General features: G+C 43.9%; 3 protein-coding genes and 1 long non-coding RNA gene across 8 annotated transcripts; 2 read left to right on the forward strand and 2 right to left on the reverse strand.

The window, feature by feature from the left end:
* Window positions 1-10,848: 10,848 nt before the first annotated feature.
* Window positions 10,849-21,866, reverse strand: LOC141743145 (uncharacterized). Its single transcript, XR_012586965.1, has 3 exons — window positions 21,753-21,866; window positions 19,915-20,088; window positions 10,849-13,822 (listed from the first exon to the last, which is right to left on the reverse strand). It is a non-coding gene; the product is annotated as an uncharacterized LOC141743145 (long non-coding RNA).
* A 4,773-nt stretch (window positions 21,867-26,639) lies between these two features.
* On the reverse strand, window positions 26,640-38,998 carry CCNE1 (cyclin E1). The gene is made up of 11 exons (XM_074583025.1): window positions 38,850-38,998; window positions 38,649-38,739; window positions 38,314-38,382; window positions 32,045-32,187; window positions 31,830-31,965; window positions 30,872-31,018; window positions 29,952-30,047; window positions 29,455-29,589; window positions 29,258-29,369; window positions 29,015-29,172; window positions 26,640-28,177 (listed from the first exon to the last, which is right to left on the reverse strand). Exons 1-11 carry the CDS (start codon window positions 38,861-38,863, stop codon window positions 28,055-28,057), a joined length of 1,224 nt encoding a protein of 407 aa, XP_074439126.1. The 5' UTR covers window positions 38,864-38,998; the 3' UTR covers window positions 26,640-28,054.
* A 367-nt stretch (window positions 38,999-39,365) lies between these two features.
* On the forward strand, window positions 39,366-94,621 carry LOC141741885 (uncharacterized protein F13E9.13, mitochondrial-like). 3 transcript variants are annotated; one of them, XM_074583028.1, is made up of 9 exons: window positions 39,478-39,573; window positions 39,736-39,812; window positions 40,968-41,050; window positions 48,145-48,325; window positions 55,878-56,028; window positions 58,185-58,312; window positions 64,208-64,303; window positions 65,153-65,269; window positions 94,497-94,621. In XM_074583028.1, the coding sequence occupies exons 2-9, from the start codon at window positions 39,740-39,742 to the stop codon at window positions 94,502-94,504; spliced, it is 837 nt and encodes a 278-aa protein (XP_074439129.1). In that variant the 5' UTR covers window positions 39,478-39,573; window positions 39,736-39,739; the 3' UTR covers window positions 94,505-94,621. The 3 variants fall into 3 exon arrangements, with proteins under 3 accessions (XP_074439130.1, XP_074439129.1, XP_074439128.1); XM_074583027.1 differs by lacking the exon at window positions 94,497-94,621 and adding an exon at window positions 71,249-71,722 and having other exon boundaries at window positions 39,493-39,563; XM_074583029.1 differs by lacking the exons at window positions 65,153-65,269; window positions 94,497-94,621 and having other exon boundaries at window positions 39,366-39,573; window positions 64,208-64,574.
* Window positions 65,173-99,190, forward strand: C4H19orf12 (chromosome 4 C19orf12 homolog). Of its 3 annotated transcripts, none has more exons than XM_074583032.1 (3): window positions 65,173-65,269; window positions 94,497-94,673; window positions 98,124-99,190. In XM_074583032.1, the coding sequence occupies exons 2-3, from the start codon at window positions 94,514-94,516 to the stop codon at window positions 98,387-98,389; spliced, it is 426 nt and encodes a 141-aa protein (XP_074439133.1). In that variant the 5' UTR covers window positions 65,173-65,269; window positions 94,497-94,513; the 3' UTR covers window positions 98,390-99,190. The 3 variants fall into 3 exon arrangements, with proteins under 3 accessions (XP_074439133.1, XP_074439132.1, XP_074439131.1); XM_074583031.1 differs by lacking the exon at window positions 65,173-65,269 and adding an exon at window positions 86,382-86,492; XM_074583030.1 differs by lacking the exon at window positions 65,173-65,269 and adding an exon at window positions 86,845-86,983.
* The last annotated feature ends 14,722 nt before the right edge of the window (window positions 99,191-113,912 follow it).

Consider the following 113,912-nt stretch of genomic DNA (forward strand, 5'->3'; position numbering starts at 1 on the left):
CTTCTGCTCTGTTTCCCTAAATATCTCATTGTGCACTGTATTTGTTGTTGTTCTTTTTAATGAAGAAAGACTTCAGATCTTCAGCTGTGGACTTGGAGCTCTTAAAAAAAATTGAAAGGATAAAAGCCTAATATTAATGAAGAAAAACAGAGCTATGCCAGCCAGAGACAACTAATAACCTATGCAGAGATATAAACTGATAAAGATTTGCTGGTCTCTAGTAAGAAGTGAAGCACCAAGAGTTTTCATATAATGCGCTCTTAAGGAAGACTCCAGCATTCAGTCTATCTGAACAAGATGCTTCAGGCTCAGTTTCCTGAAGACTTTTGTGCCATTTATGGACCATTTCTGCATGTAAAGCAGGAAATTAGTGCACTAAAAATGACTTATGCACCAAATTAGTCTGTTTTCATACCCACAAAATCCCAAAGCAGCTGTATTTAACTCTGACCCAAGTATTCACCTCAGGGGTGAATTACCTAGAGAAGCTGGAGTCAGATGGAAAAGCATTTGCAGCTTTTAGGAAGCTTATTTTACATATTCACCAGTAACTTCATTTTGTGGAAACAAGTGCAGATCATGCCACGAGCCAGCGTGGCAGGAGCCATTCCCCGTAGCACCACATCCCCACGCTGCTGCTCCGCCTGACCATTTCTGTTATTCTCATGTTCTTTCCATTTTAGGTGGGCGCTAAAAATATATTCCAGCTTTAAAAATGAATCCAGAGTACCGAACCTCAATAAGCCGCATACATAGCGGTGCCACCCTTCCCATGCCCTGCTGCTGCCAGGCTGCGAATGTCACCCAGGGATGGGCACATAGGCCTCGGGATCCCACAGCAGTCTCCTTCCACTTCATCCTGTGCATGGTGATAGGGGCTGAAAGGCACTGGGGAAGGAAAGCTAAACCCGGGCCGTGTTGTACAACAGCCTCCCAAATTGTGGCACCTTTTCCCACCCATTTTCTGGGCATTTTCCAGAAATGTAGAGATCCTCCCAGTTTCAGCAGGAGGCACCACTCAAAACTTTGTTATAGCTGTTACTCAGCCTCTGGGTGTGTGTTAGCCTTGGGGAGGTCAGAAGCCAGAGCTGGAATGGGAATTTGCTTCTTTTGCTCCCTCTAACGCAATGCAATTGCCTCTGTTTACATCTGCAAGCTAGACTCAGCAAAAACATCCTGCACAGATGAACTCTACAAGTACATAATAAATAAATAATAACAATAACAGTTTGTGTTAATATAGCACCTCTAATCCAATTATCTGAAAGCTCTTTGCAAATACTAATTAATTAAGTCTTGCAACACCCCTGTGACATAGGTTATTATTATCCCCATTTTACATATGATAAACGGGAGTCACCAGAACGCTGCTTTCCTGGAGCACACGGTTAGCAGCACGGCCAGAGCCCGCAGCCTGCGCTCCAGCACGGCACATCACATCACCCTGAAAAAGGGGGGATTTAGGGGAAAGACCATCAGACTATAACAGCAGAAGGGTGGAGAAACTTCTCAGCCATGGCGACGCACCGGCACAGCCAGCCCTCACACACAGCGAGCACCAGGCTCCCGCTTGCTGCTTTCCTGCCCCAGGAGACCCCCCACTGGACCACAGAGAAGACAGATGAGATCACACCTTACCTTTCCAGCCACCAGCACAGCACAAGGCAATAATTGTTTGCCTTGGGTCCACGCCAAGGCAGGGATTGCAAAACAAAGAGAGGCAGGACAAGAGCTCAAGCCCCATAAAGCACTCAGGGGAGCCCAGGACTCTTTTATGGGCAGCTTTGGTTTCCTCCAGGTGCCATGAATTTAAGCATCCCCAGAAAAACCTGTAATTTATGACAAGTGGAGCCATTTGTGTTCGGTTAGGAAATGGCCCATCCCAAAAGGGCAGGAAGGAGTGGTGTCTCCCATGGGCTTCCCCCCCAGCCTAGCCCATGGCAGCTGGGGGGGTGCAGGCCCAGCTCCAGCCGCATGGGTGCTTGCACAAATAGTCTGCCCTGATGCCTTCTGCTTGTCCCAGTAGTTTCAATACTCACTTTGTTCATAAATCCTTTAAGAGAGATTCTAACATCAAGAAAGCAAATTACTTTTTAACTTGCATTTTATGAAAAATTAATCGTTGGAAAGAAAGGCAGTTGCTGTTCCCTCTCTGCTGAAAGCAGGTTGGGTTGCTTTACATGTCAGGAAAGTCAAGGCAAAATACCTCTGAAAATGACCCTTTTGTGCTCTCGCCTGACAGGGAAACACATTTGAAGGGCTTTGAATTTGTTACAACTATTTTACACCCACAAAGTTTTTAAACTACTGTTGGCTGGAAGAGCTGCCGCAGGTCCCTGGACCAGCCATCCAAGCCAGGGACACTTTGGGGCACGCTTTGGGCAGGAGCACGGTTGGAGCCATCCCTCCCCTTGCTGCAACTTACCCCAACGCCAATGAAATGGTGCAAAAAATGAAATATTTTACATTCCTCTTGTACCTTTTGAGGAACATGCTGGTTTTCACCCCAAAAGAGCGTTGCTGTCAAACCCATCTCTGCTGCACATCAAGCCATGGGCTGCTCGGTAGTAACGGGAGGAACCACCCTTTCGTCTGCAATGAAATCCATCCTCCCCATTTTAAACATCCAAGTCATAAAATTCACACAGCTAAATGAAAGATGTTGTTAATTATTTTACGGACTCGTTGCCAATTCATTCTCTCCCGCGTGATACGGAGGTCAGTTGAGTGCCGCAGCTTGTCCCCTGCTTCCCCAGCAGCACTGCACGTGCAACGCGGAGAAAAACGGGCAAGAAGGTGTATTGCTTTAAGTCAAACGAGATAAGGCATGTTTGCCAGTTGATTACTAAACCTAGGAAAGATCAAACGGCTCCAGTGGAGGAGAACTGGGTACAGCAGCTCATAGCAAGTGCTGTGGCTAATTCCAGACCAAAGGGGAAGCAGGATAAGAGGAAATTTATGAGTAAGCTCTTGAAGTAATGAAACGAAAGTAATGCTGATTGGCCTCATTTACAGCAGTTCAAAAGCTGATCGGCATCGCTGAAGTAGTGAAGGATCAACTGACAATCATTTCTGCGGCGAGGAGCAGAGCTGACCTGTAGGACACAGCATGGGGTGTCTGGGCATGGGGGGCCACGGCCGCTGGTCCCCATGTGCCCTCCCAGCACCGCCCGGACATCCCGCTGGGCCTGCCGGGGCACCAGCCCAGCTTCCTTGGGAAATGGGGTCCGCAGTGCCAAGTGATGAGCAGAGCAGCTCACCAGCTTGGTATTTTTGCTATGAGGACAGGCTGAGAGAGGTGGGGCTGTTCAGCCTGGAGAAGAGAAGGCTCCGAGGAGATCTTATAGCGGCCTTTCAGTCCCTAAAAGGGGGCTTACAGGAAGGATGGGGAGGGACTCTTTATCAGGGAGTGGAGCGATAGGACAAGGGGTAACAGTTTTTAGCTGAAAGAGGGGAGATTTAGATTAGATATTAGGAAGAAATTCTTTACTGTGAGGGTGGTGAGGCACTGGAACAGGTTGCCCAGAGAAGCTGCGGCTGCCCCATTCCCGGAGGTGTTCAAGGCCAGGCTGGATGAGGCTTTGGGCAGCCTGGTCTAGTGGGAGGTGTCCCTGCCCATGGCAGGGGGGTTGGAACCAGATGATCTTTAAGGTCCCTTCTAACCCGAACCGTTCTATGATTATATGATTCTATGATTTTGCCTCTGTAAAATGGGGGGACAAAGCCAGAGGGTGGGTGAGTGCCCGGAGATACTTGACAGGAGATGAGCACCGTGCATGGAATGCACTGTCTCAGTGCAAAGAGGAGCCTGTGGCCAGCCAGGCTTCAGAGGAGCAGGATGTTGGCCAAGGTCCCACCAAGCACTTGCCCTGTCCATGGAGCTCACAGGGCCACCAGGGAGAGCATGGGCCCTGCGGCACGAGGCCCTCCCTGCTTGCCCAGCACGGTCACAGCTGTGGTCAATTACAGGAGCCAGTAACCAACAAATCAGAATAAAAGCTGGTGGATCTTCAGTGACTCTAAAACCTATTTTTAGGATTAGGAATGTTTCTCTCCAATGGTTTGTACTGCGTACACCCAGAGATGGGGCAGGGAGAAAGAACGGCACATTTGTTACTAATATACCTTCACTTCGAGACTGAGTTTGACCTGTGTCTGGATCAGAGTTGTATGGGAATACATTATCTGTGAACACGGAGCCATCTGGAAAACACGTGATTCCGCTGAATTTGGACAAAACCATCTGCCCATAGGTTGCACCGACACGGTGACGGAACATGCAGTTTATGGAAATGTTTGTCTCTTCCTGGCTGATGTACTGTGTTATGACTAATTTTTGTAGGCCACATTGCATTAAGTCAGGATGTGCAGTGAAAACAACATGCCTGATAAAATCTTATGTGAGACAATGAAATGTAATATATACATTTTGGAACTATGGAGAGAAAAATGGCCTTTTCCACCTACACATTGATTCAAGGCCTTATGTAAGCAGAAAATCACTGTCCATAAACCTATATGGCCAAAAGTGTAGGGTTTCCAGTAGCATTTCTCATACCTGGGGAAAAAAAAAGACAAACGCAAATGAGTGAAGTGTTTTTAAGCTTTAGATTTTGATACTAAACACAGCTAGTTTAGTTTAGTCTCTGTAATGTGGAGAATCCTCATCCACAGCTGTTTTACAGGCCACATTGGTTGTGCCTCTCTGAGTCACTCCCACTCCACGGGGATCAAAACCCAAACTTTATTCGCGTGGAAAACAAAATCCCGTAAGAGACCACGAGTTCCCGGGTGTCCGTGCAGAGGCATGGCGGGACTGGGTGGCTTGGTCAGAGGCAGGTGGTGCTCTCCGGGGTGAGGCAACAAGGGAAACTTGTTATTTTTTGGGGGTGGTGAGGGTGCAGGCGTGGGTCTGCGGGGGAGATGGGGAGGATGCCGGGTATGGTGGGAGGATGCTGGTATGGCGGGAGGATGTGGGTATGGTGGGAGGATGCAGGTGAGGTGGGAGGATGCTGGTACGGCGGGAGGATGTGGGTAAGGTGGGAGGATACAGGTGAGGCAGGAGGATGCGGGTGCCGCGGGAGGATGCGGGGTCGGCGGGAGGATGCCGGTATGGCGGGAGGATGCGGGTGCAGCGGGAGGATGCGGTGTCGGCGGGAGGATGCGGGTGCAGCGGGGAGGATGCGGGGTCGGCGGGAGGATGCCGGTATGGCGGGAGGATGCGGGTGCAGCGGGAGGATGCGGGTGCAGCGGGAGGATGCGGTGTCGGCGGGAGGATGCGGGTGCAGCGGGAGGACGCGGGGTCGGCGGGAGGATGCCGGTATGGCGGGAGGATGCGGGGTCGGCGGGAGGATGCGGGGTCGGGGGGCGGGCGCCGGGCCGGTCTCCCCGCGGCGGGGCTCGGCGGGGCTCGGCGCGGCCCACGAGGTGGCAGCAGACCCTTTGCAATGCGGCGTCCGGGCTCTGCCGGGACAGCCCGGCCCCCGCTGGGCCGGAGAGCGAAGGAGCTGCCGCGGGGCGAATCGCCTTCGCGCGGGTTTTACCCTGCGGCAGGACAGGCCCGGCACGGAGAATTCTCCCGGCGAAGGCAGGGCTGCGGGGGAGTGTTTCCAGGCGGTAACTCAGGTTCCCTCCGATGTACGTGTTGCTCAGACGCTCAAAGCCCTGTGACAAGGCCACCTCTGCCATCCATCCACCCGGTGATGCTTGCTCTTTTCTGCCACGTTCAGCACAGCTCGGTGGCGTGCTACTGATACGATAAGAAACGTCATGTCGTTGAGATCTTTTAAACATAACAACAGGAGAAAATTGTATCTCAAGTATCTTTACTTCCCAGGAACTGATCCTCCAAGGGAGGCGGGCTGGGGTAGGACCGACCTGCGAGGCCCTCGGCCCCGGTGCCAAGCGGGACAGTGGAGCACTGCTGAGACGGTGGCACTGCTGGAGCCCATCTCCCCTGCCACAGGCAGAAAGAGGTTCTTCATCTGCTGGGGGAAAATTAAGACATTTCCCACGAGGCGTGTACAGGGACTAACGAGTCCTGCACTAGCCACCCTTCCCTGGGAGCCGTGGCCTCGGGCACCACAGACACAGCTGGAGTGGGCAGGAGGCCCCTGCAGCAGGGTGGGACAAGTGGGGCTGGTTTTAGCTAGAGCTCCAAGGCACGGTCAGCGATGCAAACCCAGACAGGGCACCATCAAAATTCCATGGCTGGTAACCATATCTGGGGACCTGCGGGGTGATGGCAGATGGCTGAAGGAGTTTTTCTTTATAAACCGAAAATGCAAACGTGGAATCGCTGTCCACACTGATTTTCCCCCCAAAGGGCTCACGCACTAATAGAGACTGCTACACATCTCTGCAATTAAACAGTCAAGACATGCTGAATAATAAATGAGCAGAGAAAGGCCTCGGCTGCAGCTGGGACCGAGTCCCCGGGTAGCTGCGGCAAGTGCAGCGGGCGCACGTCGCTCTGGGGGAGCGCTCCCAGCCCCCGGCTTTTCCAGGGAAGCTCCTCTCTGAAGAGCCCGGCTGTCGCCGTAGCCAGTGCCTTCTCCCTCCCCTGTCGCACTCAGCCCTTGGGAAGGCACAGCGCTGGTGGGGAGGTCCAAGCCCATAGACCCAAGCGACCCACTGTCCCTGTCCTTCACCTCTCCGATCACAGCTGCCAGTTCCCTGCCACCTTTGCATCCCCGATCCATAGACCACTGCCCACTTTAAATGAGTCAGTGGGCGTTATATGTGTACATATGAGAATAAAGTAAAAGTTACTTAAAAGGTATGACCTACGTCAAGCAAGACTGTCAAGTGTCTGTTACATTAAATGAGGTGGATGAGTCCTCCATCCTGCTCAGTTTTAGCATTTAGTTTTGGGCAAAGCGTAGGCACAATGGCATTTTACTACTATCTTGGGTGGCAATATACTTTTGTTTAAAAGACTGTAAGGAGCAGAGGAGTGAAAGGAATGAATACAGTTTGAGGTTATTGCTTGGGTGGGCAAGAGAACATGAAAATTCAAAACATCCCAGCAGCCCATAGATGTAGGCAAACTCCTGGCTGTTCAGGCAACTGATTGTTCAATAAATGCAAACGGACAAAGCGAAGCATCACTGAACTTGAGAGATAAAGGTCCTAACAATAGAGGCTTTTTGCAGTGTGAGTCCAATTTTTTTTTTTGCCTGTTTACATAAGTAAAACCCAATTTGAGCAACTGGAGCATCAGCTCTTTACAGTGAAAGATAATTTGGCTGGAGCAGCCAATAAGGTCGTGTAAGATCCTCTAAAGAAAGCCCAAAATATGTATCCTCGTTTCATTAATAAATGGCTTGAATCCAAGCATAAAAACGATGTGACTTTAATGGTTTCTCCAACTGGTAGCCACATTCCTTGTTAGTGAGAGATCCCATGTGGGAACATTAAAATAAGACATCCCCACGCAGGCTGGGAGTGATGAAACACGACCTAGCAGCTTCAGCACGCATCAGAGGATGGAGCTGGGTAATAAAATATTCAAATAAGCAATTCAGCCCTAAATGTTTCTGTACCTGCTGGGTGTCCAGATTTTGACACTGGGATTTAAAGATCTTTATATTTCTAAGTGCCAAGTTTCCATAAGTAAATACGAAATTTAACAGCAAAAGCTGATAATTATGACCCAGTTTGTAGCTGGAAGTCTAACTGGATAATTTAAACCTGGTTTTTGGCTTAGTCCAGGAAAACCATCAAAATCTAGCATCTCTTGGTGAATAAATCTCTGTGAAGTTGGCATGCCACAGGTAGGAGAGGGACCACATGATACGGTAGGTTCTCATTTTTTGCTTCAGTAGACTCATTTTTTATTGAATAGCAGAGTAAATATTTAAGCAAAACTAGTGTAAACTGCTGGCAGGTATGCCATGCTAAGTAGCAGTCATTTACTTTTAAATAATTAAAAGTCAATATACAAGCATAGCATTCCCGTTGCAGTGCGGCATACGGCACCACCGCTCTGCCTACGTGTCACTTCAGAGCCTGATTTACTAACAAAACGTTTAGCTCAGCTCAATTGGGAAAAAAAAAAGGGTTTTAAAACCCAGCCCTGTCTATTGTGTATGATCGCAGGTATTTTGGCTGCACAGACCCCAGCGATTTCTGGGTGAGGCTGAATTTGCATTACTTGTGGGGCTGATAAGGAAAGCCCTGATTTCCTTTGCATTATGCATAGTGGAAGTGTCAGGATGGCTCTGATGGCGTTTAATTAAATATTTGGCAGTGTTTAATTAATTAAATATTTAAACATTAAATACTAAATAGAATGTGATATCTGCTTAGTGGACATTATGTCTCAATAGCCATTAGTCATTAAATAGGACTCAAATTGGCCCTAGAAGACTCCCCTTAGCTAAGCAAGGTCTTAAGTACATGCACTTTTGGATCTTCATTAATAAGTAATAGAGGCCAATTCAGACTATGTAGCAACACGGAGATCCCTATTAACGGAAATGTTAATGTCTCTGTTTGAGACCGAACTCTCCAGCCCAGACAGCAGATGAGATGCTCAGAGCAGAGGGGTGGGATGCGGCCCCTCGGGTGACGGACGGGGCAGCGGCCAGGGCAGGGGGAGCAGCAGCCGGGTCGAGCCCCACCGCGGCCGTGGGACGCCTGCCAGCACCTCCGCGGGGAAGGACGAGGCCACGGCGCTCGGATGCCTGTGGTCTACCGCTGTCTGTGTGGGACTATTTTGGGTTAACTTCAGGGGATTTTAAATTAATTACATGGCTTAGCGTTCGCATACACTTACGCTCGCGGCAAGAGCCCCGCTCGCCCGGGGAGCCGTGTACGACCGCCTCGGCGTAAATGAGAATCAGGCTGCACACCCCCAGCCTCTGCCAGATTCCCACAGGCGTTGGCCACGGGCGGATCCAGCCACACGTCACCACACGCCAGCGCTCCCAGCCCGTGCTCTCCCCGTCGCACCCGCAGAGCGGCTCAGGCACTGCACGCTGAGCACGTGCATAAGCCCTTGGATGAAGCGAGGTCTATAAAAAAGAAGGGGAATGACGCTTTAAAGATTTTTCCCTAAGATATTTTTAGCAGGAAAACAATGTTTTGCAGGCCCTCGTGGGTTTGAGTTTGCTGTTTCATTATTCTCTATTCCCCAGACGACTACTAGTGGCAAACACTTCATACTTTTCGTCACAGTGATATTTTTGGAAAGATTTATCAATTTTACCATTAAATCTGAATACTGCGCCCAAGTGGGCATTGGCAGTTCCCTTCAGCGCCACATGGCTCAGCAGCAGTTTCACAGCCCGCACAGGCGGCGACCAGGGGACTCAGGCTCCCAGGGAGGGTGGGCGATCCCAGGACCCCCCTGCCAGTGGGGGTCCCAGCCCCAAGACCCAGGGCTCTTCAGGGGGGTGATAAACTGGTTGGAATTTAAAGCAACTCTGAGATGTTTTAAATGATGCTAAAGTCAAAATAAAACCCAGCAAGGGGATCCCTAATTGTAGAATCACGGAATGTGTTGGGTTGGAAGGGACCTCCAAAGGCCATCTAGTCCAACCCCCTGCAGTGAGCAGGGACATCTTCAACTAGATCAGGTTGCTCAGAGCCTTATCCAGCCTGGCCTTGAATGTCTCCAGGGATGGGGCCTCCATCACCTCTCTGGGCAACCTGTGCCAGTGTCTCACCACCCTCAGTGTAAAGAACTTCTTCCTAATGTCTAATCTAAACCCACCCTGCTCTAGTTTAAAACCATTGCCCATCGTCCTATTGCTACATGCCCTTGCAAACAGCCCCTCCCCAGCTTTCTTGTAGGCCCCCTTCAGGTACTGGAAGGCTGCTATAAGGTCTCCGCAGAGCCTTCTCTTCTCCAGGCTGAACAACCACAACTCTCTCAGCCTGTCTTCATAGAAGAGGTGCTCCAGCCCTTTGATCATCCTCATGGCCCTCCTCTGGACCCCCTACAACAGGTCCACATCCTTCTTGTGCTGAGGGCTCTGGAGCTGGACGCAGTACTCCAGGTGGGGTCTCACGAGAGCAGAGCAGAGGGGGAGAATCACCTCTCTGGATCTGCTGGCCACGGTTCTTTTGATGCAGCCCAGGATGCAATTGGCCTTCTGGGCTGCAGTGCACATTGTTGGTTCATGTTCAGCTTTTCATCCCCCAGTACTCCCAAGTCCTTTTCCACAGGGCTGATCTCTATCACAACATCCCCCAGCCTGTATCGATAACGATTAATACTGATAATCAGCTCAAGATTTCCTTTCTTTGGGGATCTGCTGTAACATGCCCCGTGCCATCAGTGGGACTTCTGGAGGGGCAGTGGTGGCCAGCCAGCTGGACCACAGCGTGGGGCTCAGCCTGCTCCTGCCCCGCGCTTCTCCCCGGCCTCAGTGTTCATAGATCTTCTGTGCCTCCCAGGCTGCATACACGCCGATAATCAGATTGCACTTCTGCCTAGTAGTTTTTACTTGAAATATCATTGAGTTAGCTCTTGAGGGATTTGTGTCTGGTGACATATATATTGGTATTGAAGTCAGAGGTTACCTATTGCAAAGATCATCTTGATAGGATGATTATGAAAAAAGCCATGCTGGTTAGAAGACCCTCTAACTAGATTTGGTCTTCTTCCTTCAGCTTCACATTAGCGACTCCTGGTTTCTCTCTCAGTTTTAGTGATCCAATCTTTCTTCTTCTGAATTTCTCCCTTGGGAGCTTTCTGCACAGACATTTTAATATATCACACTATTCTCTGCAGAAATCATTTGCTCAATAAAGAGACTGGATTATTTTTTTAATTGTAACATTAGCAGTGCTCAATAGGAGCCACGATGCTCGCACCTACGCCTGGCACAGGCTGGGAAGGGCTGGTCCTGGATCAAAGCCATCTTAGGAGAGAGTGAGTCAGTCCTTTCGCCTTCATGTTTCCACCGGGACCGGCTTTGGAGGGGACGACGTGGCTGCAGTGCTCAGCAGAAGAAGTTCCTCCACCATTTTGCTCCATGCAAACTCCAGCTGCGCCTTCCGTATGTTTTAAGAACTTGTCGGTGACGGGATAGGCACTATAAAGCAAGCACCCCATCAAATATTAAGCAGCACAGTCAGTTGCTGAATTACCAGCTGACTGCCAAACGCAGGTTTATTTCTCAGTTTTAAGGCTTCTTGTCGCACAATGTCAAGTTGTCAGAAGACACCGTCTGCAGAACACAAAACAAGTACCAGTGCCACACGTCCTAATAATTCAGACAGCCTGCGCAGCATCCTCTGCCCACACCACCTTCCCAGGCGGAGCGAGGGCAGCCCGCCCGAGCTGCTCCCCCAGCCATTTCTCCTGCTAGCTTTGCATGCTTGTTGCGTGCTGTTAAAAGGCTTTTCATTTCCTGACAATTTATAAATATGTATTGGGCCTGAAGGATGAGGGTAAAGCAACTGCTGTTTCTTTCTTTTTTTTTTTTTTTTTTTAAAGAAAATTAAACATGACAAACTTAGTTATTCATGCAAACCATCCGCCTGTTATCTCTGATTATGCAGGATCCAAATGGTGAAGCTGAGTGAATGAGTGCATTCATCAAAGTAAACTGTCAGAGGCAGGAACACCGGTTCCAACCTACCCCTACCTATTCTCTTTTGTACTTACGTTTCATCATCTTCAGCAGGCAGTGCAGTTGCTTGGTACCAAGAGCACCTATTTCACTACTATCTCTCTATTTCAAGGGGATTAATTATCCTCCAGAGAACGGAGAAGAAACCCTGTGTGTAGCGCTCTCGTGCTTTAAAACATCACTTCATCAGGATATTTTAAGCTCACAGGCCAGAACATATGGTATTTTGGGAACAGAAGCTGGAAGCCCAGCGCACGTGTGTTTCTTCGCACACCCAGTGCGGAAGGAGGTGAAGTGTTCCGTTAAGCCTCAGCATGCGTGATCGTGTACCTGTGTGTGGGAGAAATAGGCAGAAATAAGCTTCACACACCAAAAAGTGACAGATTTATTTTCACCCATCCACCAACCTGCCCCATAGCAACAGTGAAAACCCGGGATATGTAAGTGTGAGAAAACAAGAAAGATCGCATCACGCTGTCTGAAATCTGTGGCAAGTGCCACAGTTCGCTTTGTTTTAATCCAGAGAAGTTGCCTCAGACATCAGTTCTTATACCCAGGAACAGCTTTGATGTGTCTTCTGAGGAAGCTCCCTTTTCCCTGGCCTGGGGAGGATGCTCCCCAGCTGGGGGCCAGGTCCCTCCCGAGGCAGTGGTGGCCACCACGCCAGGGCTGTCCCCGCAGCCCCGGGATGCAGAGAGAGCACTGTTCCCCCTGCAGCCACCCTGGCAGCCAGGGAGAACCCCCCCACTGTCCCTCCGGGCACGGCCTTGCATCTCCTCTCCTGCAAATGGGGTGTCACACCAAAACACCCACCTCTATGTCTTACCCCCCCGTAACCTGTCTGTTTGGCAGCGTGCTGGCTGCTTTCGCAGAAGGAGACTCAGGTGAAGATAAGATCATTTTAAGCTACACCTACTCACAGTGGCTGACAGGGTAAAAAGAGCGTGTAGGCAGTGCGTTGTGACGCTGCCTACCCCAACTGTGTGCCCGGCCATCTCTGCCTGAACGGCAGCAGCTCGCAGCAGGAACCAGGCTGCAGCACATGCTGGTGTTGAGGGGCCCACATTACCCTGGGTGTGCACAGGTGATGACCCTCAGTAATGTTTTTTAATACCGGTTTTATTTACCTCAGAGTGCACATACACACTGGGAAGGGCCAGTTACTGTTTAATGTGGCACGCACGGATCATCTGTGCAAGATTTGCAAGTTAATTAATTGGTTACAAGTCGTCTTTTCTTCTTCCACCAAAAACATTGTGTTGAACGGTACCTCCTGCCCAGATGATGCTCAGAAGACCGTGGAGGCCCCCCACCTCCATCCTGCATCACCCCTCACCACCCATCCCGCTCATGTCGGTGCAAGCCAAGGACCGGAATTTTAAGCTCTTGGTGGCACTGACGGCAGCCACCAGCCCTGCGGTGCTGTGCCATGCGAGGGAGTTCACGCTGCCCAGGGATCTTTAGGGTGGGCTGGAGGGCAAGGAGGACTTCTTGCAACTTGCAATCCCTTCTGTGGTATGGTACGATGCTTTAGCACCAGGAAAAAGCCACAGCACTCCCTGCACCGTGATTTACACTCTGGTTGAGTCAGTGTGACAGCAGGACTACTTAACGCTACCCTCCACCCCCACTGTTACAGAGTTATGACTTTAAACGCCGAATATGAATCAAGAATTTCCTTTCCATTCAAATCCTCCTTCTGCCCTTCTTATCTGACTCATTTCCAAGCTGCCCACTGACCTTCATGCTAATTGATCATTACTAATAGATAAGGGTAATGCAGCTTTTGAACTGTACTTACCGCGTGCTCTATATTCCTTGATCGGCAAAGACTGCATTTTTTTGCCGGGACTAAGATCATCTGGAATTAAATCAGAAGCCAGCAGATGGTACTTTGAGAGGACCACCACACGCCGGAGCGAGCTGCCATGCTGCTGCATGCATTACCTGAAACGACTGGAAAAACCCAGTTCCCCCAGAGGTGGGGATTCGCAGGAGGGTGGGTGAGGGGGGGGCTCTTCTCTAACACCCCCACATAGCGTGCTTGCTGTCACCGAGTCCTCTTACACCACTGCCACATCTCCTGGGAAGGTGCCTGGGGTCACTGCTTGGAGTGTAAGCGCTTACCAGTTGTGTTTCCCCGAAGGCTGGGTGCTTCACAGGTGCAAGCTCAGGAAGCCACACAGCATCCCGGGCATCCAGCGAGCTGAGCGATGGCTGCCTTTGGATACGGTGAACTGCAAGGAATTTAAGTGACTTGTCAGGAGTTATTGGGAGAGCCCGAGGCGCAGCTCAGAAGGCAGTTGCTGCCCGTAGCCTCCTCTGCAGCTATCAGATAATGCCAGCCCTCTGTGATGGGCTAATGCTGAAGAGCACATTTCATACACAAACGGATTATTACTGGAATCTTATAGATAAAGCCATTCATCTTCTGAGAACCTTGGGAGTCTGAGCAGTTAATACATATCACAGCAGAAAGATATATAAAGCTCGCAATACAAAGACGCAGTGAGAAGCGCGTATAGAAGCGTTGAAAGGGAGAGAAGAACTGGAGCAGAAAAGCAAATCTGCATGAGATACACAGTTCAGCAGATGCACATGCAAGCTGACCAAATAAACCAGAGCTTCAAGCACTTCCAGGTGAGGTCTTCTGAAGTATCACCATGAGCCAAAAACTTCAAACTCCAATTGCTCAGTCACCAATTTTCTTCAAAACACCATCAGCGGTACAGCAACGATGAGCCCTCAGTATCAGATTTGCACGTGCACGGGAGCAGCCGCAGGTGGAAGTAGGTGCTGGTGGCTCAGGACACCCAGCCCACATCACACCCGGGCGTTTGTACATCTGCCCCTTTACCCAGCCCCCGTGACAAAAATAAGGGCAGAAATCCTGGCGCCCCATTTTCACCAGCGCTTGTACCCTGGTGATGAGCACTCTAAGAACCCATTTCAGGCAGAATAGAAAATTAATGAGGGAATAAAAGAGGTTGAGTCACACATCTTACATCTCAAATATGCCTTGCACAAATCGGCCGTGATGAATTGTTGTATGAAGTCTGGGTAAGACTCCTCGCTGGTCAGAATACAGATAAAGCATGCATGGGCGTCTCACATGTTAAACAGAGCTCGTTAAGCGAAAGATGCTGTTTATCCTTTTAATTCTGACCACACTCGGCATCTTATTTAGACCCTGTTTTTCCCCAGACTGGCAGGTGATATGATTGCATTGGCCCCGATACAATCAGAGCTCGCTCTCCGCTCGACAGCCCGGCAGCAGTGACCGGAGCTTTTGTGCCGCTGCAGCTGGGAGAGCCAAGAGCCCGTGCACGGAGATCCCACCCCATCACAACCACGCGGCCGGCATAAAAACAAAACCGGGCAACTTTCAGTCCATGAATATACATCTCATTCAGAGCAAAAAGGAGGCTCTCCAGCAGCAATGCCAAACACGCAGATTAATGACAAAGCTTTGCCTGTGAAAGTGGCCTTGCTGAGTCCAAACACGTTCTCCCGAGATGCCAGATTTTGTAAGTTAGCAAAAATGTTGAGCTGTCTGTTTGCTTTAAACAATTATATCAGCTCGGCAAGTAAAATATGTTCCCTCGCCTGACCTCCCCGTGCTGCTAGGTAGGGCAGCATTTGGCTGTCTCTTGCTTTAACACAGACATCAGGGGACAGCTGGAGAGTTTCCTCAGGAAAAGCAGGGCACAGCCAGCGCCGGGAGAGGCAGAGGGACCAGAAGCACCAACGGGCCCTTGCAGCAACATGCTTTATCACCTGCTGCACCACAGCGAAGCCCTAATACCCCAACTCAGGTGCAAGCCTTGGTCAGGTGTGGGTTTAAGTCTTAAGTGCCAAGTAAAAACCAACCTGTTTTGGGAAGGCATTCCTTTAAATAGATGACGACTGGTGCCACGCTTTATTTAAAATACAGCCCTAATGCAGACAAGATGAAGGAGGCTATTATTGCTGCTCCCACCTCTCTCCCCAAAAGGCGAGCTGTTGCAGAAAGAGATTAAATGATTTATCCCAGGTCACAGTAGAAGTTTGTGGCAGAACTGGGAATTGCAGAGGGTCCCCTGGGTGCCCGCCCGGTACATTAAGCACAAACTGAACCTTCTTCTCCACAGCAGCGGGTCAGAGGGCAGGTCAGGCAGCCTCCCAACTGGAACAGCCTGTCAGCGCCCGGCACTGGGCTGCCGAGCAGAAAAACGCTCGCTGTCAATAGCCAGGGCAGAGCAGCAATATTTATACCCCAGCTAATGGAGGCAAACACCCATCGCTTTCTTACGATTTACACCGAACACGCCGTGGCCAAGCCCAGCCGAGGGAGCCAGCCCAGAGCCAGCCTGCCAGGATACTTTCTCACGTGAGCAAGCGCTCGTTTGAATTTTTCCCCCATTCAGTAAAACGAATCACGCAAACGTAGTTTACCCTGGGGCTGATGCTTGATGTGAGACCACACGAGGCTCCCAGCCTGGAAGACGCACAGGAGCACTGCTCGGGCAAACCTGGGCTAGATGCCACCAGCCTTGAGTGAACTGCAGTGGAAATATAACTAGAGGGCAACCTAGTGCCAGAGCGAGCGCATACACATATCCCAGATATTTCATTGCCGTTATCTCCAGAGCCTATCTAGGCAGCCTTCTGGCATGCGGAAGATCAGGTTTGGGAAAGCCAGAAACGTAGTGGGGGTTATGCTGAAATGGTTGATTACAGCACAAGCTCATTTTGAACAAACAGAATAAAAAAAAAAAAAGAAAAAAAAAAAAGGATTCCTCAGTTTTGCGGCTGCATTGGAGGGACTGTGAGATGGCACATCTGGGAATGCCTGGGCCAGGCCGCTCCTGGACACACCGGTACCTCACACCGGGATCACTCAGCCTGCTCTGCAGGTCTCTGTTCACACAGGGCGGTCTGTCCTGGAGCAGGAACCTCCTCCACCTTTCAGCTGCTAATCCGCAAAAGTAGCTTCTCGGCATTCAACTGCATATAAAGCCAATAGCCATCTTGGCTCAAACACAGCGAAAAAACCTGTGCATGATAATACACAGTGGTTATAGAAGGTATTTCCCACGTTATAATCATGTGAAGAGGGAACATAACTGCGTAACAAATCCAAAAGCTATTACACTTTTGTCTCTGATGTTTCCACTTTCAAGCTAGCAGCAGGTGAGAGGACAACACAGCTTGCTCTTTCCAATATTCAGATACAGTTTAGCATCAAAAAAAATCTTTCAGAGTGATCACAGTCCAGGAGAACACATCTAATTCCCTCTAAAATAATTTGGAGCTTCACTGGGTAGAAAATTGCTATTTCTGCTCCAATGGCAGAGAATTCCATTTTTAATTATAGAAATTTCTGTTATGCACAATTATAATACTCTTTCATATTCTCCCTCACTCTTAGTTCAAACATACTATTAGCTTTTTAAACCACTGCTATGCACCGAGCAGACACAGGTCGCTCCTGCTGCAGAGGAATGCCGCCGTTCCTGCCTCTTGAATCAACTCAGACCGAGTAACACAGAATGAAGCATCTTTTTCGTGTGTTCCAGGACAAATTATCCCAACAATCAATGACAGTTGGGATGCAGCCTTCAGTCAGATGAAACTGGAACAGAAAAATGTTAAATATCTTCTCCAGAACACAGATATATGGACTAATAGTGCCTTGTGGAGACACGGTGCGCTGAGGACCAAATTCAGTGAGCAGGCTGAGAAATGCCACATGAGAATCCACAGCAGAAGTCAGTGCAAAACAATAACCCTTTGGTACTGGCTGTGTTTGCAGGATCAGGAAATAAAGGGATAAACTCTCATGTCCCAAACCAATAAACACAAAATTATCTTTCCACAATAACTAATCATCCTGTAGAATTAATCAGCTGAACCACAAAAAAATCAACCTGTTTCTGAGGAGATAGCTATTCAAGGGCAACAGTTGGAGATTCGCAGCTCAAATCTGTCCTGGTCGGGCGAAACGAGAAGACTCCAAACACGCAGGAGCTGGTCCAGACCCACATCCTGAGGATTAGTGTTTGTAAAGATACAAAGATGATAAATCAGCTGCTTTAACCCGTGGCTGCGTTGAACAGATTGTCTCCGTAAGTTTAGTTCCTGCTTTTTCAGTTCTGACTGGAATTCAGTACCTTTGCTGATCAGAATCGATAACTTTAATTGGTAGTTCAGAGTTAGGGGCAAGGCACATTGGCACTAATGAAAATTAGCTGCTTAAATCACTGGCCACGCAGGGGAGAGGGCCAGGGAAGGTGGTGGGAGAGCAGAAGGCGGCTGCTGCTCTCTGCGCCCCATTCCTGGGGGCACGGCGGGATGGGATGGGGTGGGATGGGGTGGGAGCTGACGCAGACAGGCAGCAGCAGGAGGGTGAGCAGGCAGCTGGCTGTGCGTGCCCAGAGCGGCACGGGCCAAGCTGCTCCGTAAGCGTCGGGGCTTTAAACGCACCAAGCGGCTCTCTTGCTCCTCGAGGAGGAAACTTTTCCTCCATACAGATCAAATGCAGACCACGGCTCCGCGGGCAGGAGGGGAGGCCGTGCCTGCCTGCACCGGGGGAGCCTGGCAGCGAGCTCCCCACTGCCGGGACATCCCCCCGTCACACCAGAGACCACCTTTGGTGTCTGCTCTAACGGCGGCCTCTGCTCACCCCATTGAAGAGGCTGTACACATCAAAACCCCCAGTATCTTCCAATTAAGCTCTTTTGGTATGGATCAAAATTAAAACACATTCGCCGCGCAGGCACATTTGAAGCCCTCACTAGCCAGCAACTAAAGGGTCCAGGCTGGCCCGGTTTCCTTTGAAGCATGCCTGCTGGCTGTAGGGTTCTATAGCGCTCACTTGCAATTACAGCTCTTTTCAACTTCTCTCTCTCTCTCTTTTTTTTTTTTTTTAATTTAAAGAGATTGAGAGGAATTAAAAAACCCTCATCAATCAGATTTATCAAATAAAACTGTAGAGGTAGGGCCAGCTGCAGCTACACATGTCAAACTCAGCTGCAGATATGAAAGGCTGTAATTCATAGTTAGGGTGCTCAGCTTTTTGAGGTTTTAGCAGTGAAGATAATCCCATTGTTATAGTCCTAAACCTACAGAGATGCCTGACTGAGCTAGGAGAGGGCACCCCAGGGTCGGTCCCTGTGTATGCGGGTCAGGACTCCAGGAAAATCAGGGAGAAAGATGTGTGTTTGTGCAGAATGAGACACACTCAGGGATGCAAAAGTATGGAGGTGCTTCATGATTTTCCTCACGACTATTTTAACCAAAAAATTGTAAAAACTAAGAAAAGAAGGGATAAGGAGCTTTCCCACCCCACCTGACCACACGGACAAGCCTCGCACGTGGGCTCTGCCCTGGCCTCTCCTGCATCCATGTTCCCACGGAGATGCTTTCCAACACAAAACATCGCAGCCTGCCTTTCGAAGAGGTCTTACAGTGCTGAGCAGCATCTTGTGCTGAAAGATAAGAGCCTGACATTCATTTTCCCTTCAGACCACCCCAGCAGCTTGGCCCGGCAGTGCGGCTGTGCTGTGGGGTGGCTCCCGGAGCCCTCCCGCACCCCCGAACCACCGCCCCGCTCCCCCAGGCCAGCGATGCTCCCCCCAGCACAGCGGTGGCGTGGGAGCATCCCTGCCCACACTCAGTCCGACGTCCTCCCTCCTGCGCTTCTGCACAGTTGAATGCAAAGCCGCTAATGCTGGAAAATACCAGTTGGCTGTGCTGAAACCAAAGTCTGTTGGGTTTTCCACCATCCAGCAGAAAGCCGTAGGGATGGTACAAGGTCCAGCAGATGAACGGGTCCAGAGGAGGGCCGTAAAGATGATCCGAGGGCTGGAGCACCTCTCCTATGAGGACAGGCTGAGAGAGGTGGGGCTGTTCAGCCGGCAGAAGAGAAGGCTTCGAGGAGAGCTTAGAGCCCCTTCCAGTACCTAAAGGGGGCCTACAGGAAGGATGGGGAGGGACTCTTTATCAGGGAGTGGAGCGATAGGACAAGGGGTAGCAGTTTTTAGCTGAAGGAGGGAAGATTTAGATTAGATATTAGGAAGAAATTCTTTACTGTCAGGACGGTGAGGCACTGGAACAGGTTGCCCAGAGAAGCTGTGGCTGCCCCATTCCCGGAGGAGTTCAAGGCCAGGCTGGACGGGGCTTTGAGCAGCCTGGTGTACTGGGAGGTGTCCCTGCCCATGGCAGGGGGGTTGGAACTAGATGATCTTTAAGGTCCCTTCCAACCCGAACCATTCTGTGATTCTATGATCTTTGACCCCTCTCAGCCAAATCCTTTCTACCAGGGGCACAGGATCCCATACCGACTCACCCGGGTTCCCGGCAAATGCAGATGCTTCAGCATCGACCAACTTCTTTAGCAGAGGTTTTCAGACTGCACCTCACATGGCAAAGGTTTACAAAATCGAGCTGGTTTCTTAGGCTACTGCTGGGCCCTTGTGTCTTCCAACAGACTCCATCTGCTGGTTTTTCAGACAAGCAACTCCTGCAAGGACAAAATATATCGAGTTAAATAATATATACTTCATCTTCTGTTTCCCTCAGCAAAACGGTGCAATTTTGGAGATATTTTGTAAATTCAGATTTATGGTGATTATTTTTCATACTATGGCTACCACAGTGACCATAAGAGAATTTATTGAGGTAATAATGTATTTAAATAGCCAGTTTTCAAAAAATGGAACCATTGCAATGGATTAACGTTCAAACCATTAATATTCAAACATATTAAGTCACTTAAAGGATTTTTGTGTGTGTACACACATTTTGGGGTATATTCTCCTCATAATACGTGAAGAGAAGATATGCTTTACTGTTGACATTTAGCACATTTTCTTTATTGCTTTTCATTTCATTATGAGTAAAAGCGTTATTTGTCCATCCAGCCTTCCCTAGGACGAATGTCATTATTTCTCTTTGCAGAGGCAACCAAAAATTAAAGGAAATATTTTAGATGTCAACATTAAATGTCAAAAACCGATTTTAAGTAATTACTGATACCTTGGCACGTATGCATTTTATTCAGAAAATCCCTGTTAAAAATATTCTTCTGGGGATATTCAAATTTATTATGTAGAACAACACAGCATTAACGCGCGAGCTTCTATTTACTGCTTTGGTTCATAGCAACAAAGATACCAATGGGAAATCATTAAACAAATATGCGATTTTTGCAGCATAATAGGTCTATGTTTGGTATCATTTGAAAAAAAAAAAAAACCCAAACCAAAACAAAACTCACCGAGCTCAAACCAACAGAAAAAAATGCAATGATCAGGCAAAGTACAGCAACGCTATAAATGCTAACAGATTTCAGAAAGTGATTTTATGTTAATTCAAATGTTAATGCTGTCCGGGGCTGCTGAAAGGAGCGCGGGGCTGCGGGAGGAGATAGACGTTGCCGGCAGGGGAAAGCACAGGGAACACAAAGGGCCGCCTCTTGGGGTGGGTGGGGGAGTTTTATCAATTATATTTCCTTTAGAGCCCTAACAATAACATGTCAGTAATCTACGCATTCTGTACTTAATTGACGTTAATGATTTGGCCGGTTCCCGGTCGTCGCCGGCGAGCCTCCCCACGCCGTGAGAATCCCGGCCATCTTGTGTTCCTCCAGCCCCGCAGCGCAGCCCCAATTAAGTCAATGAGCGCGGGGGGCTGCTGAGCTGCTCCCGAGATCTTCACAGCCCCTCTTCCCAGCCAGGTCCCACCCGGACATCTTCCAGCCCACCCTCCGCATCCCTGAAGGAGCGCGCGACCCCCGGCCCAGCCCCGCACAAAGGGCTGCATTCATGCTCCCCCAGGGGAGATGAACACCCAGCACACGGGGCTGCCCCGGCCGCAGCGGGCAGAGGGAGGTGGAGGGGGTCCGGATGGTTCCCCTCGGACACTGACAGCTCGGGGAGAGCCAGGGATTTCTCTCATGCTCCTGAGCAACAGGTGCCAGAACACACACAGGCATCCCAAACCCGGTGTCCGCCCAGCCTGCAGCTGCCCTGGAGGCGATGCCCTGTCTGTAAGCACGCAGCAAAGTCCGATACGCAGTGATAAACGGTGAATTGATGCCTCTCAAAACTACTCCCCGCCTGGGTTGCTCTGGTATCTCTACCCTTGGTGCCAGCCAGCAACGTGTCCCAAACTCCCGTGATTTACCTTCTCCAGAGCTGAACCTTTCCGTTACGTCATTCCCAGGAATCGGGGCTTCTGTCCAGGCTGGCTGCCGGGGAGCAAAGTCCGCTCGGCAGCAGGAGGATCCAAACCCACTGCAGCTGCCAGCACGGCCCCAGCCCTGTTGCCACCGGCAGGCAGCCCTTGGAAAACGCAGGAGAAACCCGTAGTCTTACCACAGTTCAAGAGCACACGCGAGTTACAGCAACAACAAAACCAGGGTGCTCTGGGCTGACACGCAATGGCTTCTTGGTGCCTTCAACCAATGCATTTCTTGCACCATCCCAGCGTGACGGGACGTAGAGAAGTCAAGCAAATGTCTCCATGAGCACCAGACTAACAGAGCTGCTCTTATGCGTGGCGTTTCTTCCCTCCTTGGAGCTACTCTTAGCCTCTACCCAGACCCCTTGAATAGCAGATGTACATCACGGCTGCCAGTGCTGCACCCCAGATTCCTTCCCCTCTTCCCTCTTGCTTCCCACTTTTCATCCTGCCAGCACGGAGACTCTGCTGCCACTCATCCAGGGATCTGGCCAAGCACAGAGCATGGTGGCCGAGCTTGTGCATCTCCTTCACACGGAGGAACAACAGCCCATCTGACTCCTTTTTCTTCTTACCTATATTAACAGAAGTCAGTTCTTCTTGAAGCTGTCCAACAAAGGAAGCCAACAGACAGGGAAGGGGGTAAAAAAAACCAAAAACAAACCAAAAAACCCATATAAACACACCACATCCCCCCATGAATCCACCTTTGATAGGAAATCAGGCTAAAAAAATAAAAAATTGGCACACTGTCACTGCAAGAAAATACCATGCTCTGTTAGGAGGTCTGAGGACCAGCCATCCTGCAGGAGCACCCCTCCCGCTCCCAGGAGAGCCGGGTGGCCCAGGCAGCGAAACATTCAACAAACCGTTCTGCTGCCACTTCTCGGGGGAAAACATTTGCTTAAAAACAGTCAGATGAATTTGGAGTGATCTATAGGGCACTTTGTTATGTTAATGACTGTTACCAACTGTCTCTTCTTTATATTAAAGTGTTGACTCATTGTCAGTCGGGGCGAGACAAGACAGCTTGCTTGTGCCTTGCAGTCCTTTTGCACTCACCCAAACTACTCATGTGAAGACACTTTAATATGAAGGCACATTGTCTGTGGCCATTATTAATCTCCTGACTGAAGCCCAGAATACTAATAAAACCACGCAGGATCAGCTAACCTTTCCTCGGCGCGTTCTTCATTCTGCAAGTTTTTGGCCAAAATTAAAACATTTTTCTTTGGTCTTGAGAGCCTGCTGCTGACAACCAGACTTCCCAAACCAAGATGTAAAAAGGGTTTTACTTGCCCTCTACTGTGCCCAAATACCACCATCATCATCATCCTGGCATAGGTAAGGGGGGTGCCTCCTGCGAGCCCAGAAACATCAGCTTTATGAACATCAGAAAGCAAGGTTTTGCAGATCTGGCCGAGATGAGAGAGCAACTTGCTTATTGTCAGACCGACCTTAAACCAAAGCGTAACAACCAAACCTCCCTGCGAGCTGTACGGTCCAAATATTGCATTGACGTCTGGTGAGAACTTGGAAGATGCATGTTGGGGTGGGAGGAAAAAAAGAGGTTTTCTTTTTATTCTTGTCATGGTCAATAATTCTATAACATACAGAAAAACTGAGCTGAGGCGCTCAGCTGCAGAGGCTGGCATCTTGGTACACACCTCCCAAAAAAAAAAAAAAAAAAAGACCAAAACACCTTACACAGAATTACAAAATAAAGCACCATATTACTCTTTTCTGTCTGATGTTGTTACTCTGGGATTCAATCCAAGAACGCTCAAACCATTTATCCTAGTTGCACGCAGGGCACGCAATGGGTAAACTCACGTAACTGGAGCCTGAACACGGTAACCTGGCAAACCACAGCTGTCCCTGCTCCTCTCGCCTTGGGGCCGGGGGAACTCAAACCCTTTCCTACACAGCTTTAGTACATCTTTCCTGTCATTGTAGTGAGCGCCTAATTTCTGACCAAGTGACTTAATTTTTAGTCCTACCTGAGGATTCTTCCATCCATATTTAGAAGAAAAGGCACGATGCGAGATCCGGAGCGTAGCGGTGTGCTGCCTGCCCACGCTCCCAGTCGATTTTGCATCTTTGCTTTCTGAAATTCCTTTCCGAAAGCTCGCATCTGTACACAAGTCACTTTGGACCCCTGACCCTACTGAAAATAAATGAATCTGCCTCCAACTGAAGAAAATGCCGCATACCAAGATATGTGTTTAGTACCAGGAAAATCATGTCTGTGGCTTGGCCTTTAGCTGCATGGTTTTCCAGAAAATGCTTAGGCTTGTTGCTTTTCTGTCAGGAAAATTGTTTAGCTCATGATTGGAACCGGTATCATTTCAGTTTCAAGGAACTTTGTTGTAAACAGTTTGTAAAAAAACCCAAACATTCGATCATTTGATTTTGCCTTTATAGCTTAAAAGTCCTTTAACATATGTGGCTGAATATTATTATTTTTTTTAAATAAAGACGCTAAATGCATTTATATTTAGAGAATCATTTCCCCAGCACAGCCACTGTCCATAAATGCACTAGCTCCTCCTCTTTGCAATGCTCATGGAAATTTAAGAAAGCAGCTAAAGCCTTTTTTCTCTAGCCAAGCCCAAGTCAGAAATGTAACATCTGAGACTTGGAATACATCACCGGAAAACATGCTGATAGAGGAAATACTTGCCCCTCATCAGTTGGGCGATCACAGGCTCTTCTCCACCCCTGGAGCAGAAGCTGGTGCTCGTGTCTCAGCCTCATGCCGAGGAGCAGGGGATTTTCACACCCCTTGCGTATTGGTGGCAGTCTCCTCGGTTCAAACAAGCAGATATTTAACTGAAATGCCCAGGGAGAGGAAGAAGAGCCACCCCCGAGAGGCAATGCTGCAGTTTGCCTCGTACGCTTGCACCCAGGTCCAACTCCACAGCCTCATGGAAGGAAGGATGTTTTACCCGGCCGCCCAAATCCAGGCTGCCACTGCTGCGAACCAACCCAGCTGCGTGGGGCACGGAAGAAACAGCACCCGGAATTGAGAGAAACTCGATGCGGGGCTTCCAGCTCCCACGGCACGCGCAGACAAGTGTTTGTGCAAGCGCTCCCCTCATCTCGTGCCGACTGCTGACCTCCACCTCCTGCGAGTGGGGATGTACCAAACCCTCTCGTGTTGTAATTCCTGAGAACCAAGAGGAGATGCTGACCCGAGACCTAGAAACTGGTAGGCACAGGCAGACCAGCCGACTGCTTTATGGGAGACACACCATGCAGGAGAGCTATTTCTACGAACTACTGTTAGATTATTACAGCGTTTCCAACAACTTAGCATCTGGCAGGCTCACAGCGCAGACCTCCGCATCTTCATCCTTTCTCCTCCTCCCCAGGCCCAGCTCACATCCGCCGCCTCAGCTCAGTCATCTGGGGCTATTTCCTTCGGTACAATCACAGCCACCACCGACTTTCAATTCTGTAGCAGCAGCAATAGAAAATTAGCCCTAGATTCATCTCTCTCGTTCAAAGTTTCTCCGGTGCCCCCAGCTTTCAGGCCAAGGTGAGGTTTTGATACATAGTTATGACAAACCTTTCAGGAGGAGGAAGATAATCACATGCCACCTGGGTTACTGCAGAATTCAATTTGCTTTGCAGCATGCTTTATGCTAGCTCTATAGCTATTAAAGGGAGAGAGTTTACAGTCGAGGAGTGCGCAGCAACGCGAGGCTAAATTGTTTTCTGGGCATTCCCCAGCGCTCCTGCCCCAGCAGAGCAGCCCTACTGTCCTCCCCTGCCGCCTCCTCCCCCCCTCTTCTAAGTCTTCCTTAAAATTAGCTGCACCATTCCTCCCTAAAATGGTTTTCAGCCTGTGGCAAGCAGTGCCTAATTTTCTCAAGCCACCCTAGAAAGGCAGTGCACTCAGACAGACGTTAAGTATCCATATGTGTTGCAAGACAGCCAGAAACAAAGGTTCTTAAAGCATGAGATAAGGATGAGAAAGTAAAAAAACAGTCACTCCTGCTGAAAGTTCTGCACCTCCAGCGTGTGATCACGTTCCTACCTGGGAAGCTGCAAAGCTGTGATCTCCACGCTGTGAAACGGCTGCTTCCCACCCAAATAAAGGAGGTTGACCTTTCGGGAGGGGGGAGTTATAAAATTTGCAGGATTACCACCTAAAAACAGAGATCCAATTTAGAAAGAGGCCTGTTATCTGAACAGTTTCATTCACAGATAAATATGTATCTCTCAGATATGTGTTTCCCACACAGCCAAGAACACATGGAACACCTGCATTCAAGAGTGAATAAGTATTAACCAGAAAGTTATATTTAGCTTAAACTGAAAGTTAGAGCTCATCATATCAGTAATGTTATTACAGAATATTTTCTTGAACAGTTGAGAGTCATACAGAAAACACAATCCCCATTTATAAGGGTCAGTTACAGTTTAAATATTATTTTTAAATTTTTTTTTTTTTAAATAGATGACACACATACTAAGCACTGCACTGCAAAGCAACAGCAAAAGGACCAGTACTGAAGCTTTGCTGGTAATTTAGTAATTAAGCATAGAAAAGGGTTATTGTCCATCCTCCCCCCTCCCCGGGTTTTGTGTTTTAAATCTAAGGACCACAAAGTACCAAAACGTGTCTTGACAATTCCTCCAGCGTTACCAACTTTTTCCAACAGGCAAATATAACATTCCTTTGCCGAGGATATGTTAAAAGCTCTCTGAACTGGCACGCTTCTTCAGCTAACATTTACACCTGTTTTGTTAGCACAGAACTTAGAACCATTCATTGCAAGGGAAAAAACAAAGCCAGCAAAACACCACCAAATAATTTGCTTACCATTAGTTACTGTAGGCATTTTTATTACATTAAAGCTTGAACATTTATCAGAATATTGGGGCAGGGAAGAGCAACAGGGAGAATAACTTAAAAAAAATAATAATAAAAAGCAGCCTTGCTGGGAACTAATGTTTAGAAAAATTAACCAACAGCAGAAGTAGGAACTTTGTGAAATAAGTCTTGTAGCATTTAAGTTACCTACAGGACATTATGAATCCTGATAGTCTCACAAAAGTTTTCAGTGTTGTTGAACAGTCCTTCAAAGCGAACATCATGAGAAAGACACAAGCAACCTTTCTTTTTTTTTTTTTTACATTTATTTCTCTATTTCCCTTTTCTCCAGAACCATGACTGCCCAGAAAACATCTTACTATGACTTCTCAGATTCTCAAACCTTGCAAAGGTCAAGGACAACTCTTCCTGTAAAAAGGCACACAACCAGTCCAGAACTCAATTTTGCACAGAAGACAATTAGCTGTCAAAGACTATGCCAAAATCCCCAAGTTTAAATGATTATGTTTTAAGAAAAAGGTAGGCTTTCCCTACTGATCACTTCTTGCTATTAAGCATAACAACCCAGACAATTTTATTCAAGAATTTCCCAGTACACTGATCATTAGAAAGCGTGTTGTGGAAGGATTGCCCACATACTTGTCATGTTTATTATCCCCTCCCCAGCCACCTGCATCTGGCCTAGGGAAATCCAAGTAGCCCAACATGACAATTTTATCTTAGTATCCAAAAAGGAAGTTTTAATTGATAAAGCAGTAGTGGTAAATAAATAAAGCCACAGTTACTACATTATTCATCCCCAACTCCCACACTACTAGTGGTCACAGTCTGAAAAACCTTTGCTTAACATAATTCAAAGAAAAATAGGAATATACATAAAACCAGCTGTCTTAGACAGCATTTTTATTAAAAATGGATACACAGAGACATAGCAGCATTTACAATAAAGAGTTTTTTTAAAAGGCATCAAGTTGTAAGCCAACCATTTGAAAAAGAGGCTTTGAAATGTTGTCTTCCAGAGCACTTTTTGCCCATTTGTCAACAGGGGACAGTGTGACTGCAGATTATCCAAAGGACAAATGGGCACAGAACTAATCTAAACTTCAAGCCCTTTTTCTGAACAGTTGGTCACATCAAGCATCACCCTCCGTAGCAGCATTTGGAGCACTCTTCGGTGTTCTTTTAAGTGGCTGGTGTACTTGATCCATTTCTTTAAAATATTTTAATGTTCAATAAAAATATTTCAAATAGAAAAATTTTTCTGTCATGAGAAAAGTAAGGTTTCCTTTTCGGATTCCATAAAAGCTTATGAACTTCACTGGCAGCATTTCCATAATGGAGCAGGAGTTAAAACCAGCAGAACAGGCACTTCAGCAAAATTGTCTGTCAACAGTTTCTAAAGTCATATTGGCTTCAGTCCAGAAGATTGTTTCTTACTACTTTGTGGTGGTGTAAGGACACCAGTGGGGAAAGGTGAAGTCCTATTTTGCTCAGCCAATATGGCTTGTTTTGCTTGAGCTTTGTCCTGAAAGCACAGGAAAAGGAGGAAAAAAATTTTAAAAGATAATCTTTACTTTGGTATATTCTCTGCAACAAATCAATATGATTCACTGTTCATCTGATAGATTGCTGATCTGGAAATGCGTATCTGTATCCATGCTCCCCTAACAGTAACTGATAAATCATGCAATAGTTAGTGAATACAAACCCCAAGAGGTCAGTATTAACTTTTGGAATCTGATGATCAGCACTGTGGTACTTTTACCTTCAAGAAAGCAAAATTCAGAAACAACTGAACAGGGAGAGCTTTAACTTCTACTACAGCTACATAGCCTAAATAGGAAAAAAAACCCCACTCCAATAGCTTAGATTAACTACAGTTTGTTGGACAAGATTTTGATCCTCTGCAAGTTTCTCATGCTAAAAACCACTCTTGCTCAACTTCTTGTCAACCACTGTCACATACCAGTCCCACAAGATCAGTCTCAAGTGATTGGTCTTTATTTTCTCTTTTTCATTAGACAAGGTTGTGTTACCTGTATTTCCTATAGAGAAAGGTCTAACACGCAATATTTGAAGCATCCTGAAGGGTAGAAATATGCTTCCAATTTCTAGAGTAATTATTTGCCATTTGAGAAGAGAGGCTTAAGTTACAATTGCCTTTTTAAACTAAATACTGAACAAGTCAGGTCTCTGTCCCAAGAACATTGCAACTGGAGTACAACCTTATGTCTTTTATCATCAGCACTCAGTCTCAATCCAATAATGCTTCACTTAAATTTACTACATGTTCTAACCAAAGAAGAAACAAGATGTAGGAGATTTTACAGACAGCTTTTGTCACCATTATGCATATACATACCAGCAAGTCCAAGCTGTTTATGTGCGTCTGTATGTTGTGCAAGTCTTCAGGAGCTATACCTCTAAAGTGTTTGAGTTTGGAGCTTCCTACTTCCCTTATAGCCATCGCAAACGGAACCATCCATTTTACACATTCCTCTATCTCACACCATTCATAACCTGGAAGACAAGACATAGGCTTTTCTGCCTGAATGAAGACTTGATGCTTGTAAACTCATTAGACTTAGTTTATAAATGCCAATACCTGAAACTTTCTGCATCAACTCAGATGAGGAGAAGTGATACAAAGCAGAAGCTGCAAGTACTCCATACGTATATTCCAAGCAGCCAATATCCAGCACACAGAGATCTAAGAGCTACAAGACAACAGTTGTTTGATGTCTATCACAAGAACGCTTTTTTCCAGGTGAAACAGCATTTGAAGGAAGAAGTCAGTCTTACCTCTGCTATTTGTACAAATATTTGCTGTGGATATTGTGGCAGCAATACCTCATAAAGCTCATTTAAATACGCAACTTGCATGTAAATGTTTAGCCATGATACAACTGTCAGTGGATTTAAGTTCCAGTTAAGAGCCTGAAAGAGTAGACACGCACAAGACTTCAGTATTAATAAAGAATTCCTAACCATGCAACTTTATTTACTCCAGATCAGAAGCTGTAATTCCAGTTCATCAAGGCATCTTTGAAACACACAAATCTAATCCTCTCCTGTACCTCCTCCTGCTGATAGGGTGGGGGAACGAGTCATTTTGTTAACACGCACATAATGGTGGATGCTTTAAATCACATGTTACCCAGAGAACACTGTTTTCTAATTAGAAAGAGAAATTGCCTCTTCACAGCACATAAGATTAACTGAGGCTCTCTGCTTTTAGTATGATTATGCTATACGTTTTTAAAAACTAAAGTAGAACTAATTCCACTTTGAAATATTACCTTCATAATGATCAATTCCATACTGAGGATTTCATCTTCTGTACAAGCTCCATCTGTAACATAGGCAAACTGGTGCAACTTTGGTGGATATATTTCCTGAAAGATGGGAGATCAAGTATTAATTTGTGGAATAGGTTGTAACTAATCTCTTGTGCTTAAAAAAAAAAAAAGGAAAAGAGAAAAAACCAAAAGAATAACCCACCACTACTTCAGCATTTCAAAACAGAGGGGGCAAAAAAAAAATAAGCTGAACCAACCCCCGATCCTAACTCTTGGTGTTCTACTCTGCCTTTAATATACACAGGTTTCTTGTTCAACCTCCCTGCTGATAGCCTTCACCTTTCATGCACTATGTTTGACTACAGCACCACGGAGACTGTATCATAATTGACATCAGGATTTTTTTTAATACATGCTAAAGAAAAGGCCTTTTATACCTTGCTTGAGAAGAACAGAATGAAGAATAATAGCCCTCTTAAAAGACAAAACAGTGAGAACTTAAAAAGCACTATGTATTTTAATAGTTCAATTTGTTCCAGTAAATAAAGAATAGCTCAGACTATCATCCAGTAGGTGCTCCACTCACAACAGAACTGCAACAAGCGGCCTCTGTATACAGCAGCCAGCCAAAAACTCATTTAGCAAGAACAATTCAAAACTTTAGATTTAGTCTAACACTGAAAAGACTATCCTTTTAAGATTAAAGACATACTATGATGTTATCTAGTCTTAATTTTAGCCACTTCTAAAAAAAGAGCAGGAATTTTGAAGAGGAAAAAAAGAACCTTTTCTTTTTCCTGTCTCCCAACTGAAAAGTCACAGCAGCAAATTCCACAAAGCCTGACAAAATGCATCTAGCATATAAGTGTGCTGTCTGTCCATTCATACTTTTGTGTTTAAGTAAAGCTGGGGATACTTACCTCAAGCTTTGCTGCTATGAATAAAGAAGAGATACCAATAAGCTGCAATAGTGTTTTTACAACATTCTGTTGTGTTGCCATAAACCGATCAAAGAAATCTTGTGCTAAATAAAAAGTTTCTCTATGAAGCTTGTAGACTTCACAAACCTGGAGAGACATCAGAGATTACAAAGGTCAAGAACAATGTTATAGAGTCAAAAACAGATGCTACAGATGCATTAAAAAAAACCCAAGAGATAGACATAAAATTCATATTGGCTTTCTGCTTCACTGCTATTGTGAAGTAACATGTTAAATAAGAGCATGAGTTAAACAGTTTCCTTTGACACAAGATGACTGCCACTAACTTCCCCTCCAAGAAAAAAAGAGATCAGAGTGAAAACCCTTTTAGGAAATGCAAGCACATGTTCTAACACCGTCAGAACATCAGTTCCTCATTTTTGCAAAGATGTATCATTCCCACACCTCAAAAGAGAAAATTCTCACAAATACGTCAGAATTAAGAACAGAGACTATGCCACCAAGTCATCCAAACAACAAGAGACTCACATACAGACAGAAAAGTTGTAGTACATCCTACATGCCAATAACAGATAAAGAGGTTGAGAGATGGATTTGGTCTCTAAGCCACCATACCTTCCTTCTTGCAGGGACTTTCATAATCATTTGTGCAGCTTTTATCTGCAGTGTGACCTTAAAAAGGTTATGTGATGGCGCTTTAGGGAAAAATTGATTATTATCCACTATCAATCTAAATGAATATCAGAATATACTGACACTTTGTACACCATCTGTACAATGCACTATTATATTCTTTTTTTAAAGTTTGGTGCTATTGACAAACTTTAAGATGAAGACAACTGTCTAGTGCTAAATGGGTTATGCAAAGATCGTGATGGTTATTAGAACACTTCAACAAAAGCACACTTGAAATACTCACAAGCACATAAACGCTTACCTCCATTAGCCAGTCCAGAAGGATTGTTCTCATTTTAGGTTGCAGGAGAGGGTGCCTTTGCATATAAAGTTTATCCCTCACATATGTCTCTTCTTTGTTTATCATGTTTTTCCATACATCCTCTCTGTTCGCCCAGCTAAGACAGATCAATGTGTTTATTCTCAAATCATAAGACGAAAGAAGGCAGAGGAGCAGCAGCAAAATGGCACACTTACCCTAGGACTGGTAATGGTGAAGCTCTAGTTGGAACAACACTTAGATGTATAAAGGGAGAGTAATCAACACCAACTGGATCATCATCTTTATCCGGAGTAGGAATCAGCATATGGGCATTTTTGTGAACATTATTCCAGCACGGCTATTAAATGAAATATGAGATTTTACACTGTGCCTTTTTGAAATACTAATTTTAGCTGTAAACAGAAGACAAGACATTGGCAAGAAACTATGACAGCGACTATGATTACCTATTTAAACTGCATTTAAACTGTATTATATAAATGGATACGATCTCCCTGAGCCTTCTTTTCTCCTTATAGGAGAGATGCTCTGGTCCCTTAATCGCCTTCATCAGCTCTTTGCTGGACTCTTTCCAGTACATTCAAGTCGCTCTTCTACTGGAAAGCCCAGTATCAGACACAATACTCCAGGTGTGGCCCCACCAGTGCTGGGTAGAGACGGTGTTGCTTATTTTCACAGTAGAGAAAGTTTGCAACTAAAGCTGAAGAACATTTCCCCTGTTCTCCTTTTGAAGGACCACAACTGTTTCATGGAAGAATATCCAAGCTGGAGTCTCCTATTGTCATGTTGCATTTTGTTTGTACCAAAGATTTTTGCATGAAGGCAAGATGCTTGCCTTCAGGTAAAGAATAAGCAAATGGAACTTTAAAACCCAATTTGTGATTATAATTACACAGATACAAGGTCAGGATTTCTCGTAAGGAATATGTAGATGCAATGCCTGAAGTCACAGCTTCATGCAAAGCAACCTTGACAACGAACACAGCAAAACAGTAGTTTACAGAATTTTTCTTATTCATTCATGTTGCAGTGCTAAGATGAAAAAACAAAACACTTGTGATCCAATTGTTTTCAGAATAAAGCAAGTACATGTTAACCTATTGCCACTAAAGTATCAAGTTGACCATTTCATATACAGAATTTTGCCAAGGTCTGCAAATATCAGCCATCCGACACTTCACCCATCATATCCTTTTATTTGGATCAGAACTAAAGTTTAGGTTTACTTTTCTCCTGCCTAATTCTGTTAAACAGGATCTTGGTGTACACTTCACACAGTTCCCCAGGAAAATACTACTTGTTTTATTTTGTGGTAGAATATAAAGCCAGCCCCACGTCATCATGCCTAAGTAAATTAAAATTTGGCATTTCTGCCTAACAGTGAAGTCAGCCATCTTGCTGCAAACTGATCTGTTCTGCACTACTAAAAGGACAGAACTCCCTAACGAGATTCCTAATGTGCTTCAAGAAAACAAAAACCATTAAAAAATATCAGAAGAATCATGAGGTGATACAAGTAAAATGCTCTACATGAAACTTTGCCTCTCACAAATGTTCCACACCTGATTTTTACCCTGTCCTTGCTACAAATGACATCACTTTCCAGCAAAATGGCTACCCTCTAGCATCAGTTTCAGAAACAGAAACCACTGACTCGACAAAACCAAAACCAAATTTCAGTTCACTCACAGCTAGAACTGCTTTGTACTTTGAGTTACTGACACACAAATGAGGAGTTTTTCTTCTTGGAGTTCTACATGCAAATCTAGCATAGCTATATACCCAGCCATGTCATGATTTAATTTGGGTGGGAGAAGACAGAAAGAGGGAATAGAATCTTTATCTTAAAAGTGACAGATTCCTTACAAACTGAAAGTTCAAATGAAAGTGTCACATCAGCATCGCTTTAAGTTAATTTTTGTCCTCCCTCAAAACTAGACTTTAGTCATACTTTGTCCTCCAAACTGCATAGCAAGCCCAGCTGCCAACAGCCTTTGGAGAAGTGCTGCCTTATCAGTTAATCAGCAAACCAACAGAAAAGCAGTACATACTATAATATCTCTTGAAAGGTACCTACTACACCAGCAGCTTCTAAAGGACAAGGGATCTGCTCCACGGAGTTCTCAACCAAAGTAGATACCTCACATACCACACTGCAGCAACAACTACTGTTGATTTAAGATACTTCACCACCCCCAATCTTCCATAAGGAAATATAAATCAAGGGTAAAGAACTTCTTACGTGTTTTTAGAAGTGAAAACTCAGTTTTTGGCTACATAATATCACTCATCAAGACAACTGTGGAAAAGATGCAAGCGACAGAAAAAGATATAGCTTAGCTAGAGATAAGAAGGAAACAAATGCACAGGGGCCCTTAAAAGCAAGACAGTACCAGGAAGGGAGACAAGAGTCTGAATTAGTGTAAGTGAGGGAACACTATAGCTCTGGCATGGATTTTAGTTGAAGGAAGGAGCGTATTAATCAGACTTGAGTCTTTAAAGCAGATTTAGCAAGACATTCAACCAAAACTAAAGAAACAATACCAAGAAACTTAATTATATCACACCGTAACTGTAAGGAAATGTGAGCAACCACTGAAAAAAGAAACAGTTTAAGGTGGGGAGGGTGTGAGGAAACGATGAAGAGCTTCCTTTGGGCTTGCACAGAGCCAACCCGAAAGCTGGGAGCTGCCAAAATGCAACACATGTTAGAGAGAATCTGTGCAGCCTAACATAGGAAATCCTACAGTCCTGGGCTTACTTCTGAGGCAAAGAGGAGCAGAGTAGGACGCAAGCCAAAAATCAACGGAGAACACTGCCTGTGTATGGAGCCCAGCAAGAAAGCTTGGTGACACCACAGTTATATTCCGTGAACAGAACAATTGATCAGAAATACAGTTCTCAGTCCTGAGAACTAGATACAGACTGGAGAAATTGAACTGAGGACATGAGAAGGCTCATTAGGAGGTCCAAACAATTCCATCAGAGCAGTCATGCCCATACAGCTCCAAAAGAAGAAAAGCCAGGAGTTCAAAGGTGCTAGTGTTTTGTTTTGTTTTTTTAAAAAAGCTCAAAAATTTCCACCTGCAGTTTTCTGCAGCATGTCACCATTCACTGATACATCAAACGTGCACTGAAACAGACACCATTCAGGCGTATAGGCCAGACACAAAAAGGAGCAGGTAGCGACCGTTGAGGTTACTGGTTACAGGCAGGGCCTTCAGTGAAGCTGCCACACCTAAAAATACAAGCTGCTGCCACACTCGCGCATCAAAACGTGAGTTGGAAGCCACCAGAACAAGCTTCCACAGACCAGGGTAAGAAAGGGAGCAGGAAAGCAGAGGAAGAGGGTGACTGCAGAACTGCATTCAAACAGCAAGGTCAGAGTATTTTCAGCATGGAAATTGAAGGCAGAGGAAGAGGAGGGAGACAGGCCTGTTTGTCTCACCCTAGAAAGCAGCACCTCTTAACAGAGAGACGCTGAAATCAACTACTAGACTGCTGCCTTAGTTTGCCCATCAGAAGTAGTAAGACCTATAATGCTAACCATTTTTCACTCGGAGGATGCATTAGTTTGAAGTATAGGGCTTTTCTTTGCCATCGGAAAGGGATTCCAGAATTAATAAATAGGAGAGAGAAGAGCAACTCACATTAAGTTGATCCAATTCTTTCTGAATAGCATAGGAGCTTCAGCTACTTTTAATTTTCTAAGGAGTCTGAATATTTTCCCACCCCAGATTTGAGCTCTCAACTTGGATATAGTTTACATTTGTTGTCTGTCTGAAGACTTTTAAGTTGCTTTTTAGGGTTTTGTTTTTTAAATTGGATCTTACAACAATAACCTAGATTGGTTCAAGAAACTTTTTGGAGGATATTTTCAAACCAGTTAGATGGAACATTTTGACAAGAGGGAGACCAGATTCTGGAAAAAATGCCTAGTGAGAAATTGATCAAAATTATTTCCTGAGAATTTACTCCATCTTCTTTTCACCTGAAAACTTTAGTTAGTTTCATCTAAAGAAACTAACTCCTAGATTCAGTTCTCCACTCTGGATGGAGGTGGCCATGTGATTTGCATCACAATTGCACAGGTGACTCTAATCTAGTTAGATGAATTTTGTTTTACATGGAGCCTTGGAAGTGTATGCATCCACAGAAAGCAGCCAGAATTAATATGAGAATTGCTAGCAGAATTACCGCAGTGCCAGTTCTCTAAAATCAAACACAGAATTTATGCAATATTCTGCTGTCACAAACCTGATGATATAGCCACCCTTTCATCACATAAAGGGTAACGGCATCCTAATTAAGAACTCAGGCCTTATGCTCAACAGAAGCAAACTAATGAATTGACTATGAAGATGCCGTAAAGTGGGATGTGACTATGATATTTTGCCTTGTGCATAAACTAGTGTCAGTAAACAATTTATTTAATGTAGAAGTCATGTGGTAGAGGCTGCAGTGGATTTATAGCTACTTGCATTTTAGAATTGTTGTGCCTCAACAGAATAACTATCTCACTGGCTATCATACAAGCCTGCTATACTGCTGCTGGAACCGTAAACATATTCTCATTAGTGGCCCATGGCAATTTATATCAGAGAATAGCTTGTGTCACACCATAGACTGAAGAGCTGCTGCTGTGCAGCCAAATGTTAGCTTTTTTTAAACAGATCTGTAACAATCTGGCTACTTTGTCACAACAAAAAACCTTCTCTATGTAGGGATGGATACACAGGTACCCATTTTAGTTATGGTTTACAGAATCAAAGGGCCAAATCCCAGCAGCATCCTAAGCTTAACTTGAAAAATCCCCAAGTATTTTGGATGCCTACTGCTTAAATTATCTAAGTTTTAATTTACCTATCATTCTTGAAGTAACATTGAATGGCTACAAGGCCAGGAACACAAACAGGAACAAGAAATTGGAAGTCTATCTACTTTCAAAGTTGAAGGTCAACTTAAGCAAAATATATTTCAAGTCTCCTTCCACTCTCTTTCTGGAAGAAGGTAAAAATTCAGTCACTGTTGAGGATTTTTTAACAATACCTTGCTATTATGCAATAAACATGCACAAGAATCCCTTACTCAGCTCAAACAGAACGAATCTTTTGGCGAAGGAGAGAGCTGTGGTGAAGGACAGGCAGCTCTTCCTTGTCAGAAGTGAGAAATTAGTTTAATATACTGCACAAAAGAAAGACAGAAGGGAAGGAGAGATCCCCTCATTAAATGCTCACCATTTGAGCCCTGCTTAATATGTTGACTGATAACTAGTATACGCAGTTGCAACAAGCAGAGGCCATTCCAAACAATGATGCCCATCTGTTATGGTAGCACTTTAGTCTTAGAACTTCCAGCTGCCACTTCTGGTTAGATGTGCCACATTATGCATAGCCTTGCGTACCAAATGAGTACGGTCTGTACTCCCCAATCGTGACTTTTGCAGCTTAAGTATCACCCTGCGCGGGCATTAACAGGCTGAAGTCCTAGTGACAGTGACTGAGCAAACATGTGTGTATGTGCAGAAAAAAAAAAAAAAGAGGGGAATAAATCTATTTCAGAAAACAGACTACTCTGTTTTATTTAGAGTGGGCATCTCAATGTACAAAAGCATCATGCTTTCAATACCATATACCAATACAGATACCAATAGCATCTCAGGTTCAAAGATTAGAGGCAGTACACTAAGGGAGCAAAAAGACACTACTAAAGTTAGTTTTGACTTTATAACTCAGATCATTCTAAACATCTTACTGAGAAAACTGGCAATGGTCACTACTAACCTCCACTGCGTTCCCACAGCTAAGTGACTTTACAGAAGTTATCCCTTTGTTCTGCAGAGGAATGAAGCCTTGCTACTGCATTACCATCTAGAATAAGCTTCAAAGTTCTAACCAGGAACCTCAGACTCTCTTGTCAGTCTGACAGCGATACTTGTCAATAGGAATGGAGCTGATGATGGAAGGAAAGGCAGACTTTTCCTCGCTCCCAGGTGACATGGAAGTAGAGACATGACTGCAAACAGAATCATCTCAAAAGATGATTCTGTTTATACGCTTAAGTGTCTTGTGCTTTGGCCTGCAAGGTCTATGTAAGCACATGACTCTACTCTCACAACTCTCTAGAGAAGTCAGTGCAGACCTCCACCATGTAGGCCTAAAAGCATATTAAGGCTTTTGTAAGGTGCACCCTTGCAGTCCCAGGACAGTTGGATATGCTGAAGTATTAACGCAATGTTTTATAGTGACACAAGCCTCATCTCTTGCAAAGACTCTAAAGGAACCTGTATGACCTGAAGTGTTTTGCGCTCTTCATCAGCCGGGGTTGATAGTCCCCCATTACTATACAGCACATGGTGGCTGTACATCTGCCATGCTGTGTTCATAATAACAATGAAGTACTGCAAAACAATAACAGGGTTAAGTAAGGTTACAGGCGCATGACCTAAAGCCAAATCGATTACCTGGTCTTCATACTGTTTTTTTCTGGTCATCTCCATTTTGGCAATTTCTTCATCAGGATCCTGTAAGAACTACCAAAAAAAAAAAAAAAAGATTAGATGATTTTAAGAGCACAAACTGTGGGATGAGGGCCCAAACTGTGGGACGGGCTCACATCCCCACCACCCCAGCACCCAGACCCCTGCATGGCCCCCAGGCCACCCAACAAAAGGCGGCGAGGGCTCGGCGGCGGGGCAGGCGCTGGCCTGCGGGGGCACCGGGATGGGCCCGGCCGGGCCCATCCCGGTGCCCCCGCAGGCCAGCGCCTGCCCCGCCGCCGGGCCGGGCCCGCACTCACCGTGGCCACATCGGCTTTCCTCTTGCGGGCTCGCATGGCGCACTCCGCACCCCCGTCCCCCTTGGCGGGAGCCTTCTCCTCCGCGCAGTCGCTGCCAAGAGAGGAGAAGCTGCGGGAGCCCCGGGGCGGCGGGGGAGCCTCCTCAGGGGGGGGCCTGAGGGAGACCTCGGCCTACAGGGGCCCCGCGGACGGCGGACTCACCTCTCCCGCCGCATGGTGCCCGCCTGGGCCGCGTCGGGGCGACCGGAGCGCCGTGCGGGGAGCGACCGAGCAGGCCCGGGCCCCAGCCCCCACAAAGGGCCGCGAAGGCGCGGAAAGGGCGGCCGCAGCCCCGGAGCCGGCCCCGCCGGCTCCCCCCCGCCCCGCAGCCGGGCACCCCAGGAGACGACAGGGGAGCCCCGCCGCCCCCTGCCCTGGCTCGCTCCCCGCCGCCCCGGCCCTCACGGGGCAGACCGGTGGGTGGGTGGGGGGGTGCCGGCCCGGCGTTGGCGGGGCGTAGGGGCAGGGCGGGAGCGCGGCGCGGGCGGGCTCCGCTGGGCGCCTCCTGCCTCACGGCGCGGCCGCTCCCGTCCCTGCGCACAGCGCGGCCCGCGCCGAGCGGGACATTTAAACGCGCGGCGCGGGGCCGCCTCCCCGCCCGCCCGCCCGCACACGTGGCCCCGCGCACAGCGCCGGGGGCCGGCGGCGGCGCCCGGCCGGGGCGGGGTCTGCGGGGGGCGCGGCGGGGCGCTGCCCGCCGGGCGGCGGCCGGGCCCTGGGGGAGCGGCGCAGGGCGCCGCGGGGCGCGGGAATCCCGTGGCGGGGGACGGCGGGGCGGGGACGGGGACGGGCCGGGGGCGGGGACGGCGTCAGCGACGCGGAAGCGGTGGCGGCGGCGGCAGCGCAGGTGGACACCGGCGGGACGGCGGCGGCGGGGTGAGCTGAGGTGAGGGGAGCGGAGGGGCTGGGCCTCCCAGCCCCGCCTGCGAGCAGGAACGGGCTCAAGCCCGGGTCCGGCCTGTCCGCGGCGGGAGGCGGGCCGCCGCCATGGCTGGCCGTGGCCTGCCCGCCCCACTGACACGCTCCTTCCCTCTCTCCCTCCCCGCAGGGCGATGCGGCTGCCCGGGCTCTTCGGGCGGCTGAAGGCGGCCGTCGTCGGGGTGGTGCATGTGGGAGCGCTGCCAGGTAAGCGGCGGCCGGGCAGAGCCAGCCGGCAGGACTAGGCCCTCCTGCCGCCCGGCCGCGGCCCCCGCAGCCAAGCCCGCTCCCCGGGAAGCCCGTCCCCTCAGCGGTGCCCTCGTGCGGTGCCACGGGGTTGGGCATCTCCCCTTCCTAGAGGTGAAAGAGGCAGGAGATCCTCCATGTAGGGAGCTAGACTAAGAAAACCAGGGTCTGGTGTCGGTGACTCCGCTGCCGTGTTTTAAGAGGCAATGGTTAGGAAATTACGCAAAGGGGCGTTGGGACGGGATAGACATTGGACTGAGCTCTCGCAGGCCCTGAGATGCAAGAGGAGGCTCAGACAGCGGGCAGGTTTGTTCCACCCGGACCTGCTCACCCTGCTCCCCGGCTCAGGGCAAGCAGAGCTGATTACAGCAGCTGACCTTCCCATTGACCGGATGGTGCCCAGAGATCTTTGTGCTCCACATTTTCCCAGAAGCAGCCTCCAGGCGCTATGGCCAGTTTTTCCCACGCTGTGACATCAGGTCATCTAACGACATTGCCAGAGGGCTCTTGACAGTCCCTGTTTCAGACTCTTGGTGCCTGGCTTTTGGAGCCCAAGTATCGGAAAAGACTTTTGGAGATGATCTTAAGGGAAACTCATTGAACTCCAACAAAACCCATGCGCGTTCATCTCTGCCATGAAGCACTTAAACTGAATATCAGATACAATCAACCTTTTAGATTAAAGTTTAAGATAGCTTTAACTAATTTTAAATTGACTGGTGTTTTGCATAGCTATTCTGCAGACCTAGAGGTCGATCTTGCCATAGGTTGTATTGCACAGAGCATCACTAATACAGGATAAGCTGTAATAAGTATAGGAATAACAAGCTAAGAGCAGACCTGGTACAATAAGAGATTATAGCAGATATTCCTCCAGTTTGTGAATTAGATTTAGAAGCTGAATGGTTACAGCAGATCCGTCAAGTTCAGCTAAGGAAAGAGATGCCACTGAGGCATGTCACAAGGAGACACAGCAGCCTTTTAGCAAGTTTACCCTGTTTCTCTCTATTTCAGTATGCCAATCCCTGTAGTTATCCTGTTTTCCTACCTGAAAGCTATTACTGTTCATGGTTTTGGTTTGTGTGTGCCCTGGGGTAAGCAGAATTATTCTTGCAGGGACACCAAGAAGTTCTCTTCCATTGACCCAGATCATTGATGAAGCTTGTCAAGAGGCATCAGGTTACAAGGATGCTGGAGTTGTAAGTTTTGGTTTCCTTCTTCCTATGGCAGCATTTACACTAAGCTGCTTCTGCATAGCCAATATTTTAAATTGAGTCAATGATTCATCAAAAGCATCTTCAATCACGCGGTTTAGGAAGATGTTTAAATCCACATCTTTTATTTCAACATAGTAAGTAGACCTTATAGAATACAAAAACTAAGTATCACATGCACCCAAAATAATTGAAAAAGCTTAGATTCAAATCATGCAATTCAAGTTGCTTCAGTTGAATTACCATTAATTTCTAAGAATCAAGTCAATTTAAGGCGGAAAAAAAAAAAAGGAAAGTTAACTGCAAACCGGATGGTTGCTGGCATTCTGGGTATCTGGCTGTAGAATACTTCATCATCCAGTCTGACAAGCCACTGTATTTTTAGCTCTGTACAACACACTGGTTTCATGAAGTCAGGGAGGAATGCCATGTGCACAGCTGAGGCACTGCATGCATACCTCAGTCAGTTCTAGGCTGCAGGATTGCCCCACGTTTGTGTTTGTACCAAAACACCACAGACTCAGGAACTGGGGGAAAAAAAAAAAAGCTTAGCCCCTTTTCTGCTTTGTTTAACCCTTCTATCCAAGCCCCCTGGCAGCAAGGATGCCTGCTTTGTGCATCTAGAAGAGAAAGCCCAAAAGGCCAGTCTCAGCCAGAGGCAAGAAGAGGCAGGTACTACTGACTGAATTGCTGTTGGACCTAAAATGGTGTAGTAATCTTCAAGAGTCAGTAGATTTTAACAGGGTGGGTGTCCTTTTGAAAGGTCAGATATGTTTTAAACATTTCATAGCACATTGTCTTCGGGTGTTGATGTGCTGCTTCTTTGACTTGCCTACATTTTCTGGCATGGTAAGGTGTCCTTATGTCTGAAGTTTGAAAATGTCTTAAATGAACAAGTAGCTCTAAGCAGCTGTTTTCTGCAAAACTTTAATAACAAACCAGTTGAAACCATTTTAGTGGCATAAGTTAGAATGCTACTTTACAGAGTGAACAAAATTGAATATAAGAGCTTAATCTGAATTATAGAAGACCTAGTTCAAAATGCAAGACAAGTCACACAGAGTAGGTTATGGGCAGAGCACTAGTAAGGCTGAATTAGGAAAGAATCCTGAGAACAGAGCTGTTGAAAGGACAGACGGCAGTGCAGAAGAATGATGTTTACACAGGCGGTCTTCAGTGCTCCTGAACCAGATGAGCACGTGCAAGATGTTCACCCAGTTAGAATAATCTCTAACTGCAAGTTGTACAGAATGAGTACGTTTTTTTCCTTTTCATTCTTGTTGAAAGAACAGGTGTGCGATAGCTCTGTATTCTGTACTGTGACTTTATATTTTGTCTTTACAGTTACAGTGTCAACATGAGGTATAGTTGATTTGATCTACATGAGAAGAGTGGCAAGTACTAGTCTCCATCTTCCGGTGTTAGAGGAAGTGGTTACAAAAGTGATCTGTAACTCCTAAAGCCATTGCCCCACATTCCAGTGCTTGTTTACCATTTCTCTTACATACTAATTGCACATTGAAACCTTTAGCAGCAGGGAAAAAACACCAAGTATACCTAAAAGTGAGGGAGGGTACAGAGGCAGTTACTTTCACTGCTGACATGCACAAAGCTGGAACAGTTTTAAGACAAGCTTTAAAATTGGTAGTAACACAAAATTTTAAATTGGGATTTATACTTTATTATCTTTTTAACAGATGTAATGAATTCTGCTATTCCAGGTCTAACTGGTTTACCTTTTCTTCTACTGCATTACTGTCTCTGAACTTTAATATATTTTTAAACCTACCTCTCAGGTAGGCAGATGAGGTGAATGCAGTCATTCCTCTACACATTTGGACAAATACAGGGCTTAAAGTTATGCTTAGTCTTTTTCCTGTAGAAGTCACAAGAAAATCAGTACACATTCCACACCAATCTTTAATCTAAAGGTCTGTACAGCATAGTGTTACAGCAGTATGACAAACAAACCCTTTATTAATGCCATAAAGGTCAGAGATAATGAGGAAAGCTTCCATAGATATCAGTATGGCTGCCTAACACTTTCTGCAATTCACTTGTTTAGTTTTTACTGGTACTTACTGTGAAATGCAAGTATTCATTACAGATACTTTAGGAGCTTCCTGGCTTTTGCACAAAGATCACCACTATTCCAAACTGACTATCCTGCTTCTGTAATAGGAACATATTTGGGTTTCGCCCTCAGTACTCCCAGTGAGTACTTCTAAGCTGTGTGTTTTTCTTGTAGAAGAAGAGCTAGAAACTTAAAGGTTTTTTCCATGGATGTTTCTACTGACAGTCTTTCCAAATGCCGCCTACAGTAGCCTTTAAGAAGATACGTAACCAGCTTGCTGCTACTAGATATTTACATATTGTCTCAAGTTACTTGAATTGGTGTTGACTTTTAAAAATAAAGTATATGGTCTTGCTCACTCAATATGCGTTGCACTTGGAAGTAAGTCTTAGTATGTTCAGAAAAAGGTGACTTGTCTGGCACATTAGCAGCTTAACATAATAAATATGAAAGATTTGTGATATTAGAGCACAGTAATGAAAACAAGTGAGTGTTCAGTTAGGAAGCCATCTGTGCTCAAAATGTATATGGTTTGTACTTGTGTGTTGCTAAACAATGAAATTCCCTAGACAAGATTTTATAAGCAGCAAGCTATGAGGCATTATGATCCTTCCAATTTCTATCTGTTTTTGCTTAAGAAAAATGCAAAATATATATTCAAGTTAACTTTTATTCATTCCATTCAGCCTGGGTGATGCTTACTTTATAGCCAGAAAATAGAGCACAAGTTGCCTCTGATTTCATTGATAGAGATCACTTTACTACTAGTCGCTGTTATCTAGCTGTAGCCACTTGAGTAGCTCATATTAAAGACAGTTAGAGATACATAAGTAGGACTATTTCTTTTAAAAAAAAAATCCCAAAATTATAGAGCTGCATTGAGTTGCAAATATCATGGTGCTTCTTACCATGCAAAGTTTTAGGTTTGCTTCTTTTCCCATTGATGTCTCTAGAGGCACATTCACGGCTATTCTGATCCTCCTGACCCTTCTTTTGGCTCTGCACCTAGAGAAGGAGTTGCTAGTACCTGTTTTACATTGAAGTTTTTAAAAAATTATAAGTTTCAAGCCTATTACTCTTATAGCTACAATGATAGTTGGAATTCAAATTACTTAGAGTTTAATAACAGTTGAGACAGAATAAGCTAGTATTTCTGCATAGAAACACACAGGTAGTTATCACTTCAATTACAGAAATTAACATTTCAAATCTTAGCTATATTGCAGTAGAACAAAACAGTAGGCAACCCTCCCCACAACTACTGCCTATGGTATATGCAGGAAAACATAAGATATGTACTTATCTATATTAAGGCCCTAATCTCATGCTCTAGAGGTAGAGTTTTTAAAGGAATTGCTCAGAAGCTGTGCCTAGACACAGCAAATAAATGCTCTACAAAGGCACTTGATTTCCTTTATAAGGGGCACATGACTGTGGTGGGGGGAAAGGTTGTAATTGTCCTGGTGCATACCTGAGCTTGTAGAATAATGGGTATGGTACAAAAAGCCCCTTTCTTCCTGTAGGAAAGAGTAGTTGCTTTGAGCTTGCAAAGCTTTATATTGGTGTGTATGTGTTTGTAGGTAAAGCCTTTCTGTTGGGGAAAACACTGGGGTTAAAGATGCCCAAGGTAAAAGTTACATTAGGTAGATGCTGAGTTAAAGCTTGTATGATTGTTATACCTGTTGTGGTTTTTAGTTTTGTGACTATTTTTGAGGCTTTTCTACTGTGATATATGTGCACGCAGCTGAAGTGTTTTAAGAGGTCATTTCTATAAGTGGAGTAAAGCAAAGGAAATTATTTTTCTATATAATCAGAGAGCTATTTAAATGACCTATTTTCCAGTAGCTAACTGTGATACAAGAGGCACTTTGCACATATGTAGCACTTCAGAAGTCATTCAAAGTAAAAAGGAAATATATTGTTTGAGAATTACTTGTAATAAGGCTATTATATAGAAGCAACACTTAAATCATCTTAATGCTCAATGGAAAAGGAACACAAAAGGTATGTGCTAGAGTTTTATCTCGTACTATCTAAATAAATTTTGCTTTGGAGGGTGTAATACAGTAGCTGTTCCCATAGACTTCTGAACTATAAGCTTAAGTTCCAAGAACTTTAATTTAGCATAACTGTTTTCTATCCACCATTTTAATTAGCTGTCTGATAGTACTGAAGTCTGTTTTACATACATATCAATTCAGTAAACACAGAAATCTGTGGTGTTATATTTTTATATAAAATATGAAAGAAAGCTTTGAGTTAATGCATCTGTAATTCAGCTCTCTGTATTGCAGAACATATGTTGTTCTTTTTTAATTAAACAAAACATAATATGCAAAAGAACATAGTCTATCGGATGGTACTAAAAGAATAACACATTATTAAAATAACACCAAAAATATTCACTGTAACTGTGGACCTTGAGGCCATAGAAAGAGACAACTGCTGAAAAGTGAATATAGTAAGTTTAAGGCAAAAAAGGGAAATGTTGGAACTCTCCCATATGCCTGCATTTTGAACTAGAATTCAATCAGATACTTTTTATGCACACTAGTGTGGCTAGGGTTTTTAATTAATTTTTAAATGAATTAATTCATTAATGTATCTAATGGAATAATTTGCTTTATGCAAATCCTGAGCTGTCAAAGTAGTAGCAACTCACGTAAAGCGCAGTTTCACTGCAGAATTCCTGTGGAATTCTGACAGCCCGTTCTCCTGCTTTTTCAGCTACTAGTGTGGCTCTTCATGAGCTGATCATCTGAAGGCCCCGTTCCCAGATGCTTTTCTTCATGTGTGTCTGTTGAGGGGGATTTTTGACTGCCTGAAAGCCGGGGCTTCTGGTTTGCAGATCCGAGATCCTTGCCCTTATGTTAAGCTTGGGGTTTCCAAGACATCCAGGGTTTGGTGAAGTCTGCCAAGTAGAGCATTCTTGAGCCAGGGACCAAGGGCTTCCAGGTTTTGTGGCCTCAAGGAATTACCTGGGTTTGAGTGTACATTGCAGTTCTTGAGTTTGTTTTGTTAAAACATTACAGTTCCACATTAATCCTTTTGTCCCATACTACTACGGACAAACTTTGCATTCTTGCTTAGACAGACCTAATATATTGATGTGTACAGAGGGCAAAAGGCTAAGGGTTGGTACCACAAAGGATTCAGTAGTTGTGCCTGAGGTACAAGACCATTTGGTCAGTTCAGATTTGTTGGAACAGTCCTGACATCATTCCAGAGAAACTGACTAAAAGTTTGTGATTTTTTTTTTATTATTTTTTTTTCGTGCTGTGGGTTTTTTGAGGACTGGTTTGTTATATGGCTGCCTCCCATCATGGGTAGAGAAGTGTGGATGTTAAATCATACATTGAATTGGACATAGAAATAAAATCAAGGGCAGATGTTTTGGTTATTTGTCATATCTGGTTTTCCTTTGCCTGGTTGAGGTTTTCTTGGACTGGAACTCTGTAATTAAGTATGCTGATGAATGGCACCAAATAGCACGTAGGTCTAATGTTGGGTGTTCATAACATTAGATCACTTTTTTCCATTAATAGGTTGTGTCCTCCTGTTTTTAAGGTAGCATGTATTTTGTGCATTTAAATACTCAGCTGTAAGTCATTTGGTAAAGGCAGCTGTATGCTGGTGCACAGAACGTGTGTGGGTCCTGTGCTTGCACTGACCATATTTCCGGATTATTTCCATTCTGTTTTCCCCATCCTCCATGTTAGGTGTTCATTTATGATGTCTGTGGCTTAGCCTGTAATTCAGCCATTAAATGCTGACTGCATTTTATATACTGTCTTATCTTTTACTGCCAAAAGGGCTTCTACACTACAACAAAGAGTAAAGAAGCGTTACATATGAAAGTTTTTTTTAAAAGGAAACCTTTTTTTACCCCCTTCCTGATTTTCTAGGTTATTATCAACCAAACTTCTTTGTTTAATCTCTACTTGTATTTTTTTCCCCAAATGTTCTTCTTTCTATTCTGGTTCAGTTACAATATCTTTGAAATATAAAGCTCTCATTTTAAAGGATTAAGATGTGTGATAGAACTCCAGAGGGAATGGAATTTATTTTCTGTATACACAATTAATTTGTCTATTAAACTTTTGTATTTTTAGACAGAAGCAGGTGAGAAATTTCTAGCTTCTTTTAACATTTTCACTGCAAATGCAAAACATCAGGCTTGAAATATGTTTCATGGCTATACTTCTACTCTTTGTTGTTAGACCTTGCCAAAATTATATATAATTTATAGTTGTTGAAAACTTTCTGGTATGTACTATACAATGATTGGAAAAGTACAGGGTACCAGATAGTATACAAAGATTTTTAATAAATTGCATAAATTATATCAGCAGAGTATTTTATCATCACTCCATTGTTTGCTAAGAGTATGTCTGTGTGGAGTGAGAGGTACAGTAGATAATAAATAGCATTATCTTCCTTCAAGTAATTCTGAGTCCAGAATGGGAGAAATGTCAATAATTAATACTATGGTATTAGGCACACTGCAAATAGGCACAATAATAGTCAAACAAAAAGTTCCTTTATTTATCCAAAATAACACTTATTTTCTGACATTAATTGAATTGAAAATTTCCTTGATTATCTCTAAATCCTCCGTTATCCAAACATACTCAATATCCTATATTCCACTTGGATAATTGAAGTTTGACTTTATGCTATTTTTAATGAGGTATAGGATTTAACTCATTCGCCTATAGTTCACATTTTAGGATGGATCAAAGAAACCAAACTGATGAATGTATAGCTAAAATCACATTTATTTCTCTTCATGACTTCCCTGCAAATACTGTGCTGTTGATGAAAGCACTTTTATAAGTGGTTGTATGCATCAACACAATTTACTGTGGATCCTCCTTCCTTTGAAGGAAAACCTTTAAACTCATCTGTCTTTTAATACAGAAGAGCGTAATGGTAAACTAGCTGTGTTTTTTTTAAGTTCCTTTTTTCCCAGTTTAATCATATTTCTTTATAATAATTTCCGCAGGATGGCTTGATAGTAGAAAACATGCATGATCTTCCTTACACGGTGTGTCCTGGGCCTGAAGTGACGGCAGCGATGACAGTCATTAGCGCCGCGGTGAGACGAACCTGTCCCCATCTTGCGCTGGGTGTCCAGATCCTGTGTGCTGCAAACCAACAGGCGATAGCCGTTGCTCTTGCTGCAGGTAATAGAAATGACTCATTGGTTATTACCGTTGTTTGCTATGGCATTTACTCTCTGCAAATTGTGCATTGTACTAACATAGATACTATGAAAAATGAGACATGAAAAGCTCACTGTACCCTGAAAAAGCAGAAATTAGATTTTGAGGAAGATGCCTGCTTGATTATAATAGATGATACTTGCATACTGCTTCAGTTGGAGGCAGCTAAAAATCCCAAGGCTGCTGCTGCAGCTTTCTATGTGAAACCTGTCTAAATATAATGATTAGTTTAAACCTACTCATGTCTAAAAGCCACCTTTGGTGTAACTCTATTTACTTCAGTTAAATTATATTTGAGGATCAGTTTAACCCACTGTGGTTAAGCATCCTGTTTCAGCATCTAATTATATGTTGTTGCTACTACTGTTATCCATTAAAACTAAGTTTTCATTGCCTTTTTTTAATGAATGGATGGAACGAAGCTTTTTATATAATAACAAAAAATTGAGTGTACAGCTAGCCAAACTACTTAAGATTAAATTGCATTTGGGGGAATTAAATATAAATTAATCTATCTTTATTGCATGAATCCTAGACTTGCTAACCTTTCTGCTCCTACTGCTTGCTGAAGCAATTTTAGTTTTTCCATATGTAAAGTTCCATGATTTAAAGATGGAGACTGGTTTAATGCGGAAGGCTTGTACTTCCTAAATATTTCATAAATTGAGGGTTAATGCCTGTTGTTGCCCAAATTGTATATGTGATTACAGTAAGGTTGCACATTTTTGAATGTACAAATTTTATAAACAGGCAGAATTTTGTAAGAATGCAAAACTAAAAGATGCTAGTGTTAATTGAAAACCATACTTCAGGTAAAATAATGTAGGCTAACTTATCTGCGGTGGCAGTTTTAATTATGTTGAATATGTTCTAAAAGTCTTAAATTCCTTTTTTCTGGGGGAATACTTGTTAGTAGATGTGTTTTGAACTCAGATTTGTTCTGAGCGTTTTAAAATCAGAAGTTGCCATTTTCAAGGTATCTAGCTACTTGACAAACTGACAAAACCTAATTTTTATTGCTGCAGTAGAACCTATATGAAAACCTAAAATAAAAATCCTAACAGAATCCAGTTTTAGTTTTTAGGGTTTGTATGCATGTGGGATATTTGAGGTACATAGACATTTGCAAATGTATTTACACATCTTATTTTTTAAAAGCAGTAGTCAAACCGTTGGTGAGTTATACATCCTTTTAGGAGCAAAATTGATCACTAAGGGATATAGTGTGGCAATAATGTATTTCTCTTACTTCTCAGCTCTTACTTCTCAGCAATTATTAATGAGGGAGAGAATTCCTGGAGGGCTTGGGTTTTGCTCAGCTCTACTACCGTTCTGCACTACTTGCCCTGTAACTGGAGAACACCAGCTAGGAAGGGCCTGTGTTTAATGCATTTCATTGCACTTCTCTAAAAATGGTTGTCTTGAGTTCACTGAACAGAAAAGCAAAAAGAAAATCACTTTAAGCAAAACCATAGAAGAGTGAGTGCTACTGTGTAGGTAGCAAAACTTTGAGTAGTTTTTCTGTAGCAACTTAGTAGTGACTTTAATGTCAATATAGTTTTAATAGGTAGCTATTAATAAAGCAGGCCCTGTATGCTTCCGCTACAAAAAATAATTGCTGAAGGTGGTTTAGCTAAAAAGCATACGTAGCATCTCCTGCTACTATGCAGTCATTTCATTTTCCCTGTGGAAACTCCTATCTTTGGTAGAAATAATGGTTCTGAAAAGAACTGCACTGGGAAATAGTGAGTGTTCTCTAGGTGAAAGTAGTGATTTTATTTTGTAAAGGGGGAAAAAGTCAGCAGGTTTACAGTGTGACTAGAAGGAGCTCAACATCAGCAACATGTGGTTATGCTAATAAGCGTGTTGTGGGTAGGCAAATAGTAACAGATGAAACTACTGAGTTTTCTTAGCATATTGACAAGGTACTGGATAAACCTGAAAATAACAGTAATAAAGGGATGAGGCATCTGAGAAGGCTGAGAATTTTTAAAACTTATTTTGGTTCTTTAGGAAATATTTATTTATTCAGTTAGTCACCTAAAGGAAGGAATGCCAGCGAAACAGTTTGTGCTGGGTGCTTCAGCAAAGGTATGGGGCAGCGGTAGGAAAACAGTGGGGGATCATGAGGAAAAAGGGAAGCGCTGTGTCTCCACGCTTCTGACAGAAACAACCAGTTCCTCATGTTATCAAAAAACTACTGAGCCAAAACAGTTGTTGTCAACATCCTCCCAGCTCCAAAAGGTTATTGCAGACTGTTAGAGCAGTGCTGAATGCTCTTGGTTCAAGGCGCCGGCAGGTCCACCACAGGGGGCTGAAGGAGGTGGTTGCCCAAGGGCAGCCATCCGGCAGGTCACGGCATCCTCCTGCCCTGGGCCTCTCTGCAGGGCATGTGTTCCTCCTCCATCTGCCCCACAAACCAGCGTCACTGCCTCGGATCTTCGCTTTCGCTTTCCCTCTGCTCCTAAGGGCAGATATGAAAATGTTCGCCCACTCAAAAATTAGTGTAATTATATAGACAAATAGCAGGGGGAGATGCCTTTCTTTAATATTAAAGCCGTCTGGTCAACTTTTATACTCTTCCACATTCAGTGGAATCCCTATGTAGGTCCCTAAGGAACCATAGACCACAAAACATAGAGACAATACAGAATAGTACAGTTTTGTATTTATACTTTTGACTGGAAGCCATCTTAATATCAAATACTTATTCTCAGAAAAACAACCCTTCTTAATAGTTCATTTTAATGACGTCCTCTAAAGACTGTATTATCTTCCTTTTTTCCTAAAATGCTCTTTGTGGAGAAGCAAGTCAGAATTTGTTTGGTAGGGTTATTTTTCAATGGGTTCATTATTAACAGGTGTACCATGTGTTTTTTAGAGGTGTATAATTTCCTGTTTGTAGTTTCTGATTTAATTAACTGCATCTGCTTGAGGTTGAAACAGAATGATGTATATAAGCAGGTCCTATGAGCATTTGTAGAGGAGGTAAAAATAGATATGCTCCCTTATCTATTTTTGTTTAGCAAATATTACTGGTTATCATTTCTCAGTGCTCAGGAATGTCCGCAATATGTTCACTAAGTCTGGGTCAGATTTAGGCATAGCTTTTGGTTTTCCATACTTATTTATCAGTGTGTCTTGTTTCCTGAAGTTAACCATTGTGTTAATTTCATGTACTCAGTGTTGTTTGTTGTTGATCTACTTGCAAATTACATGGCTTTTCTTTTACTGAAAGTTTGCTAATTGATATTAGAGGGGACTGTTGTGTCTAAAGGAATTGCCCAAAAGCCCTCAGCTGCTATTTGTTTTCCCTTGCCTTAGTGAGATGTTCTGCTTGGCTCTAATCTATCAGTGTAGGTCTTTGCAGAGGAGATGCAGGGCCTTTATAAAACAGGGAGTACATGCTGGTGATACTCCCTTTATTTTGCACATTCTGCATGCTCTCCATTACCGATATGTAGCAGTGATTGAGAAGAAATAAATAACTGGCCCATCATTAACCGAATGGAGACAAAGCGAATGGTGAGAAGAGGTATTTCAAGAAATACTGCTGTTGTGGAATATTGGCCTGGCCATCTGCTAGTCTTTGAGGCATAAAACAGTCACCATAGCTATATCTCTGTAGTGATGCACTGGAGCACTTTAGATATTCCGGGTACCCTTCCCTGCTGTACCTTGACTCCACGGGATGGAAAACTCAAGCACATGGGCCAGAGGCAAGTTATGATCTTCTCTTATGGCCAGAGCTTCAGTCTGGGTGCCTGAGAGCAAGGACTGTAGGGTCTACTGCAGAGTGCAGCTTCCCCACACCCAGGTAAGCCTGTGTTACACTCGTCATGAATCAGGACTCAATTTTTAAGTTTATCTTCTCTCATCTCATAAATTTAGAATAGAATAGTTCAGTTGGAAAGGACTTAAAATAATCATCTAGTCCATCTGCTTCTCCACCTGACTGTGAAACTGCCCTTTTTTTGCATTAAGGATGATGTTACTGAAATCCCATTTCTGAATTAGTCTTCATCAATGATAATGACACAGTTGGTAGCTGATTAAGTGAGGCTTCGTATCAGAGGATATCCCAGGTACCCAGATATCTCCATGTCTTCTATAAATGCAGCTTTGCTGTGTGAGACCATTCCTTTCCCTCAGCCACCAGCAGAGATATCCTCCACAGGAATTCACTTGCTACAGCCCACGATACTGTTTAAGGTGGGGTATAATGGGGCAGAATTGTATCCTGCTTTTTTGTTTTTCTTTTTAACCGCCCCCATGCTAATGCTGTGGCGGGGGGAGGCAGCTAAGCTGAGAACTGCAGCGGGGGAGCATCTGCAGGTGCTGTGGAAGAAGGCAGTGGGTGCTGTGGACTCTGCTGGAGACGCTTCTCCCAGGCCTGCAATTCATGCTGAGCATGGAAGGAGCTGCTGCAAGACGATGTCCTGAGTAGTAAAAGGTCTTTGCAGCATGGAGACTGTATGCCTCTAGCATCAATAGCAGGCAAAGTCAATACTCCTCTGAGTTTCCATTTTCAGCACAAAATCAGTCTTTCGGATTCTTTTTGAATTAGGAAGGCAAGAAGAGCTGAGAGCCAGGATTTACTGCACGTATAAAACAAGATAACTTTAGTGGTGGTATCTGCAGCATCTTGCCTCTGTGTAAAGGCAAAGGTTTTTGCCTGAAGTCTAAACTTCAGCAGCAACCAGGAGCTGCTGCCTTGCAGAGGCCGGATCCCATTTCTGTGAAAGCAGTAAATCCAGCTTCCAGCTCCATTTGACTTTATAACTCAAGGAAAGAACGTGTCTGAGAAGGGGCTTCTCAATTACGTCCGATTCACTGTTTTGTGGTGTTAAAAATGCAGTAACAGGCACATTTGCAGCATTCAAGATGGATAAATAAAAGTACTATTTCCTCCATCAATTCAGTTTTGCAATATTTTCTCGCCCAGCAGAAGTGTTTGTCTGTCATTTTTTTCCTTATAATCATAAATTATCATGGGAAGGAAAAAAATATACAATTGATAGACCTCCACAGCTGTTTAGGTTAAGCTGTTTAATTAGAATTAAAGTGGAGTAACACTAACTTTGGAAGAAGAGACAAGTGCTAGTTCCTTGCACAGGCCCTGCAGTGGCTGGTTACTTGATTCCATGTTCTCAATATAGTCTTGCAGTTCTGTTTATTAGGTTTCGTTGGAAATTTCCTGTTCTTGTTTTCCAGTCAGATTACGATTATTTTTTTTTTTGTTCCCATATAAGTCAGAAATGGGACTGCCTATTAACTATTCAACGGCTATTACTTTTCAACTAGCCAAATGTGAAAGTAAGCAATAGTATCATTCTCACAATTTTATGAGTGTAAAAATGAATTCATTAGCGGAATCTGATTATGGCTTCATAAAACAGAAGGGTAATGATTTGGTGCCTGCACCTATTACAGTTGCTTAAAATTTGTATTTTTGTAGCCCCCAAAAACCCAGATAGAGATTGCAGCCTTGTTAAACTAAGTATAATCCTAATGTTGAGCAGAAAGTCTTAAGTTATTAAGTTAAGGAAGTGCAAACCAAGCATCAACAAACAACTTACAAGCAGTGACTTCAGTAAATGAAGTTACTCAATGAATAGCCCCTGTCCTGAGTTAGACATCATGATTGCTGTGAAAATGTAACATATCTCTAGACTCATCAGTAGTCTTATGATTAGAGGAGAAGTAATTTTTTCTTATTTAACTCTGAATTGTGCTGTAAACTTGGGTGATTATAATAGAACCTGCAGCTTTTGTTCCTAGAGGCAGAAGTCTCAGTCTAGCTATTTGCACTGTTAATTACCCAATGTCTGCTAGCACCCGTAGTGGTGTTGGTGGCACACTCTTGGCTTTGGATCCTGAGAATACTCCATGCTTTTCACCTGCTAATCTGAAGGCCCAGGACAGCTCGCGTTTGATTTGGCATCCATCTGCGATGTTTCTTGTTAGCCGGAGCCTGTGTTGCTAAGCAATACAGGCTCTTCTCTATCAGGCGTAAGCTTTTGTTTCTGCAACTTCAGGGCTTTTGGAATGAAACTGAAATTTTAGAATAAACAGACACCTTGTTGTTTGGTAAATACATTTTAAAGATCGTTTATGTTTATATTTGAAATTTGCTAAGGTGAGGCCGCTGTTGCCTAAATGGTTCTCTGGTGGGTGGGATTCCATTCTTGATGGCTGCTTTCACATGCACTGGTTTCCCTGGTATGATGTCAGCTCTAATCAAATGTGCAGCAGACTCCAAAGCTGGAGCAGCAGTAGAGCTTCGGAAGGGTTTGGAAAAGACCTCTAAAGCAAACTGGAAGAACAGCAAAAGCCGCACAAGATGAGTGCGGAGCTTTTAAACGTATGTTAAGTGACAGGTGAAATAAACTTCAAGGCTATGAAGGACTGGAGACAAGAGGGGCATACAATAAGGGAGTCAGAATTCAATCTTGTCCCTCACAGCTTATTACACCATGGCCCAAGGCTTCAGTATTTCAATGCAGAGATATTTCAAGGCTGTGTAGGGGGTCCCTGAGAGCAGATGAATGGCCTGTGTGAAGTCATTGCTATTCATATCTTTCTCTGAAGCATCCATCCCACAAAACCTTCCTAGTGCAAAAAATGAATGAATATGGTGGAGACCATGTTACTAAGACATGGTAGAGTTAATGGTTGGACTAAGTTCGGAGTAGAGTGGAAAATGTTTCACTCTTCCCAAAGCTTATATTTTTGTACCTTTGGCACAGTTTTAGAAGTAATTTGTTGATGTGGTACTGTGGTGATGTGGTGGTAGGAAATGCAAGCTACGTTCAGATGGAGAGTCAAACAGGTTGTATATAATGTGTTGCAGCCTGTGTTTTCTTGCCTAATTTCCTAGAGAAAGAAGACTTAATGCTATTCCTCTGTCTGTGTCCATGTCCCCGATGTTTTTTGACCTGATGGCCAACTTCAGGCATATTTAACTTCAGGCATCCAAGGGGAACAGATGTTGGGAAAGAAGTAATACAATGAAAGAGTACCTGGAAAGAGGGGAAGGGCCCAAGCTAATGACCCTTTTTGGAGAGAAGACACATCGTTAGGACAAAGGAGCTGTGTTTTGACCTACCTGCTCCTCCATCGGCATGTGCCCACCTGCAGGTCATGGCAAGAGGCAGGGCAGGGTGTGCAGCTGCCTGTTTGGAGGCACACAGCAATAAACTTGATAGGGACTGGGAAGGAGAAGGGAACCATGGGTATAGAGCCCACCAGTTTGCTCCCTATGGGAGAGGCAGGAGTTGAAGGCCGGAAGATGGCAAGAAGGAGTCAGAGAGAATATGGGTGAAAATAAAGAATGAAAAACTTAAATATGTGGAAAAGCAAGGTTGCTTATTCGTAGAGCATATGGAACAACCTGTGTTGGGATCACATACGAGGGGCAGAAAGGTGGGGATTTATTTGTCTTTAGTGTTTCTGCTTTTTTCAGTCTTCAGTTTTACCGAAGATATTGCAAATATCTCTTTTTTTTTTTCAGGTCTTGATTTTATCCGGGCTGAAGGGTTTGTGTTTTCTCATGTTGCTGATGAAGGGATTATAAATGCCTGTGCAGGTAACCTGCTACGATACAGAAAACAAGTTGGAGCAGAGAACATTCAGATTTTTGCTGATATTAAAAAGAAACATAGGTAAATGCAAGCAATATTTTATGTAAATATGAATGTAATAATGATCTTATATTTTTCTCCATTTTCTAATATTATTTTTTTCAATGCCTATTTAGTGTCAGGAAAGTTAATGATATAGGGAGAACTTCGTTGTTCAAGCAAGGTCTTGCAGTGCTATTAGGGGATAAGTTTAAAAATAAATTTGCACCTGTAAGCTGCATGTTGCTGCATCTGTGGAGTTTGCAGTTGTTTAACCTTCAGGATTTATAAATGCAGACTAAAAGTTTTGCATCTGGTGTCAGGTGAGATTTTTGTATACTTGTGCATGTGCCTATTGCGTTTAAAGAAATTTTGTTTCTGGAGGCTAGGCATCCAGGGTTATTTCTAGTTATGCAAGCAGTTGCTATATAAAAGCATCCAAATCATAATATTTTGGCATTGTAAAAGCTATTCTCTTTTTTCTCCTTCCTGCCAAATAGTACTGATTTCTTCTAAAATCAGCGCTGTCTATGTACGGATTGTGTTCTATGATTATCAAACAGAAGGAACTTATGACAGATGAATGCAGTTTCTTTTCTGATGATATTTTGTCACAACTGTCACATGGTACTTTCAGCTATTTAGATGTCACTCTTTGGGGTTTTTTTTCCCCAGAAGAACTGCTCAAGTGTTATGTATTATACATGCCAAATAACCTAATTAAAATGTTTGTGTGTAGTATGTGGGTAATCATGAGAATAACCAAGTCTGGGAGATCTTAAATACCTAATACACAGGTAATAAATTTCAAAATAGAAAGGTGACAATGTAGCATGGTAAAATTAAGCTTTTAAGGTCCTTTCAGAGTGGTTTCTTTCTGATTATTTCTTTATATACGTGTGTGTGTGTGTATATAAAAATACATTGCATTAGACCTCTTTGTAAAACAAAAACACATTGCATCATGAGATATTTTTTTTTCCTTTGTCTTGACAACTGATGAATTGATGTTTGGATTGTACTTCCTGTTGTTCAAAGGGTTTGCTTTTTAAGAAGGGGAAAACAGTTTTTTATTTCAGGCAGATTCATAAGCTGAGAAGGAAATGTTAAGGGACTTGTTGGTTGAGTGTTTTCATGTAGAAAAATGCTCCTGTCACTGACAGCTGCTAGCCTTCTCTTCTTTAAATGGGGAAAAACGATCTTTGTAGTCTACTTGCCGTGTTATGGCTACCCTCCACGTGCTAGTTTTAGGGTGCCTACTACCCTTAAGCCCTCTTTCAGCCTCATTGTATGTATTAGGTACTTAGGCCTGCCTGTCTCCAGCTGCAGAAAGGGAGTTAGTGTTCTTCCTTTTGCATCCGTTGCCATGAGCGGAACGCACTGCACACATGTGCTGCCTCTGAGTATGGCCAAAGTATGGTCCCCCCAAGAGCATTGTCCATCCAGGCTGATCCAGGAAAGAGGTTGGATCCATCACCGCTCATCAGTGCAGCATGCTGGCCATAGCCATTGTTTTCTACTTAAATGGAAATATAGAAACAACAGTTAGGTGTTGAACCAGCAATAGCTGGGATTCTTTCAAAGTTTAGAACAGTTTATATTAAAAGCTGCCACTGCTATAGGTTTCAGACGACGTGTGTCACCCATGTATCAAAGACCGCTGTTGAAGAGCTAGGTTGCAGGTAATTGCTGTGTAAGATGATTCCTGTGATTATATCATAGGTAATAACTATACTTTCTGTTAGCTGGACTTCGTGAAATGAAGTGGAGGGTGTTAATTCTGTTCTAGGCAACAGAACCTGATTTATGAATGACTGCACATCCACAACTCCCACTTGAAGTCAGAGCGCTGTGTGTGCTCAACATTTCTGAAATACAGGTGCTCGACTTCTAAGCAGCTGTCTCAACTGACACTTGGTAGTTCTCACTTAGCGATCGCTCTTTAGAGACGGGAGACCCAGAACAATAGACCGATCAATTATGGTTCCCTGATGGAAAAGGCTGGGATTTTTTCCTCTTGTTCGTAGTGCAATTTTACTTCCCAATTTAAAACAGGACGCTTACCCTCTCTCACAAAGCCTGCCTCTGGTTGTTCTGACAGTGGGGAAGATGAAGAAATGCAGTCTAAACATTCAACAAGATGGATAACAAATGTGTGTGCCGACAGTAACCACAGGGTACGTTCCTGCTGTTGACAGTGCTCACGCTCTGACGGCAGATGTCAGCGTGGCCGAGACCGCCTCGGCTGCCGAGCTCTTCCTGGCTGATGGGGTTGTACTGACTGGCACGGCTACCGGATTGCCCACAGATCCTCAGGAGCTGAAAGGTGAGAGCTGTCATACGAAGGTCGGACAACAGGCAGTGAATGAGCTTCTGGATTAATGTAGAAAGAAATCTATATATCCGCTGTTCCTTAAGGGGGGGAAAAAGAAAGAAAAGAAATTCTCGCAGTAGGGTTTGATTTGATACAGCAGAACAAATGTGATTGAGGTGCTATTCACATTGGCTGTCGCGTGTTTCTAAACAACAATTTGACAAGACAAAAATTAAAATTCTTCTAAGCTTATGTAACACTGAATGATGCTGAGGCTTAAATGAAAAAAAGTTAAAAATCTATGTAAAAGTATGTAAAAAAAAAAAAAAAACCTCTTCCATTAAAAAGTCGTAATATAAACAAAACCTACTTTATTGCCTTATTAGAAAACTTACTAACTATAAATCTTTCCATTGTAGAGTTAAGCATTTTTATCTTTCACAATGAGAATGGGAACCCTCCAAGAAAAGGGGCATTTTGTTATGGCAACATTCAAAACAGTAATACCAGGGAAAGAACTGCTTAGAAGATTTCCAGAAATAATACAAGTTCATTGGAGAACAGAAAGATATTACATCAAAATAGTTTTTAAATATTGTGGACTTCTTATCAAAGAGTCATTTGACCTATTGACCTTTGCAAAAGGTTGTATGATTCTTCATATTTTTATATTGGCCTAAGTTTGGGCTGTCTTCATGAAACCAGATTGCTCCCGTGCTAGAATTAAAGTTCTGTCTTGGGGGCATTTAATTTTCATCACTAATTTTAATTTAGAATAATGGCTTGAATTTCAGCCTCTCACTACATAAAATAGAATGTGTATTTTTTAGGTTTTACTTTTTCTGACATGCTTTAACTTAGCACGTTTTCAAGTTCCAGTGGAGAGTGTATTGTATTGAACTTATGTTAGCTGATCAAGGTGAAAAATGTACTTTACTTGCCATAGATACCTGAACCTCAAACATCTTTTGGAATAACATGAAATCATTCAGTGTTTTAAGGTTTTATCTAGATCATATGTGCTTAACAGCATTTAAAATTAATGTTGAACTTGTCAAAATGGGTTCTTATTTCATACATATTAAACTTGCTGTGAAATAATAGGTTATAAATGACTACGCTTCAATTGCCAATGTTAAAAAAAAAATGATGGCTTGGTGTGAACACTGAGCTCTTGAATCAGTTGGGTCTTTTGGTGTAGTAAACTAGAAATGACGTGGAACAGGTGACCCTGAAAGTTAGGTGTATTTTAGAGACTGCAAAATTTTGTTAATCTAAAACTCCATCCCTGCCTGCAATTAATGTCCCTGTCGCTGTTAATGCAGATTAAATAATTTTTTAAAAGGATTTGGTAAGTCTTAGGGCAAAATCCTAGGTTAAATTCTGCTTTCACAGATGCACGTGTGCAACCTCTGTTGATTTCCTGCATCAGAGAGCAAAACATGACCTCTAGGCCCATAGGCTTTTTGTCACAGGTCCCCAGCCAGACAGCATCATGGCTTCTGTTTTTCTTTTGTGTGAACAAACACGTCAGTCTCTGTCTTGTTCTCTTTCTGGTCCCAAAGAACAAAATGAATCAGAGTTGGCAGCTGTAATGAAGTACACACATTAATTTTGTGTTTGGATTTGTGCTATGAAAGCAAGAGTCTGCAGATCATGGGTTTATTTTACTTAGGTCACAGCATTTTGGATGTCAGCAGGCCCTCTCGTGAGAGGGATGTTGGTTTAAAACAGTTAAGAGAAGAACTTAAAAATCAATATTCCAGGGTACAACGAAATGACAAATTAGGCATATCGATGTCAGCAGATTCTTAAAAGGAATCAGATCTACACTCACAAAGTTGGTGTTGATGTGAGTGAAATCTTGCATTTCACGAATTTATGCAGCCCTGGAAGTGCTGTATTACGATGATACACACAATTGGGCACCTTTCATCACACTGCAAAGCATCTCTTGAAAGCAGAACCAAGAGACAGATGAGATTTTTGTCATGTCTTTTTTTTTTTTCCAGCTTTGTTGTGCAGTAACAGAGAAGTGTTTTTGTCTTTGTGTTGAATTGACTGATTTGTGATGGGGTGTGGGAAATGAGTGTTTCCCTGTCAAGCCAGAGAACTGCGTTCAGTAGGTTTTTGTTCGTAGTTTGTGTTGCTGCCTTCTTGCAGGCGACCATCAGCATTGCTAGACTATCAGCATTGCTACTCGCAGAGGCTGGCAGGCTTTGCCCCAGGGCTCCCTGCGCATACCAGGGCACCAGTGATCGATGGAGTACAAGGTCTAGAAGTCAGACTTCAGGTTATTAAGGAGCAAAGCAAATGGCCTCAACTGAGTAACCTGTGAAAAACAGGGTACACCATGAAACCCAACAGCTGGCTGTGACTGTCACCTCCTTAGTTATTGTTCGTAAAAGGGGCATCAAGACTGATTCACCCTCTCACCTTTTGATAGTACGTTTAGGTCAAGATTGGTACTTTTTGTAAGCCCTAGATTTAATGACAGAGAAAAAGTCCTTTGAATTAAAAAAACTAAAACATGTTACAGTGGAACATTACCATAAACATAGCGTTGTGTACGGTACAGTGATTACTGCATATGAAAAAGCTGTTAAAGAAGAGTAGTCGAGCAAGTTATTGGCACAGTGGTGCTTATTTTTACGCTGCTCTTCACCATTGTTTTCAAGCTAGGAGCACTGGGCCTTTATTTCATGTAACTTTGCGTACCGTAGTTCAAATGCTTTCATTGTGCTTTGCAACCAAGCACTATTTCATTTGACTTTATTAAAGACATGTCTGCAGATGTACTGTCACAAGAAAGAGCACAGTGCCCTCTAGTTACAGTTTATTGAAATGGAGAAATGTGCAAGTTGTGTAAACTTTAGGATCTTGTTACTGTAGCATCACAAAACTGTCTCCTTTTCTCTTTGCATCAAAAAAAAATATAATCCAAAAAAGAAAACCAAGAAAGCTGAGAGACTTAAAGCAAAGCTCTGTGTTTAGAGACATCTTGACAGTGACTGAACATTGCCATGCAAAAGCGTATCTCACTGCTGTTGCTTTATTTTCTTTCACAAGTTAGAATTTGTATTAACACAGCCAATAGACACATCACTTTCTACTAATCAACTTTAGGCCTTGATGTGCTTGGAAATGACTTAAAAGTAGCATCTGTAGCATACTTAATTAGGTAACCCAGTCTCATTGCAGATCTGAGCACACCCACTATCATTCTTCACATTGTCAATCTGAATAAATCTCCAGCACAGGAGATGCGTGCGGACTCCACGTGTCATGTATGGATCGCAGCAGGAGCTGGATACCTTGCTACTCTGGAAAGCCTCGAGGTTTTTTTTAATAGTGTCACAGCACTCTCAGGTTTCACTGGTTTTTACTCTTTGCCTGGTAGGGCTGAGCTGTTGTCTTACACCCATGTGATCATGCTCTGTTTAATTATTTGGCTCTTCATTTTTCCTGCTGATGTGAAATAATTATAAAACAACTACCTGCTAATGTGCCTTACGCACTTGTTGTAAAAACAAATATTGACTTGGAACGCAGTTCCTCTGGGAATACAGTAAAGTACTGTTGCACAAATCTGCGGTCACTTGTAGCACCTTAATTATGCATTGCTATCTATGTAAAACAGATATGATATTTCTAAGAGCACATAGATACTATATAAATAAAATTCTGAGTTTTCTAGAACAGGATTTCAGTAATAATGCTATAAATAACTAAAAATGAATTATTTTGTTGCTATAATCAGGATGACAATAAGAATATAAAATAGGCATAGAAATAACTAAAGTTTTAATCATATATGGATGATCCATCTGATTTGTTTAAAATTTTCAATAGGGACTGTGTGGACTGGTTTTATTTTTGCGTTAAAATCTTTGTAAGAAGGAGTTATTGTTCCTAGATGGAAAAATGGCAGGGCATGTGACCTAAGAAGAGATTCGAGAGCATTTTAACTGATCGCCTTTCTTCAGTGAACTAGGAAGGTGATAAATAATTAGTCTTCCCTGAAGCATAATTAATAAGTTAGGCTTCTGATGAAACTTCATTTAAACAAACAGTGTTTTGAAGCAGTCTTTTATATGTTGCATATATGCTTTCCCTAGTTACCTCAAGCTCTAACCATCTTACATCAGCTTATCGCCAATTAAGGCAATTCATATGTTTTCAAAGGTCACAAATAATGCCTAACAATATTTCTCTAAGTAAGCAATGAAGCATCCAGTCCTACAAGTGACTCTTAGGATGGCTGGTTTGAAATGAAAGGATGAGAAGGATGCTCATAATTCTTGAGCTGGGCTTTTTAATTTTTTTTTTTTTTTTTTACCCCGCAGAGCTGGTACTGACACAAGTTCTGCAGAAAATACTCTAATAACCTTTTATTTTCTCGGGGGGAACCTTTCCATCATCAAAACAGCCATCCCCTTTTGTTCTTATTATAAAAAATGTGAACTACATTAACTGAGCCATAGACCCGTTTCTGCACGGTCAGGTCTGTCAGAACGCGTGCATTTCACAGTGCACCTGATCACCTGAACCACGGACAGAAATCCACCCCTGTGTGTGAGGAATGAAATGGATCTGTAATATTTTGAGCCCTGTTTTGATATGTTGTCTATTTCTCCTTTTGGAGCCAGATAGAGGGTCAGATAATTAAGTAAGACATACTGTATATAGGAAAAATAATTGGCTTTTTTTGTTCCATTGCCATTTATGGAAAGAGAAGTAGTCTTTATCAGTACTATCTTTGCTTTCTGGTAAAATAGCCGGAGCTATCGGTGTAGTCTCTTGACCACTGCTTGCTTTCCTACTTCCAGGTCCCTGAAATTTATCACAAAGTAGAGAGTACATTCCCTTTCTGTTCCCTGTGAATAAGGCCCTTCTTGTTTCTTCACTGAAGATCTTCTACTAGTTGTCAACATAATATAAATTCAGCAAGGAGACCTGGCAGAAATACACACCAGTCCAACTACCATTATTGTGATTTAAACCGATGACTGAAGAATTGCAATAAGCACAGCTCTGCTGAGTAGTTCGGCCGCTGTAATGATCTCACCAGACTTGCAAAAAAAGAATCTGAGCTGATACAATGAATGGAAACAAGAATGGCATCTTATTCTTGTAGCTATACTTTGATTACTTCGTGGAAAGATTGTGGGAGGTGATTATTCATGTCTTAAGGTGGGGGAAACTGAGAACACAGTTAAGACTCCACATGGGGCATGACAGCCCACATGGTCACTCCAGCATCAGTCAAGGCAATGGACCTGGTTTGCCTGGAATCCATATGGAGCGTTACTGCAACGCAGTAGTAAATGATAGCTCCTTTCCATGCATGTGTAGTACCTCAAGCACAACGGAGCCTCTAAGTGTGATGGTAACTGTCAGAGTAAGTAAAAGGGTCTGGTCCTGCTGTGCAAAAACGTCCTGCATCTAGCATGTCTTCTTACCAGGGATGTGGAATAAAAATGAATTTATGAGGGAATATAGTAAAATACAGTACATTCTCTGCCAGCCACTTCAACTTAATCTTGTTTAAATCTTGTTCCTTGAGAATAAAGAGGGGTACAGGTGTGGTACCAAGACCCAACTTTCATGTCTTCCACAGTGCTGAAATCATCCTCTGATGGTTTCCCAAGAACATTCTTCTGCAGTGTTTCATACAATGGGATGCAAAATGGAATAAAAGTGAGATTTTTTTTCTTAACAGCTGTTCAGAGCTAAAGGTGGAATATTTTTTCTAGATAAGTTGTTTCATTTTATATTAGAAGTAAGAAATCCTGTGATCATGAGTTTGTTGATACCTTTCTTTATGTTGAAAAACTAAGCAAATTAGGGTCTTGATAGAATTTTAAAGATGGAACTTAACCCTAATTTTGGTTTTCCTCTCTTCAGAGGTTAAACATGCTGTGAAGATTCCTGTGCTGATTGGGTCTGGAGTGACTATGGAGAATGTGAGGAATTACTTGGATGCAAACGCTCTAATAATTGGTTCGTATTTCAAGAAAGAAGGTTATTGGGCAAATGGTGTTGATCCTGACCGAGTAAAGAAATTTATGGAACACATAAGTAAACTGAGAGATTGAGTTTGTCAGTAAACACTATTTTTTTTGTGTGTGTGTATAAGTGCAGTATGATACATTGTACAGAATTAAAGCACAAATGTGTGCTTGAATGGCTAATAAAATTAAATGAAAATGCACATCATCTCCATAACTAGCTGGGAAACATGGTGACCCTTTACAATAAACTGGTGCTCTGATGTCTGTTTCTAGGCAGCACGTTTCTGTGGTACTCAAAGCCATCATCAATGCAAAACCAAGTCTTCGAAGGCTTGTGTAATACATTCTCTCCTATAAGCAAAATGCTTATGTAGTTTAAGAATTTGTAGTAAATATTCATCACAGGTGAGCTGAATTTTGTTTTGCCTGTGAGTGCAATGGGATGCCCTAAGTTTATAGCTAAGAGTATTGTAAATTGGACAAGTTAATTAGCCTTTCAGTTTCCCCATCTGTAAAATGATGATAATAGTACCTACATCACACAGGGGTTGTAAGACATAATGAATGAATGAATGTACGGCACTCTCATCTCCTCAAATGAAGGGCTCTATTAAAGTTCAAGATCATTATTTTTTCATTAGAATTGTGCATTTATTACAAAAATGTAGTAATTGTATACTGTACAAAAATTTAAGATAATTGGGAAATTGATTTACTTACAATACTTATTAGAGAATAAATGTAAATATTTAATTACATTTTAAGTAGAGCTCGAATTTAGTCAAAATGTTTTTGCAAAAATTGGAAATTTTAATAAAGGCTTATTGTTATTTTTCAGCAAGCTCCCACAGCTTTGTACCTCTCCAGACTAGTATTAGTGATGTTAAAAACTGCCAGGTTCCTTCCAATACACAAGGTGTAATTATGATGGAAACCTTTCTACCAAAGCTGACAGGTAAACACAGATTTTCATTATTCCTGTAAAATGTAGGAAGAAAAATATGACAGTCTCGTGTGTGGTGTGAGAGATTCCCCTTGAATTTGATCTTTTATCTCTAAGGACATTTAAAAGAACCCAAAGAATACTCGTTATGTCATGGCTGCATAAAATGTGGGAATATGTTTTCATTCCTTGGGACTGGGAGCTAGACTGGGACTGGGGACTGAGATCCTCTGGGATCTCTCTGTCTCTTTCCTTGTCGTCTATGCATCAGGCTTCTGCTGATGCTAATGAAAGTTATATTGTAGGTATCAAAGCAAGCATACAAACATATTTTGGTTGTCAGCTGGCAGAGTGCCCATGCTTCTCTGGACAAAAGATACATCCTCCTTCCAAAGACAAAAAGATTTTCAAGAAATTTAGTTTCATTAACATAATGGTGATTCCAGAACATTACGGTATGAGGTGAAGTCTTCTCAGGTTTCTCTTTTTTTCCGGACTAGTCTGTCTCCCACGTGACTCCCATCAAAAGCAGTGAAATATCTTTGGTGTGCTGACCTCCTGGAAAAGAGATTCTTTACAGTTTGTGACAACCTTGGCATTCTTCTGCTTTTCTCCCTTTTCCTCCTAAATACGCTGACAAAGTTTCAATGCATAGAAATCCTTTCAGGTGCCTGTTTATTGTGGCTGGCACTACTTTGTCGAAGTCCACGTTTACACAGGCATTTTAATCTGCTGTGTGTTTGGACTTCCATCAAAATCAACACTTCTGTCCCGACCACTTGTCGCCACCGTTTCCCTTGTGCCAGCGGGAGCGTTCATGTGGCCTCATAGGGACCAGGAAACAGATTCCAGCTGAAAGCTAACCCGGTCTTGTACCAGCTACACTCAGCGTGTGTGGGGGAGAAATTTAGGTCATCATCCTTGTTCCTTGCATCTGCAGCTCTAGCACCAAGCTGCTGGTATAGGCAGTGCAGAATTATTTGAGGATCATGAAGATGCTTTTTATATCTGTCTTCCACACGCTCGTTCACCCACAGCATATTTGCCAGGTGAAACATTGATCTGGTTTAGTCTTTAAGTTCTTAGCCTGAGTAATGACTGCCATCTTATGCCCTCTTTATTGTGAAAAACACTACATTAAATAAAAAAGAATTAATTTAGATATCAGTAATATCAGTGTGCTTAAATCAGTACATATTTTTCACTTTTGTGCATTTAGGTCTGTTTCAGGCCTTTCACAGGTTGTGTGTATTTCCATACATCATTGCACAGAAGATTTCATGATGGTTGTCCTAACACATATTTTCCTAATACAATTGTTACCAACTTTGAAAGTTATTTTTGGTAAACCTGTAAGCTAGAAAGGCTGACGTAATCAGTGAGCAGTAGCCAGTGCTCTAGTGCCATAAGAGTAGTAGTAGTCAGCTGAAAACTACAACCGATACACTGGTAAGGATTGTTGAGTGATGATAATTATTTTTGAAGAAACTGATTACAGTTGCCACAAGTCACATTCATCACTGTGAGTGTGAAAATATAGTGTGTTACCAGCATGTTTCTTGAGTTGGTTTCTACTCATTCACATCCTAAAAACTCGGAAGTGACTGGAGCTCAAATGGGTTTTTATCTGAATAAAAGGGGCGGTAAGTGAGAACGACTTCAATGCTGTATGCAAGGTCTAAATGAAGTAATGTCACACACAGTAGCCTTTGTAAGACAAAAACCCTAATGAGTTGGTATAGTTCTCATGAATACCATAGACAGCACTTTCACTGTCAGGATTACATTTGACACACCACAGTGTAACACTTACGGAAGGAACAGGCCATAATTTGGGTCTGTATTGTTACATATCAATGGTAAGTGCAGAAATTAGGGAACAGAAGTAAAGGAAAGCTGATTTTAAAGCCTGGAAACATGACTGATCGCCAGCTCTTTATCATTCTTTGTGCTGAAAGTATTTGTCTAGCAGCATTAAGCATCTGCTTGGCTGTTTCACACAGATGCTGTAAGTAGAATTTGACCTTTTGTTCAGCAAGTGCTTGAATATTTAATGTAAAAATATTAAGTTATCAGAAGGGCTGTCTCTTTTGGGAAGACTGTTCAATTTTTACATAGCCCAAGTTGTTAAAGTACTTTGGAGCATGAACGACTTCAGAGCAGAACAAAGCAGGCAGTGCTAATGTGTAGAAACTCCAGAAGTAAATAACAGCTGTTCAAGAAGACTTCTATTAAATATGTATTAATTAATTTGAAGTGCATCACTTAAATATGTGAAGAGATTATCTTGTGTTAATTTACATTAAAACACACAGCACTTGTTAGCCTCATTACAGTATCCTAAGTATATCCTAAGCTATCACCTTATCCTACATGGAGCATTTTTTTGGGTGTTGATTGCTTTCGATTTGCCCTTTTAAAATGTCAGACAGTGGCCTCCCTTTCTTGTTGGATCTCTTGGATCTCTTCTTCCTCTCAGGTTTTGCTCTTGCATAGTTAGTGTACATACTTGTGTCCATTCTGTGCTGGGCAGAAAAAGACTTGATTGTGAAAATGTAACAGTAATTGCCCATATTCCCTAACGTGCCCACTCCAACTTCACGTGTGGTTCTCGCTGTCAACTTAGAACCAGCAGAGAGAATGTAAGTGTCCATTTGTACAGCAAAATGATTTTACATGAAGATCCAGTATCACCTTTAGTACAGGAAAGATACCTAGTAAAATGGGGGTCTCTAATGAAATCATAGATAAATAAAACTCACCAGTAATAATAGTAATGGTCTAAATAAATTTATAAATCTTAATAAACCCTCATTCCTTTCATAAAACGGAAGTCTTTTTATCTGGACCTAGTAAGACAAATAGTTTTTTATCTATTTCGGTGACGAAAATATGTAAGTTTGTAAGACTTACAGATAATTCTCAAAGATTTTCTTCCCTGTGTCATTTAGGCAGCCAATCCAGCTGCTAGGCTGTTTTTTGTCCCATTATTTTGACTCTGCAGACTCCCTAATTACAAGTTGGAGTTCAGTTCTTGCTTCCTGCAGCTATTCCAACAAACTGCGCTGGGAGGAAACTGAGGAATATAAAGGGCTTGCAGGCAGGTTCTGGCAGAGTAGGAAAGGGGAAGGAAACCAAAATATTTGGCTTTAGCAAAATCTCAAAGTCCATGACAAATCGCTACATTGAGTGGTTCTCTTGAGAGAAGTTAATGGGGATGTGATTGCTATATTTTCAGGTTGTTTGCAGCCTCTTTGGTTAAGACTTTGTGAGTTCACACCTACGTTATATTTCCAAGATTGTCTCTGCTGGAATGTGTGCATAGGGAGGCATTTTTTCCTAAATGAAAGCTAAAGTTTTGCAGGATAGTTATGGCAACAAGGGGTGATAGCTGTAGCAAAATCCAGGCTTGAAATTCACAGCTCTTGGGTGTAAGAGCAGATTTATATGTATGTATCTTCAAAAAAGAAGCCATTAAGGGCTTCAGTTACTTTGCTTAAAACTTCACTTACTTCCTGTGCCTTTGCCCTAACATCCAGTCAGTGTTTGCTGTGCTGAGGAACTTAGAAGTTGAGTTTAGGAACAGAACTGTCTGTGGCATTTTTCTTGCATGTTTGCAGGGCTTCTCTATGCAACCTAAATGATATATTTTTCAGAAAGGGTGGAGAATTGGTCTGAGATATTTTTTTTTTGTGGGCTAAAATGCCATGGTGTGTGGTAGAATTGACCCTCTCCTCCACTCTATGATCCCCACTGCAGAAATACCATCAGAACTTAAAATCCTTCAGAGAGAGACAGAGCTCGATTCCTGCCTTAGAAGCATCAGGGAAACCCACCCAATTAGCTCCTTGCTCTTACAAGAACCAGATTGCAAGAAATTGTTCATGTTGAGGCCTTATGGAACTTCTCTCCATTTTTTTCCCTATTCTTAACCATTGTTTGACCGTTAGTGACAAGGATTATTTCATCCCTTGAACACTTGCTTTAGTGATAAAAAGCCTGTTTCCCTTAGGATGTCTGTTAAAGACCTGTGTTGGGATTGATAACTTCAGTCACGTGTTCTCATGTGGTGACTTGGTTAGGAATCTTCTGTTGAAAAGTCCATAGTTGGTCAATATTAAGTTGAAAGTGATGCATGACTGCGTTCATATTCCTAACTTCATCTGTCAAAAAGACTTTGACACTCACTTGCTCGGGTCTAGACAGACCTATTAAAGGCAGACCTATACTTTCCTTGGATTATTCTTCATCTGGCAAAGTTACTACTTGCCTATGCGCTATCTCAGACTGGTGCCTTTGGGGCACTGAGGTATTCCAGCCTTCGTCGACGAGTCCCTTTCTCCCCTGGGCTTTGCTGGCGGTCAGAGAACCATGGCTCCTTCCCCTCAGCCTGTGTGGGTCTGCAGCAAATAGAGGAAACAGAGACAGCAGCTGAACTAAAAGTAAGGCCAGATGGTTTCTGGTGAAATGTTGAGAGCTTATTCACCTCAATGTTTAAATGCACAGATAATTTGAGGGAGAAAAAAAGTCTTTCTGCAATGCAAATAGGAAAGGCTTTTCCATGAGGCAAAAGGGTTGCAATTCACAACATATAGTCTGTTTCTTTGCTTACAGTTTGAAGCTTTAGAAGTAGTAAAGGTAAGGAGAGCCTACGATGTTTCTTGTTAAACACTTGAGGATAGGAAAAGATGTGTGAGGGTAATTATCTTGATTAAAAATCTGTTGATCTTATTAACAGGTAAGTTTCTTTCAAGATGTCAAAAAGGGATTTTGCTCATTTGGGCTGTAACTACTATTCTCTATGTTTAACTTCCCTCTTTCCTGTCATTGTCAAATTTTCATTGTTTCACAGAGTAAATTCAGTGTCAGACAGCAAACGTTAGTGTTTCATAATTTCTTTTCCCAAAGGACGTCACTCTCCTTGAAAAGAATGGGTCAAAGATGCTGTCTGGTTGCGTGGATCACTGGGTTGTCGCATGTTTTGTATATTAAAATGCACCTTCTGTCCAACTACCTATGCAAAGGGAGGTGGAATATCCAGTGCAGGGAGTGGGAGCTGATGGGTATTTAGGACCTTTTTATTACTTAGTGAACATTATGAAGTGTACCAGTGTAAGTTAAGCGTACAAGAAATTTTAAATATCTAAATTTGCCAAATCTGATATGAAATTAAGTGTTCGAGATAGTAGTTAAACTCAGAATGGTTTGACTTTGTGCTGCAGTCACTGTATTAGCTATGCCATATCATATTGCTATCAGAATGAGGTCATGAAACAGAGGACATTGAAATCACGTTTCATACAAATGTAGGAGAAATCCCAAATTCAACAGTAAACGAGGATGAAAAGGGAGACAGCACAGTAAGGGCAAGAAAAGATGCTTAAGCTTCCTGCAGTTCCTGCCTCATTGTTTATTCCAGCTTCCTGCTTTTTCAGTTTGCCTCTCAAGCCTTCCTTGTGCATATACATAGATTATAGTATGCAGAACACTAAGAATAAGCTGAAGGCAGAAACTGACTTAATGAAGACATTCTTGTGATAGAGAAAAGATTTTGTTGTCCACAGATGCGCCAAGAAAAATAGAAAAGCAGCTGCCCTTAGAAATGGAGTAAAAGTAGAGATGAGTGCCACGTCATGATGCTTTAGTCAAAATCTGATGTGTTGAAAGTCTTTGAGAGGATCTGTACTGTTGTACAGGGATATAACCAAGAGGAGAAACAATAAGCTTCTGCTGGAAAAATACTGCAAGTCTCCTGTCTTAGATACTGTCCTGAATAGTGTTGACTTTTTGTCAACTTTCAGCTGGAGAATAAGGATAAAAGGAAATAGCTTTCAACTATTCTGTTATGGATGGCAATATTAATAATCAGTTTTGTGTCAAAACCTGCTGTTTCCTTAAGACCGAGCTATAGAATTATAGCTGTCATCTTCCAGTGGAAGATTCTGAAGGGCAGAGGTCCTCATCTCATTAGTTTCCGTCTCTCCTCTGCAGGTAGTTATTTTGTCTTTTCTGAAAGCCTTTGTGGGCAGAGACAGCACAAAGGTGATGGAAGAAATTCATGTGGCAAGTGAGATGAAGTGGACTTGAGATACAGCAATCAAGTGAAGGCTTCCTGGGTCACCTGGCCTGCAGAATTAAGGAACTAGGGATGCAGTTGGTCAGTAGTGAGTTATTAAATTTAAGGAGTTATCTGCACTACACCCAAGAGGTGGCGAGCACTGGGGTTTGGTTGAGCTGGGATGGCTTATTTTACTCCTTGCATTGTCTGTTTAAAGTATCAACTGAAGCATTCATGAAGCAAATGCAGCTGGTGGCATCTGGGCTGTGGAAATGATAGTTTGTAATACTTTTCTAATAGTAATTTGAGAGCTTAAAGAATTATATGACTAATATTTCAATCGGACACCAAAAACCTTCAAGTTTCAGGAAAGAAATGTTTTTTTACACTGCCTTGATCAAATAGCCAAAAATATTAGAGGATTCCTCTGAAGCATTAGCCATGGCTGCAGCAACATACCCAGCGAAATAGATCAGTGGTTCAATCTGCTTTGACAACTCCTATGTAACTAAAAATAGGAGAAATAGAAGAGAAAATTTGTAGGGCTGGTAGTGGCTTGTATTTTTCAATAATTTATCAAGATTCGAGAGCACAGATTTCCTTTGGGAAATATTAGTTCTTAGGTTTACAAAGTGCCTCAGTTGTAAATACCCATAAAAATGACAATTTGGTAGGTCGTATTTATTCTTAAGCGGGTCAAAGGACATTAGCGTATTCCTACTATATAAATCTGTCAAGTACAGAATTTCTTTATGCTCCCAAATCACAAAAGCGCCTCTTACAGTCAAGGAGAAAATGTCGCATTATTGCCAATCAAGGACAACAAGCAAGCATATCGATCTCTACCCAATAACTTTTGCCCTGCTCTCTAAGTTTTTATCACTGAAACTGGACACATCAAGGGATTGGGTTTAATATATACATATAGTGCTGATTTATTACAGGAGGAGAAATACAGTCTGGCCTTACTTCTAGCTCAATATTATAACACTTATTTTATTTCTTGCGTGGAAGCTTTCAATGACTTTTTCTACAAAGTGTATAACTTTCAGATATCCCTGGATGTGCACACATCTTCAGCTCGCATAGGTACATTGATTGTTACAGGTGTACATGCATCCTGCATTTGGTTGTCTTACGGTCTTGATTTTAGGAGTTTATGTATGCGGATTCAGAGAGACATGACTAAAGACAAGCTTGGGGAGAGGGGAGGGAAGTTTGGAGGGCGTATAGGCACAAAGGGTCTGGGTGCTGCTTGCTGAGCCTGGTCTGAAGATGCGTTGGCTTTCATCTCATCTGTGGAGCTTGTGTATGTAAAGCCTTACGTATAAGGCTGTTGAACCCATCACAGACATTGGAATGCAGCAGGGGACTACCATCATCCTTCTTGGTCTCTTTTGTTGGTAAAGCTTCATAATTTTTGGTCATTTTTGTTGATAACTGCAGATCACTGCAAAGGATTTGGGCCACTCCACAAACGCAGCATCTTTGTACTCTGTGTATGCAGTGATAACCATGGCTTATGGTAGAGGTATGATCAATGAATTACTTCTTGGAAGGCAAGTGCATCTGCAAAACTGAAGGGAAAGGTCTTCACAGAATTAGAGAACAGTGAAGGTTGGAAAGAGCATCATCTAGTCCAACCCCCCGTCTCAGAGCACAGTCAACTAGAACGGGTTGCTCAGGATCTTGTCCAGACAGGTTTTAATATAAGGAAGGAGTTTCCGCAGCCTCTCTGGGTAACCTGTTCCAGTATTGCAGTGGTCAAGGAGAAGCTACTGGGTTAAAAATACAGGCCATGTAAGTCATCTGGAGCAGATATCTTCTAATTTTGTTATGATAGATGTATGAAACAAGTATCCTAGACAGCAGCCAGCTCTCTGTTTTTGTGTAATTATAAGTCCTGCTGTCTTTTTTACCTCTCTGGGCAAAAGACGTGAGTTTTGGTTGATCTTTGGTCTCTTAAGAGCTGGGCAACCCTTCCATAGAACAAATGGGTGCAGAAATAGCTGATAGATTTGCTGCCCATGTTCATAGTGATGTGAAGTGAGCTGGAAAGGCCATACACTACTCTGCTTTATTTCCTGATCGACTGGGCAGAGGGACGTATGTTTAATTTCTCCAGACTTGTCCTTCCCCAGACAGACATTTTGTTGAGAGGTTGTATTCAAGGATTATCTATGTTTGTCAAGATTTCCAGATGCCTAGGAAGCCCAGCCTTTTCTCGGCACGTGAACAAATCCTTTCTACCATGCATTTATAGCAAATCTGACACTTACTGGAAATGCCCGCTGCACATGGTGTGCACACTTGCAGTAAATCCGATGTGGCTGGGGCTCTTGTGCATGTGCCCTCCTGTGGATTTTCACAAGCACAACAAGTTGGATGTGTCCCAAACATTTTGGATTAACTGTGCATGTTCAGACCACCTGTGCAACACATGTACCGCAGGTCTAGTTGATGCTTTATGAGTTGGGCACGATGCATGCGCTACACAGCTCCTGGTGATGTATTTCAGTATAAGAGGAGTTCAGAACAGGATTGTGGCACACGTAGAAATCACGCTTTTCATTGGGAACCTCTAGGAAGAATTCTGCTGTAGGAAGAAGCTGATTTTTAGTTCTTCAGCCTCCTGATTTGTCACAGATAATTGTCCAGTAAGCCTTACCCTACCTTCAATGTGCTTTCCTATTGCACAGATTTCAAAAGGATGTGAGAAGGCAAAGGGTTTCGATTTTGGGGGGCTGTGTGTGTATGTCTTGACTGGAACATATTTTCTTCACCAATGTGAATTCAAGCCAGAAGAGGAGAGAAAAAGAGAGTGAGCAACTTGGAGTATAGAGGAAAATGTGACCCAGGGCAGACGTTATCCATTTCCAGTGGCGGGTGGAAATGTTGAGCTTTGCCAGCCACCTTCAAGTCACCTCTCAAAATCAAGCCCAGAATGAGAAAGTTATAACTACTTCCATGCAATTCTCACCTTTTCCAGGTAAATAGAGAAAGCTGTAGTTGCCAGAGCAGTGATGAATCATGACATCCTCCTATCCAGAGAGCCTTGGGCTTTTTCCCCCTCCAAACATTTAACTTACTCGCAGGGCTGTCAGAAAAGCAGTAGATTTTTTTCCAAATATCCATTTGCCTTTCCATTTATCTACTTTGATCTAAAATATAGAACCTGATGGATGCCCTAGGTAAATCAAACATTTTCCGTCTGCCAAAACGGTTTTGCAAATGCTTATTTCATGCCATTACCATTTTTCTGTTTCTAGCAGTAAATCAAAAAGTATCAGCCATTCATCCACTTTAAAAGTAATGCCTTTCCTTTGCATAATTACACATACCCAGTGGAGATCTGTATGCACAGTAAATCTATTCCTTTAAAAGGTTTCGCCTTAAGTACCACAGTGACATAAATTGGTGTAGCGCAAATTTATTTATTTAAAAGGTTTATTCTTTTAACTGATAACTAACTGTTATCCTTCCATTGTTTGATTTGGGTGGGGAGGGCTTTTATTAATGTATCAAGAGTTAATTCTGCAGCAGATGTTTATGTAGAAAGGTCTCACTCCTTACAGGACTTGTAGCAATTGATACGTGTGTGTAATTTATTCTCATTACAGGTTTATTCTTAACTGGTGTTCAGGGGGCATTCACTGTATCTCCAGTAGATCCTTGAGAATTAAATAGTTTAATGAATGTAATGAGCAAACCTGAAAGAAGTACACGTAGAAAAGCGTATATATTTGGACATTACCTCTCCAAATTTGCAAATAACATAAGTACAGTATTAAAAGTGAGTGAGAAGTTGCCAAAAATAAATGTCTTCCAGTAATAAGTGCCCCAGACAGTATTTTGGCAAAGATTAAAAAAAAAATGGCTCTCTTCATCATTCTCGTGTAAACTTGCTCATCTTTGTAAGTCATGCTTGTAGCTCTCAGGGGTGTCAAACCTAAAGCAGACAAGCCCAGCTGGTGGAAGCCTGGGAGTGAAATGATGAATTTTTTAGCAGATCCAAGTTTATTTTTAGGCTTTATAGAATTATCTTTCATTTCCCTGTGAGTGAAATTGTAGGAAGTATTTAAAAAAAAAATAAATTTAAATGAATAAACTTTACCAGAACGGCAAAAAGTAGCAAAACACTGGAACCGAACTACAGTTGAGCACGTAAATGTAGCCCAATTGCATTTGAAATTGTGGCTACAGTATAATCCTGCAAATATTTACATACATGTTCAGTATAATGCATGTGAGAATTCTTGAGACATGCACCAAGTCTGAAGACACACCAGATTGCAGGTTAGGTTATGACATGAGCCACGTCATGGAGAACTGAACAAAATTCCTAGTGTGAATGTATTTTCTGTGGATATATTTTCTGTGGTACTGGATGTGAAAGCGAAATTCAAGGTGGCTGTATTTCATTAGGTTATGCAATAAAATCGCGTGTAAACATTTTGGGCAGAGGATGGCTCATAGGAAAGTTTGGGGTCTTGAATCTCATTTGGTTAATGAAGGTACTTTCATTAACACAATCAAAATATTCAACTCTGTAATTTCACACTATCCTTTGCAAAATGTTATCTCTTTTTGCTGGCGTTATAGAGCTCTCGACATTCTTTACTACAGTTGGAAAGGAACAACTGCTTTAGTATCCAAGGCAAACCTGGGAAAATGCCATGGGCCTGGGATGAGAAGATCCATATGATACTTGCAGATCTAGCAAGGGCTGTATATTGGAGGGAAGAAGTTTATTACATGCAGCTCCACATCCCTTGTCCATTAACGTCACACTTTTGAGATTTTGTTTGAAGTGGATTTGTCTTTTTTGTGTCTTTTTCTAACACATTTAGTAGATCAGAGTTTGCCAACTCTCCTTTTTGATCAGAATTGATGGCGGTGGTTGCAGTCACAGAGCTTCACAATGGTATTGGGGTACTGGGGAAGAGTAACAAATGCTGGGCAGAAGGGCTTGGGGAAAATACTCCATTCAGGTGTTTTGACTCAAGTTGATTTACATACTCTGAAAGTCTGACTCTGATTCTTGTTTTACGTCCATTCTAGCTGTTCCATTTCAGACTAATACTGACCTGTGACAGTAAATAGCAGTCTTTCTTTAGTATTTAGTTTGCTACATAAAGTTGTACAGTATAGTCCAACTGTTTCAGCCAACCTGAGTAACATTGACAGAGGTATATGCCCTGGGTAGGAAGAAAAAGCACTCTTAACTGGTTTGTAATGGTTCTTGATAGTTCTAAGGGCAGGATTGTGTGTTGTAGTTGTCTGTGATAGAGACTGGACTAGTAAGTGACAAAGATGCCTCTTTGAATCCCGTGTCCTAGAATGAGCTCATGGGAGCTGCTAACTGGGAGCACCGGAGGCTGCAGCCCTCCCCAGTGAAACAGCCTCCCCTCTGTTCTGCAGTTGGGAACCGGAGGAGCCACCTTAAAGAGTGAGAGAGTACCTCAGCTCCCAAACCGGCTCAATCTTTGTCTTCCCATGCTGTTTGCATCGATGCTAATCAATGTTAATTATGGTAGTGGGGCTTGTGATGTACTCATTATAAAAGCTATCCTATTTTTCTGCGCTTGTACAGTCTGTAACACAATAGAGCCCTGATTGGGGTTCCCTAGATGCTACAAATAGTAATACAAATTGTTATAATAATGAATACGTGGCTTATAGTGTAAGACGACCAAACTCAGTTCATACAGCCTGCTGAAGCATCACTTGATAATTCTGTTTGCTGTTACCGCTAACCATGGCATACTGGATGTGTCTTGACAGCTGGGGCCTCAGCGCAGTAAACCATTTAAGCTTTTGTTCGTGTTTAAATAGGTGCTTCTTTTTAAATTTGCATTTGCGGCTGTGGTTGTTGGTGTGAATGTATGCTTAAAGTTAAGCGCGTGCTCAAACTCTTCTGATTCAGCATCTTATTTGTGCTGGGCTTATTATCCCACCACCACTCCATGACTGTACTGGGAGTTGATGGGCACTGAAGGACAGGGTGCCAGGATACATGTTTGTTTCTTAGGCTGAAGGCTATAGGTACAAGAGCGTGAAGATGCTTCCTCCCAGGTGGTGAGCAGCCGCTTGGGTGTTGGTTGTCACAAGTGTTCCCACCTTCTGCAGGGGCTGGAAGTGGGTGGAAGCCCAGAGCTGGGAGCTGACGCTTTTCTTCCGCCAGAGGCTGCGGTCCCCTTCCTGGTGTCACTCCGTGCTGGGCACCCTTGTACTAAGAGCTGATACCTGACAGGTGCACTCTTCTGTGATAACTTTGGTTCAGTTCTACTGTTATCCTCACTGGGAATTTCTGCACCACTGTTTATATGCATTAATTGGTATAAATAATTACTATTCAGCCCCTGACTCCGCATTCCCAAGCCTTACCCTTATGAGTTCCAGTGACTTAGACTTAAATAGTCTCATAATTTGTTTTCAAAGAATGTTTTCCACAAAGAGTCCCTTATTGCTTGTTACCTGGTTTGTTATAGATATTGATTCTAGTCCCATTTTTTGAATTCCCCCCAGACTGCATGCCTGCATTTTAGTTCTCTATGTGCAGTTTAGGTGTCTGATTATCTGCCTGACTTGGTAAGTTTTCTATTGTGTACCACACCATGTTTACCAAGCCTGTGTAACAAAAGTGGTTTAAATTGTTAAGGTGTTATATTACCTCTCTTAAGTGTGTATGTATTTTTAAAAGGAATTTGAGTCGGTGTTGAGTTGCTTCTATGTTTGTAATGAATTTAAAATATTTAGTATAGCTGCTAGATTTTTCCGTTAACTGTGCTTTACTGAAATTTCATGATCTATAGCACACCCTAGTGATAACTGGAAATCATGAAGTTAGACCCAGTCAATTTTACTTCTTTTGTGGTGAAGCAAAACTTAGGACTCCACTAAGCAAAGTCCAGGAAAGTAAATGCCTTCATATCCAAGATGGGAACTGGGTTGAATCCCTTGGTTTGTAAAACAAAAAACAGCCTTAGAAATTGAGACTACAGGATTTCCTTCTGTGAAAAGAACATCTGTATAATGAGTTCATCTGGTTTGCAGTCTGTAATGTTGGACATATTTTAGAACAGACCGTGGGGAAAAGCAGCCCAGGGTTGTGTGAGAAGAGAGGAGAATATTTGTTGGGTTCCCTTTTAGACTGGAGAGAGCAACCAGACCTACATACAAGCATTGTGGAGGAAACCTGCAGGCAGTCTTCATCGGTCAGAAGCCCAAAGGATCATTTAGTGTCTTACAGGTAGAACATTAAAATTTATGCTAGATATTCAACTCCTCCTTTTGCAGATGGTTAGGTTACTTGGTTTTTCAAGGTGATGGTATTATATTTATTTTTCAGGGGCCAGCAGGCCCATTATGATCCTGCAGAGGGATGTCCACCTTCCTAACTTTAGGCTACCTTGCACGCACCTTTTTCTGGACTTCTGTATTTCAATAATTTCTTTTTAATTGTCTGAATGCACAGGATGTCAAGGGTTCCAAATTGGCTGCTGTTGACCCCTCGATGGGGTGAGAGGAGAAAGCAGGTTTGAGAAGGACTCTGAGAAAAAGGTGTAATTAAATAGTCAAAAAGGAGGGCAAATATTTATCAGAGGTGAAATCAAATTGGTGACATGTGGATAACACTGAATGGAAGTGAAAACAATATGAGCATCAGAGAAGAGTGTAGGCCTTGTAAGTTACGGTGGTTGAAGTTAAGAGAAACAGAGAATTCATCAGAGAAATGTGAGTTACCAGTGTCTTCACCTCCCAGCATGTGAAAGCTGTACTGAGGATCCACTGCAGGTGCTGCCGAGCACTCGGGCGGCTTGTGCAAGTTCGGTATGCCTGGAGTGTTTTTGTTTGCTCTGTCTGCTTAAGCTGCAAGGAACTAAGCTATCTCAGAAGGAAAGCAGGTTTGGCCAGCAGACAAGCAGTGCTGAGGCTGTCGTCGTTTTCATGAAGGGCCATGAAGGCCTGACAAGTGCAAGGCAGCCTGTACCAGTACCCTACAGCAGCTTGCAGCTCCAGCTTGGCTCAACTGGGAGATCTGATCCTGTATCTCTGTTACACGTACGGAGCGTTACTTGCCCGGGTAAGGCAGAGCTAAAGATGGGGTCTTGCTTTCTGGCTCGCTCACGCGTGAGAAATCAGTAATATTTTGGGGAAAGGCAAGCTTCCTCTCAGACCTCTGCATTTCACCCTTGTCAGGTAATCCAAACAATAATGGAAATGAGCATTTTGTTTTATGTAAATAAAAACAAAAAGTTTGCAATAATTTATGGTATTTATTTAAATGACATGCAAATTACTTTGTGAAACTTAGGGGGGAAAGCAGCGCAACTGAAACAGCACAATTGTTTCCAAGAACATTCATTTCAAATCCACATACAATATTTCATTCATGCTTAATTATTTCCCCAATGCTAGTCTAAGCATTACTAGTTTCCTTTGTCTCTCTGCTTTTGCATGCAGTGTGATTAGCAAAACTGCTTGTGCTCTACCAACTCCTGCACATATGGGGTTTAGCCTCTTTGTTCACGGGGTGGAGCAACAAGCACTATGAACACTCACACTGCCAAATTTGGCACACGTGAGCCCTCCAAAGTATACAGATACCACCCGTTTCATTTAAATCCCTGTCCATATTTTGCATTGCTACCATAATGGCAACTCCATTGTCTGGGTGTATTATTTGAAGCGGCTTTTCTCCCATTGTTTGTGCACTGTAATCCTTGAGGTTTCTGTAGTCATCGTGAGCAGCTTACTTGAAAGAAATCACTTAGCTCTCACAGATCACTCTCTCTGAACCTGCTGGCAAAGGAACGGGCCATGACTAACGCATGAGACCTGTGATCTTTCTGAAGAAAATCTCTTCAGTAGAGTTTATAATTTGTTGCTTTCATGGGGCTCTGTTCTCAGGGTTTGGACTCGGCGTTATCTTTCGTCCCCCATGGATTTTTCTACGAGGCATGATGGGAACGTAGGCTGAAAAAAGAGTAATAATGCTGGCTGTGGCTGTGTACCCTAACAACATTTTACACACATTTCAAATACTAGCAAAGGGACACATCTACTGTTTGACAGAAATTAAGGACAGTTGTTTATTCTAATTGCAGCAAAATCTTAGCCTTTTATTCTTCCGTGGTATAGATTGGCACATCCTGCTGTGAGTCTTTTCAGCAGACTTTTGAGAACTGAATGCTTGTCTACTTAGGGCAGAATGAAAGATCCCCTGGAACTTGTCATAGAGAAGGGGCTGCCCGGTTCTTTCCCTTTCTAGCATTCAGTCATCTGCTTGGTCAGTGCCCTCGCTCCAGTGGCACTTGCCTCGTGATTGTGTACATGCATGATGTTGTAGGTAAAGCCATTTGGCATTAGCTGTTCTTTCTAAATTATGCCTGTTACCAGTTTTGAGTGCACATCATTTTACTCCTGAGACATCATTTATGACATTTTTAAGGCAGTGGTTCCCAAACTGAGGTCTGCAGGAAGCCAGCAAAGGGCCTCTTTGTAGTTCACAAAGAGTTTCCAGCTCTTTTTGTTTCCAGAGTCTAGATCACGTTACAGGACAACTATAAATTTAGTATAAACACTGCCCTGCTCTTCATTTAGCTTGGCAATAGCTTTTTAGGGAACCCTGTGGTAGCCACATAGGCATTATGTGATCCCAAATGGTGACACCCTTGCGACTGCAAGTGAAGCAGTGAGGTGGCCCGGGAGGCAGGGTTAAAATATAACATGCTAAATTGTGTAAGCCTGAAAATCACCCTATAACTCATTTGAGTATTTGCAGTGACTTCTGGAAGCTTTGAATCTGGTCCATCATTCCAGAGTGACTTAAATTCACCTTTACATGTTCTTGCCCCGAGCCTATCACATGAGAAAAGCAAACCAGGCAATGCAATCTGTACAAGCTGGCCTCTTCCCTTCCACCCAACTACCTAGCTGACTGTGAGCTCCCCTCTTCCCTGCCACGTTATCAGAAGTCAGGCCCAAGAAGGCTGGAGAGAACTGTCCCGTGTTCCCAGAACAACAGGAGACTTCGACTAACAGCTTTGTAAAATTTGGGCTCTTATTTAGTAGCCATGAAGTCAGCGGAAGGTTGGAAGTGAAGTCAGCCAAGGGCCCTTGACTCTGATGGGCCTTAAGGCAGCTTCATTGTGCTTACTCTTTGCGTCTCCAAAGTAGTGTTTGCCTGGGGCCAGAATTACATATAGCTGAACATTCACTATTCTCAGGCTCCACAAGTACCAGGTCATGGTACAGATTTCTCATACTACTGAATAGTATCGAGCATGGAAATCTGTCACTGATGTTATTCCATACACCTTCAAATGTCATCCTGCCATCCTTGATACTAGAATGCTTTGTTCCTTAACTGAATTTGCAATACGCATTTTAGATCTGATTTTGAACTTTGTCTACTTTATGTATGCGCTTTAATTAGAGGGTTGAAGAAACCTCAGATGCACTTTTTTTGTTGGATACTTTCTGCAGGAGTGTGATGAGTGGAGGAAGTGGTTGTAGGAGATTGTCTCTCTTTTTTTTTAGCTCTTCTCTGTAAACCTTGCAGGTATTTTGTGTAGCTGTTTTTTAACCAGGATTTTATTTCCACTACAGTGTTCATACATGCTATAACATATAAGCGTGTGAGCTAATTTCAGGACACTGGCTTTTACATTCAGATTTGCTGTAGCTTTTTTTCTGAAAAGGGCACAAAATGGCTACTCTGTACAGTAAACATAATTACTGAATTAGGCTGCCGAGGAAGCAAAAAACCAGCATAAATGACTACTGTAATATGAGTCTAAAAGAGCAGAAGATAGGTATACCATTTGCAGTTAAGGTTATGCCTTAAATGTGTTATTGCTAGCGAACACTATCCAAGCAAGCTGTTAATGTGCTTTATTCTGAAGCGCCAGCCTATATTTTTGGATCATTTTTCAAGACAGAGATGATATAAGGCAATTAATACTGTTTTGTGACCTTCTGCACCAGTAGTCCATCTTTTTTGGCGTTGAAACTGATTTTGCCCAACGTGGCATTTTATCACCTAGGAGTGTGTGGGGAGATCAAAGAATCACCTTTTACAGCAGCGGTGGAATGATTTAGTTCAGTCACACTGTTCTTCAAATTCACCGTTTCCTACAAGCTGATGAGGCAAACCTCTTCTTTGCTTAATGTCACATAAGGTACATTGAAAGGCTGTGAAAAGACAGATGTTCTATATCTTCACTTCATATGCAAAAACCTGTTATATCCTTTATTTGCATTCAATTAGAAGTCAGACCCTGATGAATATCTAATGTAGGAAATGGGGAAAAGATTTGCCATCAAGCATATGCTTGGCTTGTAGCGGATCTCTGTAACCTGCTGTTGTGTCTTGCTGTAGTGATTTGGTCATTTTTACTCTATTATTCACACCTGCATGTGCAGAGGTGAAGGGTGTTAATAGGTAAAAATTGGAGTTACATTCCTGGTTTTAGAAATGTTGCCTTTTCTCTTTGCACAGAGCTCTGGAGAAAGTGTCGTTCCTTTTAAACAGCCATTCTGCAGTTGCAAAATTTCCCTTACTAAGTGGCTCTGTTTAAGGAGGTAAATACTAGAGCATTACTTTTATATTCATTTTCTCTTCCAATATAGGTTTTGCCTTTTTTGATCTTGTGAAGCTCCCCATTTTCTTGGCAATCCAGAGCATAATATGAGGAAAGCTGAAGTTATAAAACTGTAGTGTTGTCAAGAAGGGAAGGTTCAAATTATAACTATAATATGAAGCAGAAATGGCAGACTCTTTCAGAACAGATGCTGTTACTGCTGTGACCCTGTAAGAGCCCACATGGCGGGGTATTGCGCTATCAAGGGAGAGCTGTAGATCTATCTAGAGCCCTAGACATTAGACAGGGATAAGCAAAGCAGCTTTTCTTCACTGCAGCATAGGATTTCCCAGACTTCTGGGGGAACTGATGGAAATCTCCTACCCTCCTAAGTTTGGATATGATTAGAAACCTGCTTTGTTACATCTTCCACGCCCTTTCTTCTCTGTGGACCACTTCCATCACATGTTCTGGGCAACACGTGTCTTTTCTTCCTTTTTCTTCCTTTCCTCTTGCTTTGATGTAACCAGTAAATTAAACCAGCCTCACACGTATTCAAGTTAACACGTTGACACGAAAGGCAAATCTCAAGGGTATTCTTAGGTGCTTTGCAAACTTAGGCAAATGGATCTATATTGCCTGCACATGCCTCAAGTTTTGAATGTGTTTTTTTTTCCTGCCATAGTGTGTCCTGGGTTGAGTGACACAGGACTAATTTCCCTTCTAATGCTGGGGAAAACTCCACTTTTGGAAGACTCTAGTGTCTTAATTTGTGAAAATATTTACTTTATAGCCAGCTAGGCTATGTGGGATTCAAGGTCTCAGTGTTTTCAAGCCTTGCCAGGTGCAGGGATGAGGAGGAGCAAGGCCTGGGCATTTGACCCAGGCTGGCCAACAGCATTATTTCATACCATGAGCGTCACGTTCTATATAAATTAGAAAGTTTGCTGCGTAGTTTCTCTCTCCCTTCATGGCAGCAGTCCAGAGAAACTCCTTGCCCCGGTGCCAGACCCCTGAGCCCTTCCCTTCCTCCCGAAGCTGTTGCGCTCGCAGTGTCCGGCATTTGCTGTCCCTGCTGGGAGCGCACAGCTTCCTGCTGATAGAATTGGCTGAGTATAATTCTTGTATATCTTACATTGGTATCGGGATTAATACTGGTTCTTTAGTATTATTGTTAATTATTTAGTCTTATCCTATTAAATCTATTTATATTTCAACCTTTTGTTTCCTTGCTTTCCCCAATTCCCCTTTCCAGGTGGGGAGGGGTCATCGGGTGATAGAATAATTGTCTAAATGACAATAAATTGTTACGGGTTTTCTCAAACCATAACACAGTGATAATAAGAAATGTAAATATTTGGGGGGCAGGGGGGAAGTGCAACTAGATTGAACAATGAAACTAAGTCTGTCCCATACAGTTGCCTAATAGTCATGGGTTTTTTTCTGGGATTCTCTGGCACAGAAGAAAATTTAGAGAAACAGGTTTTTTCTGTCCAACAAGATCAAATGCCTCATCTTAAAATAATCTGTCATGTTTCCTGTGAAGTAGGTAGTAGGTATTTCAGATAATTGCATCAGGTATTTCTGGACAGTTGCTCCAGACTGACCCTGCTCCTGATGGGCATTTTCTCAAGACTCCGTAAGGAGCAAGTCGAAAGCCAGAATGAATCATTCTGTTGGTAGCAACAGCCCATCTCCAGCTGAAATTGTTCCTGACGCCCCTTGGCCTGTCTCCTAGTGTGTCAAAAGCTGTGAAAATACGCAGTGAACCCAGCACGCTGAGGACATGCTGAACTGGCTTGTAGTTATTTTGGGTTCTGCTGTATGTTAGGAAAGGACTTGACAGAAATCTGTCAAACCAGAATGCCAATGCACCATTGTTGTAGTTTATTCCTGATGCTTCCTTTTGGCAGATGACTTGAGGACTTTGAGGGTGAAAGGGAATTTTTTTTTTTCCTCTTGATTTTTAAAAGTATAGAGTTCCTAGTAACCTGAATAGGAAAAAGATGTAAAACATCCTGATAAAGGAAATTAAATAGTGAATCAATGCTGATAAAGGGGACAAAGAGAACTACAATATAGGAATAACAATAGCATTAGTACTTAAAAGAGCCCAGCATACTGCAGTGAATACAGTGAGGTTATTGACAGGATGCGATGTGCAGCAGGACCGCCTTGAACTGCTCTCCACCGGCTCCTAGAATTCAAAAAGCATGTGAACGTTTATCTCTAATATAATATAAACTAATTATTTGTTAAGAGTGGATGTTGGAATGCATAAATACACGCTAGAATTACAGTGAGAGATCTAGCTGGAATACACAGTCCGGAACAAGAGAATACAGCCAGCAGAGCTGTCCCTTCTTGCATTTGGGATCACTTTTCCCCGACTGCAGAGCGTGTAGCCGCAGCCCTGCGATGGCGAGGTTTGGGAAGCCACCAGATGGAGCCCGCCGGGTAGCAAACGTGGTCAGGAGAAAATCTATCGCGGGTCTCGCTGCTTCGGTGGCACCGAAAATAGGACCTCTGTGCTGTTATTTAGCCCAAACTCACAGAATGTCTGGTGGAATGTGTGGTGGGCTGCGTCATGTGCATCAGTGGGTGCTCGCCAAGGATAGTAAGGGGCATGCCATCAGGTGCTGCCTGGTGACTATGTACAGAGTCGAATCTTAATCCAGCTGGTAACAATAACCAGATTCCCATTGACTTCAACAGAGTCAGAATTTCTCTGAGAGTGTAGTATGATTTACAGCAGTGTGTACATCCTTAAAGGATACACTTTGTACTGTTATCTTGCATTTTCATTTAGTAACTTCTACCACAGAAAAAAATTAGACCTAATAAATACCTGCAGATGTAGCCCTAATAACCTGTGTTTATTGTTAACCAGAGTAGTGAAGTAATCATTCAGTTTGGGATATAGTGACAAAAATTCCCTCCTTCGATGTCTGTCAGACTTTATTGCTTTTAATTTTGCTCCTTGCAAAGCTGCTTGTGGCTGGAATTTGGGGCGTTACTTCTTAAAATATACATGGCATTTTGGTTCTTTGCTCATTTTAGGAATTACATTTGCTTTTCACATCTGAAACATAAAAATCAAGAGCACCAGTAGACCTGTAACATTTTGAGTTGTTGCACAGAGAGCTATTTTATGTGATCGTATAAAGCATGGGGAGGTTAAGAAGTCCCCAGTGCAGCCACAGGAAAGGGACAAAAATTGTGAGTTATATTCCTTCTCCGTTGCCTCATCCTTCTTTTTCATCTTCTCAACAAGGAACTGAGGGGAGATGGTTTACCTTAAATCAAAAATGAAATTGTAATAAAGGCTTAGTTGACAAAACCGAAAACCTCTGTTAACAATCTGTTCTTGGGAAATGGCAGAATTTTTAAGGCCAGGCAGTAACTTTTCAAAGATTGTACTAGCATTAAGCAGCAGTGTGTGATATTTCAAGAGCCGTATGTGACACAGCTGCGTAACGCTGCTTCGGCGCGTCGCTTGCTGGATTGCATATGGTGCTCTATCCGCCTGCCACGCTGCGCTTCACCCGGCTGCTGCCTGAAATAAACCTGGACACACAAATATTCGCAGGTGACAGTCTCCCATTAGGGCCAGGGGTGTCCTGATAGCATCTCCCTCCTCCCGTACGGGCTCCGCGGGGATGGGGAGATGCTCAGAGCACTGACAGGCTCCAGCATCCTTCATGGAGCCGCAGATGCTCCCCGCGGCGGGTTGTGCGGTCCCAGACGAGCACCAGGCGCTAGCACCGGGCCTGACCGTGGCCCTGAGCCGGGGGCGGCCCCACGCCCCAGCCCTGCCGCCTCACGCCGCCCCGGGCTCGGCGATTTGCCCGCCGAACAAGCGCGGGAGCGGCTGCACAGCCCGGCCGGCTCCCCGAGGCGAGGCCTGCCGCCGTCCCGGGCGGAGGAGAGGGCGGGCCGCCGCCGGCTCGGCGCTCCTTGGGGCGGGCCGGAGGCCGGGCTGCGCGGGGGTCGCCCCGCCGGGCCGCGCTCCTCCCCCGGCAGCGGCGGCGCAGCCCCTTCCCTGCCGGGCCTGCGGTGAGGCGGGCGCCGGGCGCTGAGGTAGGCGGCAGGCGGGAGGGAAGGGCCGCGGCGGTGCGGGTCCCCGGTCGGGCGGGGCCCGCTCTCCCCTCCGCTTCCCGGCGAGCTCCCCCCGACCCCGGCCCGCTGTCAGCGGGGTCCGCGCGGGCGGCGGCGGCGGGGAAGGCTCCAGCAGAGGCCCGGGGGCGGAGTGGGGAGCGGGGGCCGCGGGGCGCCAGCCCGGCGGGGGCTCGGGGCCGGGCCGGGGCCTGGCTTCCTCCCGGCAGCCGCTCCGGCCCGCGGGGCCGCCCCGGGGTTTGGGGCGTCGTTGGGGTGCGGCGAGATGAGCCTTAAAAACGGCCAGATTCGGGTGGAACTCGGCTTTAGGCGCCGGTTCCCCTCTCCTCAAGTTACATTGCGGCTGTGTCATCGAGTCAGCAGTGGTAACCCTGGAATGGGCCTTGTAGGAAAATAAAAAGAAATATATCCGAAGTGTAATTAAATTTCGGCTGTTTGAAAGCATTTGTAATTACATTTTATGCTCAGCCTATTTTAGTCATAAAGATTTTAATAAATTTTAGAACGTTTGGAACATGCTGATTAGTTTTAATGAGCTGAAGTTTATGTTTTTGTAGTGAGGGAAAGCATCTTTAATTTTCAGGCTTGGTTCAGATTTGGAAGATACCGCTGCAGTGTTCTGCCCCAAGCATCTCTACAGGGGAACGAGCTCTGCTGTTTGTGTGTCTTCCAAAAGTGTTAGCTCTTTTTTTGTTCTTAACTGAAAGTCTGATTGTTTTGACTTTAGCATCAGCTAGCTGATGCAAGCGACCTGTAATTCTCTTTTTTGGATACTGCCTTCAAAATGGAGAAGCTGGACAGGAAATGAAAAAACAAATAATTCCACCCTTAATTTATAAATTAAAAAGATGTTGAGTAGGTCTGAAAAAATTAGGGGCTGAAAGACTTATGGCCAGTCTTTCACAGATTACTTTGTAATTTAGCAGTCCAGGTAAGCGGGATGTCCTAAGTGTCTAGATGGGTTAGACCCCAGATTTCCTTTAATCTTAGTGAAAGGAGATAATTCCCACTGAAATTAACAGCTACCTGCATTTTTAGGCATCCAAGAGCCTTGTAAAATCAGCTCCTAGGTTCCTAAAAGCAGTTTATTCATGTTACGATTAAATTTGTTGCTGCTTACGTGAAATAAACCAGTTAAATGCTTTGATAAATTTACACGCTATGATAAATACACAAAAGAAGAAAGTAAGCAATGTTCTTAAGGTCTCAGTTCTTATGAAACGGTGTTAAAATGAAACGGTGTTAAAATGCTCTTTTATGCATTTCAGTTGAATTCAGATTGTCTAGCAAATACGTGAGTTTCTTACCATTTAATATAATTGACTCTCAAAAAATTGAACATCTGAATAAATGTATAGTCAGCAACATAATTATATTATTACAATAAGTATTTGTAGGTGTGGTGAATCCTCATGGTTGGGAAGGAAGAGTATCAAATACTGAGATAATGTTTTATACTGTTTTAATCTTTACACCAGTAAGTAGGAATAAACCCTAAATAACTGAAAATTACAAATGTAGAGCAGGGTTTAAACTGGTGTATTTAAACCAAGTTTTACTGGCTGCGGATGCCAGTCATGATTTAAATCAGGCAGACCACCTGCTTTGCAGATTTTAAATAGTACAGTGCGCTCTAAAGGTAGGATTTTCAGAAAGTGATGATTTAGGAGCACAAATGCTACTCAAGCCAACAGTATGAGTATGGACCAGTGATGAGACAGTCCTCTCTTGCAGATAGGAATATCTTGTTCCCCTGCCCATCCACAGCCATTATTGTAATAGTTAATGGACTTCTGGCCAGTTTAATCATCAAGTCAGATCTTTGTACCCGCTGTTTTTTGTGAAGCTGTGTTCTTTACTCTGTCTCAGTTGCGAAGTACTTTGCGTTTGGTTTTGTTCTAATGCTGATTTCATATTTATTAAAAAAAGTCACAATACAGATAGAGCTGTTGCTATCTGTATAGTCCTGGGCTATCTCCTGGGCATCTCTGCTTGCATAAATATTTGCTGTTGTCTTGAAGTTTCAGTTTGAAGTTCTATACAGATCTCACCTCACATTCTTGCTTATCACCGTATGGTGTCCACGAAGATAAAGTTAACTCCTGGTAAGAGGACTTAGACCTATGTCTTCATTGCTTGGTAGGTTTAGAATTTGTCCTGTAGGTGATTTTTGTTCTATGCACGTGCATATTGTAGAATGTTTATTGTACTCCGTTAACTCAATAGGAGGGTGTAAGGAGCAGTGAGGAGAGCTCAGCAGTGGTCCAGGCTGTGTACTGGTTAGAATATCTCCTGCGTGGACATTTGGGAGGGTGTTAATTTTTCCATAAGTGAGACAGTGAGCCCAGGGAATAAAAGGGCTTTTGCCCATCTAAAGTCATCATTCTGTGAAGAGGGAAGTCGGGTAATGAGATGGGAATGTTAAACGGGAAGGAACTGAAATGAGGTTCACGCCATAGGTTAATCTGGGGACCCTCTTTGGTTGTTTGAATTAATAGGACTTTCAGTGAGTTGGGTATGATGTGATCCTTTTGTTATTTTAGTTCTTTCTGTGGCATTTTTCTTCTTAAGAAATGTACTTTTTAGTAAAATCCGTTGGTTGTAGGCTTAAAGATGAGATACAAACACATGATGTTATCGTTCTCTTTGGATAGGTAGAGCAGGATCATTGCTCACTTTGCTCCCCAGTCCCTGGGGTGAAAGAGAGAGCATCATCTAATTTAGTCAGAAGTACAGAGTCTAGCATCTCAGATGAGCGTTTGGGGAGACCACAAAGAGAAGAGGAACCCTGCCACTGAACTGTGGTGGTAAAATAAAAAAGGAAGGACTGTTATAAAACAAAACTTGGTTTCTCAGCGATTTCATTTTCCCAGACTCTTGGTGGTTTTTTTCTTTAAATGCTGAATATTCTCAGTGCCATGTGAAATCAGTAGGAGCTGTGAGGACTCGGCATCTCTGAAAGCTGGGCTCAATTTTATGGATGTCATTGACATTTCTATCCCTCCATTAGTGCACATCCAGTATTTTACATTCCTACTGTTTTTTAATGTCTGGGTGGGTTCTGTAGAAAATAATTTGCTGCTAGAAGCAAATCATAGTTTGTTTACTTGTCAGTTACACAATCCAAGTTTATAAATATTTTTGGCTGTCTTCTGGTTCTGCCTCTGACACACAAAACTTACAGCTCCTTTTAATCTAGGATAGGATTCTTGTTCCTTGTATTTCGCTGAAATTTTCAAATATGCTTATATTACCATTCCGCTCGCCCAGTGATTCTGATCATTAGGTTGATGTGAGCCGCAACTTTGTGCTCTGCATTCTTGCAGTTGGCTTCTTACAGACCGTACCAGTCTGTCAGGTGTTAGAGGATTGCAGATGCAGAGCTTTATAAGCCTTTGTTTGATTTCCTCAGCCTAAAGCTAGCTGTCTGTCTGCGGATATTTTTTTTTTCTATTTTTTTTTTCATGGCTGTTTATCCTAGTAGCAGGTTAAACTTTTGTGGAGTCTCTGTGCTGCAACTTGTTCATGTATTGTTAAAAGATCCGGCTTTCATGGCCTGTAGTGTATGGTTAAAAAAATACATGCTCGCTCTAAATTGTCTAATTGAGCACCATAATTCTTCATCAGAACCGGAAATTTTCAAAGAAATTCATAATGGTGTGACTTCATAAAAGACCTCTGCAACATTGCTCCACTCATCTGTGTCTTTGTGCTGAATGTAGGAGTCTCTGGGATTAGTTCGTTGTGTGTGTGTGTTGTAATATGATTATCTTTTAATGGCTCCCACTAGTGCTCTGTCTGTACAGTCTAAAAAAACCCCAACACCTAACTTGTATGTGCTCTGCATCAGCTGTTTGCATTCACTAAAATTCACTACAGAACATAAAATACAGTGAATATACCAGGAGATCATAGAAATGCTACTAGGAGTTGAGAGAAAATGAGTGCTCCTTGTAATGTCTTTGAGAATTTTGAGAGTGATGCTCATATTTGGAATTAAGCAGGAACAGCTCTGCTGTGAAGAATGCTCTTCTTCAATCAAGCCAAAAAAACCCAAATAAGTTTTAATTTTGCAAGTGGAAATTCCCTTTGGGGAAGCTGTGAGGGGAGTAAAGCAGTAAAATAGTTTACTATGGAAAAATATTTACACTTGCTTGAGTTCCGGTATGTTTCTGCTTTACCTTAAGGCTAATACATTATCGTGAATTTGTGTGTTCACCACACTTTGCATGCCACCAGATAGCAGTGTGATTCCTGTTTTCATTATGGTCTGGTGTTTTTTTTTTTTTTCCCTATTGAGCCAGTTGTACTTTGAATCTAGTGATGAAATAGTTTTTTATTGATTGAGAGAAACGTCAGAGTGGCAGATCACCTTTGCACTGCCTGAGATGCCATGTCACCGTAAGGAAACTTCCTAAGTATTGGCAATGTGGCGGATGGAGTAACGCCAGTGCCTTTCCGTGCTCAGCCAGCTTCTATACGCTGCAGGAACCTGGTGCATCAGCTTCAGGTTTCTTTGCTCCCAAAACATGATTTCATGTATATTACAATTAGATTGGTTTAGGAAATTGTGGAAGTCAATCGGTTTGATTGGGGGAAAGCAGATGATACTCTCAGCAAGAGCTGTGGTGTTGTCATCTCCAACTTGCATAGTTCCATTTGTGATGCAGAACCTCCATACTGAAGCGCTTTGCATGAGGTGTTCTCTGGATTTAGCCCAAAGAGAAGCAGCGAATTCATTTCAGTGCTCAGGCAGTTGGGTTAGTCTGAGGTTGTGCTAAGGAGGTGTAGGACAAGCAGGAATCAGTTCCTTTCGCACTGAGGGGAAGAAGTCAATTCTGCAGTGCTTAGGGCTTCTCTGTGCTGGTGTGAATGTTCCTCTGAATGGCAATCTGCTCACCTTTTGTTAAGAAAGTAAAAACAAATACTTAATCTTCTCATTTTCCAACATTACCAGGCTTGGCAGTGTGAGCTCTACCAGTTGTATATTTAAGGTTTTGGTTTTTTTCCCTACTGCTCTAGGATGAGCAGAGCAGCCATTTGTTTATTACTTTGAGCTTGAATCATATTGAATGAGATAATATATAACTCTGGAAGCAGAGTGTGTTACTCTGCTGTCACTAACCGGCATGCACTGGCATTCTGATATGCTGTGGTGTCATAAGCCTGCCAAAAACCCAAAAGCAACAGTGGTAAAGCGAAGAGCTTTGATGTTTTCCTTAGACTGGCATGAAGATGAATGAAGTAGTGAGAGAAATGCAACTCTGCTGAATTTTCTACTGTGACTCTCTGCAGCTATGGAGCATGTGTGGTGCCTTCCCACAATCCAAATTTTTGTTTAGTGTCAGCAGTGCTTGGATACTGCAGTGACACGGCTGATTTGGAGTCAGCCATTTTAGTGCAAAAGAAAGCTTTCGCTTTCACAGTAGTTAATTTTTAATATGAAAAATTGTGTGATATCGCTCCACTTTCACTTTGCAATGAGGAGATCTGTTCAAGAAAGACTTGAACACAAGTTGGCTGGAATAAAAAGTGTTCTAGAGGCTGGAAAACCAAACATTCATCTGTTTGATAGTGCTAGAGTTACAGGTACAACAATAAATCTTCATTCTGTGTATATGTGATTATATTTTTAACCATATTGAATACGAGTTTTTCTCCCCTGTGAGCCCTTTCCTCAATTACTGTGCTGAATGGAAGGTATTTGCTTAATGAATAAGCTTTTTCTCACTGTTCAGTGCTAAATCCTCAGGCCTTATTTACTGAACGCTCTTCCAACTCTGCTACGGGGATGGAGTTTCTTAATTTCACTTCATGGGTTTTCCTCTGATCTCATTGGTCTGAATTAGTATCTTTCATTAGTATTGAACCTATTTTTGCAACATGAGATGAGGTTATTTTTAGTATCTCTGTCTGTTCTTCTGTCATTAAAGTAGTCGTTAAAGTCAAACTTACTTTGCCAAACTGAAAGACAAAGAAGGGCATTTCAGTGCTTGCCATTGTGTAACACTGCACTCAAGCAGAGCTGCGTTTGAATTCAGTTGTTATTTTGAGGGGTCAGGATTTTGGCAAATACCTCTCTTGAGATTGCAGGATGGGTGCCTGGAAAAGTTAAGAGTGTGGTAACCGTTTCTAAAAAGTTTGATTCGAGTGACTGGCTTAACAGCAAGCCAACGTTAGGTACAAAATAAGGGGTAAAACGTTTTTCTGAAGGTAGAACCTTTGCTTTTTTAAAGCAGAGAAGCTCTACTGTCTTTTCGTGCGGCCTCTTTCCATGCTCACTATAGTCACTGGCACCTGCAACTCTGAGGCACGTGTTTGCTTGTTGTGCCTCCTGATTTACCTGCTGTGACAAGGCAAGCAGCCTGGGCAAAAGAATATGTAATATGCAGGAATTCCAAAAAAGTGCCCTGTATTAGTATTTTTTTTTCAAACTAGGTCTTGTTCGTGTGCCTTTTCTTGGGGTTGCGTTGAGTGCAATAGGGTGGCTTCGCGAACCCTCACCTGGGCACGTCCTGCTGCCCTTTTTGTTAGCAGTGGCTGTGGCAGCAGCGATGGGTAGCCACGCTCTCTGGGGGCCTCTACGGAAATGAGTGGGCTTATATAGGCAGCTGCAGAAAGTGAAGGAGGGGGAAAAGCTTTGGTCTCAGAGGGATCATTCTCAGGGCCAGGTATCTGCCCCATGCTGGACACTTAGCACTGCGTGTGAAGGAGCTGAGGTCCCATCTCGCTGCCTCCCGGTACGCAGGAGAGTCATCTTGCATGTCTGCTCTGAGTCCCGACCACCCTACACATATAACCCTGCATTTCTGATGCCCTGTCTCCAGACCTCCCCATTTATTCCCAGTCCCAGGTCTCTCCTCCTACTCCTTCTGAAATCTGTTCCCTTCCTCAGGCTCTTATTGCTTGCTATAGCCAGCCTCACGCCTTCAGAAATCAGCGCAGAAGTGTTTAAGTGTGTAACAAAACGGGGAGAAGAACTGATATGTGAAAAGAAACAACTGATTTGTGGCAAGAATTAGGACAAGGAGAAAGATGTCTGGCAGATTTGTCAAATTATAATCTGCTGTTTACAGTAGAGTGAGGCTCTGCTTTGTCTTTTTCTCGGAGCTGTGCGTGATGCTGGACACCTGTGGAAATTGCTCGAAGCAAAGGCAATGTACTGTAGAATTAGTCTTAAGTCTTTCGTTGATGGTACTTGTCCTTGTTTGGTCGTCTGAATTTGTAATAAAACCAGATTTTTCTGGTCTACTCTGTGGTTTCATTTGCAGTTTCAGTAACCTTTAGCTGTTTTCTAATAGGTTTGTTTTTCCCATAAATGAAAGAGAAAGCAAATTTTTCTTTTGCTGTATTGACCGTGCCTTTGTCCTTTTAGTCTCACAGTCTCCTGAACTCTGTTTTTTCCTACAATTCATTTAGCAGCAAGATTTAATCCCTGTTGCAGCAATCAAAAGATAACTTAAAACATCTTTTCTAGGATTTTAACTCGCCAAGATGCCCATCCATGTTGATGATGTGATGCAACTGTTCTGCCACCTCTCTCAGGAGAAGGGGATGAAAGCTGCTGTGAAACACTCTGGTCGAGGAGCACTGCTGGCGGGTGCAACAGCATTTCTTGGGGGTCTGGTAGGAGGTCCACCTGGAATTGCTGTAGGTAAGTGTGTTTTGCTTTAGGAACAAGAAATGTCGTTAACTCCTTGAGTGAAGAAGCTATGAAGTCTGTGTAGTAAACATGGGTTGAAGGAAAGGGGCGTGCAGCGCTGAGATTTCATGTAACTGGGCTTTAACAAGATGCCATTTTATATGTCGGCTTTTTAGAAACGAGGTGTGCATCAGGAAGGCATGTGTCAGTGTTTCCTTCTAGGGTGGTGGTGACCTTGCTGCTTTGACTCCTGTGTGGCAAACAGGAAGCCATCCAGAGGTCTGAGGTTGAGATAGCAGTGCCTTTGAAACCCTTTGAACAAACTGTTAACAAACCTCTTGCTTTTGGTGGGTAGAGCCCTGGTTCCCATCTGCTGAGGGACACCAGTGTCTGAGGTGAAGGGATGAAACAGAGAGCAAACTAACAGGCTTTGAGCTCGTTAGTGCGGGCTCTACTCCAGCACTGCCATGGGGAATGAAGAGTAGAGGGGTGAGGCAGGGGCAAAGGAGCACAAGAGGAGATGGTGGCAGTCGGGGGGGATATTGGTACCTGGTGGCACGAAGGAAAGGAAATTGGGATGTAAAGCAAGGGTGAATAGGTATTCTCAGCAAGGGACAGGATCATCTTCCTAATGATCTTATTAAAAATTATGTTTGTTTCTGTATTGTAAAAGTACCTGCTGTCCACTTCTTGATGAACTTTCTTTTTTCCTCTGGAATTTTTTTATTCCCTGTCACTTTCCTTTTTGTCCTTGTATGGAAAATTACAGGAAGGCCAGAGTCAAATAGTACAGAGTTGTCTCTCTGTATCTTTTGTCCAGTTTGAAAGCTGCCTTGTCGTTGAAGTCATGTGGGCCTTGGTCCTTGAATGCTCCTTACTCCTGCGAGCAGTTCCAGCAATTTCACAGGCTTATTGGTATTGGAGTGAATTGCAGTATGCCTGCGTGAGGGTTAGCAAGGCTGAGTTACAAAAACTAAGCAAATAATACATGAGGAGTGATAACAGAAAATGCAAAATGAAGCTGTGTATTTACTCCTGTTACAAGTACAGAGCTTAATTAATAGCCAAAATTATATTTTGACAAACATATGACTGAAGTTACCAGGAGCGAAGAAGTCAAATTAAGCTTTTCTAAGAAATTTGTAAGCTGTAAATCAGAAGTAAAAGTAAAAATGAAAGTGGCCTCATTCGTGAGTGAGATGATGAGAAGCACTGAAAATTATTCTCGGATGTGTTTTCTCATTTTGTTCAAGTGTTTGCTTAAGCTTTCATAATGTCTCCCAGTCAAGCTCGGTGTTCTTCAGCCACTGATGAAGGCACTGGAGCAAGTATGCTGATTACTGTTTACCAAAAGTGTATAATAATAAATATATATAATAAGAATAGTAAGTATACCATAAACCATGTCCCAGTTACAGTGCAACTAAATCAGAAGACCCTCATTTAACTTCTAAAATTGCAAAGGTAAATGACCCTGGGTCTTTAGTGGGTTTTAGGACAGTTACAGGGACATTTGCAATCAAGTGCACTTTCACTTAGACGAACAGCCTGGATAGATGTGGGACTGGGGAGCAGAGATTGTCCTTGTTGCTGCCTTGCACCAAGAATGAGAGGATAAGTCACCTTCCATCTGCAGCGGTCACTGGAGAAACTTGCAGCATATCATGCTTTCCAAGGACTGCTTGCTCTGAGAAGAATGGATTGTGGCTGTGTTGCCTGGGGGGAAAAAGTGTGATCGTGTAACAAATCTTGTCTCAATAGACAAGGAGCTTAGATATCAATACTTGTAGCGGCTTTTGCATTAAGTGCCCCTAAATCAGATATTGATGTTCTCATAAAAGTTCCTTGAAGATGAATTCAGCCATCCTAGGCTTTCAAGTATTTCTGTGGTATCATGGGAAGAATTGTCAACTGAGTAAAAGCTGCAAATTACAGAATTTTTGTCTAATGAAAAACTATATTCCTGTGAGTGCTTAAATGACTTTTTAGGAGCAATCACTGGGGTGGGAATTTTGGAGGCAGAGTCGGTTCTGATGCCCCTCCATTGTGAGGGTTCTTCCGTACACCAGGATGGTGGAGGCTGTCTCTGGGCAGCCCTGTCAGTTGTGTGAATTCCTGTCGGAGAGCACTGTGTTTGCTCAAACCCGGACAGTTGCAAATTAAACTGGTAATGTTGTCCCAAATCTGGGTTCTTTACCCAGTGTGCAAGCCAGTAACATACAGAGGAGAGGTATTTCCAAGTTTATTCCATTAATGCATAGAAATGGGAGCACACCTTAGTTTCAAAAATTCCCCTTTTTATACACTGATTATTACGTATTCTAACAATTAATACATATTCATTGTTATTCTCTTTAATGATTGGTCAAGATTTCTTCACTTCCTATGTAAATTAGTATGCAGACTATCATCTTCTTCCATTGTTCTCATTTGGATAGGTGGTCAATGAGTCGGTGGTCGCAATCTCCACCTGATGGAATTACCTTTTACCAACTTCTCCTCTAATCTTGGCAACTCCAGGTGGTTTTCTCGGTTTGCTGATGAGGCCTACAGTTCATCACTCTCTTGACAGGAGTATCCTGCTTATCAACAAAGCTACATTGTCTAGTAGTTAGTTCCTCAATCTAAACTTAGATAAACCATGTCTAGTTAATATTTCTGTATAAATTATCAAATAGGTTTGGGGCTGTATAAAGGACTTTCAGCAGCAGCGGCAGGTTCCCTTGGTTGCTTCAATTACATGTTACATTTCATTTTTCTAATTAATATCAATGTTACTACCACAGTAACTCTTTGAAAGAGAAGAAATATGTAGGAGTGTAATGCTGGTTTCTCAGCAGCAGCCACAATTGTCAGCTGTAGAGGATCCCTTTGCTGTTATCTTGATGATCTGGAACCACTCTACTTACCAGGAGCATTTCTTGGCCAGCTGGGATGGGCGGTGCGGGTGAGGTGTTGATTTGGTAGATGAAAGTGTGAATGTCTGTAACCCCACAAAGCTCATGGGTTTGGTCTCTGTGAGCACCTTCTCAGGGGTGGACTTCAGAAGCAGAAAGCTTGGATGGTCCTGGGAATCTCTAGTAAGAGGTTATGTGTTGGCGGTTCTGATTGATAAGGCAATTGTTGGTCAGATGTTTTCCTTGGATGTGGTTTTATTTAGTAGTAGAGCTTATTGTAAAGAGACCAATGCCGTAAGGAGTGTTGTTTTGTTTCTGATTTCTAGCTTGAAGCTATTAGCTTTGGTTTTGTAAAGAGTTCCTTTGTGATTGCTGTGGACATAAAAAGCTTTAAAAGTCCTTCTTGGTGCTTTGAACATTGTGTATAAACCTGGTTAAAGTAGACACATCCGCAACTCTGCATTGATTTCTAATTAAGGTGGGAACATCGTTGATGAAGGCTGTGGGTAGAATTTCAGATTTTAACATTGACTGGCAAAGAGTAACATCTCTCTCTCTCTTCTAGGAGGAGCATTTGGTGGATTGCTTGGTGCCTGGATGACTAGTGGACAGTTCAGGCCGGTCCCTCAGATTTTATTGGAATTGCCTCCTGCTGAGCAGCAGAAACTCTATGATGAAGCCGTTGGTATTCTCAGGAACTTAGACTGGACTGATATTGCTCAACTGACTGCTCTTGTAATGGGAAACGCTAGTCTCCAGCAGAAATTGACAGCAGTGCTGATAAATTACCTCACCAAAGAGCTAAGAGCGGAGATACAGTACAGAGAATAAACCTTCCCAGAGCGGGCTTTTTACAGTGTAATGAATTTTACTCTGACAATTGTCATTCTTCAACATAGCAATTAGTAGTTATGGGTACTAATTATGAATATAGGCAGATCTAAGTATTGTTTTGGGGTTGGGTTTTGGTGTTTGTTATTTTTTGGTTTGTTTGGGTTTGTTTTTTTTTGTAAGGGTAGTATTAGATTACTGCATTATCCTGACACTGGCTTGCTGTGTAATTTTGAATTACTCTGCACTAGGACTGGATTCAAAGTCTCTGAAGGGAATTATGGTTCTCTTACGCTAATGTATCACTAGTTAAAATTTTTAAAGTCATTGTGTTTTATTTAGGAGATTTAATCCTGTTTGTGTAAGTGCTTTAAATTTATCTGTGAATGACATATAGGTGCCAAAGTAGCTAGAGCACTTTGAAGAATTTTACCTACTTTGTGTTTCAGTTCTGCGAAGGAAAGTTATAGGAAGGTATACCACGCTACTGTGAACTCAAATATCTCAATCCTTACTTTATTCTTTGTTGCATTTTTATTGTAATTCTTGAGTTATTTATTCCCTTCTGTAAGAAGTGAAGCCAATGCCTAAACAAGATTTAAAGGAACAGGTAAACAAACCGTGCACAATTAGTAGTTCCTAGAAAGGGAAGGCATGGCAAGAATACACTTGAAAAAAAATATCGGAGATGGATCTGCCATTTTTGTACTATCCCCAGGATTAGGGTTGTTTCAGCATTGGTTTCTTGACTGAATCTGAACAGCTGGTCCTCTGTTTGCATTAAAATATTCATAAGAAGCATCACAGCAGCCTGTGTTTTGCTTTAAAGTAAACGAACTCTTTAAGAACTGGGTCCTGAAATTTGAGGAAGAAGCCAGCCTTGTACTGGACAGCCAGCAGTTGGCAGCGCGGTGGCGGGGGGTTGGGGTGGGGTGACATGTCGGCTGCAGTTACCGCTGTAAGCTCCAAATGCAATCCTGCTGAATGTCCCAGCCAGTTGTTCACCATTTGTTTCAAGGCACTTGTAAGACAAGTTCGTAAGTAGAAAAATGTGCAGGTATGCCGCCTTTTACACGTAAAACCAAGTGAAACTGCTCAGGTAATTTCATTTTTCCCCGAAAATAAAGATAGATCTCTGCATGTGGTGAGGTTTGTAGAAGTTGAGTTTTAAATGGTGAAGCTTTAAACTCAGAAGTTGCTATTGTATACATTTGATTAATTTCGTTCTGCAGGTACCCTTTGCCATTAATAAATTCAGTGTACTTTCCTGCCTCGAGTGCAGGGCAGTGATTGTTCTTCTCATCATATAAAACCACTTTTTCAGTGATGTGAAGGACAGATGGAAGTGAATGGTAAGTGAGCACTTCTTACCCTGTCAGAGTTTCATAATGCCAAGCCTGAAATCAGTGTTTTTTCAGTTTCGTTGACAGATTGCACACACTGAAACTGGCTTTTTAAGATTTTACATACTGTGTATATCCATTTTAAAGTACTATTTTTATGAATGCAGTTACTTTTATTTGCAATTTTCTGGTTATTTCACACATTAAATTAACTCTTTCCAGAATAACACACTGCAAACAGCAGCAGATGATTGAATGATACAGTAGGATTGAGCCTGCCATCTTACAATCAGCAGTTCAAACCCAGCCATGAAAGAAGTTGACATCTGATTGTAAAGCAGGCCATATTAAAGATGATGGTTTCAGTTAATTTACCATAGTATCCAGTATTTAAACAGATCATTACAAGTTTCAGAGTGGTTTCAGACATCAGTATCATGACTCCCATTTTACAGGTATTCATAAATTTGGGCCCAAATGTAGGTAGTGAATTGATTTTTATCGCTTGTATCAGTGTAATAGACATGAACGGAGCTTAGATTATGTGAATCCCGTCCTGTGCTCTCCCTGTTACTCTATTTCTTGGGGTATTCTTTCAAATGCTTTCTAGTATACCCTTAGACATGATAAACCTGTTAGAACTACAATCTTTTTTAGCTTTCACTGGGGTACAAGGGATATATGTGTCATATGGATACCAACAGAAATTGTTTTTTAGTAGTTCGGAGTTCTGTATGGACCAGTCTAGCTTCCGTTAAACCCCACTGCTGCTGAGCTCCCGAGAGGCTTTATACTCTGTGCCTCAGAGTAGCATGCTCTTAGTCATTATAATAAATTTAACTTCCATAGGTTTTCAGATGACTGAAGTAAAACCAGGAAGAAATGAATCGAATTCTGTTTGTTCTCTGTATCGTTATTTAACAGGTTTGATACTTGTTGAACTACTTGGAAGGTGGCAAGTACCTGTTGTCAAAGTGGTAGCAATAGGTTTGCAGTTTGGTCTGAACCACATTTCACTGCTGGGAATAGAAGAAGAACAGAATCCAGCTCAAGTGTGCATCTGAAGTGAGTTTGGACATACGAGAATTAGGAAATAACCACTTCTGATTGCGGAGACCCTGATACATAATTTGAGGGTGAATGAGCATGGGTTCGTTGTTTGTTTTTTTGTATTTTAGTAGTTTATGACAATTCATAGTGTTGAATGCTGCAGAAAGATCCAATTCTACCTTTATTGCTCTGAGTATAGCCCTGTGCTGTTGTATCGAGGTCACCATGATATTCGGCATGTAGCCGTATGCGTGGATTTGGGCAAGTTAAAAGAACTCTTCGGCCGATTTGATCATCTGAGGAAAAGACCAGCTGCACGAGAATGTATTTGTATCCATCTGTCGCTGTTCTTGGGTAGAGGCATGGCTGTCCACCGCTCTGCGTCCCTTGTTGGCATTGGAAACGGCCACAGGCAGGAGATGGCATCTTCTGCAATCCATTCCAGCCGCGTAACACCCAGGCTGGGTGTAAGGCTCAGCTATTGCCTAGGAAACGAGGTAACGCAGTGCCAGCAGTTTCGGGAAGCAGCTGAAAGAGTCACTATGGGGAGATGTACATATTTGTATAAAGAAACCATCTGTGATGCTGGTTATTAACCTGGTTTCGCTGTAGATGTGGCAGAATCAAGCTAGGTTTTCACTGGCAGATGGTGTATTTTTAGTTAAAAATTCCTTTTTTTTCCCTATTTTTTTTTTTAAAGCTGTCTGATTTCAAAGTAGAAAGCAAGCATGATTATAAAGTATTATGTTAGCAAAGGGAGGGAATATCTTTTTTAAAAAAAATTTAAAATCCTGAATTCAAACATAGATTAGTAATTGAGATGTGCCATCTAGTGGCAATTAGATTATTTCTTAAATTCAGCCTATCAAGGCTGCCTCAGTATACGGATAACACAGTTATCTTTTTCCATGAAAAGTAGGGTTAATGTCTTTTTTTTTTTTTCTCTTACTCTGTTAAATTCCTTGCTTTAATGAATTTGTATTAGATTACAAATATCAGCCCAGTTACAGACTAGACTAGAATTCAGATACGTTCCCTGCTGAAGTTGTTTTTTTTTGGTGATTATCATATGTGAGCTACGACTGCACAAATATTTACTGCAGCTGCATGTCACATTTAATTATAGGGAGAAAATACACAATCAGGCAGAGGAGGGCGGTTTCACCCTCATGATTACTGAAGGACAAGTGGATTTTGTGAGCTGAGCAGCAGCCAGTTTGCAAAGGCTGATTGACCACAGTTGAGTTGGCAAGCCAGTAAAGAGTAATTGCTTGTTTCTCAGAGGGTTGTGTTTTGTTCAGTTTTATCACCTTCAAGTCTGTCCCTGCAGCAGCTCTACCTGGTCTGCGCAGCCTTTGGAGTGGTGCTCCCCTCTTGTGTATGACTGGCCCGTGTGTAACTGTTGCTTGCTGCAGGACCAAGGAGTATTTGGCTGTGAAAATTCTGTCTTCTGCTAGTCACTGTCACAGCGCAGACTTCCTAAAGGTCCCATTCCCAATGGAAACACGGAGGCTCCCAGGCTTGGTCCTCTGGAAGAGCATGGGAACTGCGAGAGAGGCCTTGAATTGAGGGTGGGGAACAGGGTGCTAGAGTGGTGCACCGTGGTGGCACACCACAGTGCCTGTGATGCTGCTTAATTAGTTGCTATAGTTCTCATTCGCTGGAGGTTTTACAGGGTTTTGGTGAGATCCTTTTGCTGTGGAAGGGGGTTCCCTGTACTGACCCACTAATGTGGTCAGTGCACAAAGAACTGTGAAAGCAGCACAGTCCTGAGATCCCATTAACTAACGCGGAGTTTACAGCGGGCAGCGAGACCCTCGCCAGCAGCAGTACCCTGCCCAGAAGGTGGTCTGGCAGAGAGCTGCTTTGAACCTCGGAGCTGAGGTTCTGCAGAGAAAGTACGTGCCGCCACGAAGGAGGGTCTGATGGCTCTGGGCTCAGCCCATTTACATCGTCTGTGTCACATCAGCCTTCACCTCTTACTGCAGTATGAAAAGTGACACGGATTAGCATTACATGGGCAGTTTTTCTAAGGACAGCCCCTCTCCTTCCAGGGCTGCACACCCGCCCCGACGGAGGGCTTTGCTGGGGAAGAACATCCCGAAGGAGACAGTCTCCATCTCTCGAAGGCAGCAGCCAGCAGGAGGGGGTGCTGTGCAGCCGCCGGTGGAGGGGTCCCTGCCTGCCAGGGGAAGGCAGGGCTGGGGTTCCCTGAGGCTGCTGCCCTGAAGAGCAGGGGGGCTTTGCTGCCCGATGAAGGGCAGTTCGTTTAAGGAAGCCCATTGATCTCCTGCAGCAATAGTTTGCTGGATGACTTGGGGCGGTCACCCAGCGTCCCCATTCATCCGCTCTTGTGCGAGGTGGCGACGATGACGCCCAGCTATGATGGAGGGCTGTGCGAGGAGATGACTGCTGGCTGACAGAAACACGGGGGTGCGATACTATCAGCCTTTTGTTATTATTTGAATTTTCACCATATAGTTTGAGATGATTCCAGCACCACATCCAGTGGTGTGTTGTACTGTAGCCTGATTACAGGCCACAGTGCCCTGGCAGAACTGCTTTCTCCTCTTATAGTTCACCATTTATAACTTCTGCCATACGTTTTCCAGTGCGTGGGTCATGGCTGGACTGGAATGGCTGCAGTCACTTGCAACACTCACCTCTTCTTTAGGGAGAAAGCTTGTGCTGCAAAGGACTGTGGTGGGCCAGGATAGTGCCTCTTTAGAGGTGAAATTCTGTTTAGCACACACAGCATAAAGCTACTGAGACCCAGCATGTCCATATTTCTTTCAGGTGACACCTCTTTGGTGATTGCAACCTGACAGCGGTTAGCATGCTTTTTCTTACTTTCAGCTGGTTTATAGGAAATTAGTGTTACAAAACTCACTGAAGTATCTTATCGAAGGGGGAATTGTATTATTCAAAGTCATTAAGCAAATTGATTTTCACAGCCATGCTCTCATGGCATACCTGCTCAGATGGTCTCACCAGGATCGCTTGTGCACAACGTGGAGGAAGATTCAAATCCACGCTTCATCTCTGGGATTCTTCTTGATTGTCAATGATGAACTAAGTTTTTGAACAAATCCTTTACATCCTTTAGGCTATCTTCTATATCCTATTGCTACTGTCTTCCTGTTAGCCCGTTGGCCTACCAGAAGGAGGACTGGCATATGTGATTTGCTGCAGCTTCCGCCACTGTCCTGCTCAGCGCAGGATCTCCTGTTGAGGAGCTGCCCGTGCTGTGGTCTCACCAGCGTGGGGCCTCCACGGCTCCACAGCAGCAGCACCTTCCTCCTCCCGCGTTACCCATGCAGGCCTCTCTCTTACTTGTTGTTCTGGTGCTTTCACACACACATATTTCCGGCCATGCAGCATTTATACCAATCTTAATACTTCTGTTAAAAACTACGCAGATTCACGTGGAAATTAATTTTTTTTTCTGTTTTTCCTCACAGTGTTGCAGCAGCTCCAGTGTTGCTCACTATGAAACACAGGCAGGCTCAGGGGTTTAATCCTGCATTGCTGCAGTGGTAGGACCTGCTGAGCTCCGTCTCCACCAGCAGTTTTGCAGCACCAGTGCAGCCAGAGGATGTAAAAGTAATGCATTTTTTCCCCCCCAGAGTTAAAGCTCTTGTGGAGAGAGCACCACCTTCTTAGAAAGGCTGTCATTGCTTGGCCAGCTGATGTATAACTCCAGACTAATTGAATAGCAGACTTTCAGCAGGGTTGGAAAGCTTTTAAAAAACCAAAAGCCTTTGTATTGGAGTGAACTAAAGCTATTAGCCCCTAATTAAAACATGAGGTTTCATCCTTACCTTTCTAGAGATCACAGAAATCTATGTATTTTTCAGGCTGTAAGCCAGAAATCAAACATTCATCACGTAATTGCAGTAAGTGTGTGCTAATACTTCTCATTAAGTGTGATTTATGGATTCCAGAAGAGCCTAAGAGGTAAATATATAAAATTATTCTGAAGTCTGCAAAAATGAGGGCATTCATTTCTTCGGATGATTGTTCAGCGGGAAGGATTTAGGCAAACGTGAACATTACGGCTTTCAACATTCAGTAAAGACGCTGCGTTTGAACATATGTACCTTTGCAATTGCCTCAAAATGGTGTGGTTTCATCTAGTGTCACTGCTGAGCTTCCAACAAAGACAACGCTTCAGCTGTCAGCAGGTACAGCAACGTGGCTTGGTGGGAAGCCCGTTTTGCTGGGCCTCGGAAGAAAGTCATAGAATCATAGAATCATTTTGGTTGGAAGAGACCTTTAAGATCAAGTCTAACCATTAACCTAGCACTGCCAAGTTACCACTAATCCGTGTCCCTAAGTGTCACATCTACATGTCTTTTAAATACCTCCAGGCATGGTGACTCAACCGCTTCCCTGAGCAGCCTCTTCCAATGCTTGACAAACCTTTCAGTGAAGACATTTTTCCTAATATCCAATCTAAACCTCCCCTGGCACAACTTGAGGCCGTTTCCTCTTGTCCTATTGCCTGTTACTTGGGGGAAGAGACTGACCCCCACCTCTCTACAACCTCCTTTCAGGTAGTTGTAGAGAGCGATAAAGTCTCCCCTCAGCCTCCTTTTCTCCAGACTAAACAAGATCAGTTCCCTCAGCCGCTCCTCACAAGACACATGCTCCAGACCCCTCACCAGCTTCATTGCCTTCTCTGAACGCCCTCCAGCACCTCAATGTCCCTCCTGTAGCGAGGGTCACCTTCACTGGCTCTTCTGCTCGTTTGCTGGGTGACCTTGAGTCCAATCTTGTTCTTGAACACGTTTTTTTGTTAAACACTCTGCAATCTATCCATAGGAAATGGTGTGTTACAAAAATGAAATAGCACTATTATGCAGCTAACCACTCTGCGATCCTGCAGTCAGGACATGAGCATCGGAGAAGGGGGAATGTAATAAATGTTAGTAGAGGCTGATAGCAACAGGGTTGAAGAGGAAACTGCTAGGTTGTGAAATGCAGCTACTCGCTTTGTTGCGAGGGGATGAAAGATTTACACTGGTGTTTGACCTTAACTAATTATACCCCTCATACAAGTGTCTAACAGGATGCAAATGTTTTGTATTCCTTATTTCCTGCTCAGCCTCAGTGGGCAGGAGTGATTTAGGGTGAAATTAAATCTTTCCTGCGCTCTGGCATGCTGCTTTGGAGTGGAGCGCACTCGGATATTCTCTTGTACGTGTAATCTGAAGACAGCATAAAAGGTTTGTTATTCCTGTATCAGTCAATAAGAATATGATTAATAACCTGTGTAATTTGGGGTCAAAACGGATCAAACAAAGCAAAAGCTTTGAAGATCTTATTTTTACCTTGCCCGTCTGCAGCTCCCTGAGCAGCTTCATGTGCTGAGACGTTGCTACAAATTAATTGGAGAATCACCCAGCTGGGTCAGAATCAGCCCCTGAACACTTGCAGAGACAGGAGGGCTCCCGATGAGGGAGATCACGGAGCCGGGGCAGGGGGATGTGTGGCCCTGACTGAACCTCCCCAGGCACCAGCAACCCCCTGGACCTGGAGATCCACGTCCCCGGCTGAAGCATGTGAGCCAGTGGGTAAGGCCTCTCCTGGGTGCAGAATTGTAGGTAAGCACATTCTCCTTTTATTTGTATGCATTTCCAACGTGACTCTTTGTTCTCGCCCAGCTAACTGTGCCAATGGAGAGCTTTCTGCCCTCTCCCTGGCAGGCAATTCTGTTTGCTAGCAATGGAAGCTTTCTGCAAGAAGAAAGGCAGGCCAGGGCAGCCCCGAGCTTTAACCGCCCTCTGCAGTTTACTCACACCTCTCTGGGTCTAACAATCCTACTCTTTCAGGCCAAAGTGAGGGGGGCATCTAACTTCTCTACCTTGTCCTTCCAGATTAATTTTAAGCCATCATAACCAGATTTTCCAAAATCCTAAAGACTTGCCCGCTTTAGAGCAGCAAAGGATACAAAAGATGGAACAGCTGGGCTTGGGAGAGTGCAAGAGCAAATGCTTCACATTACTCAAGAAGGCAAGGGACAGGGCAAAACAGTTTAGCAAATACTGCATTAAAGGAGAAGACTTGCTGGATGTATCAGGAGGCGTCAGCTGCCTGCTCTCTGCCTGTCCGCGAGCTAGAGTTCACGCAGCAGACTTTTGACCGAACTGCAGTTTATTAATTTCTTATGCAGGAACAAAGTCAGTAATAAAATGCTAAATAGGGTGCTGGCGAGGCAGGCTCTTGGATCCGATTTTGTTGGTTTCCATAAAAGGGGCTTGCTTGCTTTTTCCCAGCCATTCTCTCCAGGAATCTGTGTATAAAAATATTTGTTCCATAACCACAGCAAACAGCCTCCCATCGCCTGGCGGCCGCTCGCATACTTGAGGCTTTTCTGCCGTCAGAAGTTTAACTCTGCAGGAGCCTGTGCTGCCACTGAGTCTAATCCTAATTTCGGACTTTCATGTCCCCAGCCCGGTCCCGTGGGACTGGGGCTGCTGACAATGGCAGCAGCACATCCCCCGTGAGTGTGGGACGCAGATTAGCCTTCGCATTGTGCCACTAATGATAAGTAGCAATGAGGATAATAAGGAGCACTCTTGTAGTGCTTTGCGTCTTCAAAGTGCTCTGCTGATACTAACTAATTAAGCTGCCACCACAGCCTTGCGACAAAAGGTATGGATTTCTACTGCGGAATTTAACTGTACTGTATTGTTATGCCATAAACCAAAATTGGACGGTGTCTTCAGATAGCAATAAGGAAATCAATTAACCAACTGCTTGCACCCCAACAACTGGGGCAGCTTCAAAGCTGCCCCATGTCTTCTGGTTAGCCCCGGCACATCTTTGGGAGCCTCGAACATTCATGCCAAGCAGCACGATGCCAAGTGTTTAACAAAGTGGCTCCGGTGTTTTGCAGCATCTCGGTTTCCGTGCACCACCTCCCCACCCTGCCCAGAGGACGCAGCCCCAGTGACGCCAAGTTAAACCTGGGCACTGCTGTGCTGAACTGAAGAGCCCCTGTTTCCATGCTGCTGGCACCGTGCTGGACTTACTGGTGTGTACTGGTCGCAAAGGAAAACAAGGTCACACCGCCTGCGTGTGCTGTGCTGACATGTCAAGGAGTAGAGCGGATGCTCTGCTTCACCTGCAAGGTTTCAAAGCCGTTCCGGGCAGTGAAGCCACCAGCCCACAGCACTGAGCGCCTGCCATCAGCTGCCATCATCGGCCTGAGCCAGCGGTCAGCAGAAGGGTAGGTATTGGTTAGTATGGGTAAGTGCCCCCAGAAGAAAGATAACCCTGGTTATATGGTCACAGTGCTGGGCTCCGAGTGACCTATTTTCTCGCAGCAAAGAGCCTGAGGTCACTGTGGACGGGTTTCTGACAATACAGCTTCGTGCTCAGCAGCAGGTCAGGAGGCAACGAGAAGGTTAAGACAGACGGGGAAGGAAACCGAGAAGAATGCAGAAAGCGTTGTTATGTCACTGAACGAATCCAGGTCACAGCCACATGTTGAATAGTCTGTGTTGTCTGCTTCATCCACTCTGGTTAGTCCTTTTGGGGCCAAAAAGGGCATTGTAGAGCTAGGAAGGGTACAGAGAAGGATAACACAGTATGGGAGGGCATCTGTGAAAAGAGAGATGGGCTAGTTTAAAACTCTTCAGCCTGGAAAAGACACTAAAGGGAAGAGCTTTGGTCCCGGCTGTGAATGGCACAGAGATGAACAGGAGGAGCAATACCATGGCACAGAAGGCAGGGTGCACCCCCTGATCTGGGGGAGGTGAAGGGAAGTGCTTGTTCACACAGTGGAACAGGGAATTGCGGAGCTAATTGGCACAGGATGCTCTGGGCGCCAAAACAAAAATGTGTTCCAGAAGCGATTAGGCAGATTGATGGCGGGGAGGACTATTAAACACACCGGTCCAGAATCAACCACTGCCTCGAGAAGTTTCTCACCACGGGCTGACAAGAGACTAAATCTGTGGAAGTATCGCTCTGTACAGGTGCCTCTTAGGTGCCGTCTCTCATGATTTTGGGGTAGGTGAGCTCTAGTTTATTAAGACTACTTTCATATGTTACCCCAAACACATGCAGCACACAATTCAGCAGTGTTGTGCCAACATATGTGCTACTGCAAGTAAAATATGACGTATGTGCTGCCAAAGCAATCGTGTTCTGAAAAGAGCATGGCACGCTTTGTATTGTACAAAAGGTTTTCCTGTGATAAGGGAAGACCTGCCTGTCTGTCTTTGTGCCTCTTATCCCGCTCAGGAGTGCAGCTTTCCTCCCTGAACACTTTCCCACATAATTAACGAGTGATTAAGCAGAGGTAGGAAACCCTAACCTCTGTCGGTCTGTCTGCTGCAATCCGGTATTTCATATTTTTGAAATTGCAGTATCAGTTTAAAAATTAAACGAAGTACCTGTATTGCTTGCAGCAAGCAGAAAATGTCTCCATGCCACCAGAATCCACAGGAAGGAAAGCTCCTTTATTCACACCCACGTACAGTGGAAGTTGTGTTAAGATACGGCCATGCTATTTTTGTTTTGCAGAAATTGTTTTATGGAGAGAGACTGCGCGGGTCATAAGCTGATTGAAAAGTTCTTCACATTTTCTTTTTGCCTGTTTAAGTGTTCTCACAGAACTAATTTAAAGTTTATATATATATAAAAGCGCTCCTTCTCTTCCCCTATCTTGCTGTTCCTCCCGAGCGTGCAGCCAGCCCACCCCCAGCTCGCAGAGGTCACTGGTTCAGGGCTGGTTCCGCTGGGAGATGCCCAGGTAGGGATGCCCTGCCCGCTGTGCATGGGGCAGCTCCGGCGTGCCCCACACCGCAGCTCCAGCATCCCACGTAGCTGGATGAGCCGGCCCCAGGAAAACTCAGCCTCCAAAACACAGGAGACAAGTTCTGGTGGGGGAGGATGGGCAGGGAGGAGAAAGTTCAAGTGCTGCGGGGTGGGAGGCAGAGCCGGATGAGCCTGCCGTGCTCCAAACAGCTGCTAACACCACATCTGGTGCTGGGGCTGCCTGTGAAAGCTTGTGTCTGGGGCGCTGCGTCGCTCCTGCTCGGTGAATGACCAGCTCCTCTGCCTGCTTCCAGCACGGGACCCTGCGCCCATCTCCCAAGGGGAAGCGGAGCTGCAATCCTGGAGGCTCCTCCTGTGCTTCACGGAGTGCTCAGGCCCAGGAGAATCCTGAGTGGCGAGGGTGCTGAAACAGGGGCAAGCTGTGTGGAGGAGTAACTCTATTTTGACCAGTCTGTCTCTCACTTGTGACATCTAAACCAACAACCATATCCTTTAGACTCCCTTTGGCTATCGCCTGTCCCTGAGGAGAGGAGGAGGATGTCAGCTGGCGGGGGTGATGCTTTCTTAGCATTACAGTGTTTCAGCGCTGCTGCTCCAGAAGGGACTGTCTTTGGGCTCCAGGAGGGGCTGTGAGGGACTGCCTGTGCCCGGGGGCTGCGCAATTAGTATGGTTTTATGAAGGTCACATACCTCTAACTGCTCTTTTACAGGGACAGCAGTGGTACTGCTGAAGTCTTGAAATAGCCAAGCGTGACAGTCCCCATTTGTCATCCCCTCCTGATTAACACCGTAGCTCTTCACCAGTGGATTTTGTGGATTGTCAGGGCTGTTTCCTTGCGAGCAGCTGGCTGCAGCATGTGAGGTCCCGAGCGCCTGTGGGGGCCCAGCACAGACACAGGGGCTTCCTCAGCCTGCTGGGCTGCGGGTGCTGTGTCTGGCACTAGTAGAATGGACAAATGCAGCAGCAGCCTGATACCCTGCGGGACAAGTCCTCGCCTGGCCACGGGCCGGGTGGGACTGACACCAGCCTGTCTCTGTTGAGGTCTGGGGCAGGGTAAGGCGTCTCCCCTGCATGAACCGCAGCAGAAAGCCCTGCTGCAGAGGCTCTTGCAGGGTTAATGCTCAGCCTCTCTCCTCCCTCTGCTCCGCTGGGGTGATTCAGTAACATCAGCTGTGTCAGGGAGAGCAGCTGGATCCTGCCAAGCCAGTGAAAAACAGCTTCTCAGAGAGGAGACACCCCTGCAAGTGGTGTGAGGCTCCCTCCCGCTGCCGGGGCTGTGCGGGGGGAGGATGTTCTGGCAGCTCCGCGCTTCTGTGGCCCCCACCACAGAGGCTGGACCAGCGTCCTCGCTCCGGTACCGGGGGTGGGATGCAAAGGGCGTGCAAAGTCTTACAGGAGTGTAGGGAAGACCTTTGGACTAAGAAAGCCGAACGCAGTGAAATCTTGCTGGGTTGGTCGGTACACAAGTGTGCTCAGGGCCATTTTTTGGAGGGAGCTAGAGTCTTGGTTTGGTTTGCCTGAAACTTGCTGCTGAGCAAAGACTCATCAAGTCAGAGACTCTGATGGAAACCAGGTAGTCGTGACCTGGGTGCTGGTGACTATGGTGTGTGGGTTTGGTTTGCTGGCTCGCACCAGGGTGTCGGAGCCATTCCAGCCATTTGAGGGCAGCTCTGAGGGGGTATCCCAAAAGCACTGCTCTCCTGCACGCCCCGGGCACGGGGCTCGATCCGCAGCTCCCGTGCGGAGTCCCACGCGAGGAGGTGTGCGGCTCGGGCCAGCTGCCCAGGGGTTCCCCCAGCACAAGCTCGCCCTGGCAGCGGTGTTGCAGCTGGGCCCTGCGCCGCACGGGGTCGTCGCAGGCTGCGTGGGGGTGTGATGTGTGTCAGGGGACACGCTTCCCCCTGTGGGCTTCAATAGGAGGGGAACAAATCTGCGGAGAGGCCTCGATGTCACACTTACTTTTCCCTCTGGTGTCTCTGGAAGATCCTTTGTATATGAAACAACTAAGGGTCTGGTTTTGCCTGACGTGTAACTCTTGATAAAAACCACATGCGACTTTTTTTTTCTTGTTGCTATCTGTTAGAGGAAAAGAGGCCTGTCTGGCCGTGAGTTAATGCTTTTCCCTTCTCAAATCTGTTTTTTTCTAAGGTTCACACCAAAACACATTGTGTTTTGGACAAAAAAAAAAGGGGAGGCTAGACAAAGCTCAAACAGGGGCACAGCGTTCCCTTGCTGTGTGGGGCAGCCTGGGCAGCAGCATCAGTGCCGGGCAGCAGGACCAGTGCCAGTAGCAAGATCAGTGCCAGGCAGCAGGATGAGTGCCAGGAAGCAGGATCATGGGCAGCAGGATGAGTGCTGGTAGCAGGATCATGGGCAGTACGATGAGTGCCGGGAAGCAGAATGACGGGCAGCAGGATGAGTGCCAGTAGCAGGATCCCGGGCAGCAGGATTGCCGCTGGCAGCGGATGCTCTGCCCCAGGGTGGTTTGACCATGCAAGAGAGGGCACCGCGCAAGAGTGCTCCGTTAAAGGAGAACCTCGTACCTAGCTCCCCTCCTCCTTTTTCTCTGCCCTTCCTACAAGAGCAAACTGAGGAGGTTGTGTAACTCGCTCTTGGCCGTGAACCTCTCAAAAAGAGGTTTACAGAAAACCTGCTTATGGTTTATTTGCATTTCCGGGCCTTACTGGAAATGAAGTCAAACACCAACTTCAAGGGACTTGCTCGGTGTTTGTCCGTACTCGATACCTCCTCCCTGCCCGCCTCATCTCCTCCAGCTGCCGTCTTGTGCCCGGCACTGGGGTTTCTCCTGCCTGTGACGTGCAATATAAAGCAGACCCGCTGTGCGTTGCCCCCCCAGTACTTTACACCACGGTGTGCAGCCGCTGCTTCCCTGTAGCACAGTGCTCCTCCCCAGGGGCTCTGGAGAGCATCTCCAGCGCTTGGGTCTCAGGCAAGGGTTTCTTGGGGCTGTTTTCCCATATGTGTGCCCACCATGGAAGTGACAGGAGTGTGAGATCTTCTTCCTGCAAACACCTTTCTTAAAGATCCGTGGCCTGGAGCAGAAAGAGTCAGGAACAGCAGACTGTATTTTTTGTTAGAGACACATCGCTTTAAAGCTCAGCAGTAGCTGGGACCATCTGTGCTCCTCAGTTACTCCTGCTAACCAAAAATCCCAGGCTGAGGAACACGAGAAACTGCCTTGCAGCAGTAGCGAGTCGGAAGAGGCTGTGGGCTGTGGCAGAGCCAGAACTCCTGCTTGGATAAAGACTGTTTGAGTAACTGGGAGCAAGAATCTGACCGTGATGCTGGCTCGCTTCGCCCCGCTGCCTCCCAGTGCTTGTGAACTGCTGAGTCAGTGCCGTGGTGTGCCTTGCCTGCGCCTGGGGACATGCTTCACTGGACCTCTTTGATCCTTTCTTTTCAGTTTATTCACAGAGCAAATCTCCCTGTTACCTTTTCTTCGGCTTTTGTGACTGGCGGCTACAGCAGTGCCATCCTCTTCCTCACCTTGCTACCGACTTTGGAGAGCAGAAGAGGATTGCCTCGCTGCACGGCCCTTAACTCTGCTTTCCTGCCTCTTTGCGGGAGAATCCCCAGCAGTTCCAGCAGGTCTGATGCCAACATTCAGGTTTTGCTTTGCGTGTTCAGTGCACTAGTGGTGTTCCTGCTCCTGACAGCCACAGGGACTGTCCTCCGGGTCTTGCCTGCCCAGCTGAAAAGGCACCATTTTGCTGAGGGCCAAAAAAACTCTTGCATTTTTCTACAAGTGCCCGGGCTCCAGTTTCTGCTCGAGGGAGCAGGAGGAGCGTTTTTCAGCCAGTCCCATTTCCTGAAGCAGCACACCCCGGGGTCGGGCTGGCATCCAGCAGGGACGGCTGCACGGTGCTGGGCCCTTTGGGCCATGACACCTCCAGGCAGGGGCTGAGCATGGAACCCCTTCTGGCAACTGACCCCCCCCATCATGTTTGGGAGCCTTTTCAGAAGCAGGATGTGACCCCACAAAATCCCTTGCCTGCAGATGTTTTTCCAAAGTGAGCATTCAAGCTACTGCTCTGCCTAGTCGCACGGGTTTGCAACCTTTAACGAGTCCCTGGTAAGGCATTTATTTAGCTCAAAAAAGAAACCCAAACCATCAGGAAATGCCCCATTAATGCACTGGAGATAGAATCAGTCTGGAAAACTCCAGGCTGGACTGTAACAGCACGGCCCGTGATGTAAAACCCATGTGTTTGGCAGGCCAGAAGCCAGGAGCGCCAGGCTCTAATCCCAGTGCTGAGCCACACAGCTTGGCTAAGGAAACTACAGGAAGGGGGGGAGAGGCTCTGTTTAAATTTCCCCA

Source organism: Larus michahellis, chromosome 4 (assembly GCF_964199755.1).
Source record: "Larus michahellis chromosome 4, bLarMic1.1, whole genome shotgun sequence".
Taxonomy (NCBI): domain Eukaryota; kingdom Metazoa; phylum Chordata; class Aves; order Charadriiformes; family Laridae; genus Larus; species Larus michahellis.

What these genes read in the sequence shown, in the direction of transcription:
- C4H19orf12 (XM_074583032.1), top strand. Translation starts at nt 94,514, where the DNA reads ATGCCCATCCATGTTGATGATGTGATGCAACTGTTCTGCCACCTCTCT. An exon ending in TCCACCTGGAATTGCTGTAG is followed by an intron (nt 94,674 to 98,123) that starts GTAAGTGTGTTT and finishes TCTCTCTTCTAG; the next exon opens with GAGGAGCATTTGGTGGATTG.
- LOC141741885 (XM_074583027.1), top strand. Translation starts at nt 39,740, where the DNA reads ATGCGGCTGCCCGGGCTCTTCGGGCGGCTGAAGGCGGCCGTCGTCGGG. An exon ending in TGCAAACGCTCTAATAATTG is followed by an intron (nt 64,304 to 65,152) that starts GTTCGTATTTCA and finishes GTTATTTTTCAG; the next exon opens with CAAGCTCCCACAGCTTTGTA. An exon ending in CTTTCTACCAAAGCTGACAG is followed by an intron (nt 65,270 to 71,248) that starts GTAAACACAGAT and finishes TCTCCTCTGCAG; the next exon opens with GTAGTTATTTTGTCTTTTCT.
- CCNE1 (XM_074583025.1), bottom strand. An exon ending in TCATAGCAGCAAAGCTTGAG is followed by an intron (nt 30,048 to 30,871) that starts GTAAGTATCCCC and finishes CCCATCTTTCAG; the next exon opens with GAAATATATCCACCAAAGTT. An exon ending in TGGAATTGATCATTATGAAG is followed by an intron (nt 29,590 to 29,951) that starts GTAATATTTCAA and finishes CTACTCTTTCAG; the next exon opens with GCTCTTAACTGGAACTTAAA.